This window comes from Canis lupus, chromosome 6, assembly GCF_003254725.2.
Source record: "Canis lupus dingo isolate Sandy chromosome 6, ASM325472v2, whole genome shotgun sequence".
In the NCBI taxonomy this organism is placed as follows: Eukaryota; Metazoa; Chordata; class Mammalia; order Carnivora; family Canidae; genus Canis; species Canis lupus.
The window spans coordinates 37,791,049-37,930,149 of NC_064248.1; the positions used below are offsets into that span (position 1 = coordinate 37,791,049).

Sequence of the window (139,101 nt, forward strand, 5' to 3'; positions counted from 1 at the left end):
GAACTTCTGATTCACCACCACCACCACCCCCCCAGGGCTGAGAAAACAGAAGTCCTCAGTGAAGATCTGTTACAGGTAACGAAATAATAATCTTTTTAAAGTGCTTTGAGTAAAGAGGAAAACAAACCAGACCTCCTAGGTGAGAGCTGAAGTGGGTTTCTGTATGTCTGTGTGTGATCTGAAAGAGCATGAAATTGATCAGTGTGGTGGTTCCGAGCTGGAAAGAAAAGCAGTTGGGTTGCACGGTGATAAAAAGGGGATCTGAGGGCAGCCCAGGTGGCTCAGCGGTTTAGCGCCACCTTCAGCCCAGGGCCTGACCCTGGAGACCCAGGATCGAGTCCGATGTCGGGCTCCCTGCATGGAGCCTGCTTCTCCCTCTGCCTGTGTCTCTGCCTCTCTCTCTCTATGTCTCTCATGCATAAATAAATAAAATCTTAAAAATAATAATAATAAAATAAAAGTCCCTTCATATAAAGTGACCAGATTGCAGACTTGAGAATGGTCACTTTAAAAAAGGGGGGGGGGGGCGGATCTGAAACCTTGGTGTCATGTTATGAAGTTCAGATGGGGCTAGTCCTGCTTTCAAGCGCCAGGTGTTGGGGTGGGGTGGGGGTGGGGCCTGGCTGGCCCGGCCATGTGCTGGTGCTGCGGCTGGTCACAGGTCCCAGGCAGGCTGAGGGACAGTCGGTCGCTGCTGTGATGGTGTCCTTGATGGGACAGGCCCTGCCAGCTGCGGCAGAGGGCCCCACCGGCTCCGATTTAGAGTTTTGTCTTCTCCTTCCATGTCACGCTTTTGTTCTCTCCAGTTCTGGGGTGAGTTGGGTCCACAGGGACTTAGAGTCTTCGTGACGGTGACCAGACCTTGCAGAACTGCTCCGAGGCCCTGAGGTGGCCTGTCATCAGCCTGGACTTGTCTTCTTCTCTGTGGGGATGGCTTTTTCCTGTTTCCTATGGGACCTGATCCAGGGCCACTGCACTTCATCGCTCAACAAGCTTCCCTAACTTGCGGCAGGAAGTTTGTTCCAGAGGGACGGGGACCCTTTATCTACACCTCTTCACTCAGCCTCAACCTCCTTGATCCCCGCCCACCCCAGAGCATGCTGGGAAGGACAGGAGCCCTTCTGTAGGAGGTTTCTCTTTAGCCTCCTCGCTTGTGTCCTTGCCGCTCGGGTCCATGACCCACAGCAGGTATGTGCACTTGAGCCCCAGAAGACCAAAGATCTGCTCCCAGGTGACTCTGTCTCTCCCTACAGAGACAAGGAGCTGACGTAGTTGAAAAGAATGTTGCTGGGACAACCCCGTGTCACAGACAAAATATCTTAAGAGTGCTTTTTTTGGGACCAGACTTTTTTTTTTTAAGGATTAGAAGGGTTTGGTTTTTCTTTTTAAGCTTTATTTATTTTAATATTTTTATTTATTTATTCATGAGAGACACACAGAGAGGGGCAGAGACACAGGCAGAGGGTGAAGCAGGCTCCATGCAGGGAGCCTGACCATGCCCTGGACTGAAGGTGGCGCTAAACCGCTGAGCCACTGGGGCTGCCCTTGTTCTGTTTTGTTGTTGTTGTTGTTGTTGTTTTTAAAGATTTTATTTATTATTCACTCATAGACAGAGGGGGGGTTGCAGAGACACAGGCAGAGGGAGAAGCAGGCTCCATGCCGGGATCCCAACGCGGGACTCTATCCCGGGACTCCAGGATTGCACCCTGGGCCAAAGGCAGGCGCCAAAGAGCCACCCAGGGATCCTCTGGTTTTATATATTAACTTAGAAGCTTATTAGTCTTTGTGATCCTGCTGTCTGAGAACTTCATCTACTCTAAGCGTGCTGACCAATAAAAATTCTGAACCAGCAAGTCTCTGGACTTTGATAAATGCACCAAGATAATGCCAGTACTTGGGTAGTCTTGGAAACACACTTGAAATATTACTGAGTGGAAAACAGAAAATAGGTCATGGCTCTGGTAGTAGGTGTGTATTCATTCCCATGGCAAGTCTAGTAACGTGCTGTATCGCATATGGGCATTCTGATGCCAATACTTGATTTCCTCAAAGTGACTCATGGTGTGCTGGCCTGATTGCTGACTTCCAGGAATGTTAAGCCTGAGAAAATAGATCTGGAGGCAGGGGACATCTTTATGGATAGCTGATATGCTCTTAAACTTGAAAAGGAATCTCAGAGCATCCCATAATTCAGTAATCATACTAGTAACATATTCAAATGCTGCTAACTGTAAAGAAGGGTAGAGGATGCCCTCTTTATCCCCAATCCAGCATTCTTTAGAAGCAAAACACAAAATGTTTGTGAATGTAAAATCCGAGCACATCACACAATGTCTGGCACATAGAAAGTGCTCGCTAAATATTTGCCCAATGTTGAATGGATGAATGAACATTCGCAGTGGATAGCTTTCTAAAAGGGTTAAAGAGCCAACATCCCCACATGGAAATAAGGACAGAACCAGTTTTGGAAGTAGGTTAATTTAAGTGTCAACCTGGGAATTTCAGGTGATAAACAGTAGCTTAATGTACCAGGAATTCTAGTTGCAATAACATTTGGTTAGTTAGGTAGGCTTTTATCAATGATAAACTATGGGAAGTATTAACCAGCCATAAAAGAACCTTTCACAGAAATGTACATTTCTTGACGATGAGGGAGGGCCGTGTGTGTTGGAATACACAGTAGCTACTTTAGAATAACTCCAGGAGGAGGATCAAGAGATAGAATGGATGCCAACAAAGGAAAAGGAAAGAAAATTCCTCATCAAGAGTAAATACAGTATCAAATGGAGAAGAAAAGAAAATAGAATAGGAATATTAAATTTCTAGGTCACTCTGCATCCTAGCAGTTATGGAAATGTGATGGTCAGATGCTAATTAGAAATACATTATCGGTTGCTGCGCCGCCGCCCTGCAATCCCTGGCTTCTCTTTCTCCTTTCTTCTCGCTGAGCCACTTTTCTCCTAGAGCATGACCGTCGTCTCCGTCCTGCAGCGGGAGCCACTTGTCCTGGGCGGCCGACTTGCACCCCTGGCTTTTCCGCCCGCGGTTACTTCGGAGTTCTCCCCATGGTGACCACCGCCCCGCCGCCTTTACCCCGAATCCCGACCCCGGGCACTGCCCCCCACCCTCTTCCTCCATCACTTCCTTGGGGGAGACGGTCCCTACCTGACCCCGCAGCCTCGCGCCCCAGCGCCTCTGTCCAACTGCGTTCTGGCTCCGGCGGGAGGCACCTCTCTGGCAGCGCCAAAGAAGCAGCGCAAGAAGAGGGTGCGGGTCAGCCCGGCGGGGCAGCTGCCCAGCCGCTTCCATCAGTACCAGCAGCACCGGCGAGCCTCGAGGCCGGGCGGGGCCCCGCGACGGGCGAGCTGAGCGCAGGAAGTCCCAGACCGGGCCTCCAGTTTGGCCCCGGGTCCTGCGGCCGCAGCTCAAACTGAGGAAGCGAGCCGTTCCCTGGCCAGCTGCCGCCCCTGGCGCCCAGCCAACCCTCCTTCAGAAGAGAGGTTTTAAAATCAAAGATGGCCAATTTTCCCAGCACCATTTACTGAAGAGACTGTCTTTCTTCCAGTGGATAGTCTTTCCTGCTTTGTCAAATATTAGTTGACCACAGAGTTGAGGGTCCATTTCTGGGTTCTCTATTCTGTTCCATTGATCTGTGTGTCTGTTTTTGTGCCAGTACCACACTGTCTTGATGACCACAGCTTTGTAGTACAACCTGAAATCTGGAATTGTGATGCTCCCAGATACGGTTTTCTTTTTTAAAATTCCCCTGGCTATTCGGGGTCTTTTCTGATTCCATACAAATCTTAAAATAATTTGTTCTAACTCTGAAGAAAGTCCATGGTATTTTGATAGGGATTGCATTAAACGTGTAAATTGCCCTGGGTAACATTGACATTTTCACAATATTAATTCTGCCAATCCATGAGCATGGAATGTTTTTTCATCTCTTTGTGTCTTCCTCAATTTCTTTCAGAAGTGTTCTATAGTTTTTAGGGTATAGATCCTTTACCTCTTTGGTTAGGTTTTTCCTGGGTATCTTATGCTTTTGGGTGCAATTGTAAATGGGATTGACTCCTTAATTTCTCTTTCTTCAGTCTTGTTGTTAGTGTATAGAAATGCCACTGACTTCGGGGCATTGATTTTGTATCCTGCCACGCTGCTAAATTGCTGTATGAGTTCTAGCAATCTTGGGGTGGAGGCTTTTGGGTTTTCTATGTAGAGTGTCATGTCATCGGCAAAGAAGGAGAGTTTGACTTCTTTGCCAATTCGAATGCCTTTAATGTCTTTTTGTTGTCTGATTGCTGAGGCTAGGACGTCCAGTACTATGTTGAATAGCAGTGGTGAGAGTGGACATCCCTGTCTTAGTCCTGATCTTAGGGGAAAGGCTCCCAGTGCTTCCCTATTGAGAATGATATTTTCTGTGGGCTTTTCGTAGATGGCTTTTAAGATGTTGAGGAATGTTCTCTCTATCTCTACACTCTGAAGAGTTTTGATCAGGAATGGATGCTGTATTTTGTCAAATGCATTCTCTGCATCCAATGAGAGGAACATATGGTTCTTGGTTTTTCTCTTGCTGATATGATGAATCACATTGATTGTTTTACGAGTGTTGAACCAGCCTTGTGTCCCGGAAACAAATCCTACTTGGTCATGGTGAATAATTTTCTTAATGTACTGTTAGATCCTATTGGCTAGTATCTTCTTGAGAATTTTTGCATCCAGTGTTCATCAGGGATATTGGTCTATAATTCTCCTTTTTGGTGGGGTCTTTGTCTGTTTTTGGAATTAAGGTGATGCTGGCCTCATAGAACAAATTTGGAAGAACTCCATCTCTTTCTATCTTTCCAAACAGCTTTAGTAGAATAGGTATGATTTCTTCTTCTGCATGTGGACATTCACTGCAGAAGAATGAAACTAGACCACTCTCTCGCACCATACACAAAGATAAACTCAAAATGGATGAAAGATCTAAATGTGAGACAAGATTCCATCAAAATCCTAGAGGAGAACACAGGTGACACCCTTTTTGAACTCGGCCACAGTAACTTCTTGCAAGATATATCCACGAAGGCAGAAGAAACAAAAGCAAAAATGAACTATTGGGACTTCATCAAGATAAGAAGCTTTTGCACAGCAGTCAACAAAACTAAAAGACAACCTACAGAATGGGAGAAGATATTTGCAAATGACGCATCAGATAAAGGGCTCGTTTCCAAGATCTATAAAGAACTTATTAAACTCAACACCAAAGAAACAAACAATCCAATCATGAAATGGGCAAAGGCATGAAGAGAAATCTCACAGAGGAAGACATAGACATGGCCAACACACACATGAGAAAATGCTCTGCATCACTTGCCATCAGGGAAATACAAATCAAAACCACGAGATACCACCTCACACCAGTGAGAATGGGGAAAATTAACAAGGCAGGAAACCACAAATGTTGGAGAGGATGTGGGGAAAAGGGAATCCTCTTGCACTGTTGGTGGGAATGTGAACTGGTGCAGCTACTCTGGAAAACTAGAGGTTCCTCAAAGGGTTAAAAATAGATCTGCCCTACGACCCAGCAATTGCACTGTTGGGGATTTACCCCAAAGATACAGATGCAAAGAAACACGGGGACACCTGCACCCCGATGTTTCTAGCAGCAATGTCCACAATAGCCAATCTGTGGAAGGAGCCTCGGTGTCCATCGAAAGATGAATGAATAAAGAAGATGTGGTTTATGTATACAATGGAATATTACTCAGCCATTAGAAATGACAAATACCCACCGTTTGCTTCAATGTGGATGGAACTGGAGGGTATTATGCTGAGTGAAGTCAGTCAATCGGAGAAGGACAAACATTATATGTTCTCATTCATTTGGGGAATATAAATGATAGTGAAAAGGAATAGAGGGGAAGGAGAAGAAATGGGTAGGAAATATCAGAAAGGGAGACAGAACATGAGAGACTCCTAACTCTGGGAAACAATCTAGGGGTGGTGGAAGGGGAGGAGGGGAGGGCGGGGGGTGGGGGTGACTGGGTGGCGGGCACTTACGGGGACACTTGAAGGGATGAGCACTGGGTGTTATTCTGTATGTTGGCAAATTGAACACCAATAAAAATAAATTTATTATAAAAAATAAAAATAAAATCAAAGATGGGAAAATCGGAGAAAATTGCCATTCCCCACGGCCAGCTTGTTCATGGTATATATACACTTGTGTGAACAACCAAAGATAAACAGACAGAAAAACAAATATAACTTACCACTAACCAAGATCACCTCTGCAAAAAGAAATAAAATAACTTTGGCAGGATTTTGTTTCATCTGCTTTAATTCCGAAGCAGGAAAAAAAGCCTTTTAACAATACTGAGAATATTAAAAATATGCATTTGAAGAAATCAGCATTTCTAACTGAAGTGAACAAAAAGGAAAAATATGTTGGGGCAAAGTTTAATGATCCACCTTCTCCTAGTGTTCTTCCAAAGCCTCCTATTCACTGGATGGGAAGCACTATCGAAAATTCCAACCAAAATAGGGAGTTGACAGCAGTACACTTAAAAACTCTCCTAAAAATTCAAACTTAGATCTCAGATTGCAATGTCTGTCAGTTTTCAAAATCTTTGGACTCTTGAAAAGAAAATTGGTACAGAAATGAAAATATGCCTTGTAACTTACAAGTGCAAAAGATGAGTTGAAAAAATTACAACCAACAACTTGTATTATGTTTTATATTTTGTAAATCCTGTATACCATGTATTATGTGTATATTGTTCATACTTGACAGGTACATTATAGTTTCGTTATGAAAGTATGTATTTTGCCCTTCCAAACGGTAGGTGTTTTGTATATATACAATGGAGAAATTTTAAGTGTTAAGTGTACAAGGTACTGAGATTTTTTTTTAAAGAAACAGCTATCTAATCTCAAGGTGAAGATCTAAATGGGAACAGTTTACTGATGAACTACTGAAGTTTAAATCTGTGGCACAATCATTGTAAACATGGGGTTTGTCTATGTTTCTCTAAATTGGTTTCTGCGTTCTAACCTGTAATTACTGGAAAACTATTCCCATTTTTACCAAGCTTAATTTCTGGTTTTTGGTTTATCCATTCAAATTTAAGATACCTCTAATTTTAATGCCAACAAAATTGATTGTACTCAAATTTTTAAATAATAATATTAATTTGCCCCCCCCCTTTTAAAATAAAAAGAAATAAGCAGTATCAAGCAGGAATGCTGAGGGAGTGAATTATCACAACATTCCTATGATTTTAGTATAAAGCATTTACATATTGCACTTTATTTCAAGAACAAAAATTTAAAGCCACCGCAGGTAGGTAAATAAGGGCACGTTAGCTCCTGGGAGAATGCTCTATACAGTCACATTAGAATATGATAACAATTATTACTTTGCTTTTTAGTGGCTTCCAGAAAACTATCTATTAACTACTGTCACTGAACTCTTAGTGAGTCCATCACTCTGGGGCTTGTTAAAACTAGAGGGTGATCATGTAGTTTCACTTTATTAATAAATTGCTCTGCTGATTGTTACAGGGAACTGGCATCCCTCCAGGACCTCTCTCATTATGATACATTTGGGTGCCTGTTTTTCTCATAATCGAATACCACAAAGAGGAACCCAAGAGAGTCCTCTTAGGCATCTTGGGAAGTTGTTAAGCAAGTTCTGATTGCCCTCAGAGCAAGTGAAAAGCAGCTGCCCTGTTCTCAATTAAACTTCCCTCCTGTGGGAGAGAGGGCCTCTGTTGAGTGGGAATAGTTTCTCAATGATGGTTTAAATAGATAGTACTCAGCCATTAGAAACGAAAATACCCACCATTTGCTTCAACGTGGATGGAACTGGGGGGTATTATGCTGAGTGAAGTCAGTCAATTGGAGAAGGACAAACATTATATGTTCTCATTCATTTGGGGAATATAAATAATAGTGAAAGGGAATATAAGGGAAGGGAGAAGAAATGTGTGGGAAATATCAGAAAGGGAGACAGAACATAAAGACTCCTAATTCAGGGAAACGAACTAGGGGTGGTGGAAGGGGAGGAGGGTGGGGGTGGGAGTGAATGGGTGACGGGCACTGGGGGGGGCACTCGACAGGATGAGCACTGGGTGTTATTCTGTATGTTGGTAAATTGAACACCAATAAAAAATAAATTTATTTTAAAAAATAAAAATCATAAAAATGAAGCCAGGGGCACCAGACTGGCTCAGTCAAAATGAGTGAGTGAGTGAGTGAGTGAGTGAGTGAATGAATGAATGAATGAATGAATGAATAAATGAATAGAGATTGTCAAGACCTGTTCATCTTTTAGAAACTAAACTATTTATGGGTGAAATGTTGTAATGTCTGAGATTTCCTTTAAAATACTTTCAAGGGGCACCTGGCTGGCTCAGTCAGTAGAGCATGCCACTCCTGACCTCAGGGACATGAGTTTGAGTCCCACATTGGGTGCAGACATTACTCTAAAAAAGTAATAAGGAGATCCCTGGATGGCTCAGCAGTTTAGTGCCTGCCTTTGGCCCAGGGCATGGTCCTGGAGTCCCGGGATCAAGTCCCACATCAGGTTCCCTGCATGGAGCCTGCTTCTCCCTCTGCCTGTGTTGTGTCTCTTTCTCTCTCTCTCTCTCTCTCTCTCTCTCTCTAATGAATGAATAAATTAAAAATATTTTTTAAAAATAATAAAAATACACAACAACTAAACAAATAACCCTAACAAAACAAACAGAATAAAAACAAAACACTGGAGGGGATAAATGAAACGTCACTGGCAAAATGTTGAAGTCTACACAATGGTTCATCATAGTGCTCTACTTTTCTGTATGTTTGATAATTTCTACAATGGAAAATTTCAAATAGGTGTATATAAGAGGATTCTTTATCTCCTACATATATTTAACAGTTATTTTCCTACGTATTAGGATTCTTTCGGTTATAAAGGATAGAAACTCCAATTTACACTGGCTTAAACAAAGATTCTTGTAGCTAAAGAGTCAAGGGCAGTTCTAGGTATCAGGTGATGCTTGATCCTACCGCTCAGTGGTGTCACCAGGACTATTTATCACTTGCTCTGCCTCCTGTGGTGGTTGGTATCAATTGAAGGCCCACATGTCTCCAGTTTCTGAAAGACTGCCAACAACCACAGGGTTACATGTATCATCCAGCCAGAGCTGGATTTGTCCTAGCATTTCCAACAAAAGTCCTGATGAGATCAGCTTAAGGTCATATGCCTAAACCTGAGCCATGTTCCTTCCAGCCATGGAGGTGGAAGGAATCCTCCTTTATTAAATTAGGTCACATTTCACTCCTAGAAATCAGGGTCAGGAACCGCACTGATCTGCAAATGGAATCTGTTTTTGGGAAAGAGGAAAGGAAAATGGATGCTAACAGGCAGTCAACAAATATCTGCTAAACTCCCCCAAAGTGTAAAGCTTCCTAGACAATAGAATAGAGGACATTTCAACATATCTTCTAAAACTGAAATATAGATGTAAAGCCATAGTCAGAGAACAGGGGCCTGGATAGTCTGCAGGGGTGAAAGATGACCTTAACGAAAGGACAAGCAGTGTCTGGAGTGGATGGGAATAGTGGAACTCTATGAGGTATTACTGTAACACCAAAAACAAACAAACAAACAAAACAAACATTACAAGACACCTACAAATTAGTATCTCTCAGGAATATCGATTCAAAAATCCTCAACAAAATACTACCAAATCAAATCCAACAGTGTATAATAAGAAATATACGGTGGGGATGCCTAGGTGGTGCAGTTAGAAGAGCATATGACTCTTGGTTGTGGCTCAGGTTGAGGTCTCAGGCTCATGAGATCAAGCCCTGCATTGAGTTCTGTGCTCAGGATGGAGTCTGCTTGGATCCTCTATCCCTCTTCCTCTGCTCCTCCCCCTGTCCACTGTCTCTCTCTCTCTCTTAAATATTTTTTTTAAAAAAACAAGAATTAGATAGTATAACTTATTCCAGGTATGCAAGGCTGGTTTAATATTCAAAAATATATTGAGGGACACCTGAATGCCTCAGTGGTTGAGTGTCTGCTTCTGGCTCAGGGTGTGATCCTGGGATCCAGGATCAAATCCCACCTCGGGCTCCCTGCATGGAGCTTGCTTCTCCCTCTGCCTGTCTTTGCCTCTCTCTCTCTCTCTCTCTCTCTCTCTCTCCCTCTCTCTCTCCCTCCCTCCCCCCCCACCCCTCTCTCCACGTCTCTCATGAATAAATAAATAAAAAATTTTAAAACATACAGATTTTACACCGTTCAGAATATTAACTCAAAATGAATTCTAAACCTAAATGTAAATGATAATAAAACTCCTGTTAGATAATATAGGAGATAACCTAGATGATCTTGGGTTTGGTGATTACTTTTTAGATACAACACTAAATATACAACTCATGAAAGAAATAAATGAAAAGGTGGACTTCATTAGCATTACAAACTTCTACACTGCAAAAGACAAGGTCAGACAATTAGAAGAGAAGACAGAGACATGTCACAGACAGTGTTTTCTGAGTACCAGTTTGGGATACACTGAAGGACCTAGATTTCTAAGGTCCTTTCCAGATCCTTCTATATACATCCTCCATGGCAGGAGAGGCTCGAATACTTACAAGACTGCTAGGTCTGTGTGATCCTTCAGGTTCTTCTTACCAGTAAAGCAAATGCTAGAGAGCAGACATTGCAGAGATGGATACCAGGAGGAGGAGCAACCTGAGCGGGGGTGATATTCCTGCAGTGTACGTGGAATCCACTCTTCCTATTCCAGGGCGAAGATCTCTGAGCCTTGGGTTTGAGCATTCATGCAGATAAAATGATAGCCTTGGATAATCATAGGTCCCCACATATAATTCTCTGTGTGATCCTTCAGAAGACTTGAAGCTCTTTTCTTCTACCTCTTCGGGTAAAGAGCAAGACTAGGACTCATGGCCATCACAACCAATGAAGCACTTGATACCTCAAGAAGGAAGATTATTGAACCAGTCAATGCTCTGAGTAACCAAAGCTAATGTGCAGGTGGCCATTGCATTGCAGCCTCTCCCCTTTGTAATATTCCATTCTTGTGTTTATTACAGATGATAATGTGTCAGTCTTGTGCTTGACACTGAAGAGTCAAGGCTACATGAGACACAGCCCCTGCGCTCCTCATGCTTACATGGGGGAAGACAAACAAAACAAGTAAACAATCCAAACAACTCTAAGTGGTGATGCATGTTATGATGGAAATATATACAGTGCTCAGATGGATAAGAGCAGATATGACCGGTACCTGAGCAAAAGGAAGAGAGAGCCCTTGTGCAAGTTTGGATTTTAAAATTTGGGTGTTTCGAAGAGATCATAGAACTGAATATTGCAGAAGTGCCTCTTCATTGAAAGAACAAGAGCAGTAATACAAGCTTCAAAAAGTGCTTAGCATTCTTGCTCTCCAGCTCTCCAGGGCAATGAAACACTCTTCTCATAGTTCCAAAAGCTCATCAACCCCACCATTTTAATTTGATTCCAAGCTCTCCTCCTGACCTTCCCCTCCAGCAAAGGCAGTGGAGGTTCTCAAGATCAGTGTGAGGTTCCAGATCGTGTCTGTCTAATGGTGGGGAGAACTCTAGGTCTGGCAGTCTCTACACTGTGGCCACTTAGCACAGTGCAGAGAAGAGGTTGAGGATTTGGGGGATATGCAGGTCACCAATCCAGTTCTCAGAACCAAGCTTGCAGCCACTCTAAGGCTGTTATCTGAACCATATGAAATGGAGCATCTTCTGGATTATCCTAGAATCATTTGGTTATAAAGGATGTATTTCTGAGAAATTTAATACTAATGTTTCAGGCTAAACCTAGGGTTGTGTGTTACACTTTCTCTTTAAACCATGTCTAAATACATTTTGATTCCATGTTGCTTTTTTGGTAATCTGCTCTCATTCATGTGAGGAAGCTACAGAAATTCCTTCTTCCAGTGTGCACATGTCCAACCCTAATCCTAATCCTGAGTTGTGGAACACTGCTGCTGGTTATTGGCTACACAGACACTCCGATAGAGGCTTCTCACTTCTCAACTGCAATGTCCTGCTCCTGCTTTCCTGTACAACCTTCTTCCCAACCACTTGGTCCAGAGGGCAGTCACCTTCGTGTCACCAATCAGGACAAATGTGCTTCTGTCCTAGGTCCTGTGTAATTTGAGGCAACTCACAGAAGCTATGAAAGAGGGAATTACCAAGTGATTGCTTAAAGTCTCCTGCACTCATGGGAGGAATGAAAGGCAACCTATCCTCTCTCTAGCCCATTGATCATCTTATAGACAAGGACAGTGGAGCATGAGGAACAGAGAGCAAGGAAAGGGGAATGAAACCAGAGAGGGAGGGAAAGATAGATGGTTGCTCCATGCACTTGAAAAACTGACCAACCTGGACTTGTCTCAGGTAAAAAATCAGTCCTTTCCTATTGCCTAGTCTTGTCAGTTCCTCAGCGTGCCTATCCGTGTTACATGAGCTCAGTGGGCCATCTAGGAGGCAAATATCTTCTAAGGGCAAAGTCCACGGAAAAGGTTCCAGAACTCTAGTAGAATAGCCACCTCTGCCTGGGCAGGCAGAGTATGCTGCAAAAATACACGGCACCAACATCTCAGTAGTTTAACAGAAGTTTATTTCTCATTCCCATAAAGTCCATTACAGGTGCTCTCCATGGAGGTGGGGGGCTCAGGATCCCAGATGACTTTGACTTTTTGTGGCCCCTGTTTCTATATGGGCTTCCACGACTGATGCAGGAAGAACACTACAGAGTCCTGCACCAACAAACAAAAGCCTTAGCCCAGAAGTGGGGCTTCTGCTCACAACCCATTACCCACAACTATCCTTCATCTGCAACTGGGAGGAGAAAACCATAACAACTCCTTTTACTCTTCACTAGAACACTGGCCCTGTGAGGGTGTATCTTTGGCTCTTTTGCTCACTACTATGCTCTCAGTCTAGAACAGTGTCTGGGCACACAAGCGGCCCCCATGAAATCGACTGAACGTAGCACCAAGATGTCCACCTGTATCCTGGGATGGGAACAGGGTACCCAAAGCCTAAGGATGAGGGCGATGGGCAATGGCTATGTAGAAGGGAGCTTCATAGTTGTCTGTGCTTATGAACTAATACTTGGTGTAGTTCATCTGGGGAAGAAAACAAAATCCTGCTGAGAGCACCAGCTCAGGTGACTTACACCATAATGTACTGATGTACTGAGGCCAAGGACTAAATCAACTGAGCATAATCACCACCTACAGTGCCATAAATACATCTGCTTCCTTACTGCAGTCTGCCCAGCAGATCACTGGGGAGCAGGGGAAAGGGAAACAAATGCACATGGGCTGAGCATCCACCACTGGCCAGGCTTGTGAGGTGCTTTTCTTTCAGCAACTCCTCTTGTCCTAGAATAACCCTGAGTTGAAATAGAGAACATGGAGACCGCAGTGTTTTGGCAACCAATCAAGCCACAGGAATGTTCTATAGTTAGAAACTAGATACAACACAATGTCATCCAGTGCCCTGCAGGGGTAACGTACACATCCTGTTAATCGTGCCTTCAGGGCTCACTGATGCAGCTAAGGGACAGCCGACTCACTGCCTACCATCTTGAAGAAGTCCTTGTATCTGAGCCTTAACTTCATCTTTCATAAGGTATTTGGAAGAGATCATTTAACCCCCTTCCTGACACCACCTAAAACCTCCAATAGGAACACATGCTGAGTCACTGTTGTAGACAGGAGTCCTAAGACGATCCACAGCCCATAGAGATATTCAGCCATCTATTAGTTGCCAATTAAGGCTCTTGTTAAACGCTGTGTAAAGAGACAGATGGACTCTGCCTGCCTAGTAATGGTTTACAGTGAAAGACAATATGAATGCAGATTCACTCATCTTTGCCTACCACTCAGCATCACTTCCCAAACCTTTCCTCTTGGGAACCCAATCTCCTGCCACACCCAGTAAACCGTATCATACAGGCAGCACACACTGCAGTTCCTAAGCATAACGCTATCCTTGTGTGTTTGTGTGTGTGCTTTTTAATTTGAGACGTGAGCACGTGTGGGTGCACGAATGGTGGGGAGAGGCAGGAGAGGATAAGGGAAAAGCAGATTCCTTACTGAGCAAGGAGCCAGATTCTCGGCTGGATCCCAGGAACTGAGATCATTGACCTGAGCTAAAGGTACTTAATCAAGTAAGCCCTGCAGGTGCCCCTGTCCTTTTTCTTAAAGACAAACGAAAGCCAAATGAAAAAGCAAATAAAATCATGAGCTCATCCTGAACTCCTGTTAATTTTCTTTTAGGCCAAAAAAAAGTGCTCTATGTTTTATCATACTGAGATTATAAGGTCTACTTTCTTTTACTGCAGAAATTTCTTTACACGTAATACATAATCCATGGCTAAACATTCCAACCCGTTTTCATATGATCTCATTAGAGATGTTTATCTTTTTCAAACACTACCAATGAGGTATAAGATAGTGCATTAGTATTTTATCTGGCAGATTCCCTAGTGGTGAAGTAAATTACATCTCATCACAGTAAAAATGGTGCTAAAAGGATTCAAGAGCTAAAGTTGCTAAAATGTTCAAGGAACTCAAATCATGTCCAATTTTGGGAAGAGTGTCCAATTACATGGGAGAGGATGAAAATCCAATTTGGTTCTTGGAAAATTTGACAATTCATTTTTGTGTCATAGATCTCTTGAAATAGGTAATCCTAGTACCTTGAAGGCAATGGTATGCAATTAAACATGCAGGTTATTGCTTTTTCTTTTGGAAGACCATGCTACAAATGTTTCTATCAATGTGTTTAAAGCTGGCTGGGAATTCATGGCAAAACCAACAGTATTTACCATCTGTAGTCACAAAAGATTGATTCATGTATGCTTCTGCTATTAAAAGCTGTATTGGCGATTTTGCCAGGTAGAATTGCAAAAATGTTTCTTTCAACACCTTTCTTGCTAATGAATTCCCTGAAGGTTATGTGTAAAAATGTGAATAGTACAAAACTACTTACAGGAATCCCTGGCAGAGTCAACCTTGATTCCTTTCTGTTAAATATATTTGTATCACTAAATTTTTCACTGATTAAGTATTATTCATGCTTTTGTATTTTGTTTTGTAAACCTCATGGTCACCTCTATTTGGTGAATTTCTTCAGAATGAGGACCCTGGATAAGCTTCTGTTCAGTTTAGCGGTGGAGTTTCTGGTGTCTAAGAAGGCTTGATCTCCTGCTGAAGTTTCTCCTGCACACGCTACAAGTATATGGTTGCTCACCTGTGTGGGTTCTCCGATGTTTAATAAGGTGGGAGTTCTGACTGAATTTTTTTCCACATTCATGACATGTAAAGGGCTTCTCTCCAGTGTGAGTTCTTTGGTGTGTATGTAGATTTGTATTTTGACTGAAGCTTTTCCCACACCAGGAGCATTTGTATGGTTTTATTCCTTGGTGGGTTGTTAAGTGCTTATTAAGATCAGAACTCCATCTAAACCTCTTATCACACTGTTGACATTTATATGGTTTCTCTTCAGTGTGAATTCTTTGGTGTTTAATAAGGTCAGAGCTAACTTTGAAGCTTTTCCCACATTCCTGGCATTTAAATGGCTTTTCTCCAACACGGGCTTTCTTATGAAGATCCATAAGTTTTAGCAACTCTTGTTTCCAGCTTGAAAGTTTCTTTCTTTTCTTTATGGGAAAATCTCGGTGCCACTTCCCCATCCTGTGTGTATCACCATGATTTTCCTTGCCTGTCATTTTCTGGAGAACTTTCACTCTGGTCTTTTTTGATACGATGTCTCCTGGTGCCTGTATTTCTAAGTCAGAAAGACATACAGGCTGATGGTTCTCAGTGTCAGTTTTGAGCTTTAACCCTATGGGAATAAACATAATAATCAGCCAAATGTAGGGAAGAGCAAAATAGAAAAATTCAATGATTACTGACATAGAAAATACAGATAAGCAGAATTTATTATTTTTTTAGACTTTATTCATTTGAGAGAGAGACAGAGACTGCAACAGAGAGCACAAGCAGAGAAGAGAGGGAGGAACAGGCTCCCCACTGAGCAGGGAGCCAGATGAGGGGCTCAATCCCAGGACCCTGGAATCATGACCTGAGCTGAGGCAGACATTTAACCAACTGAGCCGCTGAGGTGCCCCAATAAGCAAAATTTTAAATGCTAATTCCCTGCAAAGGTTGCTATCAAAGAACATTTGTCCTCTTCCCATGGTAATATTTACCTGTAGGCAGCTCTCCAAGACTGTCCTTGAACTCCAAGGGCCCTTGAACCCATGGCTCTTCTCCTTGTTCTAGATAGGAGATCACTTTAGGTTTGGGGAGCACAAATAATGCTGTGAAATGGAAAAAATGGAGGTCAAGGACTGGGAACTCAACAACTGTCCACCCACTCCATACTATTTCAGAAGCAGCAAAGGACAGTTTACAGTGGTCAGTGAGTAAGTAGACTCTCCCATCTGGTTTTGGGTTTATACTATACTGTATACACAATGGAGAGATGGAGAAATAAACCTAAGCCAGATTCATGGAGAAGATAAAGTGCATGGGAATCCATCCACAGTGCCCCTCTTCTGCCACCAAGATTGCCCTATATTTGAACAAGATGGAACCAAACACCAGAGTCTGCAGGGAATACAAGTTAGTCCTATTAATCCTTAGGATTAGCCCAAGTCTAGCAGAGCAAGGTACAGGTCAGTGGATTACTAATGTATCATGTGCATCAGTGATTCCCCTCATGATAACAGTTAACTTCTTACTTAGCCCCTTAAGCAGCACACACTGGACTAGGAAAGATTTCTCCTACTCCTTCAGCTCACTGCTTCTTATCCATGTGGAAAAAAACAGACCAGAATCAGAGAAACTTTTCTAAATATACATTGTCAAGTTGGAGAACTATTCATCACTCAGTCAATATGTAATGATTGGCTAAAATGTGCCAGGCACTCTCTTTGGGCTAATGATATAGCGGTGATTAATCCAAGCCCCTGATCTCACAGGAGCTCACCTTCTGGTGGGAGCAGACAACCAAACAGCAATAACGTTTTCAGCACGTGATGAATATTTTGAAAAAAATTAAAGCAGGATAACTCAGCATTTAGGATTCTGCTTCTCTGAAGCTATTTTAGATGAGGTAGTATGAAGACCTCCTTGAAAAGCTGATATGCAGCAAAAACGTAAAAGCTAGAGTTTTTGCCAATGGCCAGAAATGTGTGCCAGGCAGAGGAAAGATCAAAGTAGAAGTGAGGAAGGCAAGTTCAAGAAAAAAAAAGATCAGTGAGGCTCAGGAGGACTGAGCAAGGGCACAAGTGGCAGCAGATGAGGGCACCACGGTGTACAGGGTCAGATCTTAGAGGACCCTAAGCACTTCAATAAGGTGTGCATTTTATTCTGAATGTGATGAGAAGCCATTGTAAGGTTTGAAATGGGAAATGTCATGATTTCATCAGGTTTTTTAAAGATTCTGGAGTGTGGGAAGGCAAGCGGCAGGGGCACCAGTCATAAAGTACTGAGGTCAGTCTGGTTAGACAGGCTGCTGGCTTAAGCCAGGATGCTAACAGCACAAGGAGATGAGACATGGCTGCACTCAGGCTACACTGTGGAGGTGGAGCCAAAAGGACAGGGATGCATTAAAATGGATTATGACGGCAAGATCACAGTCAAGGATGACTGTATGTTCCTTCCTCTTAGTTCCCGGGCAAACGTTCTTTACTGAGAAGTGAGAGATATGAGGACAGATTTGGGAGAGGAGAAAAAATAAATCAAGAATCTACAAAACAAAAAAAGGAATCTACATAGCATCTGGAGGGTGCATCTCCCCAAAGGTCCCCAGGTGATCTGCATATACCCTACCCCTGTCTACAGACCATCTAGTTCAGAAACAACCAGTTATTGGAACAAAGCCTCTCAGATGAATACATTCCCAGGAAGCAGAGAACATGACAGATTACTCAACTTCTACCCAATGGGAGAGGGAGATTCTTTACCTAGAGAGATGACAGTCTCATAGTTTTCTCGCATTACATCATTGTAGAGGGCCTTCTGAGTGGGATCCAGTAACTCCCATTCTTCCTGGGAAAAATACATGGCCACTTCTTCAAATGTCAACAAGCTCTAAAGAAGACAATGGACTTCAGCTCTGTACTTGCCACTACAGAAGCAGCCCTACTTTCTGGCCCATGAACTACATGGTAGGCAAGGCTGAATGAATTAACAGCAAATAATTTTTTAAGTGAAAAGGGAGAAAAGAAGGAGGCAAAAGGATCAGCAGCAGAGTAGGAGATGCCTAGTTTCTAGAGAATATTGGCACATGTGAGCACCTGCACAACAATGTGGGTCCTGGGCAGCAAGGGAGCCCTCAATAGCTGGATCACACAGCTCACCTGGGACTCAGGCAAGATGAGCTCAGGTGCCACTGTCGATTCTTTGGTGATTATCTGCTCAGGAAAGGCTAGGATCTTGTGAACAGGCACAGCTGTGGGTGGAAAAGAGCCAGAGGAAATTTCTCTTGCTACTGATTATGAACATCTTTAGGTTATTTCTAAAGTACAGATAATCCTGATTCTTTCAGCCGAAATGGAATACTTTTAAAACTATTACATCTGGGCAGCCTGGGTGGCTCAGAGGTTTAGCACCACCTTCAGACCAGGCCCTGCGTACGACACAGCAATTGCACTGTTGGGGATTTACCCCAAAGATACAGATACAATGAAACGCCGGGACACCTGCACCCCGATGTTTCTAGCAGCAATGTCCACAATAGCCAAACTGTGGAAGGAGCCTCGGTGTCCATCGAAAGATGAATGGATAAAGAAGATGTGGTTTATGTATACAATGGAATATTCTTCAGCCATTAGAAATGACAAATACCCACCATTTGCTTCAATGTGGATGGAACTAGAGGGTATTATGCTGAGTGAAATAAGTCAATCGGAGAAGGACAAACATTGTATGTTCTCATTCATTTGGGGAATATAAATGATAGTGAAAGGGAATAGAAGGGAAGGGAGAAGAAATGTGTGGGAAATATCAGAAAGGGAGATAGAACATAAAGACTGCTAACTCTGGGAAACGAACTAGGGGTGGTGGAAGGGGAGGAGGGTGGGGGTGACTGGGTGACAGGCACTGAGGGGGGCACTTGACGGGATGAGCACTGGGTGTTACTCTCTATGTTGGCAAATTGAACACCAAAAATAATAAATTTATTATTTAAAAAAAAAGAATTGAGTATCTATTAACCCCTACATGGGGATCCCTGGGGGGCTCAGCAGTTTAGCGCTTGCCTTTGGCCCAGGGCGCGATCCTGGAGTCCCGGGATCGAGTCCCACATTGGGCTCCCAGCATGGGGACTGCTTCTCCCTCCTCCTGTGTCTCTGCCTCTCTCTCTGTGTCTCTATCTCTATCATAAATAAATAAATAAATCTTAAAAAAAATCTCTACAACAGGTTCCCCAGTTGACTTTCTTTGGTTTCATGAATGAAAGCAATAAAAGGATTTTTTTTCCTTATGCATCATGAAATATTCAGCTGGGCAAAATTAAGAAGTGTTTAAAATTGCAGAACTCTGTCCACTGTGCCAAGGAATAGAAATGGGCAAGTAGAAATTAACTTGGTGAGTTCAAGAAACAGCAGTATTAGTATGGATAAAGAGGAAAGGTACAAGTGGTAGATGCTTAGAGGCCAGATCTTGGAGCTCCTGGGTACTTTGGTGAGGAATTTAGATTTTACTTGAAAGAGTGAGAAGTCATTATAAGATTTTTAAAAGGGTGACATCAAAATCCATCAGAGTTTTTAAAAACCTTGGCTGTTGCATGAAAAGTACATTGTGGAAGGCTAAGAATGGTGCCAGCAAGCACCAGTTAGAAAGTACTGAGGTGAGCCTGGTTACACACTCCCCTGGATTAGACCAAGATAACAATTCAAGAGGATGAGACATGGTTAGATTCAGGGTATACTGTGAATGTGGAGCCACGAGGAAGATTAGGAGTGGGGAAGAAGAGCAAGATCAGAGTAAAGAATGATCACAAGTTTTCTGGCCTAAGATATTTGGTGAGTGGTGCTACTCTTTATGGAGACGGAAAAGGCAAAAGAAGAGATTTAAAGGAAGGGAAGGGAGAGATCAAGAATTTTAGGGTAAAGAATGAGCATATGCACTTGGAAAAAGCTCCCCAGGTGATCTGGATACACCTTTCCTCTGTCCACACACCAGCTAGTTGAGAACCAGTTACTAGAACACAGTTTCTCAGAGAAATACATTCCCAGGAAGCAGAGAACATGACAGATTACTCAACTTCTACCCGATTGGAGAGGGAGATTCTTTACCTAGAGAGATGACAGTCTCATAGTTTTCTCGCATTACATCATTGTAGAGGGCCTTCTGAGTGGGATCCAGTAACTCCCATTCTTCCTGGGAAAAATACATGGCCACTTCTTCAAATGTCAACAAGCTCTAAAGAAGACAATGGGCTTCAGCTCAGTACTTGCCACTACAGAAGCAGCCCTGCCATCTGGTCCACGGTAGACCCTGGGCACTCAAGGAATTAATAGCACTTTTTTTTTTTCTTTAAGAAGGCAAAAATGAAAAAAGTAAGGGATCATCAACAACCTAGGAGGTGCCCAGTTTCCCAGGGAGTACAATGGGGTTAATATGCCTGCGAGCTGGGCAGAGTGGGTCCTAGGCAGCAGAGGAAGGCAGCTCTCAATAGCTGGATTGCACAGCTCACCTGGGACTCAGGTAAGATGAGCTTGGGTGCCACTGTCCGGTCTGTGGCATTTGTCTGCACAGGAAATGCTAGGATCTGGTGAGCCGGCACAACTGTGGGTGGAAAAGAGCCAGAGGAAATCTCTCACTTATCTATAAACATCCTTAGCTCATTTCTAAAATATAGATGATCCCAATTCTTTGGGTAGAGTGGGGACATCCTTGCAAGAGTGTGTGATTCCCTGAAGTGGTCTTGTCATCATACAAAAGAGCCATGTATCTACCAGTCATTATAATAGGTTCCCAGTCATTATAATAGGTTCCCCAGTTTTTATGAGTAAATGAAAGAAAAACCTTTTATCTTCCTCTCATAATGTGAATTGTTCTAAGGCAAAAATTCAACATATTCAAAAATGAAGTACTCAGGATATCCAGTGTACGATGAGATGATGTAGTTTTGTTTTTGTTTTTTTTTAATCATTTATTATTTTTCTCCTGGTACAAAAGTGTGTTCACATTCCACTCTGCTTTGTAACGAACAGAGTTCATGGGGTTATTACCCAGGTTCTGTAGGTTGGATATTTCTGTACCCTAGGCCAACTCACAGCTTACCCACAGCTGGGCTCTACCACAACCTCGAGGACATCATAACTGCTAACATGCCTGTTTGCCCATCCACATAGCTGGGGACACAGAAAATCCTCACAATGTTCTGGCTGACCAAATTCCTCTAATAGCTCCCAAAAGAAGGGAATTATCATAATGTGCCTTACCCCTCTCACATACAGGCTCAGTTTCTTTATGAATATCCCTGCTCAGCTGTTCTTGCAGACCCTGGTATGTATTCCAGAATTCTTCATCCTGGGCCATGCCCACTGGTTGGGATTCTGCTGTTTCTCCCAAGAGCACTGCCTCCTTTCCCAGCTCTTGGACAGCAACCTAGAAATAATCCCCATTTTTGTTACCACAAAAATTACTTTTAGTTTCGGGGTTGATTGTAAAAGGAAGAAAAAGTGAATAGTCCAGATGATGGAAAGTGTGTGACACTAAAGGAAATGACAAAAGGCTTAAATTCGGCCAATTTTCTACAGAGAGCTACCCAGAATGTTGCAATATTAGGATACAAGGGGGGAAAATGTGGCTATTGCTAGGCCTCTGACACAGCAGGCCCCACCCATATGCATATAGACCAGCTTAGATCACTAACAGGGCTACAATAGGCCACCTGTTCTCATACTAGGTTGACAGGCTTTCTCTTGGCTTAGATCCCTCTTTAGTGGGCAGCCCGGGTGGCTCAGCAGTTCAGCACCTGCCTTGGGCCCAGGGTATGATCCTGGAGACCCAGGATCAAATTCCACATCGGGCTCCCTGCATGGAGCCTGCTTCTTTCTCTGCCTCTCTCTCTCTCTCTCTGTGTCTCTCATGAATTAAAAAAAAAAAAAAAAAATCCCTCTTTAGTGTTTTTCTGTCTTCTCATTTTCTCAAAAGATTAAAAAATTGACAAAGGAAGTGGTCTCCTCCACCAGATTATCCCCATACCCAGGCAAGGTTTTCACAGAACAGGGATGAAATGAAAGAAGATTTGGCCCCAGCCAACCTCTGAATGATTTTGGCCTTAAACATATGCCTGCCCTTTATTCCCCCCAGTAGGCCTGAAGCCAGTTACTGTTCTGCCACCTGGCTAGGGACATGTTCCCCATTACCCAGCAGATCCAAGGACCATCGAGAGCACTGTGGAGCCTCTCTCCTATGAGTCAGAGGACACTATCCCTCAACGTATTTCTTTTTTCAGCTACTCTGCTAGAATTTTCAAATGTTTCCCTTTCTTCTGCCTAATTTTCTCTCCCTTTGCATTCTTCTCCAATTATTTGGGTTTTCCTTCTCCTTACTATCTCCACTCAACTTTCATTTTAAGTGTTCACCCTTTTCCAAGTCCTCTTCCTCTCCAGCTCCTTACTATCTTTTATTCATTTGGAGCCCAAAACCCATGTCCTTGGACAAGCCAAACTAGACTTACTACTCTTGATGAACTCTGGCTCTAAAGAGCACAAAAGCAATTCTTCTCGAAGGCCAGGAAGTATCTGCCAAGGATCTGTGAAACCTGTGGATTACTGCTGTGGGTTTTTGGTTTCTGGTCCTGCCTTAGATGTCCTACAACAGAAGAGTGACCCAATTCACCTTATTTCTCAATTAAATACCCACACCCATATCCACTTTCATCTTATTTGAATGCATGAATCAGGAATCTTTCTTCTCACCCCATTCCTCGTTTGACAAGATTCCCTCTGCAAGTGTTCTACCAGGACCACAGCCTCCTCAATGCTCTGTAGATGGTCCTTCCTTATCCGGCTTTGGGTGTCACTGGGTAGAATGGTCACAAATTGTTCTAGCACAAGCAGTTCCAAAATCTGCTCTTTTGAGTGGATCTCTGGCCTCAGCCACTGACGGCATAATTTCTGAAGTTGTCCAACAATTTCACGGGGTCCCACTTCTTCCTGATAGCAGAAGTTCCGGAAGTGCTGGCGACAGCTTTCAGGACTGAGACTGTCCGTTTGTGCGATATAGTTCTTGCTGTGACTGGAACTCTCTATCACAGGCCCCTTGTTTTCCCACAGAGCCTTGATCTGAGGGTTCAAACAGTCAGCCACCTTCAGATCTACCATCATTATTCAGCTGCAGGAATAGTTTTACTCTTGTGTTGGACACCCCAGCAGGACCACCTTTGGCATACAATGCCCAGTCAGCTCTGGAACAAAATCAATAAAAGGATCTTCTTCCTAAAACACTAAGAGCAGAAAAAAAGTGCACATCAGTAAGAAAGTCACATGAACTTTTTTTTTTTTTTAAGATTTTATTTATTTATTCATGAGAAACACAGTGAGAGGCAGAGACACAGAGAGACAAGCAGGCTGCATGCAGGCAGCCCCACCTGAGACTTGATCTGGGTCTCCAAGATCACGACCTGGGGCAAAGGCAGGTGCCAAACCACTGAACCACCCAGGGATCCTTCACATGAGCTTGGATACCCACTAGTCACAATGGGAGAAAAATGAAGAGAAAAATCCTGCCTTGCTTTCCTTTTAAAGAATCCACCGCCAGCCCCTTTCTCTCTGCTATTCGCCACTTGAAATAAGGCACAGTTCACTATAGACAAACGCCCACTGAGGACTTGGCCTTGGTAAATATGGTAACGATTCAGGAAAGGTTAGACAGTGAGAACATTGACCCCTCCGGCTGCACAGAGCTTGGGGGTTATGCAAACACCTCCTCGTCGGGCGTCCTATCCCAGCTTCCCCAAGCCCAGGGAGGATCAGGGGAACATTCTGAGTTCCTCTTAAATTTTAACGTGTCAGCCCAGTCTTCTGTCTCTAGCAAGGGAGTCCAACTTCTCGGACCCTTCATCCTCTTGTGAAGACGGAAGCCCTCGGTGCGTGGAACGTTCCAGATTCTCCTTCCCACTGACCGATAGGGGCAGGAGAGCTGGGACCCAAAAGTGAGAGCAGAGAAGGAAAGCAATCAGGGAAAAGCAGTCCTATCTCAGCGCGCAGCCAGGGGCCACGGAGCTAGAGCTCAACACTCCTCGGGGACGCTTCCCTGCGAGCAGCACAGAGGGCGCCGGGCACGGATCGGTTCCTGCGTTTAAAGCTCTCTTGACTTGAACCAGAAAAACCACCGCTGACCTTTCCTTTGCTTACAAAACGCTTCTCCAAAGGCCAAGGCGCAAGGGAGGAGAGGAGAGTCGCTGGCGTGGGGCGCCGTCCGCCCACCTTCCCTTTCCTCCACGGTCACTTGGACCTCCAGGCAAGGCTGAGCAAAGTCCCGGCGCCCCGCTTCCCACGGGGCTCCCAGGCGGCCGGCCCGGCTGCCCCGCGGCTCAGCGGGCCCCAGCACAGGCCCGGGCCGGCCACGGCGGCCAGCGAGGCGGGACGGCGGCGCGGCCTCGGAGCCTGACGGCGGGGCTCCCGGGCCCGTCCCGCCACCAGGCTGCGCCCGCCCGGCCCAGCGGCGCCACCGCCCACGGACAATGGCGGCGGCCGGGGCCCCTCGGCAGCTCCGGGCGCCGCCGCTCCCCCTGCCGCCGGCTCACCTGCAGGCCGCCGCCTCCGCCCGGCGCGCTCCGAGCCCGGCCTCAGCACCGGCCCCCAGGCCCGCGGCGCCCCGGGGCCCATCCGACGCGGCGCTCGGGCCGGAAGCGCCCTGACGCCCTTCCGGGGAGGGGCTCCGAGCAGCCGCGCCGCCGCGGGCCGCCGCCTCGCCCGGGGGAGCGGCCTTCCGCCCGGTGCCGCCCTGGCGGCCGGGAAGAACTAGTGCCCCCGAGCGCCCGGCCCGCCGCGGCCTGGGGGCGGGGGGCGGCGCGGCCGGCTGGTGCCTGCGTGGCCCTCGGGCGGCCGGCGGCGCCTGGTGCCCCGAGCCCCGCCGGGAGCGTGGCCGCCGCCGCGCTCGGGGCCCTGGGCCTTGCCCGAGCTCTCGTCGCGGTCAGGCGGCTCCGAGGCCTTGCTTGGCCCTCCTCAGGGCCGCGCGCCCCTCGCAGCCATCCCGGGGGCCCGGTGAGGTAGGTTCCGGCCGTGAGGCATGCTCCCGGAACCCGGCACCCCGCCCGTGGGCGTCCCCGCGGCCTCTGCCAGAGCTCGTGCGCCCCGCTTCTCAGGCTCCGGGCATCTCGGGTGCCCAGGCCTCCCAGCGTCAGCCGTTGCCACGCGGCGGGCTGCTTGTCGGGTGGCCCGCGGGCGGCCAGGGCTAGAGCGCACGGGCAGTGCCTTCGCCGCAGGGGCTCCGGCCGGAGGGCGCGGCGTTTCGGCGACCCTCCGTGGTCACACGGGCCAGGAGGACGCGAGCCCGAAGCCGAGCGCCGCGCGAGCCGAAGGAAGGGAAAGGGGGTTTTTCCTTGGGAAATGGCAAAGGTCCCCCCAGGGAGTGGGGTCCGGCGCACGCGGACGGAGAGCTGGAGAAGACTGCGGTGTGAGCACACCCGCCATACGTTCTCACTAGGTGCGATCCCGCTAGTGTTGGGGGGAAGGCCTCAGGTTAGAAAAGAAGTTCTTGTAGACCTCTCACGGGGGCGCCGCGGGGCAGCGAAGAGACTGCATTTCCTAGACTAAACCTGGAGCATCACTGGAGGCTGTTTGAGGGACCATCTTTCTGGGGCAGTTGATCCGGAAGGAAGGTAAAGGTGGGAATGAAAATGGGAGGCCAGTACCCGGCCGCATATTACCTTTTTGTTTGTTTTTTAAGATTTATTTATTTATTCATGGTAGACATAGCGAGAGACAGAGAGGGAGAGAGGCAGAGGGAGAAGCAGGCCCCATGCCGGGAGCCTGATCCCGGGACTCCAGGATGGCACACTGGGCCAAAGGCAGGCGCTAAACCGCTGAGCCACCCAGGGATCCCCTTACTTTGGAATCCTTTGTGCTTCTCTGATCCTTTCGGAGCAAGAGCAAAGAATTAAACACAGGAGGTAAGAATAGGCATCTGCCTAGGTCAGTGGAGTAGGTTTCAGAGCAGGTTCATTTCCTGGGAATCTGAGTCAGGTTGAGAGTTAGTTTGTTCAAAGGCAGCGCTTCTTTCCAGGCTTCGAGAACCAGTGGACAGTAGTGCTCGTAGCATGGAGATCCTCACCATCAGACCCAAGGCTGAGCATGTAATTGGAACTTCCTAAAGTGAATAAATGAAGTCTGCAGCCGTGGCCTTGCATGCCACTGGTGGGCCTGATTCATAACATGGGGGTGGAGGATGTTGGGGGAGAAAAACTAAGAGACCCTGAGAAAGCAAGAAGAAATAAGGTATAAACTGGGGGATAGTGAATGAGGGTCGGTAATGATTTTTGTAGTTTGAAGTCTGTGCCAGAGTTGCTTCCCCTTGCTGTGGAGCCCACCAACGTGGCCCCAGCCTTTCCTTTTGAAATCTGTTCCCCTGCCCAGGCACTGCTTGAAAAATGCTCAGTGTACAGCTGGGAAGCGGTGAGAGAAAAGACTTGCACTTGATTCCGAGACACCGTGCAGCTGCCATAGCGGGCCGAATGGTTTTGCTGCGTGGCAGGCTGGAGTTAGTAATGCTGCTGTTATAGATAACCAATTCTCTCTTTTTGCTTTTTCCATTTATATAGTCATCACTGACTAATTCCCTCAGTGATAGCTGCCTTTCAGAAGGTTGCTAGATCTTAGTCTGCATTTGCCTCACAGCCTACTCAGGATCATAGTCTTTCATGACTCTCTCAGTGCTCCACAAGACAGTAGGCATTTCTAGCAATAGATATGGGGGGAAAATTAGCAGCCTGGACTCTTCTGGGTTTCCAGATGAGAACCTTGTAATAATTCTTTGTAGTGAGTAATGAATGAAAGCTAATCAGGCTCTGCAGTATAGGTGAGGAAAGATAAGATAATAACAATCATTTTCCTCATTTCTCTGACATACTTTTCTTTCTTCGTAGCACCTGAAATGGATAAAAGTTGCGGTTTTTGTTACTTCTCATGAGTTGTGTGTCTCGAATGAAAACTATGAAATTAATCTAGGACATGGAATGGCACTGGGCATCCAGGAGGACCTGCAAGGAATAACTGAGGAATATCAGAAACACCAGTAGAGAAACCTTTTAAATTTCTTCAAGCGGGAGAAAAAGTGAGTATTGTTTCAAATTAAGGAAAATCTACAGTGGAGAGAAATTGAATAAAGTCACAAATTTTAAAAATCTGCTATTTAACATCCTAATGTAAATTTAGAACGACAGATGAAAGATCAAATCTTTAAAAGTATTTTTAAATATGGTAAAATGTTTTTAAAACTTTTGGGCCAGGATTCTGAAACTTGGTAACTCCAAAATATGGAAAAGCTTCAGTGAAAAATATTCGACTCTTAAGAATATACCAGATATACACAAGGAAGATGCTCTGAGAGTGGAAAAGTGCCACCAGGAAATTTTTACATACTTACATTTTACCCTGGTAAACATAAGTTGAAGCTCAGTCTTTGAGGATGCTATATTGAATGTAATACATGTTAGATTTCTTCACATGAACAATAGTACCTACTAACTTTCTTGTTCACCTAAAGATACTCTACAGCTGTTCTGGAATGCCAGCTGTCAGGACATTGCAATGTCAGGATAGCTTAGAATCTTCATCCAAGTGGATGGACTGCCACCCAGTGAACACTGCTTACAGAGCACCATGATCACCATTTTTTTTTTTCTTTGTGGCAGTGATGTAAAATCAGGTCCTTTTGGAAGGGGAGAAACCACACTGCATCTCTGCTACACAAGATTACTCTGCCTATGCCCTTGAGGCTTTTATACTCCCTTCTCAAGCAGTATTTTGCACGTAGACTTATCTCACTTGGGTTTGTTCTTGTGGACATATCTTGCCTCTCTCCTGCTGTCTCTTTCTCTGTTGAGTTAGGGAGAGTATGCAGGTATTCCCATTATTCCTGACTGGTGCTGCTGTATGTGTCAAGAAAGAGGAGAATGGGGTTCTGAAAACAGACTGTCCATATCTTGCAGGAGTGACAGCTAGGTAGCGCTTTGATAGTGGTGGTTCTCTGAGTTCTTAAGATCTTCATCTCTAGGCTAGCACTTCCAACATGAGCCTTTATCCCTTTTGGCCCACTCCCCCTCCTTCCGTACAAATCCTGGTGCCTTTGGGGTCTTTAAGCTAGTCTTTTTGTTTTGCTTTTATTTTTTTTTCCAATCCGGCAAGGCTTTTCCCTTTTCTTCTCCTGTTGGTTGTTTGAAACCAAATTCAGTATGAATAAGAGAGGGAAATATACAACATTGAATTTGGAGGAGAAGATGAAGGTTCTCAGCAGGATTGAAGCTGGACGATCTCTTAAAAGTGTAATGGATGAATTTAGAATCAGTAAATCAACATTTTATGACATCAAAAAGAATAAGAAATTGATTTTGGACTTTGTACTGAAGCAGGACATGCCATTAGTAGGGGCTGAGAAGAGAAAGAGAACAACAGGAGCCAAATATGGTGATGTGGATGATGCAGTCTACATGTGGTACCAACAGAAACGCTCAGCTGGCATCCCTGTTAGAGGTGTGGAGCTTCAAGCTGCTGCAGAGAGATTCGCACAGTGTTTTGGGCGAACAGACTTTAAAGCTAGCACTGGTTGGCTTTTTAGATTTCGAAATAGGCATGCGATTGGGAATCAAAAAGTATGTGGGGAACAAGCCCTAAGTTCGGCTTCAGAAAATGTTGAGCCATTTCGACAAAATCTATACATGCTTATCAAAGAGGAGAAGCTGAGTGTAGCTCAGCTGTACAGTGGGGATGAAACTGACCTCTTTTGGAAGTCAATGCCAGAAAACATTCAGGCAAGCAGGAAAGAGATCTGCCTGCCTGGGAGGAAAATAAACAAAGAACGGTTGTCTGCTCTTTTATGTGCAAATGCAGATGGAACTCATAAATTAAAGTCAATCGTTATTGGAAAATCAAAGCTGCCCAAAAGTGTGAAAGAGGACACAAGTACATTACCTGTGATATATAAACCTAGTAAGGATGTTTGGTTCACCAGAGAATTGTTTTCAGAATGGTTCTTTCAAAACTTTGTTCCTGAGGTCAGGCATTTTCAACTTAATGTTTTAGGATTCCACGAAGAGGATGTCAGGGCCATGTTACTTCTGGACAGTTCTCCAGTTCACCCCTCCACCGAATCACTAAGCAGTGAGGATGGGCGGATAAAATGCATGTTCTTTCCCCATAATACTTCAACCTTGATTCAACCAATGCATCAAGGCGTGATCTTGAGCTGCAAACGACTTTATAGGTGGAAGCAACTTGAAGAGAGTCTTGTAATTTTTGAAGAAAGTGATGATGAGCAAGATAGAGGAGAAAAAGGAGTTTCCAAGATTAAAATCTACAACATAAAAAGTGCAGTTTTTAACTGGGCAAAGAGTTGGGATGAAGTAAAACAAATAACCATAGCAAATGCATGGGGAAATCTTCTTTACAAAAAGGAACCTGAATATGATCTTCAGGGCTTAGAAGATGGAGATTATAGAGAAATCCTTGAGAAATGTGGGGAGTTGGAAAACACATTGGCCGATGACAGGGTGTGGATTAATGGGGATGATGAAGAAAAGGGTAGCTCCCCAAAGCCAAAAAGTGGAATTACAAAGGAAGTTATTCAGAAAGGAGGAGGAGATGAAGAACAAACTGCTGAATTTCAATTATCTGCTGTAAGAGAGAGGTTGGACTACCTACTTGACTTCGTTGATGCCACACCTGAGTTTCAAAGGTTCCATTTCACACTGAAAGAGATGCAACAAGAAATAATAAAAAAACAGTTCCAGAATAGAATCCATTCTAGAATTGGTAGTTTTTTGAAACCCAGGCCTTGTATTGTCAAGGATTCCTTCAATATGCCTTCAACTTCTAGTAATTAGATCTTGTGTTTAAAGATTTGTATAGTTGTATGATGCAGACCTGTTGTGAATTGTCATGGTTTTTATCAACTTAATTCACTTTGCATAGCACTGCCCACTTATATATTGTTTATAAGACATAAAATTTTAAAATATTTTTTCTTTAAAGTATAAAAACATTCATTAATCCATTTTTGTTTCTATTATAGACAAAGATCTGAATAATGAAGAGTTATTGTCCCAGATTATCTTAGGTGTAATGGATGTGGGAAGAGCATTACATTTTATTTTATTCAGGCCATTAACAAGGAAGCCATATGCTGATATATAAAATAAAAAGAATAGATTTGGTTGGTTTTCAGTTTAATGGTGTGACATGCTCTGCTTTCTTAAATCTGTACCGCTTAGTGTTCTCCCCCCTTACTGTGCAAGTGACATGGTGATTATAGAAGATACATATTAAAATGATGAAAAGTACCCCCCAACTTCTGTCCACCAAGGATAGTTTAGCATTTTGGTGTATTTTATGTATTTAAAAAGTACACAGATTACACTGTAAATAAAAATTTTTATATCTTATTATCTTAACATGCTTTAGGTCTTGGCATTAATAAAGTGTTAGCATATGTTTCAAGTCTAGGGTAGAATGGATTGTGGAAGACATGGATGGGAATGTGAGATGAGCTTACTGGACAGTTTTTTTTTTTTTTAATTTTTTTTTTTTTAATTTATTTATGATAGTCACAGAGAGAGAGAGAGAGAGAGAGGCAGAGGGAGAAGCAGGCTCCATGCACCGGGAGCCCGACGCGGGACTCGATCCCGGGTCTCGATCCCAGGTCTCCAGGATCGTGCCCTGGGCCAAAGGCAGGCGCCAAACCGCTGCGCCACCCAGGGATCCCCTTACTGGACAGTTTTGAATTTGTCACTGCATCAAATGCGCCCCCCACCCCCCATGGGTAGTACATTGCCAGCGTAAATGACCGGCAGTCACACTCTTTTGGTAAGTATTCACTGATTCTGGAAGCTTCCCGTTGCTTTTTCGTGCTAGGTACTGGGCCCCATGTTAGGCATTTAGACCTAAATTAGAAAACGACAGGAACAAACCACTGTTCAATGTGTAAGTGCTAGATGAGTAGAGGGTTCGGGAGTGTTTGGGTAGCGGGTGAAGTGTAAGAAGGTCAGAAGTGACTTCTAAACTGGGCTTTAAAGTTTAGGGCGGGCAATGGAAGGGCAATCTGGGCAAAGAGCTCGGGCTCCGCATGCGGGAGTGCGTCTTCTTGAGAAGCTGCAACGTCCCGGGATGTCTGCCGTAGTGGCCACTGGCAAAGTAGAGCAGGAAAGACAAGTCCGGGCCAAATTTTCGTCCCAGGCCGTCCCAGGATTTCGGACTTCCGTCTGGGCCCTCGTAAGGTTCGGTCGGTTCTCCGTCCTAAATGGCTTACCCTTCGTGCCCACTTCTCCGTCCCCGCTGTTCGTGTCCTGGTCCGGGCTGCCATCACCCCTGCCTGGACAACTGCCTCAGTCTCCTGCTTGCCCTCCCCCCCCCCCTCCTTTCTCACCCCGTAGCCCGGGCGTCCGGACCGAATCGGGTTAGGCGCCTCCGGGGCTTCCCGTCGGCCTCAGGGCCCGCGCGCAGGCCGGCCCTTCCCGGCGGCCGCACCACCCGGGCTGCGCTCGCCCCTGCTGGGCCGAGAGAGCGGGGCCCGCCGCGGGGCCCAGGGAGGCGCACAACCGAGAGGAGGAGGAGAGTTCCGGGGAGTGCGACGGCGCCCTCCGCGCCGGCTGGGGAGGGGGAGCCGAAAGCCCGAGACCCGTGGGCAGCGCCGGCCCCGCGAGCCCGAGCGGCGGGAGCGGGGGGAGGGTGGGGCGGGCCCTCGGGGAGACGCGGCCCCCCGCCCCCGGCGCCGCCATAGAGCTCCCGCCAGGCGGGCTAGAGCGGCCAGGACGGGGAGACTGCGGGCGGGGAGCGGCCCGAGGGGAGCGCGCAGCTGCAGGGTCGGGCACCGGGCAGAGCGGCTGAGGCGGCGGGGGGGGCAGGCGCGGGCCGGGGGGAGCGCGCGGGGCAGGCGCCGGCACCGAGCTCCGGGGGCGGGCTAGAGGCGGGGCTGGGGAGGCGGCGTCTCCGGGTGTGGTCCCGGGTCTCCGAGGCCCGGCTTGTGCTCCTCCCGGGGCCGGGGCCGCGCGAGAGCCGTCCTCGCGGGGCAGGAGCGCGGACGGGCCGCCGGGACGGGGCTCACCTCATCTTTTCAGGACTAGAGCTCCACGGAGAAGCCGGGGCCCTCCCCTCCAGCAGCTTCACCCTCGGGGTAGGGACTCGCACCCGGGTTCTAGGCCGCTTTCCTGCCTTGAGGGCAAGTGGGGGTACGGAGGCCGACACCCCTCCGCATTATGGCCAAACACAGCCCTGGGTTTAAGAGAGAAACCGGTTTTCTTTCCCTACCCTTTGCCTGTGGCAATCTGACCACCTCCCTGGAGGTCTGGAACCTGGCCTGTCACCATTGATGTCTGCCCAGAACTTCTGGGACATTTCAGTGATAAACTGAGGATGTTAACTGGAAGATGTGTCCGAATGTCGCTGGTCTGAACGATTTTTAATCAACCATTTTGTCATTGTTGAATTCACCTAGACCGTTCCCACTGCCCCCTACTTGCTACGTGAAGCCGCACACAGTAAAAAATCACTTCATCAGAAATTGAGTCTCCCTTTCAACTGAAATGGAAGTCCGATTTTAATCAGAAGCGTTTGCAAGCTGGATTGAAGGCTAAAAGGACAAATGCACTTCTATTTTTTCTAATAAACACACTTTTGCTTTAATTAATCTTAACTATTTTTGAGCTGCTGACACCCAAAGAAGTTGGTCTCCCAGTACTAATAAATTTGCTAGTTTCCCGTAACACATTAAGAACTTTTTAATGACTTAGTTGTTTCAAATGTTTGTGAAACATTTACAAAAATTACAAGTCTTTTTTTTTTAATTTTTTATTTATTTATGATAGTCACAGAGAGAGAGAGAGAGAGAGGCAGAGACATAGGCAGAGCGAGAAGCAGGCTCCATGCCAGGAGCCTGATGTGGGATTCGATCCCAGGTCTCCAGGATCGTGCCCTGGTCCAAAGGCAGGCGCTAAACCGCTGCGCCACCCAGGGATTACAAGTCTTAAAGCAGTGGTGATTTTGCAAAATTCTACCAGTTGACAGTGTAATTCAAACAGTATATTCTTAAAACGGCTGGGGCTGCAAAACCTGGAATTTCAGATGATTTCAAGACCCATAAATCTTTCTTACGGTAATTAAAATTTCTGATGCGTTTTTCTGGAGAACAAAAGTTTAGTACTAATTTTTCCAGTCCCTGGCCTTACAAGGTTTGTCCTCAGTGATGTCTGGCCTGCTGCTCTTAATCTGCCTCTGCCAGCCAGGTTTTTCAGTGTTTAAATGTGGTAATTCTCCACCCAGGAGTCCTTCCACTGGTCTTCGGTATTACCATTTCTCCAGGGACAGTCCATGTCACCCAGGTGTCCTCCGTAACCGGTTGGGCTGAGGGGGCAAGGACTTTATTGCCCTGGTGTCAGTCTCCCATTGACATAAAAGCCAGTTGGAGACTTCCAGTTTCTTTTTCAAGGACCAGCGGGTAAAAGTATAAACCTAAAAAGCGTGTGTGCAACGTTAAAATAGAAATGTAAAAGGCACACACTTGGCCATCCCTTGCAGTGACTTCATGAGAGCCTGCAGTAAAGACCTCCAACCTGCTCTTTGATAGGACAAGGAAGAAATCCTCAAACCTGGGATCCCTGGGTGGCTCAGTGGTTAAGCGTCTCCCTTCGGCCCAGGGCGTGATCCTGGAGTCCTGGGATGGAGTCGCGCATTGGGCTCCCTGCATGGAGCCTGCCTCTATCTGTCTCTCTCATGAATAAATAAAATCTTTAAAAAAGATAAAAAAGGAAATCCTCAATCCTTCCTGGAACAGATTGCTCCCTAAAATTTCTGCTAGTGTGGTCTCACATTGGCATCAGTGGCAAATGCTTAGAAGAAAGGCAGTCTTACCAGTATTAACTGCCCGTATATAACACAAATAGACGAGTATTTTCTATGTGCCAGGCACTGAGGTAAATGTTTCACATGGAATATTGTGTGAAATCATCTCATTAAGACAGCCAAGGACAGCTTTGCTTGTGAATTTGCTAGAAGGAGAGCTAGACAAGGGGCTGGGGGGCTTCCTATCGGAAAGCCTCTTTAGTGCAGGGAGTGAATTCCTGAGGGCACTCATTGCTCTAGCCTGACGCTGCTGCAGTGCTCCGAGTAGAAGCAACAGCGGTTGGACCAGCATCAGATCTGCAGGAGTGACACTGTGGGGGAGGGGTGCCTTCCATTCTCAGGAGACTTACAGTTCCCTGAAGGTGCCATCTTAACCCAAGAGAGTGCTCAGTAACATCAGCTTAATGTTACCCACACATTTCATGGCTTCAGCAGCCTTACCAGCCCTGTCCTAATGATCCTAAATTCCCCTCTCAAATCTTCCTCCTCTCCCTTGCTCCTCAAACCCTGTACTACCCCTGCCCCCTTGTGCATAAAGGAAGAAAAATAAGAAACTAAGATTTTTAAAAATTGGCTTAGAAAACCAAGGACAAACTCCTACTATACTGAGGCAGGGCTGAGAGAAGACTGATAAGGAAATGGGGATGAGGGGTGTACAGGTGGTTTCTCTCACTTAAAATTGGGTGTATTTGCTAACCAGTTGCCAGGTAATGTTCCATCTTTTTCTCCCTCAGAGCAGTTAGCTATCTACCTCCAGGGCCAAATCCTAAGAGGTTTTCCTGGCATCAGAATTTCCTACTCCTAGGGATGCGTGGGTGGCTCATCGGTTCAGGTCATGACCCCGGGATGTGGGATGGAGTCCCATGACCGGCTCCCTGTGAGGAGCCTGCTTCTCCCTCTGCCTGTGTCTCTGCCTCTCTCTCTGTCTCTCTCATGAATAAATAAATCAATCTTAAAAAAAAAAATTTGCCCTCCCCATTATTTTTCCTCCACTAACAGGCAATAAATCAATCATGTCCTGTCTTTTAAGTCAGATTTTCCTTCAGCTTTGTGACAAGTGAACATTCTAAAAAAAAAAAAAAAAATCAAGACATTCTTACTGCTGTCCACCACCGCAAGGAAAGAAGCCTCCTGGAGACCCTCAGGACAACATGACCTAAGCAGCGACCTCAAAGCAGTCTCAGCCTGGAGCTGGCCGGGCCACACCCCACCTCAGCCAACCTCATCCAAACCTTCTTTGATGAACCACAGAAAAAGGCAGTCCTCTATCCAAAGCAGACGGAGACAAATCAACACTGAAGGCCAAAACAAAAGGTCCTTAATGGAAGAGTCGCACACTTTCATGTCTCCTGAAGGTATTTATTACCATCCAAACATATTTTCAACAAGGAAAGGCATGAATCCCAATTTCCCCAGGATCCGATCCGCATTTGCCAAGCCTCCCAGGGAACACTGTGTTTCACGGAACCCTCTGGAGACCCCAGGCTCTGTTTCTTTCTTGGACAGAAGTGGGGGAGTCTTAATCTCTGCAAGGGAAAATGAATTCAGAATCTGGTTTCCTCTGCCAATACTTGGGCTGAACTGCAAACTCCACCTTACTGTTTCCCTCGGGTCTCTGGTTCCTTTTTGTCTAAGGTGACGTTTACTTGCCTGGCCTGTGCACGGGCCCTTCTGTCAGAGAGGTGCTGTGGTGGCTGCCCTGGACTGCCCTGGACTCCCAGCCAGGGCTTTCAAGGGAGGTGCAACTCACCAGTCTTCTGCTGCCATGAGCTGGTTACCCAGAATACTCTGCCCTTCTTTGGTCACAAGGGCCTCAGGAGTCCAAATGCTCCTGCTGAACATTCCAAGTGAGGAAGCAGTAACAGAAAGCCACACGGATTCCCAGAGTCGTTGGGACAAACAATGGACACAGTAAGGCACCCAAATCACAACCTGGCTGAACAGACCGAGGGGAGTACATGTACCCAGGACAAGACACTTCAGAGAGAACTCTGCCCTGAGCACGTCACCTCAAACACTTGCCGCCCTCAATAGTTCAGCCAGAGTTCCGTCTTAGTTCTACACTCATCCTTTGCTGCCCCTGCCGCTCCCTCATCATAACCCCCATCTTGTTCATTTTTATAGTAATTACTTTAAAAACATCATTTGGTGGGCTGGGCAGAGAACACCAGCTCTTAACAGGACGACCCTCAGAATGTGCCGCTTTATCTGGGCCAAAGAGAAATCCCATTGTTTTCTATCCCGTGTGAGTTCTCTGGTGACTCATAAGGCGGGAACTCCGAGAAAAACTCTCTCCACATTCAGAACATTTATAAGGTCTCTCTCCCGTATGGGTTCTCAGATGACGAATCCGATTGGAGCTGTGAGAAAAACTGTCTCCACACTCATGACAGGTATAGGGTTTCTCTCCCGTGTGAATTCTCTGGTGCCTGATTAAGTTTGATCTATGAGAGAAGTTTTCCCCGCAAAGGTTACACTTATATGGTTTCTCCCCTGTGTGCGTTCTCTGATGTCTGGTGAGGTGCATGCCCTGCCGGAAGCTTTTCCCACAAGTCAAACATTCAAAGAGTTTTTTCTCTGCCTTGTGGGTTCCATGATTTGTAAGAAAGAGAGTGCTGTCACTCACTGCTTCCCCACACTCAGAGAAGGGGTAAAGCCTCTCTTTCTCATGAGTTCTTTCGTGTATGACGAGGTGTGAACTGCGAGAGAAACTTTTCCCACACTCGGCACACTTATAAGGTCGCTCTCCTGTGTGAATCCTTTGGTGTCTAAGGAGATTGGAACTATGAGCAAAGATCTCCCCACACTCAGGGCACTTGTAGGGCTTTTCGCCTGTGTGTGTCCTCTGGTGCCTGTGAAGGTTTGAGTTGCAAGAGAAGCTTTTTCCACATATGTTACATTGATAGGGTTTCTCCCCCGTGTGGGTGCGCTGATGGCGAGTCAGGTGGGTATTCTGACTGAAGCTCTTTCCACATTCCAGGCACTTATGGGCCTCCTCTCCCAAGTGTGTTCTATGTAGTGACAGAAAGTGTGGGTTCCCACCAAAGATTTCGCCACACTCCACACCCATACACAGTCTCTCTGCTGCATGTATTCTCTGGTGCCTAATTAGGTTCGAATTGTTAGAGAAATTTTTGCCACACAAGGGACACAAGTGGAGCTTCTTCGGCTGCAAATCCTTTGGTCGCCCCAGTTCTCTGCAACTTGTGGCCCCTACTAAGGACGGCTCCATCCCTTCCTCTGGGGGAGGCTCCCAGTGCCCGTCTGCCCTGTCCTGAGGCCTTCCCTGCTCAGGACTCCAGGGTACCTCCCCTCTGGCCTGGCCTGGCAGCAGTGCCTGTGGGCGGATGCTCTCAGGGGAAACGGACTGAGCACCTTCTTCCTGGTTCTCAAACTTTTCTTCTCCTGGCAGAGCAAGAGAAATCAAACCCCTATGTTATTCCTACGCCACAGAAAAGGAAATCCCACCTATCTGCTACTCCCTGTAGATCAAAAGGCCAGAAGGGCTAGTTCTAGTTTCCCATTTTCCCCATGTAGGTAGAGCACTCTGGAGAGGAAAAGGGGTGTGGCCATTGCTCAGGAACCAGTGCTCACTCAGACCAGTCCTGAATTCCTTCATACAGGCCCCCAACTCCCTCTACAACTGAGGGTCTGGCTGCTGCCCTGTGGAAATGGGTGGGATGGAGCAGAGCTGGGACTAGGGTGGGCCCCGGGGGTGAACGCCTTATATTCTGCACCCAGGGGTGCAAGTGGGCAATGGAGATACAGGAAGCAATGTATCTTCCTGGCAGCATCGATGGACTAGCCCTACAGCCAAATCCTCAGATGCCTCCCTCCCAATAGCACAAGGCTAGCTGGGCAGACTGCTCATCATCACTCCTTACCTGGAGCTGGGCTTCTGGGACTCAAGCCTTCCTTGCAAGTCTGAAGACTCGGATCCCACGGCTTTCCTCCTCGTTCCACCTGGGTGCTCAGGGCCTCTTGCCTAGGAACCTGAGACTCTGTTCACAATGAAAGAAAGAAATTTCTATGTCACCAATTTCCTCTACCAGGCAGAAGAAACACAGTTAATCTTGTTCCCTGCACTCAGTGAACATATTCACAGAAGGTGCAATAAATCTGATGGCAATTCTTTGAACGTACACCCAACTGTTCTCAATGGTTACCTCCAGAGAAAGAAACTGGAGTAGGGAAACTATGGCTTTTTCCTTTTACATTTTTGTAGTACTTGGGATCTTCTCCAACAAGAATGTATACTTTTGTAACTAAACCAAACAAACGTGATTAGAATGATCAGGTCTTGTGGAATTAGTTTAATATCATAAAGCCCTGACCCTCACAGATAAATATAAACTAGAACTAAGTTCCACTAGACAACTCCAGGAGAAAACATAATATGATGAACAATCAGAAAGAAATCTAGGGCTCTGAGAGGACATTGAGGTTAAAACCCAAGAGTATCATTCCTCTGCTATGCTAAAACTAAAACCTCACTCTAGTCCCAGCAAACATGGACTTTAAATGGCTTAGTTCTAAAAATTTGTGATCCAAATTTCTCTTCCTATACAGCACTCACTGAAAGCTATGCTCAAATTAGGGCACCAAACCATGGCCCACTGAATGGAACCAAACCTAGTGGTGACCCCATGCAGAATTAGTGCAAGTGAGCCGACAGCTGTGCCTCTCTTTACAAACACTTGATGTGTGAAAACAAAGTGCATGTGACTCTTTCCTACCATGTATCAATACAGCTATAATGGTAACATACACAGAATTGTTTTATGTTTTTAAGACTTCCTACAACTTTTTATTATAAGAATTTTCCCATATCCAAAGTTGAAGGAATTCTACAATACCTGTACATTCTTCACTTAGATCCAACTATCAGCCTTTTGCCATGTTTTGTAAGCCTCATTTTGAATCTCTGCATAATAGTCTAACTCATAGATGCATCTTAATTTATTGATCCTGTTTTACACACATGTATCATTTTCAAATTTCCAAAAGGCCTCCCCTGTTCCCGAATTTTTAAGGGCTGGGATAACTGTTAGTATGGAATGTTGATCCCAGTGCCTCCTGAAAGCTGGGGAAGGGCCTAGAAATACTAGTGAAGCATAGAAAGTACAAGTGAGGTCAGAGGAATAAGCATCTCACAGTTGCAGGGCATCAAGAACTGGATGTATATGATGCAAGGGTGGGGGAGGCTGTCAGTGGATTTGATTTGTTCTGCCCTGGGAAGTCTATGAAAGCTCAGACTCCCTGCCTTCAGTTCTGGCAGCTGGGGGTCATAAGCGTGCCAACTATGCCATCGGCCAAATGTTTAACTGATCTTCATCCAGTGTGCTTTAGAAAAAGGGAGGTCTTCAGGCGAAACTCAGAACTTATGTCCTGGAGGTGAGTGACTAACGGACAGGTCCCTGGTCAGAAGCAGCTCAGTCTTCATCCCTGGAAAAGAAGTCCTTACCCAGTGAGTCCACATTCTCATAACTCTCCTGCACCGTGTCCCTGGAGAGGGCCCTCTTACTAGGATCCTGATGCCCCCACTCCTCCTGGGAGATGTACATAGCCACGTCCTCTAAGCTCTCAGGCAACTGAAACAGCACAAGATCTCCTTTAGCCCCTGAGGCACCAAGAACAATTCAAGCAGTCATGAGTTATGGAGGCAAAACCCAGGGGGCCAAGGATACATTTCATGGGGAAGAAGGGTGCCAGGCCCACAAGTGAGGTGTGGAGGAAATAAATAAAGAAGGGGGGAAGGCTGCACATGGTGAGGGAGAAAGGATCCTCTCTGAGAGGCAAAAAGACCCCATCCCCCATTAAGAGCAACTGCGGGGAGAGGTGCTGGGGGAGACAATGGGAACTTCCACATCACCTGGGGCCCAGTCATCTCCTTGTCTTCCATGTTTCCTTCAGCAGGAAAGAGAGAAAGCCAGGGAGCAGACAATGCTGAAGTGACAGAAATCATGATGAGAATGGCATTTGTAATTCTTGGGAACCCAAGGATTATTATAACATGGTATCCATTCCCCAACACCCAGTCTCTGCTGAGGACTGAATAATGCACAAAAGAAGGCAACATAAGCATAATAAAACAATATCCAAAATGGCAGAGTGTGAGGGTGGGGGGTGGGGGGTGGGCAGACAGGACGGACATGATCACCAGTCAACTTCCCTGCTGGCCTGCAGCATTCAAGCCCCCAATCATTCAAAGCTGTAAATGTCTGTGTTCAGCATACAGAAGGGCTTACTTACAAACCCCCCACCCTCCTCCCATCCCCAAAAGAACCCAATCCACCACTTTTAGGTCCTTCACTCCACATCCTGGAACCCTAAGATCTGAAATTCCCTCACCTAGGTGACCAAACTCCACTTGCTGGTGTCACGGGACAACCCCAAAGCCCCTCCTCCCTCCCACCAGCCCAGATAACTGTTCCTCACCCCTCTCCTTTACAGCCTGGGGGTCCCTTTTGGGGCTGGGGCCTAGCAGCTCCTGCAGCCTGGGGCCAGGGCTTCGCTCAGTCTCCATTGGCTCCAACTTGAAGCTCGGTGACTCTCGTGCTGTTTCCAGAGGCAAAGGCTCCTCCAAAAGCACTTCTGTTCCCCGCCTATGGTTTGTGACCTGGGAACCAACCCACATCACTCATCATCACAACAGGGCCCAACAGCAAGGGAAATTAGTACAGAATTGAGGGCAAACCTTCGACAGAAAACCAGTCAATCCTTTTGGATCCAGCAAAAGAGAAGGACAGTTTACAGTAAAAGCTTTCCTGATCTTATATGTGGGGGAAAAAAGGCAGCGAGGGCTTCCACTCCCAGGGCAAACCTTTCCTGCACACCTCTCTGACACACCTGACTTCCTCTTGCCTTCCCCCACTCTAATGCTTCCATTCCTCCAGAATTTTGGTGATCCTGTGGGCGAGTGCACGCAGAGTCTCACTGCCAAACTGTTTTTCTAAATTCACTAGTATCCTGACCTAACTCTGCAGAGGAGACGAGGTTGCCGCACCTAACAGCCATTAAGCACTAAGAGCCAATGGTGTGATCAAAACTACATATGCTCTCCCTACAAACCTAGAAAGGTATTTTATCATTCTCACCTTACTAACGGCAAATCTGAAGCTCAAAGAGATTAACTAACTTGCCCAAAGTCACAAAGCTTTTAAGGAGCAGAATGCGGATTTGAATCCTGCAAATTAACTCTGGGGGTCACACTAAGGCAAAACCCCTGCCTCCATGTGGAAATAGGGCACTCTTCACAGCTCACTCCGTCCTTCCGGGGAAAACCTGGAAAATGCATCTTCCTGACCAAACTATGAAAACACTTCTTGTTCATAGAAAATCTACTCGAGGGGGATCCCTGGGTGGCGCAGCGGTTTGGCGCAGCGGTTTGGCGCCTGCCTTTGGCCCAGGGCGCGATCCTGGAGACCCGGGATCGAGTCCCATGTCGGGCTCCCGGTGCATAGAGCCTGCTTCTCCCTCTGCCTGTGTCTCTGCCTCTCTCTCTCTCTCACTGTGTGCCTATCATAAATAAATAAAAATTTTAAAAAAAAAGTTAAAAAAAAAAAAAAAGAAAGAAAATCTACTCGAGGGACCAAGTAAAGGTATGGAGAACAGGGCCGCCATGTCCTAGTCCTCGGGGCCAAACCGCAGAAAAAGACAGCTCTTTGTCTCACCTGTAGTCTCAGTCTCCCAAGCTCTCTCTGCATGTCCTCCACAAGGGTCACGGCTTCCTCGCCGCTCTCGGGATGCAGCTCCTGCACCCTGCTCTGGATCTCCTGGGGCAGGATGGTCAGGAACTGCTCCAGTACCAGCAGCTCCAGGATTTGCTCCTTGGTACGCATCTCAGGCCGCAGCCACTCGTGGCAAAGCTCCTGGAGCCGGCTGAGGGCTTCCCGGGGCCCAGCGGCCTCTTGGAAGCGGAACCGTCTAAAACGCAAGTGGGAGGCCTCAGGACTGGGCCCTGGATCCGATGGGGGCAGCTCCTGGCTCCAGGCGCAGTCCTCCTCTAGTTTCACTATCAGGAGCCCTTCCCGGTCTTGGGGGCCCGGGCCCGACGCCATCGCAAGGCCCCGGGTGCGCTTTGGCCCCGAAATCAGCTGCGCCCGCCAGGGAAGGCCCCCAAACCCCGCGACTGCAAGTCCAGGCCGAGGGGTCCAGCCCGGGCGCAGCCGGGTCTGGGGCCTTGGCCTCAGTCGACCACGGACGCCGCCGCGCCAGCCGCCTGTCCCGTCACCAGCAGGACCTCACCAGGCAGGACCACAACGCCGCGCTTTCAACCTCGTCGCGGTCTCAGGCGAGACTAGGCGCTCGGCTTCACGCCGGAAGTCCCAACGCGCGTCAGGCGGCCGCAGCCAACGGCGCAACCTCGGGACCAACTTCCGGGTCACGATCCGCGAACTCTCGCGTCCGTTGGGTCAGCCTCACCGCCGACCAATCACAAGGGAAAATTTCACTGCAGAGGCGGGACAAGCGACGGGCCAATTGGAGACGAGAGGCGGGGCCGGCTAAGTTTAGTGGAAAACAAACCTGAGGAGGGCGTGGCCAGTGGGCAACCGGATCAGAATTCCCAGAAAACCTAATGAAGTCAAAATTCCCGAGCCACGTGAAATTCAGCGCGTCAGTGTCGGGTGGAGCCCGGCAATCTGAACTGTTTACAAGCTCTTCCACCAGACATAAGTTTGAGAACTACTGTCCCGGTCATAAGGGACTTAAGAGCAGTTCCCCCTCGCTCTGGTTACTCGGGGGTGCAGGAGAGGGCGCCGGAGACCCGACGGCCTCAGCAGCACGCAAGCCAGGCTCCTCTCCGCTGGGGTGGGAGGGAAGCGTGCGGACCCGCCCGGGTCAACGTCGCCGCGAGGCTTGCCGGGAGATGTAGTCTGTGGCGCGCTCCGCGCTTGCGCCGGCGCCTGCACCCGCGGCCCCTTGGCAGGCGCCGGTGAGTCCTGTGTGCCGCAGGCTGTACCTGAGGCTTCTGGGGACCCAGGACGTGCCAGTCAGTGTCCACCCCTGCGAGGGCGGGATCGTGTTCAGCTCTCTCCTGGGTCCTAGGTCTCGTGACGAAAGCTGTGAACTTCACTGCGAGGGGCGAACGGAGGGAACCCGGAGATCGGCTCAGCAACTTTCCCTCCAGCGACAGTCAGGCCCGTGGGCTCAGGATATGGGGCGTCGTAGGAGTCGATCGTGACAACCTGTAACCTTTTATTCAGCGCTTGCCCAATGCAGCTAGACGCTCATGGCACACAAACCTGTAGGACGGAGACCATCCCCGTGTAACGGTTAACGCTTTGTTCAGTCTGTCTTCAAGTTCAGGCTGCCACAATAATAACGGGTGATGTGAGGACAGGCTGGCTTTGGACGACTGGGTGGAAAGAGTCCTGAGTATTTTGGGTTTTCTTGTGCCTCTCGAGGAAAAGCGGTGGCCACATGTGGCCCCAGCCTCAGAACACGCAGGCAGGTATAGGTACATTTCAGAAACCCTTGTCGAGACGTGAGACCTCAGAGTCCTCTAAGGCTATTTTCTGTTTCCGACTATTGCAGGAAACTACAGATTTTTTTTTTTTAATTTATTCATGTGAGACACACACAGAGAGAGGCAAAGACCTAGGCAGAGGGAGAAGCATGCTCTCTGCAGGGAGCCCGATGTGGGACGACTCCTGGATCTCCTGGATCTCCTGGATCTCCTGGATCTCCAAGATCACGCCCTGGGCTGAATGAAGGCAGGCGCTAAACCGCTGAGCCACCCAGGCATCCCAGGAAACTACAGATTCTAACCTAGAATCACCCCACTTTGCTGGCATTTCCCACGTTCTCTCAAATTATTTAATCCCACCAATCCCAAACTTTAGCTCTTTCTTTTGAGGGGATAAGATTATCCCCACCTTGTAACATTGGGTGAGGATTAAATGAGCTAACGTGTAGGATGCTAGGATGGTACCTGGCACTCGGCATGAACTCCATGTCATACTAGCTGTTACTAATGCACAGTAAGGCTCACCCTATCTCACAGAAAAGCAACTTGGATTTTTATTGCAGGATGTGGGACATGGGAATGTTTGCAAAACCACATTATACCTTGAGATGGGAAAGAATGAATCATCTGCTATTTAAGTTTAGGTTATTAATGGGGACTTGAAGCTAGATGGACTTTCTGTGTTATTCAAAATTACTGTTTGTATTCGTTTTTGTTTCTTTGAGGCTTATCTATATTCAAACAGAAAAAAAAATAGCCGGCATATTACTGGGAGTAGGATATAGGCCAGTAGATCTACAGAGGCTCATATGGGGCAGGAGTTCTTAACCTACCTTCCATAAAATTATAGAGCAGCCCTGTCCGGTAGAACTTACTGAGATGGTGAAATGCACCTGGTGTTGCTAAATGCCACCTAGTAGCTACTGTACAGGCCAGGGCAGTTCTGGAGGGCCACTATAGTTAGATTTGGAAAGCTTGTAACTTTTGATATTGTATGCAAAACTGGGTATATATGTGTATGCTCTAGGAAGCAGATCCATGGCTTTTATCAAGTTCTCAAAACCACTAAAAAGATTAAGAACCACTATTTTAGGTCTTTGGTGAAAAGTTCAGAGAAGGAAGTATGCCCTCTGGAGACCATTATTGATTCTACTTTCATATATTTTCTTGTCCTCAGCTTGCCGGTGGCTCCCTGATGATTATAACAGAGAACAAATTTGAATCTGAGATAAAGAACCCCTATTAGTCCTGGCCTTGGCTGTTATGGTCACTAGATTCTGTCCTGGATTAGTTTCAGTCCTTGCCTAGGTCTTATAGATCCTCTTGCACTCAGTGGGGCAGTTGTCTGTGTGTAGTCTTCAAACCAGTATTTGGTGAAATACACAGTGTTAAGACACTCTGGTCTGTGCTCTTTGGTGAGGGAGCAGAGAAAGCAGCAGCTCCTGCCAGTCTGAAATGCTGCTTTCCCTGCCTCTCACCTGAGGATACCCTGGCCTCCAGGCTTCTGTCACCCTAAGCCTTTGCTATTTGCCACTCTCCCAGCTGTGGTTTCATCCCACTTTATTGGACTACAGATTTCCTGCCATTTATGACTCAGGGTTTGGCTTTACATGTATGAAATTACTCTGATCTTACTCCGAGCTTTGAAATCCAATTATAAACAAAATATTGACTCTAAATGGCACTTCATTTAAATATGTTTTATTTGTATTAATCTGAAATATGTTACCTTTCTTGTGAAAATATAAAATAAGGCATTTTGCTCTACTTCCTATATTTTGATAAAATGTTCTAGAATTTAAATATTCCTCTAGATTAACAGTAGCCAAACTAACTTGCTAATAGTGTTTGGTAATGTTAATATTTACACATTTTCCTCTATTAGAATGATAAGCCACCATTTACCATCCCACATTTTATTGCAGAGCAGTTAATTCTGTCAGGGGTGAGGAGCAGGAAGGGACACAGAAAGAGGTTGCAAGCAATAACTCCTCTCTCAGCGAGGGAAGCAGTGGTAGGACACTGCAGGAAACTGAGCCAGACAGGATTTTACAGTCTTTGGATTGCCAGAAACACTGTTAGATAGTTGTTATGGCGAACTTCAAGATAATCCACTTGCAGGCTTTAGCTAGAAGAAACATCTAAAGACAGTATTTGCTGGTCACCACCAACCAAGTTCAGACATCAATTTTTATTTGAAAATCTCTTAACTGAAATTAATACAGGACACAGTTCTCAAATTCCCACTTTTACCTCTCTCTCTCTTCTCTTTGGACTCAATAAGAGTGTTTCTCAGCTTTGACACAGTCAGAATTTTAGGACGATTAACATCACATTTTAGTCCTGACTTAGGTAATTCTTTTAACAAAACATTCAAACGATAGTGTAAAACTAATTTAGTGCATTGATTTTACCACAGAATCAATTCACTCTTTGTCCACAGATTGGATGGAGGACAATAGCTTGGAATTGAGCACAAAAGCTTTCCCATCGTTTTGGTTTTAACACTGAAATACTGCTTGACAGAGGTTCTAGGTGAAATCATCCTAACTGAGGAAACAGTATATAGAGAGACCATCTGCTCCAGAAATCAGCCTGAATCCAGCAACAATCAGTGATGACCCAAACTTATGTTTCCTGTCTTCCTTATCTACCAAAGCCTAGCCTGAGCTTCCCAGCAGAGCACAGAGAAGAGCCAGTGTTCATTGGTAACAAGGGAAGAAGGAAAACATCAGACTTAATTGGAGTAAAAAGCTTTACTTAGGGTTTCTATCATTCCCATTTCTGGTTTAATACAACTTTTATCTCCCCCCTCACATGCACCCTGATGTTTATAGTAGTATTTTCAACAATAACCAGACTATGGAGAGAGGCCAAGTGTCTATCAACTGATGGATGGGTGAAGAAGATGTGGTATATTCAATTAACCAACATACAGAACATCATTAGTTTCAGATGTAGAGTTCAGTATTTCATCAGTTGCATATAACATCCAATGCTCACCACATCACGTGCCCTCCTTAATGTAAATTTAGAAAATAAAATAAAAAGAAGATGTGGTGTATACACACACACACGGAATATTATTCAGCCATCAAAAACAATGAATTCTTGCCATTTGCAATGACATGGTTGGAGTTAGAGTGCTAAGTGAAATAAGTCAGAGAAAGACAAATACTGTATCATCTCACTCATATGTGGGATTGAAGTAAGAAAACAGATGAACATATGGGAAGGAGGGAAAGGTAAAAAAAAAAAGGAGAAAGGGGAAACAAGACATAAGTGATTCTTAACAATAGAGAATAAACTGAGGGTTGAAGGAGGGAGATGGGTAAGCGGGGCCAGATGGGTGGTGGGTTTAGGAGGGCACTTGTTATGATGAGCACTGGGTGTTGTATGCAAGGCAAGTGATGAGTCACTGAATTCTTCTCCAGAACCCAAGATTGCACTGTAGGTTAACTACCTAAAATTCAAATAATAAAGTCAGGTGAGATGAAGCTTCTTCAAAGCAGAAAAAACCTGAGAACTCTGCATCCATTCAGTGTTACTTTAGAGGGGAACACTCTCTGCGGTTCTTTTAAGATTTTATTTATTGGGGTCCCTGGGTGGCACAGCGGTTTGGCGCCTGCCTCTGGCCCAGGGCGCGATCCTGGAGACCCGGGATCAAATCCCACATCGGGCTCCCGGTGCATGGAGCCTGCTTCTCCCTCTGCCTATGTCTCTGCCTCTCTCTCTCTCTCTCTGTGTGTGTGTGTGACTATCATAAATAAATAAAATTTTTTTAAAAGATTTTATTTATTTATCCATGAGAGACACACAGAGAGAGGCAGAGACACAGGCAGAGGGAGAGGCAGGCTCCCTGCAGGAAGCCCGACGTGGGACTCGATCCTGGGACTCCAGGCTCACACTCTGGGCCGAAGGCAGACAGTCAACCACTGAGCCACCCAGGTTGTCCCTCTGTGGTTCTGTTTAAAAAAAAAAATTAAAAACCTTCAGAAAATCAATTTGGAAATCCCAAGACTTAGCAGAACTTATAGAGCATCAATCCATTCTATAGAGAGGAACCCCGAGAATTTCACCCTGGAAGAATCTCTCAACATTAGATTCATTGAACATTAGGAAACTCATTCAGGAAAGGAGCGTCACTCATGCCTCGGCTGTGGAAAAAGCTTCCATCATTCGGACCTTTATAGACACCAACATCTTCCAATGGGAGCAAGACCCTGTGAATGCACACTTTATGGAAAGCAATTTGACAGTGTGTTCTAAGAATCTTAAAATGTTTTTCATCTTTGATCAAGCAGTTCCACATCTGAGAAACCATTCTGAAGGGGAAAAACAAGACAAAATAGCAACAACAAAATTAAAAATATTTAAAAAGTCTTTACACACACACACACACACACACACACACACACACACACACCCTCCAGTGGTTCCCCACTGTCCTGAAAATGAAGCACAGACTCCTCAGCAAGGTTTTCAACTGTAGCAACAAGCATGCAGTTGACTCTTGCTACCAAAGTCAAAGTCACTTTCTTCTGGGCTCCCATAGAACTTTGTTTAGACCTTATTTTTAGCACTAAAAGTGTGCCTTAAGGGGAGAGTTAGTTATAATCATACTATGACCTGTGTCCTCTTCTGCCCTTCCAAAATACATACATCAATGGAGTATGTGGAGTCCTACAGAGTAGTGGGTGGAGTCCTACAGAGTAGAAAACATCAATTATTCATCTCTTCATCCCTTAAAGTTCTGTATACTAATAAATGTTTGTAGAATTGAATCAACAAAGGTGTGAAATACTCTTGGAAACCCAGCACCTCGGGGATCCCTGGGTGCCTCAGTGGTTTAGCGCCTGCCTTTGGCCCAGGACATGATCCTGGAGACCCAGGATCGAGTCCCACATCGGGCTCCCTGCATGGAGCCTGCTTCTCCCTCTGTCTGTGTCTCTGCCTCTGTGTGTGTGTGTGTGTGTGTGTGTGTGTGTGTGTGTGTCTTTCATGAATAAATAAATAAGTAAATAATCTTAAAAAAAAAAAAAAAAAAGGAAACCCAGAACCTAGGCCATTGCATGGATAGGCCTAGTTATACTATGGAGCATTCTGAAAAGAGCAAAACTAGTGTCCACCTCATAAGTACTACAAAGATTAAAATACATTTAAGTGCAGTTTCCACACAAATTAAACTTTCAATAAATATCAGTGCATTTAATTTTTTAAAAAATTTATTTTAGAAAGAGAACACACACGAGCAGGAGGGATAGAGGGAGAGGGAAAGAGAGACTCTCAAGCAGACCCCATGCTGAGCCCAAAGTGGGGCTTGATCTCATGACCATAAGATCATGGCCTGACCAGAAACCAAGGGTCAGACACTTAACCAAATATGCCACCCAGGTGCCCCAATGTATTTAATTTCTAGTTTCTGTTTAATGATAAAAACATTTAAGACTATGAGTTTCCTCTTAGCGTAGCTTTGATTATTTCCCATAATTTTTATATATGATATTCTCATTGGTCACTTCAAAATAGCTTGCTACAGTTTTTATTTCCTTTTTCAGACAAGAGTTGGTAAACTGGCCAGGAAAATTTTCCTCTTAATTTCTATTTTCCTGGGCACCTAGGTGGCTCAGTCAATTAAGCATCTGCCTCCCACTCAGGTCATGATCCCAGGATGCTGGGATTGAGCCCTACATTGGGCTCCTTGATTAGCAGGAAGTCTGCTTCTTCCTCTCCCTCTGCTTGTCACCCTGGCTTGTGCGCGCGCTCTCTCTCTCTCTCTCAGATAAATAAAATCCTTAAAATATTTTTTCCTGCACTGATTAGAAAATGATGTTCATTACACTCTGCTTTGGAAAATTCATTTAGGCTTTCTTGTATACTTATATTTGATAAAGCTTGTTAAGTATCCCTAAGGCCCCAGAAAACAGGGGTTGTATTTATAGGACACAAATGTAGTCTTGGACCTCTTAAGTATTTTTGTATCTTTGGAAGCACCCTTGGTGCTTGTGTAAAGGGGAAGTGAGGTAGAGGAGTTTGGGTTGCTTCCCATTGTGCCTGAGGTTTTTTTTGTTTTTTTTTTTGTTTTTTGTTTTTTTTTTTACTTCCTCTTCCCTTGTTAGGAAGCTTTAAAAACAAACAAACAAAACTATTTTATGGACTTTATATAGCAATTGTTAATACCTCCCTAGCTATTAAAGCTATGAGAATGGGAGGTGAAAGGGCCTTGGAGAGGCCTATCCCTTTCTCCAGCTGAGATAGTCTTCCCAAAGATGCCATAGCGGTCTTCTTGGAAGAAGAAAAAACCCACGAGGACCACATTAAGATTTTTTTCAATTGTGACCTTCCAGAATTTGCAGGGATTCTTTCACAGTGTGTTGTCCAGGCTAAAATCAAGGAAATCAGGGAACAGACTGGAGACTGGGTCTTCAAAGGGCTCATGACATGGGGGGGAGGGGAGGGGAAGACCGTATACTTGGCCCTCCTGCACATGCTAGTCACCTTCACATTCCTAAAGAAACATACAAAGGGCCCTCCAGGAACCTGTGATCTTCAATTCTGAAATGAGTACTCGTTCTGAAATCCTCTTTCATTTCTAGCCTAGTGAACTTGGCAGAATAATCTCAGAAATACCCAAACTTCAGACTTAAGCTTCCAGGCCCAGCTCCCTGCTTCCTCTCCTTGATCCCCTGTAAGGATGTGGAACAAAGGTGGAAGGAGAGCTCGCCTCTTGGACTCTGCTCAGCACTTACAATCAGCTCAGTCAGCCTGGGTGGGTGAGTCTGGATGCTTGAACAACTGGCATGAGATGGGTCTATCCTCAGAATGAGATGGGTCACCGTCCATCCTGTCTTTTCCCAGTGATTAGACAGGACTTCTCAGAGGTCTGGCAAAACCCATCTCCACATTTTTTAAAGCTCCTAGAAAATTAAGACATTATAAAAATTGTGGCATAGTTTACATGTTTGCACCTAGAATTTTTAACACCCAACACAAGAACACAACGACATGTTTTACTGGAGAGAACTTCAAAATAAAAAAATTGAGACCTTTATAAAGGTAAGACCATACCAAATGGCCCTCAAAGATACCTATCCATGCCTACTTTGCTTTCTACAGTAATCTTTCTTCATCTCTCCAAAACTGGGAAGGGAGTGTAGGGGAGAAGAAAAGAACAAGTGGCCCCTCACCTTGGTCTGAGGCAGGAACACACTTATCTTCCGGGACAACATAATTCACCCTGGGCAGGACGGAGGCCCTCCTCCTCAGATGTTTCTCTCAGGGTCATCCAAATACTAGAGAACCCCCAACATAAAAGGTCTTGCACCTTCCACTTTGTTGACTAGAAGAACTTGCTCTAGAAGCTCACATAAGTAGTCTGACTATGCTATGAGTACCACAAGTAGGCTCTCCATTCGTGGGCAGTCCAGGGGTGCCTAGTTTCTTACAAAATAGAAATAAAAAAATAGACATCATAACATTTGTTAATTGTGAGGGATGGTTACATAGGTATTGATGTTCTTTGTATTAAAAATATATTTATCTCCAAGGAAAGAAGCATAATGGCATAATGATCAAGGTTATTCCAGGCAATCTCTGGATGTTGGTTTGAAGCAAGGCTTGCACTCTGGCCACAGGAAGAAATTTCCAAAAGCAAAAAGGAAGAAAGTTGTAGGTTCTGCTGTAGGGAGGGTGGTAGAGAACACAAGAGATGTGGATCTGGGGCCTTGGCCCTGTCAGGTCTTTCTGTCCACTCCACCTGCTTTGAGATGCTGAAAGTACCCCTCAGACCTTTGCATTTTTTTTCTCGAGATCTTGCTGGCAGACAGATGAGCCATTCACATGAGACTTCTACTTCCCAAAGGCTCCCCTGTCTCCTTCTCCCAGAAACTCAGGGTTTGCCAAGTTCCCTGTGGTTCTATCAGGCAGCTCCAACAGGATAGAGCTTCCCCCTGGGAAGCAAGCAGGCAGCTTGTAGGATTTATGTTATTTAATGAAGTGCTGTGTTCTCTGTTCTTATAACCATTTGCTCAACCACAAGGTCCTTTGAGCAAAGGACTTACAGAGTAGAAGTCAGACTCAGCACAAGCAGAAGCTGCCTACAAAGATGCCTCATCCTTGGAGCTGACTTCAGCAAGCAGGTGAAAGATGTAACTTCTTTTATTTTTTATTCATGAGAGACACACAGAGAGAGGCAAAGACACAGACAGAGGGAGAAGCAGGCTCCATGCAGGGAGCCCGATGTGGGACTCGATCCCGGAACTGAGGGATCATGCCCTGAGCCAAAGGCAGATGCTCAACTGCTGAGGTGTCCTGAGATGAAACTTCTTTAACTGCAGAGCTTGAGGGGGCCTCCGTGGAGCATGGCAGTCAATCTTGGAAAAGAAGGACTCAGCCCTTCACCATCAGCGAAAACTTCTTCCAATTCTATGACAAGGTTCACACAGCCAACCCATTGCTTTGCCAACAATGACTGTTGGGTGACCAGTGCTAAGCAAGCCACTGGTGCTAAAGAAGTTACTCAAAATCTAGACCAGAGGTTCTTTTTTTAAAAAAAGATTTATTTTTAAAAAAGATTTATTTATTATAGACACAAAGAGAGAGAGAGGCAGAAACACAGGAGGAGGGAGAAGCAGGCTCCATGCTGGGAGCCTGACACGGGACTCGATCCCGGGACTCCAGGATCCCACCCTGGGCCAAAGGCAGGCCCCAAACTGCTGAACCACCCAGGATCCCCTAGACCAGAGTTCTGATCCTTATAAACACTGGAATGATCTGAAAATCTTTAAAACTTAAAAAAAAAAAAAAAAAGCCTGACACTTGCTGTCTTGGCCCATTGGGGCTACTACCACAAAACACTGCAGCTTGGCTAGGTTTAAACAATAGAAATTTAATTTTTTTTTAAATTCTTTTTTTTAAAGCTTTTAAGTAATCTCTATGCCCAAAGTGGGGCTCAAACTCACAACCCTGAGATTACGAGTTGCATGCTCCACCGATTGAGCCAGCCAGGTACCCCAGAAATTTATTTCTCCTATCTCTGGAGGCTGGAAGTCCGAGATCAGGGTGCCAGTATGGTCAGGTGGGTGCCCTCTTCTGGGTTGCAACTGCCAACTGTTGTGTCCTCACATGGTGGAAGGAACTTGGGAGCTCTGTGGGGTCTCATATGAAAGAAAATTAATTCCATTAATGAGGGCTCCACCCTCATGACCCAAGCAACTCCCAAAGGTCCCATCCATCTAATACCATCACACTGGGCATTAGGATCTCAATATATGAATTTTGAGAAGACACAAACATGCAGACCATACCACCTGGGTGCCACCCCCTGGAGATTCTGATGTATTTGGTTTGGGCAGCAAGATTTTTAAAGCTCCCCAGATGATTCAAATGTGCAACCAAAGATGAGAACCACTTATGCCATTAATTTTCAGAATGGCATAAGAAACTTGGAAGGAAGTAAGAGGCCTAGTAGAGGATTTCCAAAGAGATTGTACATTTGCAATGACTGCTGAGAGAAATGAAAGGCAGGTATGTTTTTCTGGAATGAAGGTCACTATAATCATAGGTCAGGTTGAATTTCCTGTTAAAAGTCTGTTTTGGAAAAAAAAAAGTTTGTTTGGGGACACCTGGGTGGCTCAGTGGTTAAGTGTCTGCCTTTGGCCTAGGGCGTGATCCTGGGGTCCCGGGATCGGGTCCTGCATCAGGCTCCCTGCATGGAGCCTGCTTCTCCCTCTGCCTGTGTCTCTGCCTCTCTCTCTGTGTCTCTCATGAGTAAATAAAATCTTAAACAAAAAAGTCTTTATTTTTAACATTACAGAAATGTGGTAGGTTAAAAACGGCTGCAAATTCCTTATTACTTATTGGGGGGGGGGGTTCCCAGAATAGCCTTAGTGATGTGGCAACAGAATCAAGTGGAAGTGACTTTGTGGGACTACCTAAGAAGAATCCAAGCTACTACCCAAGGGCTTCCTAGAAAGCTCCCTCCAGGAACACCAGCCACCATTAAGAAGGCTAATTATCCTGAGACTGCCATGCTATGAGGAAGCTCAAGCTATGCACATGGACAGAGGTGGATGTGCAGCAATCTCTAGCTGTTCCAGCCATCCCAGCCCAGGCACACCACCAGTCATTTCGATATTCCAGTCCCAAGAGACACAAAGGGAAGAACCAAAGAGTCACCTGCAGACAGCCAGTACTGACATAACTTCTGTCAATTATAGCAATTCCAGCAATCTCTAGACATAGGAGCCACCTGAGCTGGAGCTCCAGTCATGCAGCAAACATAAGCTGTGCCTACTGTGTCCTGCTCAAAATCCTGACTACAAAATCGTGAGAATAAAAAGGCTGTTTTCATACCACTAACTTTTGAGGTATTTCTTATGCAACAACAGATAACCAGAACAACCGTAATACATGAATAGTCATTGTACAAGATTCAAAGAATACAGACATATACAAAGAAAGTGATGATCACTTTATTTCACTTTTACTCCTTTTTATAAAAAGCTAACAGTTGGCTATCCATCTTACGAGTCTTCTTCTAATGTGTTTACATATATATATTTATTGTGTGTACACGTTTTTTCAGGTTTTTTAATAACAGTGTGCCTGAATCAAGATGAATGGGCTTCTTTACTCTTAGCAGATGCACAGTATGCCACAGTACAGGTATACCACAATATTTACTATCTCCTCTACTGATAGACATGTAGGTTGTTTCCAATTCTTGTTTTTTTTTTCAATTCTTGTTTTAATAAACAATTCTGCAATGGACATCTTGTAATGCAACTTTGTGTACATCCAATAATTTCTTTAGGATAGTCCTACAAACAGAATAATTAAATCAAGGGGAATGTGCATTTTTGAAGTTTTTGTAGTGGTAAAACATAAATAATCTAAAATTTGCCATTTGGGGGTGCCTCAGTGACTTAGTTAAGTGTCTGCCTTCAGCTCAGATGATCCCAGGGTCCTGGAATTGAGCCCCATATCAGGCTCTCTGCTCCATCGAGGAGCCTGATTCTCCCTCTCCCTCTGCCTACCACTCCCCCTACTTATGCTCTCTGTCAAATAAATAAATAAAATCTTTAAGATAAACAAAATTTAGGGACACCTGGGTAACTCAGTAGTAGAGTGTCTGCCTTTGGCTCAGGTCCTGGGGTCCTGGGATCAAGTCCCGCATTGGGCTCTCTGCATGGAACCTGCTTCTGCCTCTGTGTTTCTGCCTCTCTCTGTGTATCTCTCATGAATAAATAAAATCTTTTAAAAATACATAAATATAAAATTTACCATTTTAACTATTAAGTATACAATTTAGTGGCATTAAGTGCATTCACATTGTTGTACAATGAGCACCACCACCCATTCCCAGAACTTTTTCATCATCCCAGACTGGAATTCTAACCATTAAATAACTCTTCATTGCCCTCCATTCCCAGCCTCTGTTAATCACTATTCTACCTTCTGTCTCTGAATTTGAGTATTCCAGGTACTTCATATAGGTACAATCATACAACATTTGCCCTTTTGTGTCTGTCACTTGGCATAATGTGTCCAAGACTTATCCATGCTGTAGCATGTATCAGAGCTTCCTTCCTTTTCAGGATGAATAAGTGCATAGGTCCATTACTCAGCTGGTATCACACAACTGGTTAACTGCAGGCACAGTATTCTCACTGAGGCAATCTGACTCCAGAGCCTGTGCTATTGAAGGCATATAAGGCATCCATATGATATTTATATCACACATAAAGTACCTAATATATGTTAGCTTCAATCATAAATGTCACTCATTGCACTTCCAAAGCTTTGATTTTTGGTGTTTTAATACCCCCACCACAACAACATCAACCTTGGAAAATGTTTTCTGTGGTCTTTGATGTCTGATTTTAGCTTTTGATTCACACAATTGTTTTCTCCTACCTCCTGCAGCATGAATTGTTTCCAAGTGCTGGCTTCTGCAGATTGTCCTTGGGGATAAGACTGGAGAGGGGTGTCCACTATGCTGCCACAGGCAGCCCTAGAAACTGCATGGGAATGGGCCCTCTACAGGAAGCAGAAGTGCCCCTTGGGTTGGGGTGGAGTGGGGAGGAGATGCAGGGCTAGGCACTGCCCTTGTGAAGGCTCTTGTGCAAATACTAAAGCCTTCCAGGGCAAATGGCCTTTGGGTCATTTCAGCTTATCTCAATGACATTTTTTTAAGTTGTAGCATCTGCTCTGTAACTTCAAGGAAGACGGTGTGAGATCTTATGCATTCCCTAAAATTTGGGTCTGCATTAATTTGATGCCCACAGTGTGTGTGCATGTGTGTATGTGTATTTAACTTTAGAGGTAGGTCTGTGCCGTTTCTCCAGTATTGGCAAAACTCACACATTGTTTGAAAATTACACACATGTTTCTCTATGGGCACATTCTATTTTTTTTTAAATCAATTTTACTTGTTTTTTTTTAATTTTTATGTATTTATGATACTCACACAGAGAGAGGCAGAGACATAGGCAGAGGGAGAAGCAGGCTCCATGCACCGGGAGCCCGACATGGGATTCGATCCCAGGTCTCCAGGATCGCGCCCTGAGCCAAAGGCAGGCGCTAAACCGCTGCGCCACCCAGGGATCCCTGGGCACATTCTATTTAAAAAAAAAAAAAAAATGTTCCTAATCCTCTATACTGCAGTAAAAAAATATTCCAGTTCATGAGGTTTTATTTAAGTTTTTATTATAAAAAATGAAAATAAAATAAAATAAAATAAAATAAATAAAATAAAAATAAAATAAAATAATAAAAAATAATGAGCAGGGGGAGCCTGGCTGTCTCTGTCTGTGACTCTCATGTGAGAGTCTCAGACTCTCAATCTCACGTGACTCTCAATCTCAGGGTGGTGAGTTTGAGCCCCATGTTGGTCATGGAGCCTACAGTCCATCAATCAATCAGCCAAATAATAAGCAAATCATTAAATTCTTCCTCTAACAGTTTGCCTGCTATGTTTTGTTTTGCTGTTTTAAGTGTAAACACTTAGAATATATTCATGGACAGGAGCCCAGGTGGCTCAGCAGTTTAGCACTGCCTTCAGCCCAGGACGTGATCCTGGAGACCCGAGATGGAGTCCCACGTCAGGCTTCCTGCATGGAGCCTGCTTCTCCCTCCGCCTGTGTCTCTACCTCTGTGTGTGTGTGTCTCTCATGAATAAATAAAATTTAAAAAAAGAATACATTCATGGATGATGCTCATGTGTCATAAAATGTTTAAATGTTCATTGAAAAATAAATAAATAAATAAATAAAAATAAAAAATAAAAAATAAATAAAAAAAAATAAAAAATAAATGTTCATTGAAAAACTCAAAAACGTGTAGAGGACACAGTGAAAAGCACCACCACTATCCCTAATTCTACTCTCTAGTGGTTGCATTAATTCTTGTTCCCTTTCAGATATTTGTTTTAAAAATAGCTTTCCTGCTAGTTACACGTGTGGGATTATAATGTTAGGTTGTACTGTAAACATGCTTTTTTTAAGTTACATATTGACCATCTCTGCACATTAGATGCAGCACAGTCCATAGCATAGATTGATCAAATTTACTAAACCAGTAGCCTGATGATAGGCATTTAAGTTGTTTATAGTTTCTAACTAATTGGCAAGTGTGGCAGTCCACACACAACATTCCACAAGGATGACAAGGATCTGAGTAAGAAAGTGCACATTACCCTACCAAGCAGGCGAATACAGCCTGATTATGTTTACTTGAGACTAGAAAGCTGCCTTGGTGAGAAGGACTTAAACAAATAGTATTGGGACTAGAAATACAGATAAACCGTCTAGCTGGGTGTTCCTCCCACACTCGGCCCGCAGTGCGCAGCAATCAAAGGAAATCTTCCTTGGGCGCCGGGGTGGCTCTCAGTGGTTGAACATCCGCCATCGGATCAGATCGTGATCCCGGAGTCGTGGGATCAGTCCTGCATCAGGCTGCACTGGGAGCCTGCTTCTCTCTATGTCTCTCACGAATAAATAAAATCTTAAAAAAAAAAAAAAAAAGTCTTCCTTAAAGATGAAATATGTAAGACAATTTAAAAAGTACAGGCAGCACGTGACTAACGTGAGGAGGCCCTGAGCTCCCTGCCAGGTTCCCCCAGGCGGACCTCAGGAAGTCATGAATCCCCTGAAATGATACAGAAACTACAGGTCCATGTGCTTTTTTCTTTTCTCTTTTTCTAAACAAAACCATCCCATTGAATTTCCCTAGATTTTAAAAAATGAATCGCGATAGAGAGAAGTTTAAGAATCAGTACCATAGGGTTCCTGGTGTTTGAAAACCGACAAGATGGCGGTGCCGGCCTTGGGCCGACGGAATTCCTTCCACCGCTCCCGCCGCGAGTGGAGACCACCCGCCTCTCTGTAAGCCGGGCGACAAGCGCCCTGGGGCAGGTGCCGCCAGACCTGCCCGTCCTCGCCCCCGCAGAGCAACAGGTGTAAGTACCTGCGGGGAACACGACTGAACGCTGTCTACAGGCTCTTTGGAGGGGGAAGGGCCGTGGGCACTCAACTACGGCGAACCTCGCGCCGCCGTGTGTGCCGTCGACTGCCCTTCTCCGCGTGGTGCCGGGATACCAGCGGCGCCGGCCGCCCCGCCTCTGGGGAGACTCGCCTATAGGCTGCTGGGGCTGCCCATCCTCACCGCGGCGCCGGGCCCCGGCGCCCCCTGGGAGACAAAGGCCACGCTGAACCCGCCCACTCGCCCTCTGATTGGCTCCACTAGTCCCGGGGCCCCCTGGGAGATGTAGTTTAGGGCGTCCCCCCTAACTACATCGGACACACCGGCTCCACGCCAGGGTCCGAGGCCGCGGTTGCGCGGTGTTGGGGTGTGGGTCCCCGGGCGCGTTGCGCCTCCTCGGGCTATCTCTCCTTGGGGCAGAGTCCACGGCGTCGGCCGACTCCGTGTGCTGGGTGGTCTCGCCTCCGGTGCCTGCCTGTACGGTTCCGAGCCGACACTTGCCTTATATCCTCGGGCTTCTCTTCCCACCCACTCCCTCCTGCCCAGGCCTTTTCCCCTCAGAGCGAACGCCTCAGGGGACCCGCGGAGTGGGGGTCTCTGTGCCCTCACGCGCTGAAGCGAGCGCGGTGGCTGGGGTCTTGGAGGTGACGGCCGTCCCGCCCTAGGGCGCCGCCCAGGACTAGCCCGGCGCTGCGCCAGGCTCCGGAGCCTCAGCGGACGTAGCTGACACTGCCCCCACGGTGCAGGCTCTTTTGCCTACGTTTATCTCATTGAAATTTCCAGGCCACCCATTTGACAGAAACAAGCTCAGAGAGGTGGAGTAACTGGCCCAGACCACACAGGTACATCTTGGAGTCCCCTTTTCTCCCTCATCACTTTGTGCATGTTGCAAACTCACTGGGTAGGCATGACCAAAGCACCCCGGGCCTCTCTGTAGGGGATGAGGATGGGGAGGTGACAGTGGAACAAGATTATGTAAACCGAACCTCAAAGGGTGCAAGGAAGGGGCACCTGGGTGGCTCCGTGGTTGAGCATCTGCCATTGCGTCAGGTGGTGATCCTGGGGTCCTAGGATGGAGTCCCAGATTGGGATCCGGGTAGGGAGCCTGCTTCTCCCTCTGTCTGCGTCTCTGCCCCTCTCTCTCTCTCTCTCTCTCTCTCTCTCTCATGAATAAATAAATAAAATCTAAGATAGAAAGAAAGGAGGGAGAAAGAAAAGAAAGGAAGAAAGAAAGAAAGAAAGAAAGAAAGAAAGAAAGAAAGAAAGAAAGAAAGAAAAGGAAGAAAGAAAGAAAGAAAGAAAAGAAAAGAAAAGAAAAGAAGAAAAGGTGCAAGGGAAGGGAGAAGTGTGTTCTTCACTAACCTGTAAATGTTTGGTGGTCAGGGACTGGGTGCCCAGAGCCAGCCTCTTAGTGAAGTCCCTAGAAATATTGGTAAAACGAACATTTTTTCGATGTTTTAAATTATAAAATGTTTAAATACGTGTAAAAAAAAGAATAACATGAACACCCACTTGCCCTCCATCTAGATTTAACAGTCAGAATAAATAATAAGTATAGCACTTTATAGTTTATAAAGCTTCTTGCTTGGCTTTACCATATTGCAAATGAAACTCTGGTTGGTCATTTGCTTCGACGTGGGTGGACCTGGAGGGTATTATGCTGAGTGAAATAAGTCAATCAGAGAAGGACAAACATTATATGGTCTCATTCATTTGGGGAATATAAAAAAATAGTGAAAGGGAATAAAGGGGAAAGGAGGAAAAAATAAGTGGGAAATATCAGAAAGGGAGACAGAACATGAAAGACTCCTAACTCTGGGAAACAAACTAGGGGTGGTGGAAGGGGAGGGGTGCGGGGGGGTGGGGGTGACTAGGTGGCGGGCACTGAGGTGGGCACTTGACGGGATGAGCACTGGGTGTTATTCTGTATGTTGACAAATTGAACACCAATAAAAAATAAATTTATTTTAAAAAAAGAAAAAGAAACTCTGGTTGGTGAACCAATCTGGGAACTATTCCAACTCCACTACTGAACAACCTCCACAGGTCAAGGCCATCTAGGAAGCTGCCTTCCTCTCCCTGTTTCCATCCCACTCAGGAGGTTGGAGGTTGCACCATAACTTGGTTTGCTATCAGAAAGCACAGTTACAAGTATGCTTCTCAGTGGGAAGTTTGTTGCCTGGAAATTCACTTTGAACGTGACACGTTAGCCTCTCAAAGTCTCAGATTTCTCCCTTAAAAGTCAATATACTGGAGGGTGAGGAAGAGTTTGGGTCACAATGGAATCCACTACTTCCAACTCCATATTAACAGAAGAATTCTTCTGTGATCTTGCCTACAGCTCTCTCAATAACCAATATGTACTATATATTTAAGTACCATAAACCTCCTTTATCATGATGGTTCTGGGGACAGGACTGATATCCTCTTGGAGGCTAAACAAATTATAAAATAAGTTTTAAAACTATCTTTTTTCCCTTTTATAAAAGTAATACATGTTGATTAAAAAATCTCCAAGTGATGCAAAAATGAATGTGTTAGAAAGTGAAACCCTGATGGAATAAGTTAGAAAGGTGAAACCCAGGCATGGAGTAAAGGTTGGGGTGTCTGGGCTATACATTACTTAGGATAAGACCAGAGGTTGAAATACCTCTGCTTGCAGCAGCTGGGATGGATTTAGATGTATCATGTTGTTTCCAAATAAGGGCACGCATACTGTCACAGAGGCACAAGAAAGATTTCATCCACACTCCACTACAGCTGTACAAACATTTAAAAGGCATCCCAAAAGGTCTAATTGTCTTTTTACATTTCTTCATTAAAAAAAAAAAACTACTGGAACCTCAAAAAATGGAAGCTCTTTCAGCTTCTCTTGACCCATAAATGCCTCGGTGGCGTCAAAACATTACCTTATAAGTCCATGACTCAGAGCTACTGGGTAGCTCAGTGAGTTGAACGGTTGACTCTTGGTTTCAGCTCAGGTCATACCTCAGGGTCATGATCTCAGGGTTGTGAGATCAAGTCCCATGTGGCGCTGCTAGTGGGGAGTCTGCTTGAGATTCTCTCTCTCTCTACCCCTCCTTCCCCCTAACCCCTGCTCATGTGCTCTCTCTTAAAAAAAAAAAAAAAAGAGACAAATCTATGCCTTAGAATTGCCCCCTGTTGCAAAAGGTATCACTGCAATTGCAAAATATCCTGTTATAGACTGGAAAGCCCCAGTTCCTGCTTAATTCTGTTGTGGGGGCGATGCCTGGGTGGCTCAGCGGTTGAGCGTCTGTCTTTGGCTCAGGGCATGATCCCAGAGTCCTGGGATTGAGGCCTGCATCGGGCTCCCTGCAAGGAGCTGGCTTCTCCCTCTGTCTATTACTCTGCCTCTCAATCTCTCTCTCTCTCTCTCTCTCTGTCTCTCTCTCTCTCTCTCATGAATAAATAAATAAAATCTTAAAAAAAAAATTCTGGGCAGCCTGGGTGGCTCAGCAGTTTAGCGCCGCCTTCAGCCCCGGGCATGATCCTGGAGACCTGGGATCGAGTCCCACATCAGGGCTCCCTGCATGGAGCCTGCTTTTCCCTCTGCCTGTGTCTCTGGTTCTCTCTCTCTCTATCTCTCTCTCTCTCTCCCTCTCTCATAAATAAATAAAATCTTTTTAAAAAATTCTGTTGTGGGTGTCTTAGTCTCAGCTTAAAGGACCCTAGCCAGTCAAGACAGGGTCAGGAACCCCAGGAACAGGAAATATCCAGCATGTTATTGCAAATTTCATTTCTGTCTCAGGAGAGGGAGGTTCCCTGTGGGGTGGCTGTGTTACTGCCTTCTGAAATCTTGCACAGGTCCTGGTCCCAGAGATGCTCAGTCAATACTCTTCCAGCTCAACCTGAGAATATCACACATCCAACATTTGTACCATAAATATGCATGCATTTGGGTCCATCCATTTCTTAGGGAGTATGTTGGGTTTAGGGTTATTTTCTCAGCAGGATCCAGAAAACTGGATGCTGTCAGCTAAGAAACCAAAAGGACTGAGTACTCGGTAAAATATGAAGTATGTGGACCAACTGGACAATAAGATCAATTAAACCAAGCAGAACTCATCAAAATCTTGGTCCCAACTGGTCACACACAGGCTGGTCAGGCACAGTGCTGTTTGTTCTGTCAGGCATCAGAATGTTGTATGTGACCTGTGGGAGCCGTCAGAATGGCCCGTTTTGAGCCTCATTGGTCAGCTTTAAAAGGAGCATCTGTAAATAAATAAATAAATAAATAAATAAATAAATAAGTAAAATAAATAAATAAATAAATAAAAATAAATTAAAGATAAAAGCATCTGTGGTTAGTGAGGAACAGTAAAATAATCAATTATTATCATGCATGTAGGCAATATTCCAAAATGGTTAAAAGAGGGAGTTTGAATCCTGGCTCAGTCACTGAGCAAGTCACTAAACCACTAATCCTGGATGTAAGTGAGGATGATGAATCTTGCCCTGAAGGGGTGCTGCAGAGATTTCAGGAGACAATGGATATAAAGCAAGCTGTGCCAGGCACAGAGTAAGCACCATTGTGTTACCGACAAAACATCCACAAAGCCAAAAACTTCATGAGAAATGCAGAAAGCTTAAGCCAGGACACATAAGTGATGCCAGCTAAGTGCCAGAAATATCACCATTTTTCAAGTATCATTGTAGCAATTGATATCGGAAAGGATTATCAATGAATGCTAAAATCATGAGGTGAAAGATTGTGGGAGAACAAGACATTTCCACATGCTCAGGTCACTTACTAGTCACAAAGAAAAAAATGTCCTTTTACAATGGAGACATCTTGAGGATGCCTGAAAGTACCTTCAGTCTAATAATGAGGAAATCTTAATTAATTAAGGGACATTTTGCTTGGAATGGACTTTTCAAATACATTGTCTTGACAGAATTTTAAAAGGCTGGAAAGTGTGAAAGTGTTCTAGCAGAATCAGACTATAGAGATGTGGCAACTAAAAGTAGTGTTTTTTCAAAACAAAAAAAGCCGGGGATAAAAATCAGGGTATACAGAAAGACAGAAGCTGTCAATTGTGGAAGAAGTCCACTTACCCCACGTACCACTTCCATTAGCTCTGGAGCAACTTCTGGAGACCACACTGGGACATGAGCTCCAAAGGACACCTATTCCTTTTTTCACCCTTGTTTCTCCAGCATCCTGGCATGGCGTCTAAAATATGTGTTCAGGGGCACCTGGCTGGCCAGTCAGTAGAGCATGTGACCCCTTGTTCTTGGGGTTCTGAGTTCAAGCCTCACACTGAGCATGGGGCTTACTTTAAACACAAAAAACAAACAAACAAAAAACTTGTTCAATAAAAGTGCATGGACAAGCACCCTCCCTCATGGGGATGCTCTCGGGAAGCCAGGGCAGAGTAGGGAACAAACAAATCAGGATGACAGTTCCACACACAGCATTTGAGGCCTTTGTGATGCTGAAAGCACCAGACAACTGGAATGACATCAATAGGGGTGACACCAAGGCTGGTGGCCTGGCAGTGCCCTCCGGCTTCACCTCCTTCTTGGGCAGAGAAGGGCAAAACTTGCAGGGCTGCACTTGTTGCCCCCCGCAACCCTCATCATTTGCTCTGGAGGGTCCATAAAATCCTGAGTCTGGAGGAAAACGATTGGTCAAAAAGACTGACTCTCATTACGATCCTCTGCAGCATGGGACCAGGGGCTTTGTTCCTGCTCCCCACACCCATATCCCGGGAGAAGGAGAGACAGAGGCATCTGAGTGCCTTCCCAGGATCGAGACCCTGGAATCCAGCCCCAGGCCCTCCCTCACATACTTACGCACTGCTCTACAGGCCAGTATGGGAAGGTGAGGGCTGGGGCACTATAGGAACACATGGCTGGCAAGGCCTTGAACCCTCCTAGCTGTGAAGGCCTCCAAATCTGTGAGAAAGAGAACACAAGAGTCATCACTGGAAACAAACAAACGATGACACTCATAGCTCAGTTCTCGCCAGAGTGCAGAGAGCATTTCCTGTGCTTTTCCGCTATTTCACAAGTGGCTTCTTTTTTACCCACCCTCTGGGTTCCAAGACAGAGGCTGTTTCAGACTGCTGGCTCCAGCCTTTCCTGGTCAACACCATGATCAAAACCCCCAGTGATCATCTGCTGGACTCCCTGGAGGAGCTGCTGCCCAATGACTTTGAGAAGTTCAAGTTTAAGCTGCAGAACACCAGCGTGGAGAAGGATCACTCCCGGATCCCCCGGGGCCAGGTCCAGAATGCCAAGCCAGTGAAGCTGGCCAATCTGATGATCAACCACTACGGGGAAGAGAATGCCGTGCGGCTGACCCTGCAAGTCCTGAGGGCCATCAACCAGAACCTCCTGGCAGAGGAGCTTGACAAAGCGATTGGCCCAGGTAAGCAGGTCCCATGCCCCTTCCTTTCGCAATGCAACTGCTGGCTGTTCATGGGGTGGGGTACAAGGTGCAAGAGGGAATTTGTGTTTAGACCAGTATGTTGTGACTTGAAGCTTAGGAGTCCCAGGTCTACTATGACTCCAGTGACACTGACTGACCAAGTCCTTTCTGCCACTAAGGTCTTTGGATCTGGGTTAGTATAGCTAAGGCTCCCAATGGCTTTTAAAAAAAAAAAAAAAAAAAAAGGTAAAATAAATAAATAAATAAATAAATAAATAAATAAATAAATATGAGGAGGAGAAAGGCTGAGATTCTGACTGCAGGGCAGAATCAGGAGAGGCAGCTCTCTGTGTCTCTCATGGGTAAATAAATCTTTAAAAGAGAAAAAAAAGAATCAGGAGAGGCAGGAACTAGATGCCTGATCTTAGAGGGTCCTTAACTTCATTGTGATTAACTCCTATGTACCTACCAGTATCTTCAGAAGAGAAAAAAAAATGCTTGCTAACTGCCCATATCAGCAGGGTCAACAAGTCATCCTCACAGTGAAATCTACCTAATTTCAGTTTTGAGCTCTTCTCTGACACATTTCACAAAGATATTCTAAAATTCTCAATTCTTTTCCTTCCTTTATCTTTTCTCTTTCCTTGTTTTCCTTCCTTCTCCTCCTCCTTGTTCTTCTATTCCTGTTTTGTTGTAACTTCCTTATTTCATCACACTGTGATCAGTGAATGTGGTCTATTGAATTTTTGCTTCTAAAGACTTTTTTTTTTTTTTAAGATTTTGGGGAGGACCAAATACATGATGGGCTTAAAAAACATTGGCTAGTGTTTAAGTATTTCTTCTACTTTTAAAGACTTTAAGGACACATTAGAAATATTTTCCATGTGTTTTTCAGAAGTAGAAATGTTTAAATAACATAAAAGTTCTCTACTCTTTGGAAGAGTGATGGACTAAACCATAATCTGAGTCCAGTGTAATTTGATGAGTAGAATTTTTTTTTTGATGAGTAGAATTTTTTAAGTTAATTTTCATATTTTAAAACCTGGTTATTAGCATATTTAGCGCTTTTCATTAATTCTAGAGACAGCTTGGGGAACTTGCCTTTTCCTAGGAAGTAAAGTGTTCGCAACAGCAAAGTTTTTTAAAGAGTTTTAAATATCTCTGAAGCAATTTAATAAGAGCCTCTTCTACTAAAATTTAAGGCGCTGATTATGGGTGCTTCATTTCCTTACTAGAGTAGGGTTTGCAAGTTATAGCTGAAGAAGATATTTCAGGAATTCTTTAGAATGTTAACAAATATATAAGGGGATCTCTGGTGGCTTAGCGGTTTAACACCTGCCTTTAGCTCGGGGCATGATCCTGGAGTCCTGGGATCAAGTCCCACGTTGGGTTCCCCACATGGAGCCTGCTTCTCCCTCTGCCTGTCTCTGCCTCTCTCTCTCTCCATCTCTCATGAATAAATAAATAAAATCTTTTTTAAAATACTTAATTCAAATTTTATTAATTTTTCTAATTTGTTTCCAACAAATTTGTTAAAATGTGTCATTCACCAAATTTTGAAATTCTAGAGGCCACCAGGGTGATAATTTGTGCTTAAACTCCTTTTACACAGACCTTGAAATTAAGCCTTTGTCATTTCTATTTAATGAAACTGTATCCTGAAACTTCCAAGCAAGCTGTTTAAGAAAGAAAAATCAGGGGATCCCTGGGTGGCTCGGCGGTTTGGCGCCTGCCTTTGGCCCAGGGCGTCGTCCTGGAGTCCCAGGATCGAGTCCCGGGATCGAGTCCTGGGACCGAGTCCCGTGTTGGGCTCTGAGTGGAGCCTGCTTCTCCCTCTGCCTGTGTCTCTGCCTCTCTCTCTCTCTCTCTCTCTCTCTCTCTGTGTGTGTCTCATGAATAAATAGATAAAATCTTTTTCAAAAAAAATCACCATTTACACTTACTTATCTGTATGTTAGGATTTTCTTCACATCATGAAACCAAAGAATAAAACAGAAGTAAATTAGTTTCTAAAGTTTTAACTGTCCTTCAAATCCTGTTTTCAAATTTTTGTGCCAAATATAATTCTTCTTTATTAATTAATTTTATAAGTGAATTTTGTACATCATAATCACACCCACATTTATACCAGTAAACTAGAGTTTTTATCTATTTTACTAACTAAGAATTTCGTGTAGGACTTTATACTGAAAACAAGTTCTCATGCCAAAGAACTCTGAAAAGTACTATTTGGGAAATATATAGCAAATAATTAGTATTCTCTTACTTAATGGTAATTGACTGTCATTGCCTAGAACATTCTGAACTTCTGTAATTTATTTTTTGTTTTAAGATTGTATTTATTTATTCATGAGAGACATAGAAAGAGAGAGGCAGAGCAGAGAGCCCGATGTGGGACTCGATCCCCCATCGTGCCCTGAGCCAAAGGCAGATGCTCAACCACTGAGCCATCCAGGCATCCCTGAACTTCTGTAATTTCTGAGGTGATTTTTCCCTTCTCTTCCTTCTCCCAACCCCTGGCCCTGAGCCCTGCACATTCTCATGCCTTTGCATCCTGTTGTCTTTGCAGAGTATCTGATACAAGAAAGTGGCACATACAGTTCAGCAATGTCTTGTTCCTTTGGGGAGAATAAGTCCAAGGGCCTGAAAATATCAGATGGCCTGGAAGGTGAGAGGCAGCGGCAAAGTGGTGATGGGGCTGTCAGCCTGCCAGCCAACCAGCATGAGGCTGGAAAGGGATCCCAGAAGAAGCCTCAGAGCAGACGGAGAGATCAAAAGAGCTCCGGGTGCCCGGATATGCTGGGTAAGCCAGGGGCCAGGAGCCTCAGTTCGTCCTCCAAGAGAAGCCCATTCCCTGGCAAGCTGCAGGGGGAGAAGGGGAGTCCTACTGACCATCTACGCTGGAATGCCAGCTCCTTAGGACTCCAAGAACTCTCCTCTGGGTCGTTTACTGGGTCCCTGGGAAGAGTAAAATCCAAGATACCTGGAGAACGTTTATCATCAGGACAGAGGCGACCCAGAAGTCTTGAATTCACCATTTTTTCAAGAGAGAGAGAACTCCTCAATCCAGAAACTCTTCTGTCTCAAGAGAAAATGAGAAGTGATCATACAGACTCAGCAGCTACCCCCAGTGAAGTGGCCACTCTGGATGTAGGTGCTACTGTGGCTCCAGAGAAAGGCTCCAGGAATCCAGAACATTCCATGATCCCAAAAGAAGGAGCATTCAGGAAAACACTTTCCAATGTATCATTGTCCAAAGGCAAGACAACCTGTGAGCATCCGGAATCTATAGGGCCTTCAAAGAAAAATGGAATTGAGGGTCAAGAACCCCCTGAGACCTCGAGGGAGGTGGCAGGTGGTGAGCTCCATCAGCCTTCAGGTCCAGAAGTCCCTCCTTCGTCAGGTAAGGAAGGATCCCGGAACTCAGAAGACCTGGCATCCTTAGGCATGGTGACCTGTGCAGGTGTTCCCTCACAAGCCTTTTATCTCCACTGTGTTTATGTCACCAGATCCCTGAGTGGCCCCCAAGATCCCCAACACTTTGAGAATCTGAGGTAGGCTGTGAATCCTGAAAAAGATGCATGTATGCACATCTTCATAAAATGTTGCATCAAAGTTCAGTTAGTTCTTAGACACTCTGAAATCCTTTAGAATTCCAAGGAATTCATGGACCTCAGTCTGAGCCTCTGGGAAATATTGGGTAAAAATACCCTCTTCTCACAATGAACCCGTGGGACCCTGCCATTCACCTCCCCGAGCAGGGAAGAGAGCTGTTGGCTAAAATCCTAAATCTCTTTTACTAAGGAGGCAGAAATTAGGATTATGTTGGGTTGTGGATGACAGAAACACCAAAATAACGCTAACTGAAACAAGATAGAAGTTTGTTTCTCCTTCACATAAGTAACACACTGATGGTTCAGAACAGATGTGATACTCCATGGGCCAGGAACCCAGGCTCTTACTGTTTTTCTGCTCCACAAAGTTTGCTCTCAAACTCATGGTCTTAGATGGTGGCATCCTTATTCCAAGCAGTGGGATAGAAGGACAAAGGAGAAGAGTATCACTTAGGGAAGGTTTCCAGAAGTTTCTAGAAGCCGCTCATGATGCCTTCATTTATATCCCTTTGGCCAGAATGTAGTCAGTAGCCACACCTAACTGCAAAAAAATGCTGTGGGTTTTTTTTTTTTTTTTTGGTGGGGGGGGAGAAGCCATCAATTGATAGGCTGCAATCAATTCTATCACAAGAGGAGGGAAGAATGGTTACTAGGAGGGCCTCTCACAGTCTCACAGCTATGATACAAATTCCTGGGACCTTGTGAGAGAAGGTGGGAGGGATCTAATGGATTGAGTGTGCTTCTGTTTCTTCTTGTACTTCCTGTCATTTCTGCTTTTTTAAGTTGTGTTATAGTCTTGGGGCACAGCTAGTCATAGCTGTTTGTCATCATGGTAGGTTATACCCTTCAGCCTTAAAAAGCCAAGTCTCTTTTCTTACTTCCATTTAGTTCTTCCTGAACCTGGAAGTGAGGAGAAGTCCCATTCGTTCTTTCATTCAACACACACTTCTCAAATCCTTATTATGTGCCAGGGACTCTGCTAGGGGTTAGGTTATGTACTTGGGAGCTTCCACTTGGGTCATGAGCAGCCTGGGTGGTTTTAAGTGGTAAAGCAAACACTAGTCAGAACATCTCACTGCCTTTATATCACCTGCTAGGTTCGTGTATGTGCAGGAGGAAGGGATAGGATTTGTAACAAAAGGCCTTTCTTTAGGAGAAGTATCCAGGAATTCCAAGTCTCAGGACTTCCATGAGTCTAGCCCTTAGCCCTCACTTCCACTGGGTGGTTTGCTACCTGCTGGAGTGAAGTCAGGGGAGGACAAGCTAGAAGTGGCCACAGCCTGACCAGGACCTCATGTCCCAGACACGAGATAGCTCTCTCTGCTGTGTCTTGTAGCACGCCTTCATTACATTTTGGATTTGTCACTCAAGAAATTTTTCTGCTGCCATATCCCCAGGGAAGCCACAGGATGAGGCCATGTATCCCCTTGGCCATGCCCAGGAAGGAGATCCAGCTGATGGCACCTATGTGCATGATTCCTACAGACCTGCCATTGGTTCTGAGGATCTCAAGACCTCAGGCAGATACTCACCCAGCTGCCTCTCAAGCCAGGCCTCACTGCCTATAAAGAACTCTGGAGACGTCCAGCAGAAGGAGGACCTGCAGATGGCTATCTTGAGCCCCAGGTCCCTGCCACAGTGTGAGCGACACATGAAGCAGGTCCAGCTGCTCTTCTGTGAGGACGACAGGGAGCCTATCTGCCTCATCTGCAGTCTGAGTCAGGAACACCGAGGCCACCGGGTACGCCCTATTGAGGAGGCTGCCCTGGAATACAAGGTAGGGCTTTTTTGGGTGGGGGGGAAGCTTTTTAAAGTAGCCAGTAGCTACTTTATTTTCCCAACAACGCTGGGATGTTGGTGCATTAGGCAGCATTCTTGGGCTGTAACTGGCAAAAATATAATACAAACCAGACCAGCAAAGACGAAATTTATTGGTTCATGTAGCTAAGATCCAAGGGCACTAGCTTCAGGTATGGCTGAATCCAGGTGCCCACATGTCATTAAGAATCTCTTTCTCACCGCCTCTTGGATCTGCTTCCCTTGGTATGATGGATTCATTCTTCTTTCCTGGGCACCCTCCCTGTGCACTTGGCTACAGCACCCTCAGCTTTACTCCATAAGGCAGATTTTTTTCCCTCTAGAGTTGTCACCAACTAAGGATGGCAGAAGCCAAGTTTAGGCTTTAACAAGTGCCCTTTTCCAGGTGAAAATTCAAAAGCAGCTGGAGTATGTGAAGGAGTTGAGAAAATCTGGGGAGGAGCAGAGATCTCAGGGAGATAAGAAGACTGCGAAATTTCTGGTAAGGCCAGGGGTGTTCTGTGTCCAGTCCTTGCCTGAGTTCCCCCCTACAAAAGGAGAGAGGGGACCAAAAGTGAGCAGAAGGTCTCCAAATTATGTTCTGGTTCATAGGGAAGCAGAACTGATCACATATTTAGAACCTCCTGCTCTAAAGGGGGCAGAGAGGTATCAGGAATCCAAGGATGAGCTTGTTCCTGGAGAGACCCAACTGCAGCATAGGAGGGAAATTTCCAAGGAGCCTGTGCTTTCATATTCACCACAAAATGGTTTAGAGAAATTAACACCACAACAGTGGCTGTTGCTGAGAGATGGGATTGGGGAAATGGGAGGAGAGATTTTTCCATTTTAAATACTCCACTGTATCATCTTTATAATTGTTGTCCATTTTATTTAAAAAAAAACATGGATTTTAAAAATTCAAATAGTTAGAGATTTTCTTTAAAACTATTATTTTGTGATGCCGCAGATTTCAATAAATACACTTATCGGCCTTTTTCTGTTAAACCTGGACATGTAAATCACTTCCATTTTCCCTGCAGGCAAATTCACCTATACCAAAGTGCCTTAATTTGTCTGACCCATTTCTGTTGGCTGGATCCCATCTCTCACACCACAATGGGAAACAGACAAAGATAAGAAAGGGCAGGAATGGGGGCGGGTATAGCATTGGCCCAGGTGTCTAACTTTTGGGAAACTCATGAAGTGTATGTAGTAAAAGAAAACCACTTTCCAGGGTGCCTGGCGGCAGGGATCAGTCAGTTAAAAGTCCAACTCTTAATTCCAGGTCAGATAATGGTCTCAAGGTCATGAGATTGAGCCTCTGAGTTTGGCTCCACACTGGGTGTGGGGTCTGCTTAAGATTTCTCTCTCTCCCTCTCTCTCTGCCCTTCCCCTCACCACCTTGCCCACTCACCAGCTCCCACTTTTTCTAAAAACAAAAAACAAACAAACAAACAAAAAACCCTTTCCTATAATCCCAGGTGGCTTGGAACTTGTGGGTGAAGCAGAGGTCAGAGATGCCCCCTGCCATGAAGGTGAGACAGAAGCCTGGGCCACAGGGAAAGTCAGGGAGACAAGATCTGGTCTTCCCTTAAAATGTTCACAGTGACATGAGCTCCTGAGGAAAATGATGCTGTTTTCAAAACTTCTGCTCTTCCTCCTTCTTTCAATAGTTAAATATATATATACATATATAATCATATGGAAGAGGGAGGGGAAACTTTTCTTTACAGCACAATGACACTAAGATAAGTGTGGAAGAATGGGGTGCCTGGCTGGCTCAGCCAGAAAGCATGCAACTCTTGATCTCAGGGTTGTGAGTTCAACCCCACAATGGCTGTAGAGATTACTTAAATAAAAATTGGGGGGATCCCTGGGGGGGCTCAGTGGTTTAGCACCTGCCTTTGGTCCATGGCATGATCCTGGGGTCCCAGGGTCAAGTCCCGTGTCAGGCTCCCTGCATGGAGCCTGCTTCTCCCTCTGCCTGTGTCTCTGCCTCTCTCTCTCTCTCTCTCTCTCTCTCTCTCTCTATGTCTATCATGAATAAATAAATAAAATCTTAAAAAAAAAAAAGCCTGGGTGTTTTTTAAATAATTAATTAATTAATTAATTAATTAAAATTTAAAAAAAGGACTAAAGAGATTAAAATGATGACACTAATTAAGTCCAGTCTTAGAAGATCCAAAAGGGGAACGCCTGGGTGGTACCCTCTGCCTTCGGCTCAGGTCATGATCCCGAAGTCCCGGGATCAAGTCCCACATCGGGCTCCCCGTGGGGAGTCTGCTTCTCCCTCTGCCTGTGTCTCTGCTTCTCTCTCTGTGTGTTTCTCATGAATAAATAAATGAAATCTTAAAAAAAAAAAAAAAAGAAAAGAAAAAAGGAAGATCCAAAAGGGCTTCTCCCTCCATGGAGGAATGAGAAGGTTCCCTTAGAGCCACTTCACCTTTCCTCAAAACTCTCTAGTCATGAGGAGGAAAAGGGAGATAGAACATGGGCCAGATGGCTGACCTATGTGCAGTTGTAGTAGAAGTCAAGTTCACCTACATTCACATTAATGGACTGACTGCCTCCATTCAGAGCCACACTGAGGCCCTTCTGCCTGCCAGCACTTTGGCAGCGGGGTGGAGAGAAGTCTCCTTCCTGGACACTTGGTGGTCATAACCTTATCCACTTACAGCCCCAGGCATATGCTATCCTCACACTGACCTTCAAGGAAGGGAAAATGTGATACCAGGTATCCTAGTGTCCTGTGGCTGCCATAACAGAGCCCCACAGACTGAATGGCTTAAACCACAGAAATATAGTCTTTCACAGTTCTGCAGGCCAGAAGTCTACAATCAAGGTGTCAGCAGGACTGTTCCTTCTGAGGGCCATGAAGGAGAGACGTCTTCCAGGCCTCCCTTCTCAGCTTGTAGATGTCATCTTTCCCTTGTGTTTCTTTCCTGTGTCTGTGTCCCAACATCCCCATTCCAGTGGCCCACTTCACCATGACTTCATCTAAACTAATTATATCTGTAATGATGCTATTTCCAATAAGATCATATTCTTTAGGTACTAGGTTAGGACTTTAACATAAATCTTGGAGGGGATACAAATCAACCCAGAACACTAGGTTTTAGGGCATTTTACAAGAGCCAGCCCTGGCCACCCTCAGTCTGTTCTGGAAGGTTCTGGCCCATTTTGCCTACTGCTCTGAAATCCAGGCCTCCAAGAAGCTGAGGAAGCATGCTTCTTATTCGCCTCCAGGAAGTGGGCTTCTGGGGATCCCCTGGGCATACACATCCAGCACACTGCACAGACCCCTACACTTTTTTGTTCCCCAGAAACAAATGGAAACCCAGAAGCAGAGAATCCAGCACCAAATAGAGCAACTGTACCATATTCTGGAGCAGCAAGAGAAGTTCTTTGTGGCCTCATTCGAAGATCTGAACCGGACCATTGGCCAGGTCAGGGAGACGTATAGCACCCAAGTGTCCAGAGACATTGCCCTCCTCGACGAGCTAATTGGAGAGCTGGAGGCCAAGCAATTCCAGCCGGAGTGGGAGCTCATGCAGGTGAGTGTGGCTGGGCCTGGCTTTCCCCTTCCCACTGTCCCCAGTAGGATATCATGAGCTCCCAGCACTGCCATTAGCTCTGCTCAAGTCAGTACAAGACAAGGGTCTGGTACCCAGATCCCTTTGATGAGCTCTCAGGAGTCCAGGGTGGCCCAGTTCTCAAGGGATCCCCTGGCATCTCCCAGAAGAGACAAGCAGGGTTTGGGTGCAGTTCTATTGTAAGCCCCACCAGGCTGCCACTTTGGGTGATGAGAATTAGAATGGGGGAGAGGTGCCCCAGTTTTGCTGACAACCTGGGGATATGAGCCCAGGAGGAAAGACCAGGAGTCAGCGCAGCCCCTAGGAGACTGGTAACGGGGAGCTTCCTTCTTTTCTCTCCTAGGACATCGGAGTCACCCTGCACAGGTACTGAGAGATCCCTTCGTGTTACCTTGGGTATCCTGCAGGAAGCTGTGGGGGAAGCATTCCTAGGACGGAGATGCTCCCAACCCCGGGTCTGACTCCTTCTGGGCTCCTCCCATCTCCTGCAGCTCCTAAGGCCTCTCTGGATTTGTGTAGGGAAAATGGGAGTGTGGTCAGGAGGGAGAGCATGGGCTGAACACTGGAAAGAACGAACACAGCCTATCATGCTAATGATGGTTCCTAAGAAACCTCCCTAAAGATCGCCAATTTTGCCTCAAGAATACTGTTCCTGCGGAAGTGCCTCCCTCCCTGAGGCCACAGTGCTTATGGTCTCAGGGAGGGAAGTATTTTCTAGGAGTCGTGATGCTCTAACCCCAGACAGGGGAAGGAAGGGGAGGGGAGGGAGGAGGCTGGACATTACAATCACTCCGGGAGCTTTACAAAATCCTGACCTCCAGGCCTTGGCACACAAATTAAATCCAAATCTTCAAAAGTGTGACCCTGGCATAAGTTTTTTGGTCTTTTCCTCTTTTCTGGTGGGAAAATACATATAACATGGAATTTACCACTCTAACCATTTTTATTTTTTAAGTTATTTATTTATTTATTTATTTATTTATTTATTTATTTGAGACACACAGAGAGAGAGGCAGAGACACAGGCAGAGGGAGAAGCAGGCTCCATGCAGGGAGCCTGATGTGGGACTCAATCTCGGACCCCAGGATCATGCCCTGAGTCAAAGGTAGACACTCAACCATTGAGCCACTCAGGTGTACCCACAACCATTTTTTTTTAAATTTTTTATTTATTTATGATAGGCACACAGTGAGAGAGAGAGGCAGAGACACAGGCAGAGGGAGAAGCAGGCTCCATGCACCGGGAGCCTGACGTGGGATTCGATCCCGGGTCTCCAGGATCGCGCCCTGGGCCAAAGGCAGGCGCCAAACCGCTGCGCCACCCAGGGATCCCCTACCCACAACCATTTTTAAACGTGCTGTTCAGTGGCATTAAGTACATTTGTATTATTGTGCAATCAACACCACCTTTGTCTCCAGCACTTTTTCATCTTCCCAAATGGATACGCCATACTATTAAAACATAACTCCCCATTGTTCCCTCACTCAGCCCCTGGCAACCACCGTTCTACATTCTGTCTTTACGGATTTGACTACTCTAACTGCTTCACATAAGTGGAATCATACAGTATTTGTGCTTTTGTGTCTGGCTTATCTCACTTAGCATAATGTCGTCAAGATTCATTCACATTGTACAATGTGTCAGAATTTCATTCTTATGTAAGGCTGAATAATATTCCATTGTGTATACATACCACAATTTGTTTATCCCTTCATCCATCAATGGACACTTGAGTTATTTCCACCTGTTGGCTATCGTGAATAATGCTGTTGTGAATATTGCTGTACATATATCTGTTTGAGTCTCTGCTTTCAATTTTTTTGAGTATATACCTAGAAGTGGAATTGATGTGTCATATGGTAATTCTATGCTTAGTTTTTTGAGGAACCACTATATTATTTTCTACAGTGTCTGCACCATTTTACATTCCTGCCACCCATGCACAAGGGTTTTCCCACATCCTTGCTAATACCCGTCATTTTGATTTCTTCAAAAATAATAACCATTCTAATGAGTCATATCTCATCGTATTTTTTCTTATTTCTTATCATTTTTATCTCAACAGAAAAGGACGAAAGAAGTGTAATTAATTTGACATAGATAATTCCGGGATGGACATTTCAATATCACACCATTATAAGGCCTTTAGTAAAACTCACTGTGGTTTTTATGTCAGTGGTTTTTAAAACTCTTCAGGTGATGCCAATCTGTGGCCAAAGTTGAGAACCAGTGTTTAAAACTCAGAGTCCAGGGAAGACTTTCATTGCAAAGTCCAGGTGGATTGGGTGTCCCCTGTAGAGGCTGCACTTTATTGCCATCTCATGGGAACTTGAGCTACCCCTATGCACCAGCCCTCTCTGGCCAACAGTCTTTTGTCTCTAGGGTCAAGATGGTGACTGTTCCTAAGCTGTGGAACACTCCCCTAGAGGTGGAAAAAAAGATCCAGTTGTTCTACCGGAAATCAGAGTTTGTAGAGAAGAGCATGAAGTACCTCTCAGGTAGGTGGGCTTCGGGGGGGGGAATGGGAGGCACTTCCCTCCTTCCTAGGAGGCTCACCTCCTCCCTGAGTTCCAGGTGGCCCAGAACCCTCTGACATCCCTTCTTCATCTCCCATGGCCTTTCTAATGCTGCCTTCAGCCTCTTTCTGATCCGTCTCTAGCTGGGGAACCTAACTCAAGCTCCCTTTCTTCTTTTAGAAATGCTGCGTTCAGAAATAGATATCTTCAATGGTGAGTATGGTGATGGAATAATGTGCTTGCCGGGGGTTACTGTGATATTCCCTATGCTGTTGATTTCTGGGCATTATTTAGAAAAGAGAAAAACACCTGCAACAAAGGCAAAAAAAAAAAAAAAAAAAAAAAAAAAGCTTTCATAGGCTCTGTGCTGGACTTGTTCCCTGGGTCAACTCATCAGACCACAGAGTCTTCAAGGCAGGCCCCAGGGTCTAGGAGGAATGGGGTTAATCCAAGCAGAGGAAGCAAGGTCCTGAGTTGGGGTGGGGGTTCTTGTCTTTCCTTGTTGTGGTGACCAGGGTAGATTTAACCTCTTTGAATTGAAATACTTAGGTTTTTTCCCCCATCTTCTTTCTCTCTGTAGTTCCAGAACTCATCTGTGCTCAGGCACATGCCGGTAAGTGCCCAGACTAAGACAAGTGGACTTCACCTGCTGAGTCCCTATGCTGACCTCCAGTGCATTCAAGAAGACTGTCCCTCCAAGTGTCTTGGAGGTGGGGAGAACCCTGTAGGTATGTTGCCCATGGACCCCCAACTAGGTATTCTAATTCTTTCTGCAGCTAATGTGATTCTGGATGCAGAAACCGCCCACCCCAATCTCATCTTCTCAAATAATCTGAAGAGCGTGAGACTTGGAAACAAGTGGAATCGTCTGCCTGACAATCCAGAAAGATTTGATAGTTGCATCATTGCCCTAGGCCTTCCAAGCTTCTTCTCTGGCCGCCATTACTGGGAAGTAGAGGTGGGAAACAAGACAGGGTGGATCCTGGGCATCTGCAAAGCATCCATGAGCAGGAAAGGGAGCATGACTCTGTCACCTGACAATGGCTACTGGGTGGTGATAATGATGAAGCGGAGTGAGTACCAGGTGTCCACCATTCCCCCAACACGCCTGCAATTAAGGGAACCTCCCAAACGTGTGGGCATCTTCCTGGACTATAAGGCTGGAGACATTTCCTTTTACAATGTAACAAACAAATCCCTCATCTATGCATTCACTGGCTTCTCTTCCTCTGAGCCCCTCCAGCCTATCTTCAGCCCTGGAACACATGATGGAGGGAAGAACATGGATCCTCTGACCATCTGTCCAGTGGGTGACCAGGAACCTCACTGAGTGCCCTTTATATCTCTCTTCTGGTTTCCAGCCTTGAATCTTGGATCTGTACACTCAACTGTCATTATTGAATGCCCACTGGGTTCCAGCTGCTGTGGGTATAATATAACGAATTAAGAAAAGAGTTCCTGTGCCTATGGAATGGTAGCAGAAATAAACTAGGTACACAAATACTTGTAAGCCAAAGGTGAAGAGAACACATGTACTCATGACACCTCAGAGGAGGAAGTACATAGCTGTTGCTTAATGAATCCTTGTATGAATTAGCACCCTAAGATGCCCAAGGCAGAGATCTTACCCTCATTTTCCCTCAGAACTCTGTGGCAAGGATGTGTCCCTTCATTCTGTTCTCTTCTTTCGTGAGGACTTGGAAAGCTGAGATAAAACAAGTTGACTAGTTTGTTCTCTTTTTGTACCTGGATTAATGAGCTATGGATCTTAAGAGAATTGGCTAGGCCTCATAAATAAATTAGAAAACTTGGTCATAATTGCACTTAGTCTGCATTCAATCTGTTATTTAGTCAATCATTGTGAGATCCCATTTTCCTACTGAACATGAAAAAGATGGAGCTGCTATTGTGGGAAAATATTTGACACATATTCCGAGTGTCAGATTTTTAAAAAATTCTGTCCTGATCTGTACCTGAAAATCTGTTCTATTTCACAGATACCCCATTTACAGAGATGTAAAGAGAAAGGATGTAAGAGGGAAAAAAAATAATCAAATGAAGATTAGATTCCAAACCCCTCCACCCCAACTCATCTTTCCATCTTCACACTAGAGCCTAGACTAGATCCAAGTTTTCCATGATTGTGACCAGAAAACACAGGCCCTGATTTCTTCATGGAGCTTTGTTCTGTGCACATAGTCCATACTCTGATAGAGTTCATGGGCTCTATTTGCTTAGCTGTTCCCAATTCTCTCTTGCTATACCCTTCCCATGAACAGCTTCCTGTATTCTTTCCATTACTGCCTATACACATTTTTTTCTATTATTCCTAAAATGGCTCCAGAATGTGAACTATTTGATAACACTTGCTATAGTTGGCCATACAATCCTTCATCAAGATTAAATAATGTTTCATGCCCAAAGCAATGTTTTTGTCATTTGAAAATTTGTGCTCATTCATTAGAGATGAAATGGAGTTTTGCCTGTTTTATTTCATTATCTGTTAGTGACACTGTGAATTTTCCATGTGGACTTCGAACTTTTGCTTCATTCTACAGAAATAGCACAGCTCCTTTGACTACTTGTTATGTAGAATCTAGATATTGAACTTTAGTTGTCTGTAGTACTTCTTGATAAGTATTTTAGATACTAAACATTTGTATTTTTAAGATGAAAATTTCCCCATCTGGTGTTTTCTTTATTGAGATATAATTCACAAACCATAAAATTCACCCTTTTAAAGTGTATAATTGAGTTTTAGTATATTCACAATGTGTACAAACATCACGACTAAATTCAGATCATTTTCATCACCCCAAAAACAAGCCCTGCATCCACTGGCAATCATCTGCCACTCTCCATACCCTCAGCCCCTGGCAACTACTACCCTACTTTTTGTCTCTATAAATTTGCTTATTCCAGACATTTCATGTACGTAGAATCATACAAAATGTGGCCTTCTGTGACTGGCTTCTTTCACTTGACATAAAGTTTTTGTGGTCCGTCCACATTGCAGCATGTATTAGTACTCATTGCTATTGCTGAATAATCATGTTATATGAATATACATCTTGTTTAGCCAATCATCAGTTAATAGACATAAAGATTGTTTCTTTTCAGCCATTACAAACACTGCTGCTATTCACATATAGGTGTGGTATGGACATATGTTTTCACTTTTCTTGAGTTTATGCCTAGGAATGGAACTGCTACACCATAGTAATTCTATGATAATATTTTGAGAGACTAACAAACTGTTTCCAACATGGTGATGCATATTTTCAAATGCCTTTTTTTTAAAGCTTTTGGGGTTTTTTTAGATTTTGCTTACTTGAGAGAGAGATACCGAGAGAGAACACAGGGAGGAGAGTGAAGCAAACACTCCACTGAGCAGGGAGCCTGAGATGAGGCTTGATCCCAAGACCCTGAGATCATGACCTGAGCCAAAGGCAGACGATTAACCACTGCGCCCCCCAGGTGCCCCCCGTTTTTTAATGGTATTTTTTTGGATCTTTTCAAATGTTAATGATAGTTTCGTTTTCATGACTTCATAGCCTTTGCCTTTGTCTTTTGTCAGTTGGCTGGAGCTTTCTGTAAGTTGGAAATGTATAATTCTTTATGTGGTCTTTCTTTTACAATTATTTTCCATTCTACTACTTGTTTATTATTATTGTTGGGGTTTTTTTAAAGTATGTATGTATTTATTTATTTATTAATTTATGAGAGAGAGAGAGAGAGAGAGGTAGAGACACAGGCAGAGGGAGAAGCAGGCTCCATGCAGGGAGCCCGATGTGGGACTTGATCCCAGGACCCCGATCACGCTCTGAGGGAAAGGCAGGCATGCTCAACCGCTGAGCCACCCAGGTGTCCCTATTACTGGTTTTTTGTTTTTTCGGGTTTGTTTTGTTTTTTTGTTTTTTTTTTTTTAGTTTTCTTAAAAATACAGTTATACAGGACTGTATCTTACTTCAAGGCATTTCAGTTGTTTTGCCTCCACATTAATGTTATTTTAATTCTTTTAATTGTGTTCTTTTAATTCCATCTTTTGTATATAGTATAAGGACACGAGTCTTTCTCTCCAGAAGAATGGATAATTTTTGCTAGCATCATCTATTTTACACTAAGTTGAAATGCTACCCTTTTATATGGGTTCCATACATTCAGATCAACTTTGACGCTTATTATTCTTTTCTATTGTTCTACTCACCTCTAGCTCAAACCATGCTGCTTTGATTGAGGGAGGGTTTTTGTTTGTTTGTTTGTTTGCTTTGGTTTTTGATGAATGCAAAAACAAGTGTTCTTTATTTTTAGAAAAACTTCTGTTGTACCGTGCAGTTGTGACATTAGTCTGTAATATATTTTAAACCACGGCTAAATACATAAATAAATAAATAAACCACGGCTAAACGAGTTACCTATAATTAGCCTCAGGAAAAAAAGAACACAGGATGGCCTGTTCAAATCGCAGGGTAGAAGCTGGCAAGCGGGGAGGGGGTTGCCCGGCTCTAACCGACGAGCCGCCCCTATCGAAGTGACAGCTGTGACAGGACCCAGAACCATGCATGGACCCTAACCGGCCGCCCACTCACGGCCAAACGGACCTTCGACGCACCCTCGAGGCTGTGCCAGAAACAGCCGAGGCCTCTCGAAGATCTTCCGGTGCGAGAGGCAGCCCACTTCCGGTCGAACTTCGGGGGCTGAGGGGGTGTGCTGGCCCGCCCCAAACGCGGTGCCTGGCGGTCTCCCATTGGCTGTTTAGAGTCGAACTACATTTCCCAGCAGGCGATGGAGCTACACCGCCAGTACTTGGAGAGGAGCCAACCCTTCATGGAGGATTGGAGCCAACCTTCTGCTTTCTGTCTCCCAAATAGAGCCACAGAAACAGCGGCTGCCGCCAGCCCGGCCTCCCTCGGCGCCGGGAGCTCTGCCGGCCGTCCTCGAGCATCGCCTTCTCAAGCACAGACGGCCCGCTCCGAGCGGGGAGACCAGGCTTCCGCACCGGAAACGAGGCACCGGTCGTGACGTAAAGGCTACCGAGGCGCCCGGCCTCCCAGAAGGCACCGTGTCCGGACAGTCTCCCCAACTGACAGCCGAGCACGCCAATAGTGGCCCGCGGCCTGTGAGGACACTCCGAAGGGCGAGGGGAGGGCTGGGCCTCACGCGCCTGGTTTCCCGGTCTCTCTGCGCTGGGGTCTCTGGGCCGTCCCTGCGAGCGCCCAGGAGGGCAGAGCCCCTGAGAGGTGAGGGGCTCCGCGAGGGCGGGAACCAGGCTGAGGTGGCCTCTGGGGAGCAGAGCTTGGTCCGTGTGGGAGAGCCTGGCCGGCTGGGGAGCCGGGAACGCACCCCGGGCAATGCCGCCGCTCGAGCTTTGTGGTAAAAGTGCCCCGTGGCCGGTGGGAGAGGCTCCACAGTGGGCCTGGCCAGCTGGTCCCTACCGGGACGCCCCTCGCCGCTCTCAACAGGGCTTCACGGCGGAAAGGAGTCAGCAGGCGGTGTGTGGACATCGCGTGCGGCCTTGAGTTTGCTCCTTGAGCCATCAGCGGCCCCGCGAAGGGCATCCGATGGACCCGCGGTCCAAGGTGCGCAGAACGGCTTCATTCAGTGGCCAGGCCAACTCGTAAGCAGATGCCCTCAGTGCTGGACCCCAGGTTCCCTGTCTTCTAGCCCATGGCTCTTCCTGTCAGCAGGAGTTAAACCGCTCTTCCCGGTGGAGTCTACACTTCGTACTTCTAGGAGGATGACCCTTGGGGTTTGGGCATCCTCCGGCTTTTCTTGCTCACATCTTCCTCTCAGGCCCTGCTGAGAGTGCCTCTCGTTCAGGGACCTTCCGTTTCAGTTAGGAGTTCCCCACCCCGGTTTCTCTTAACTTTTGCTTTAAACTTCACGTGGCCTCGCTATCCAGGCCCTGTATTGGAGTGCACGCGTGCCTTCCTGGCCTTGTGTGTAACCCATGGTTTCTCTCATCCGCAGCTCGGCTCTCTGACACATTTCCTTCAATAAGAGGTGACTCCTGAAGCTCTGCAAAACCAGCGTGGTGTGTGATTTCACGGCGCCATGGCTGCAAAAGTGGTTCCAATGCCCCTAAAGTCAAAGCGGTCCTTTATACTGAGAGTTCCTCCAGACTCCAAACTAGGACAAGACCTACTTCGAGATGCTACTGGTGGGCCCAAGACCATCCACGAGCTGGTTCTGGAGCACTTCCTCACCTTCTTGCCAGAGCCAAGCCTGGTCCAGCCCAACCAGAAAGTCAAGGAGACCTTGGTTATTATGAAGGATGTGAGCTCAAACTTTCAGAACAGACGTAAGAAGCACATGCTGATCCCTAGAAGAGAAGGGAATGGTTCTGGGGGTTCAAATAGGTTTTCATGTTAGTAATGAATTCAAGTTAGGATAGCAGGTTTTGAAAAAAAAGGAGTTGATACTAATAAGTAAGCATGTTGGGGAGAGGCAGTATTTTTTCTCAAGCTGGAGTTTGAGTGGATTGCGGAGTGTCGTGTAAAGCCATAGAATAAACAATGTCAGTTTTACACAAATGTTGGGAAGAGTGTGCATCATTTTAGGATATAGAAATGTGGATGAATTGTTGAACTGACTGGAGTCTATGTGGAATTTTGGAAATTTTGTGCTTGTTTGGGGGCATCTTCAGACATTGCCCTCCTCTAGCCTTCCCTTTAGTAGTGGGATTTTTTTTTTTAAGATTTTATTTATTTATTCATGAGAGACACAGAGAGAGAGAGGCAGAGACACAGGCAGAGGGAGAAGCAGGCTCCCTGTGGGGAGCCTGACGTGGGACTCGATCCTGGGTCTCCAGGATCACACCCTGGTCTGCAGGCGACACTAAACCGCTGTGCCACCAGGGCTGCCCCTAATAGTGGAATTTTTTAAAGTCCTGAAGTGAATCATTCTTTTCATAATGAGGAGAGCACATATAGGTTCATAGACCTTACGATTTATGGCTTGAATTTGTCCTGAGCTCACAGAAGCAGAAAAAGACTTGAGTTGCCTTTGGAAGGAGTGAGGACAGTGTAGCCTTAAGGTGTGGTTAGTGTTCCTGTATTAGAGTCACTGGTTTTTCCATTAACTACAATTTCCTCTTTCCCCAGTGCAACCTCATCCTATGTTGAAGCTTCTGCCTGGGAAAGGGATCCAGCAAAAACAGGACACTGTGTCTCTGTATTTGAAAACTGACCCTGAGGTGGGTTTGGTTTTCCTGTTCACTTTTTTGAGTACATCACCTTCTCTGCTCTTTCAGCTCTCCCTGCTCAGCCAACCCATGTATAAAAACACACTCTTGGGAGTAAAGAGAATGGCTTGTTTTTCACTGCCTCCTTGGACATTTCTCTTCTGCTTGTCCTTTGGGTGCTCTCTGAGCCTGGCTTTCTGGTCTGTGCTGCATCTTCATGGGATTTATTTATTTTAAAGATTTTTATTTATTTATTCATGAGAGGCAGAGACATAGGCAGAGGGAGAAGCAGGCTCCCCACAGGGAACCTGATGTGGGACTTGATTCCCAGACCCCAGGATCATGCCCTGAGCCAGCGGCAGGCGCTCAACCACTGAGCCACCCAAACGCCTTCTTCACAGATTTATAGACCCATTTTGCCTTCCCTTCTCTGATATTTGGGCTTCGGTCTTTTTTGCCAGCAGAGCTGTCAAACGAACCTCTGTTATTAAGAGGAAGGGGCCTTTTGCTCTTTCAGGAACTGGTGGTCTTTGAGGATTTGAATGTATTTCACTCTCAAGAAGAATGTGTGAGCCTAGATGCTACTCAACAGCCCACCTCAGAGAAGGAAGACAATATTGGGGAGATGACGTTACTGGGTAAGAAATCTTGTGCGTTCATATTGAATGTTGTGGAAAAGCATGTTCTTCTATTTTGTCAGACTTTTTAAAGACCTCATTAAAAAAACATTTTTTTTTTAAATAAAGACCTGATTAAAACGCTAGCTAAGTACATAATTACACTAATTTTTGTTCTATCCCATGTGGCAGAGCCTGCACCAGCTGTGGCGGCCATTTTTCTTATAGCTTTAGGGCAGCAAGGGCAGAGAGGAATTCTCTTGGTAAGCAGGACCTGCAGCTGATAGACTGGCATCAAATATTCAAACATTGAAAATGCAGGCAGATTGTTTCTGAGTCCGTTTTCTGGATCTAGTGCTAGTCCCCCAGTAGGTGTTTTTTAAATTAGTATTTTCTTTGGACACATGTAAGACTCTTTTAAGTCTTTTTTTTTTCCTTGATGTCCAGTAGCTGTGACGTCTACTAATGAATGAAAATATATCCCACTGTTGATGGGAATAATATCTAGCACTTATTAAGTGCTAATGTGCCATTATGTATGAAGCACTAGTTTAAGTGCTTTATATGCATTTGTTATTGCATGTATTTCTCACAAAATTACTGTAGAGTATAGGAATTATTACTATTTTACAGATGACGGTACTGAAGCAGAAAAATGTTAAGAAATTGCTAAAGATTGGGCAACCCTCTTGGGTCCCCTCCCTCCTGGGGAGCTTTGTACTATCACTTAATAAACTTTGTGCTATTGCTCGATAAACTTTGCCTTGCATCCTACCAAAAAAGAAAGAAAGAAAAATTGCGAAAGGTCAAGGTCAGACAGCAGTAGGTAGTAGGGCAGGGACTAGGGATTCTAACATTAGAGCTTGTGGTCTTAGGATACCTGGGTGGCTCAGTAGTTGAGCGCCTACCTTCTGCCCAGGGCATGATCCTGGAGACCTGGGATTGAGTCCCACATCAGGCTCCCTGTGTAGAGCCTGCTTCTCCCTCTGCCTATGTCTCTGCCTCTCTCTCTCTCTGTGTGTGTGTCTCTCATGAATAAATAAATAAAATCTAAAAAAAAAAAAAAAAAAAAAGAGCTTGCAGTCTTAGCCCAGAATTATACAATTATAAATTGTATAATTTTAAAATTGTTTACATTAATGTTTTAATATATAATTATAAAAACATATGCCTTCTTGCTGTATTTCTCATAATTTTTTCAGTGAATTGCCTATATGGTTGGTGAATGGGACCTCCATTATTTGTGCTTATTTCCCAGTAATGGTTAAAGGTATTCTTAAATGAGAATACTTCATATGAACTCATCTGCCATTAGCTTCTCTGTCAGCTGCTGAAAGATGATTCAGCGTTTCTCTACAAATACACTGGTGACTACAGAATCGGGAATCCTCAAAAATCATTTTGCTGAGTGCCTAATACTTCTTACTTTGCCTTCAGTGCTGTTTGTTTCTGAGGCTGAAGTGGAGCAAAAAGTGGGTTTTATGAGTTACCTGGGGTAACAAAAATCCATGACTACTGAACTCTGTAGCTGTTTTACACTGTATAGTCGGGGTAGTAGTACATAGTGAGCCCGCTTAATTTCCCACAAGTTATTCTATGTGATATATATATATATATATTTTAAGATTGTGTGTGTGTGTATACTGATTGATTGTAAACTCTGTGCCCAACATAGGGCTCCAGCTTAAGACCTCAGAACAAGCATGCTCTACCAACTGAGCCAGCCAAGTACTCCCTAATTTTTTTTTTTAATTTTAGAAATAAGCATAAACAGATCAGATTTATTACACTGAGTTTTTCTCAGACTTGGGTAAAACTAGCATTTATTTTAGGTGACTGGTTGGTAACTATGTTGCCAATTCCAGGAACACCTTGGTCATGGACCTTGAAGCTCTCAGGCCCAATCCTCACCTTCTCCTTTCTCCTTCCTCACCCATACCCTAAAGCTGATGATTTAAACCTAGAATCATTCACCAACATTTAATAAATGCTCCTTGCTTTGTCCTTAGGCAGAGTTGGATTCTGGAGTTGATATCAGTGGGTTAAAATGATACATAGTGCTCCATCTCGATTTATTTTTTTTTTCTCTTTTTCTTAAAGATTTTCCATTCATTCATGAGAGACACAGAGAGACAGAGAGAGAGAGGGAGGGAAGGAGAGAGAGAGAGAGGGAGGAGAGAGGCAGAGAAACAGGCAGAGGGAGAAGCAGGCTGCATGCAGGGAGCCCAGTGCAGACCCGATCCCAGGACTCCAGAACCATGCCCTGGGCCAAAGGCAGGCGCCCAACCACTGAGCCATCCAGGGATCCCCTCAATTTATTTTTAAAAGATAAGTCATTCACATAGAAAGATAAGCAGTGTGATACCATTATAGCTGTAAAGAGCTAGGACAAGGTCAAGGCAGGATTTGGACCTAGGAGCAGAGTTTGGAAGAAGATGGATTTGATTTTAGATGAGGTTGAATCCACAGTAGGAAATAAAATGAGATTATTCTCTGGGCACTTGAACATTAGGAATTGGGGTTTACGTGTAAAGACAGAGATTTGGGAGTCATCGGCATATAGCCAACATTTTAAATAGTAATATTAAGTAGTTTGGAACGGGAATCCTTGACACAGGATAGAATGTGTGTCTCAGTCCAAGTGAACCACATAAAACAACTTAAAATGTAGAATGCTTAAAAATTTTTCAATGAGATAGTTCCTGTGGTCAGATATGACATATGACGGCCTCTACTATAGTTAGAGAATATAAGCCTTTTCAAGATTGATACAAATTGACTACATAATATGCAACAAAGACAGACTCAGTAGATTCCAGAAAGTAGCAATAGTACAATATAACTAGAAAGTAATAATGAGAAGAGGGGAGAAAAGTTCTCTTCATCTAGAAATGTTTAAACTATTAAGTAACATTGTATCACAGGGGAAATACAAATTAAAATACAGAATTTTGGGGATTCCTGGGTGGCTCAGCGGTTTGGCGCCTGCCTTTGGCCCAGGGCGTGATTCTGGAGTCCCGGGATCGAGTCCCACGTCAGGCTCCCTGCATGGAGCCTGCTTCTCCCTCTGCCTTGTGTCTCTGCCTCTCTCTCTCTGTGTCTCTCATGAATAAATAAATAAAATGTTTAAAAAAATAAAATAAAATACAGAATTTTTTGAAGGGTACCTGGGTGGCTCAGTTGGTTAAGCATCACCTTCTGCTCAGGTCATGATCCCAGGGTTCTGGGGTCAAGCCTCATTGGGCTCCCTGCTCTGCAGGGAGCCTGCTTTTCCCTCTCCCTCTGCCACACACTCTGCTTATGCTCTCTTGCTATCTCTCTGTCAAATAAATAAAATCTTTTAAAAATATGATAATTTTTTTGATTTTGTAATTTTTTCTAGACTATACCCTGTATCAGAATTTATAGTATAATGTAAAGTGTTACTCAGAAGAAAATTTATGCCTGTAAAAACATATAATAATTTAGAAAAATGAAAGCAGTTAAGCCTCTGGCTCAAAATTAGGAAAACAATAAGATAAAGGAAAGCAGGAAGAAAGTATTAACAAATACAAAATTAGAAATCAGTAAGTTACAAATAGAGGAACTGGGGCATATGGGTGGCTCAGGTTATAACCCCAGAGTTTCAGGATCAGACTCCCGTCAGACTCCGTCCTCGATGGGAAGCCTGCTTTTCCTTCTTCCTCTGCCACTGCTCCCCTTGTTGCTTTCTCTGTCAAATAAATTTTAAAAATGGAAAAACTTAAAAAACAAAAAAGAGGAACTAATAAGTAGAAAGATTTAAACAGAAATAGATAAATTTCCAAAGAGGAAACTGGAAATGTCAAAAATCCCTAGCCCTCACCCAGGTAAAGAACCAGCCTCAATTTCATAGAAAATTCTTACAAATCTTTAAAAACTAGACCATTTAAAATGCTATGAAAACTTTCAGAGTAAAAAGAAAAAGAAAAACTTCCATTAGTGTAAAAAAGATACCACAACCTGATTAAAAACTGTCATGATCAAGTAACATTTTTTTTTTAAGATTTTATTTATTTATTCATGAGAGACACAGAGAGACGCAGAGACATAGGCAGAGAGAGAAGCAGGCTCCATGCAAGGAGCCCGATGTGGAACTCGATCCCAGGTCTCCAGGATCACGCCCTGGGCAGAAGGCAGGCGCTCAACCACTGAGCCACCCAGGGATCCCATAAAGTAAGATTTATTCCAAGAATGCAAAAATGATTTAATAATAAAAAGTCTATTAATCTCTTTTATAATAACGAGAAAAATCTTATCATTCTGACAATTATCGAAAAGATATCTTACAAAGCAAAAACCCCTTCAGAAGAACACTTAACAAAATAGTAACTAATGGATACTTCCTTAATGGAACAGATATGGCCTACATCTGTTTAATGGGAACATTGGCAGGCATTCCCACTAGAATTAGAACCACAATTGCATTCTAGGACAAGGTTAAGACAGGATTTGGACCCAGGAGCAGAGTTTGGAAGAAGATGGATTTGATTTTAGATGAGGTTGAATCCACAGTAGGAAATAAAATGAGACTGTTCTCTGGGTATTTGAACATTAGGAATTGGGGCTCACATGTAAAGACAGATTTGGGAGTCATCAGCATATAGCTGACATTTTAAATAGTAATATTAAGTAGTTTGGAAAGGGAAAAGTGTAAGGAATTAACCTTGTAGGGACAGGAATCATAAGAGAATCCTTGACACAGGAGGATAGAATGTGTGTTTGACACAGGAACTATCTGTGTTTGACACAGGAACTATCTCATTGAAGCCCGCTATCACTACTACTATTTAATACTGTGTTTTAGGTATTAGCCAGGGCAGGTAAATGAGAAAGAAATTAGATGTATAAGAATTTAAGAAACAGATAAAACCGCCTATTACATATGATACAATTCTATAACTGGAAAACCCTAGAATATCTGAGAATTATAAATGAGAGCATTCAGTAAGCGATGGAATGAATTATATGGAAATCATTAGCTTTTGTACCTGTAGTCACTTAGAAGTTATAAAATAGGAACAAAAAATATTAAACACCTATAAATAAACTTAAGAAATATGCAGAAATTATGAGGAAAACTTCAAAAACACTTCTAAAGAACACAGAAGTGGATTTTTTTTATTTTAAACATTTTATTTATTTATTCATAGAGACACAGAGAGAGAGAGAGAGGCAGAGACACAGGCAGAGGGAGAAGCAGGCTCCATGCAGGGAGCCCAACATGGGACTCGATCCGGGGTCTCCAGGATCACACCCTGGGCTGCAGGCAGCACCAAACCGCTGCGCCACCGGGGCTGCACCACAGAAGTAGATTTGAATGAATGGGAAGAAATACCGTGTTGACTACGAAAATTTAACATTAAAATGTCAGTTCTCCCCAAGTCGATTTTTGAAATAAGTGAATGTGATTCCTTTAACAATACCAGTAGGATTTTTCCCCCTGGAACTAGACAACCTCTCTAATTCAAATGGAAAAATAAATAACAAGTAACCAGGAAAACTGAAAAGAGCATCAGAGCAGAAGGGACTCATAAAGGTGTTGGGACAATTCAGCCATTTGGTGAATCATACCTTACTTTTGCACGCCAAGAAAAAGCCCCAACAGATTCACTTAGGAATACAAATGACCCATAAACACATGGTGTACAACCCTACTCATATTTAGAAATGCAAATTAAATCTCTACCAAGTTACCATCTTTTTTCATCTATCAGATTTCTAGAAATCAGAAACTTAACACATTGGTGGTGAGGTTGTTGGAACTGGTGGACCTGCAAAATGATACACTCCCTCTATGTGGGAATCTAATTACCAGCATTAAAGATGCATTTGCCTTTGATCCAACAGTTCCACTTCTGAGAATCTAACCTACAGATAACAGCACACATTGAAAATAATATGCAAATGAGGTTATTCATCATAGTATTGTTTGTTAAAACACAAGGTTGGAAACAATCCAAGTGTCTCTGCAGGGGACTAGTTGAATATGTGTCCACACAACATACCATGATAATTGCCCTGCACCAGAAATAATGATCAAAATAAAGCAAGTAGCAGACATATATATAGTATACTACTTTGATATAAGAGAGGAGAAAGGAAAATCCATCATCTAGCGAAACAATGGAAGAATAAAAAAGAATCTAGTAAAAACTGGTACCTATCTGGTAGATAAGTACAGTGAATGGGGGACAGGGACTAGAGTAAGACCTTTTCATGTTTAGACTTTTGAACCATATAAACCATATGTTAGCTCCTAAAATTTTTTATCTTAAAAATTAATATGCTGGAGCGCCTGGGTGGCTTAGTCAGTTGAGTGTCCAACTCTTACTTTGGCTCAGGTCATGATCTCAGAGTTGTGAGATCAAGCCCTGTGTTGGGCTCCACAAAGGGCATGGAACCTGCTTCCTATCATTACTCTCCCTCTGTTCATGTGCTCTCATGCGTGCTTTCTCTCTCTCTGAGATAAATGAACAAAATCTTGGAAAAAAAAAGAGAACAAAATAGGGAAATCTGCTATCACTATTAATATTTGACTGGATAAAGCAAAAGGACATAAGGTTAAGATGAATAAATATTGGCGGTGCCTGGGTGGCTAAGTTGGTTAAGCCTTTGGATCCGGTCATGATCCCAGGATTCTGGGATCGAGCCCTGAGTCTGGCTCCCTGCTGAGCAGGGAGCCTGCTTCTCCTTCTCCCTCTTCTCCTGACTTGTGCTCTCTCTTCGCTATCTCTGTCTCTGTCTCTCTCAAATGTTTTTTAGGGGATCCCTGTGTGGCTCAGCGGTTTAGCGCCTGCCTTTGGCCCAGGGCGCGATCATGGTGTCCCGGGATCGAGTCCCACGTCGGGCTCCCAGCATGGAGCCTGCTTCTCCCTCTTCCTGTGTCTCTGCCCCTCTCTCTCCCTCTCTATCATAAATAAATAAATCTTTTGTAAAAATGTTTTTTAAAAAATTAGAATAAATATCGGGAAGGGAGGGAACAAAGTATGGTTTGTACTTAGAAAATCTAAAAGAATGACCAAAAACATCTTTAATATAAAGTAGGTAGGGAATGTATAACAATAAATTCTTAAATTAAGACAAAATGATACAAGCTGTCTTTCAAAAAGGCTATAAAATAGTAAACCAGAAAAAAAAAAAAATAGTAAACCAGGGCAGCCCAGGTGGCTCAGCGTTTGGCGCTGCCTTCAGCCCAGGGCCTGATCCTGGAGACCCGGGATCGAGTCCCACGTGGGGCTCCCTGCATGGGGCCTGCATCTCCCTCTGCCTGTGTGTCTGCCTCTCTCTCTCTCTCAGTCTCTCTCATGAATAAATAAATAAATAAATAAATCTTAAAAAAAAAATAGTAAGCCACGTTTTATTGGTAAATATAAAAGATTCTTTTTTTTTTAATTTTTATTTATTTATGATAGTCACAGAGAGAGAGAGAGGCAGAGACACAGGCAGAAGGAGAAGCAGGCTCCATGCACCGGGAGCCTGATGTGGGATTCGATCCCGGGTCTCCAGGATCGCGCCCTGGGCCAAAGGCAGGCGCCAAACCGCTGTGCCACCCAGGGATCCCCAAAAGATTCTTAAGTATTAGAGAAACATAAACCTAAATGGGAAAACTAAAGTCATATGAAGATATTGAAGCCCTTCAAACTTATTTATACTGTGCAGAGTCAAACTTTTATTTATTTTTTATTTTTATTTTTTTTACTTTAGAGTCAAACTTTTAAAAAGGATGTTCTGGCTGGTTTTTACCAATATTAGACATGTCACAAACAATAACATACAGTGTGATACTAAGCTCCAAATGTATTAAGAGTTAAATGTAAATGTAAGTCAAAGGAATGGCTAGAAAATAGGAAATTTATCAGATTTCGTTTTTTGAGGTTTTTTTTTTTTTTAAGATTTTATTTATTTATTCATGAGAGACACACACACACAGAGAGAGAGGGAGAGCCAGAGACAGGCAGAGGAAGAAGCAGGCTCCGTGCAGGGAGCCCAATGCGGGACCTGACCTCGGGACCCCAGGATCACGCCCTGGGCCAAAGGCAGGCGCCAAACCTCTGAGCCACCCAGGGATCCCCTTTTTTGAAGTTTTTTAAAAGATTTTTTATTATTTGAGAGAGAGCAGAGCTAGTGGGAGAGACATGAGTTGAGAGGAGAGGGAGAGGAAGAAGCAGACTCCCCACTAAGCAGGAAGCCTGATGGGGACTCGATCTCAGGACCCCAAGATCATGACCTGAGCCCAAGGCAGACACTTAACAGACTGAGCCACCCAGGTGCCCCTAAAAATGTATCCGATTTTGAAAGACTGATACTTTTTTATGGTTTTAAGTTGTGGAGTTACAGAAGACTTCAGTTAAATATTTACTTTAGGGGTGATTGACACAGGGATTAAGATTTGCAGCATGTAGAATTTATTTAAATTTATAAAAGTCTCAGCTCAGGAACACCTGGGTGGCTCAGCAGTTGAGCATCTACCTTTGGCTCAGGGCGTGATCCCGGAGTCCCGAGATCGAGTGGTATTAAAATTGGTACAGCTTCTTTTGAAAGAAGTATGGCAGTCTTTGTCAAGAGCTGTGATAAATATTGCCATATGCTTTGACCCAGTGTTTCATTACCTAAAGGAGTAAATGAAACAGAAAATGCCTATTGGTATGAAACTGTGAAGTCCAGCAAAGATGCATATTCTAGGCTGTAGTCAGCCACATATAGAATGATTGATTTAACCCTTTATTCTCAGCAAGTTGCCCAGAGTTCAGAGGATCCCTTGTCGTTCCACCTTTTCACAGAATACTTTTTTTTAACTTTGTTATCTAGTCTTTTAAGATTTATTTATTTATTTATTTATTTATTTATTTGAGAGAGCATAGCATATAAGTATGTGAGTGGGTGGGGAGGATAGGAGGTAGGGACAGAGGGAGGGGGAGAAGCAGGCTCCCTGCTCATCAGGGAGCCTGACCTGAGGCTTGACCTCAAGACCTTGGATCATGACCTGAGCCAAAGGCATCTCTTTTTTTTTTTTTTTTTTTTTTTAATTTTTATTTATTTATGATAGTCACACAGAGAGAGAGAGAGAGAGAGAGGCAGAGACACAGGCAGAGGGAGAAGCAGGCTCCATGCACCAGGAGCCCGACGTGGGATTCGATCCCGGGTCTCCAGGATCGCGCCCTGGGCCAAAGGCAGGCGCCAAACCGCTGCGCCACCCAGGGTTCCCAGCCAAAGGCATCTCAACTGAGCCACCCAGGCACCCCTGTTATGTAGTCTTTATAATTTGTTATTTTATACAGACTTTTGAAGATACAAATACAGAAGTTACAAATCATAAGTGTACAACCTCATATTTTCACAAAATGTGTACATTTGTCTAACCACTCAAATGGACTATTCCTAGCACCCGAGAAGTCCCTCTTGTGCCCACTGCCCAATAACTCCCATTCCTCCCCTAAAGAAACCACACTTATTTCTACCATAGTTTAGTTTTGTCACTTTTGGTAATCACTTTAATGCCCATATAATCATCCACTGAGTGAATGTGATATGCCTTCATTATTTTTAGTCATTTGAATCGTTTCCAGTTTTTCCCTATATAGGATATTACAGTAGTATCTAATTATATATCGTAATATTTAATGTAGTAAAAACCTAGAAGTAACTCATCTTACTGTTCACTTACTAGCTCTTAAAGAGAATGAGTGGTACCTTTTAGTATTTATGTCCTTCATTCCATGGTCCTTAGCTCAGTGCTTTACACAGAATATGAGTATGTACTTGGTGAGTAATTAGTGCCTATGTCAGAAAGGAAACATGAAATCTTTCAGTGTAGTCCCATTCATTTCATTAAAAAAAAAAAGACTGTGTGCTCATATTCATAGATTTATCAGTCATATATTCCACCCACAATAAGAGTGGAAAAGGAGTGTTGATGGGATCCCTGGGTGGCGCAGTGGTTTGGCGCCTGCCTTTGAGAGCTTGTTTGGAGGTTCTAGCAGGGGAGCGCAGCTACTCGTATACCCTTGACCGAAGAACGGTCCTCCTCTATCGGGGATGGTCGTCCTCTTCGACCGAGCGCGCAGCTTCGGGAGGGACGCACATGGAGCGGTGAGGGAGGAAGGGGACACCCGCCTAGCCAGCCAGATCAGCCGAATCAACCCTGGCGATCAATGGGGTGACAGATGTCGCAGCCAGATCGCCCTCACATCCTGGCGCCTGCCTTTGGCCCAGGGCGCGATCCTGGAGACCCGGGATCGAATCCCACGTCGGGCTCCCGGTGCATGGAGCCTGCTTCTCCCTCTGCCTGTGTCTCTGCCTCTCTCTCTCTCTCCCTCCGTGTGACTATCATAAGAAAAAAAAAAAAAAAAAAAAGAAAAGGAGAGTTGATAATGACTATCTGCTAGTCCCCAGATTTCTGACACTGTTGTTTGATGAGAAATTTAACTTGTTTTTTCCTGAGAGGTATAACATCCCTCAAAAGTTATTAAATTTTCTTTGTTTCCACAGTCAATGATGTTAATCCTGAGAGTGAAGATCTTCAGAAGGAAACTGTAGAGAATGAAAATCATAGAGAAAAGGCTTCTGATTGTAATGAAGTAGATTGTTCTGTGGTCTCTGAGCAGTCTCCATATTGCCATAAAGAAAGACTAAATACATCTGTTCCAAAGCAAAGGAAAATTAGAAATCTTCTAGTTACCATTGAAAATGACACTCCACTAGAGGAACTCTCAAAATATGTAGATATCAATGTGATTGCACTTACCCGAAATCGGAGAACAAGAAGATGGTACACTTGCCCACTGTGTGGGAAACAGTTTAATGATAGTTCTTACCTTATTTCTCACCAGAGGATTCACACTGGAGAAAAGCCCTATGACTGTAGTCATTGTGGGAAAAGCTTCAATCATAAAACAAACCTTAATAAACATGAACGAATCCATACAGGAGAGAAACCTTATTCGTGTTCTCATTGTGGGAAGCACTTTCGTCAAAACTCTCATCGGAGTCGCCATGAAGGAATCCATATAAGAGAGAAGATGTTTAAGTGTCCAGAATGTGGGAAAACCTTCCCAGAGAACAAACAATTTGTGCTTCATATGCAGAGTCATGAGGCTGTGAGGCCATATAGTTGCAAAAAATGTGGGAGAAGATTTGGTCGGCTGTCCAACTGTACCCGGCATGAAAAAACCCACTCAGCATGTAAGACTGGAAAGCAGAAATGGGATCAAGAAAGGTCTGATGATCCTGCCTCAACCTGAAATGTTTTATAAGGAATTCTGAATTCCCAGGCTGTCTGAAAAGATTACAGATATGTGAAAACCTCATTATAGCCAAAATTGGACAAATACCCATCTTGGCTGAAACCTCAAATTTTTAGAAAATTCACAGGGGAAAACATCCTCAAGGGCTATACCTCAGCATCCACACTTTCTGGATTAAGGAGCTTTCTTTTGTGAACTTATACAACAGTGTGTAGGCCACAGATTTCCTTTCCCAAAAAAGGCTTCAAACATGAGTCTGGAGGCCACTCACCTGCAAGGTGAACAGAGTGACTCGTGTACGGAAATGTATCCATCCCCACCCCAGCCCCCCCACACATAGGAATTCACACTTGAGAAAAAAATAATGCAAAGGTCCTTATCTGGAACAGTGTTCCCCTAAAAGAACAAAACTACTGATTTGTTATGCCAACAGCTTCTATTAGCAATTCACTTAACCTTCTAAGAATACCCTGTTAAAGCTTAAGTGTTGAAAGGGATTGTTTACTTTGGAATATAGGAAAATACAGCATTTGAATGTCAAAGACTTACTCTGTCATTTTTATGTGATCTAAATTAACAGTTGATCTCAACATTTGCATTTTGTAGTGAAAAGTAACTTTCACAGGAATACTTTTCACAACATAAATGTCTACTGTTCTTACTCTATTTTGTCCAGCTATTGCTCAGACAGCTCTCTCATGCCTTTCCATTGCCAAAAGAAGTTTGGATCACTCAGGCCCAGCCACCCAGACCCAATACTGGAAAAGCTCTTCAGAATCCTGTCCGTCTGATGAGCCAAGAAGAAAACCTGGCTACAAAGGAAATCTAAGAGCCTGAAGAGAAGGAAGACCTTGGCTTAGACACATGACTGGTCAATAACCTTATCATGTGCTTAATTTCCCTCGAAGCAGTCACCAGACCCTTGGCAATGGGTGGTCACTACCTCACAAGCAAAGTGTTTTTTTAGCACTTGTCTCCAGTGGCTTGCTCTCATTGCCCCTCAAAGAGATGAGATCTCAAAGAGATGAGATTCCAGTGTCTTCATTGCCGTGGCTATTTGTTCTCTATCACCTCATACCCAGACTTTCCTGACTTGTCTGCCCAGAGGCAGGGCCAGCGGTGCCTTCACGGGACCGATCCTGTGGTGTGTTATTTTAAAGATTTTTTTTTTATCAATTTCTCCTTTTCTTTTAGGTTTCTTAAAGTTTTACATTGGTATTTTGATTGAAATAAGTTAATCCTATAAACTATTGGGAAAACTTGCTACCTTTATAAATTTTGTTTCCCATCAGAAACATGCCTTTCCATTTATTAAAAAGTATCATATTCTTGAATAAATTTTTCTAATTTTCTTCATGTAAGTTCTATACAGTTTTGTAATTGTAAATAGTTTTTTCATTGCATTTTTCTAGTTGATTACTATTCTTACATAGGAATTATTTTTAACTATATATGTGAAATTAGCCACCTCCATTGAATGTTGTTAATTTTCAGTAATTTCTCAGTTCTGGTATAATTTGTGGTTCAAAATTATACCATCTACAAATAATAGTTTTGTTTCTCCTTTTTTGTTATTTTTTAAACATGTTCTAAGCTTTGTTTTGGTTCAAAGCATACTAAAAGAAGAACATTTGATGATATAGTTCAATCCTGAGCCCTAATTCAAACACTTAAAGGATAGTTTTTGTGTGTGTGGCCTTTATTGACTTTGTATTTCAAGCCTACAGTACCCTTTAAAACCAAGGACAAAATTGGCTGCCAGCAATGTTATTCTTTTATTTCTTGAGACGACTGGCTGGTGTCTGCCTGGTTATCATGCCTAGAAACAAAGGGTAATTGGCTGCTAGGCAGTAACTGAAGAGGGTGGGGTCTGTTCTGTCCCCTATGCAAGGGTTTGACCACACAGTCCTTGAGGCCTGTCCACGTGTGATACTTCATGACACAAACCCCTCCTCACAGGAGGTGCCGTCTGTGCCCTGGGCTGCCTGACTTCCCTGCACCTACCCCTGGACCCTGGAGGATCTGGAACAGAATGAATGTTTCTCACCTCTGCCCTTGAGTTCAGAGCCAAGATGCCCAGGGACAGCACCCTCAAAGAGGTGCTCAATAAGGAGCTGACAACCAGTTAATGAAGAACAGTAAGCGTACACAGATAGTTTTCCAATAGAGCAGCAAGGGCCAGTTAGAACATCTTAAAGACCAGATATCCAATTCCAGTAGCAACTACAAATCAAAGGCATGCATCCCCTAAAGATGTATAACAAGGTCCTGAGCTATAAAGGGAAGCAACACACCCATGGAGTTTCTTAGAGTGGGAGGTGGGGGAGGAGGGGGATAGAAAATCTTTACAATCAAAAATACATACACAGCCCCACATTGACAAGTGCTAGGAAGGAAAGGATTCTAGAAGAATGTTAAAGGTGGACTTTCCAGAGAGGACTCTGGGGAAATGGCCTTTAAACTGAGACCAGATGGATGAGATTGGGGAGGAAGGACAGCAAGGGGATAGTCCAATAAGACATGAACAGATAATTTTTAGATAAATGGCTACAGGAGGTATGAAAGAATCTTCAGGCTCACTAGTAATATAAGAATCATACATTTAATGAACAAAATGTCATTTTGGGTCTATTAAATGAATGTGTGTGTGTGTAAATGTTTGGCTTGGCAAAAGGGGAAAAATAGCATCCATCTATTGTGGCAATGTTAAAATTATTACTGTGTCCCACCAATTTATCTTCTCAATACAAAAAAAAAAAAAAAGGATATCATAATACTGAAAAGCAACCAAAATGAATATTATATAGCTAATAAAAAATAAAACTTTAATCTTAGTTGGCAGGGTGAGTCTCATCCTCTTTCCATTCTTTCTTGAGCCCATTCCAATTTCACTTTCAATTCTGACACTTCACTGAACATTTATAGAATATTTCATCCAATACTAGCAGAACATACATTCTTCTCAAGTGCATGATGGACCACATCAAGGCCATGAAAGAGTATGCTCTCAGAAGAGTGAAACTAAACTAGAAATTAATAACAGATAACTGGAAAATATCAAAATATTATGGAGATTTAACAACACACTTCTAAATAACAGGTCAAAGAATAGAACTCCAGAAATTTAAAAACATTTTGAACTAAATGAAAATGGAAATACAACTTATCAAAACTTGTGGGATGCAGTGAAAGCAATGCTCAGAGGGAAATTTATAGCACTAGATGCATATATTTAAAAAGAAAGATCTAAAATCAATAATTTTAGTTTCTATCTTGATATCCACAAAAGCACAGAAAATTAAATCCAAAGTGAGAAGAAAACCCATAATAAAAAATAGAATAGAAATCAATGAAATTAAAAACAGGAAGTCAATAGAGGGAACCAACAAAATCAGAAGCAGGTTCTTTGAAAAGGTCAATACAATTGATAAACCCTTAGCCAAGCTAACCAATAAAAAAAGACAAGCAGCACAAATACTGTCAGAAATGAAAAAGGGAAGGGGTCATTACTATGAATCCTTTGGATATGAAAAGGATACTAAAAGAATATTGTGAAAATTAATAAAAGGAAACTTCACTTTTTTTCTTAAGTAGGCTCTATGCCCAGAGTGCAGCCCAACACAGGGCTTGAACTCAGGACTCTGAGATCAAGAATCCAACACTCAAATGACTGTACCACCCAGGCACTCCAGGAAACTTCACTTTAAAAGGAGTAAGGAGTCCAGGAGGAGGAGCTCTCACACCCTACCACTCCTCATCAATTACAAACCCAACAGAAAGAGATGCCTTGTGAGTAGATACTACTTGACTACCTCAGCAGGAGAAGAAAGATTTACTACTGGCCCAGCAAACCCAGACAATGACAGAGAGTCACAACTCAGCCAATGAGGAAGCACAACACAATGGAACTCCCAGTTTACTCTCTGCTTATAACAGCTCCTCCCAAACTCCCCACCTTTCTCTATAAAAGAGCAGTCTTCTGCTTTGTTTTCCCGGATTGCCTATGGTTTTGCCATTGCTTGCATGTCCCAAATTGCAATTCACTCCTATTCCCAAATAAACCCATTTTTGCTGGTAAATGATAGTTTTAAGGTTAACATTATGAACAGTCTATGCCCATAAATTTTATATTGATAAAAGGATAAAACAAGAATAAATACAATTATAAACATATATGCACCTAACAACAGAGCACCAAAATACATGAAATAAAACCTAGTGGGTTTTTTAAAGATTTATTTATTTATTTGTTTATTTAATTTATTTATTTGAGAGCGAGAGTGAGCACACAGCAGGGGGAAGGGCAGAGGGAGAAGGAGAAGCAGGCTCCCTGCTGAGCAGAGAGCCCAACATGGGGCTCAATTCCAGAACCCTGGGATCATGATCTGAGCTGAAGGCAGAGGCTTAATGGACTGAGCCACCCAGGTGCCCCAAGCGGATGGTTTCTTTCAAAATTTAAGGAACAGGGATCCCTGGGTGGCGCAGCGGTTTGGCGCCTGCCTTTGGCCCAGGGCGCGATCCTGGAGACCCGGGATCGAATCCCACGTCGGGCTCCCGGTGCATGGAGCCTGCTTCTCCCTCTGCCTGTGTCTCAGCCTCTCTCCTCTCTCTGTGTGACTATCATAAATAAATAAAAATTAAAAAAAAAAATTTAAGGAACAGGGCAGCCCTGGTGGCTCAGTGGTTTAGTGCTGCCTTTGGCCTGGGGTGTGATCCTGGAGACCTTGGATCAAGTCCCACGTTGGGCTCCCTGCATGGAGCCTGCTTCTCCCTCTGCCTGTGTCTCTGCCTCTCTCTCTCTCTCTCTCTCTCTCTGTGTTTGTGTCTCTCATGAATAAGTAAATAAAATGTTAATAAAAAACAACCAAAATTCAAGCAACAGGTATTTTCCATATTATTATGAAGATTTTTTGGATATAAAGACTAAAAATTGAAATGCTGCCATTTATTCCATTAGGCAAACATATCAATACATAAATATGATAAACATAAAATCTCACATTAAACTCAGAAACATACTCTGATTCTGAATTCTCTGTTTTGGTACAAGATGTCATTTTACCTATCTCCCTGAACTTAAGGGACACTATCCTATTTTCTTCTTTGTTCCTCAAAATCCAGGGCATCCTGTTCATGTTTTAACCAGTTGTTTCATACATTGGTCAGATTTTTATGTTCTACAATCATTTTTGAAATTAATTTTCTCATACTTTTAAATATATTTCCCTTATGTTTTGTTTTAGTTTTTTAAAGATTTTATTTATTTGTCCATGAGAGACAGAGAGAGAGGCAGAGACATAGGCAGAGGGAGAAGCAGTCCCCTCGCAGGGAGCTCAATGTGGGACTCGATCCTGGAACTCCAGGATCACACCCTGAGTCAAAGGCACGCTCAACCACTGAGCCACCCAGGCAACCCCTTTATGTTTTAGTTTTAAGATTTTATTTATTTATTTATTTATTTATTTATTTATTTATTTATTTATTTTTTATTTGAGAGAGAGAGAGAGACAGGCAGAGACACAGGCAGAGGGAGAAGCAGGCTCCGTGCAGGGAGCCTGATGTGGGACTCCATCCCAGGTCTCCAGGATCATGCCCTGGGCTGAAGACGGCGCTAAACCACCAGGGCTGCCCTATGTTTTATTTTACAAGCTGACTTACTAGTCAGCACATTTTCCTAGAACAACCTGTGGAAATATAGAAGTCCAGTAAAATAAAATTATGGAGATTACATAGCAATTTAGAAAAGCTTTATTATAAGAAATATTGTAGAAAACCAAGATATAAATTATGTAAAATATCTTAGTGTACTGACATAAATTGAAGGCAGGGTGGAAAAAAAGATGTTGATTGACATGATTGACATGGCTGAGATTCTGGAAGATATTTCTTGTTTAACTTACCCATATTCCTGTTTTAATGCTATGTGACACAGAAAGCTCAGGTAAGATAAAAAAATAATTAGCTTTAATGCATGGCAAAATTGAGGGTTCTTGGAGCCCTAAAAGAACACTTCTCTTTCCTGCCCCAACACCACTCTGGCCCTCCAGTAAGATGTGACCCTATCTCTATGTCTCTGTTGTGAGAAAGAGAAATCAGCCCTGACACCCAGGAGTTTCCTGGTATTCACAGCTAGGTGAATTCACAGCCCTAACCACAGCTAGGTTGGTGCTCTCCTGATGAACACGCAGAATATCAGTACCACACAAGGTACTCTGTGACTGTTAAGGACCAGGGCAAAAAGAGACTATAATTATGTCTGAACACAAAAATATGAACACTGTCCAAGCCACAGAGATGACCAAACTCCTTCCCCTATACTGGCTGATATGAGTCACTGGTACTTCTTCGCTAATCAAAGCTTTGGCCTTAATCTACTCTTCCCCCCTAGATAAAGTATTTTTTAAAATTTTTTGAGAGAGAGAGAGAGTGTGTGTGTGTGTAAGCAGCGCGGCAAGGTGAGGGGGAAGGTACAGAGGGAGAGAGAAATGAGAGTCTCAAGGAGACCCCCTATGGAGTGCAGAGCCTGACGCAGGGCTTGATCTCACCATCCTGAGATCAGGACCTGAGCAGAAATCAAGAATCAGATGCTTAACTGACAGAGCCACCCAGCAGCCCCTCCTAGATAAAATATTTTCAGAATACTCAATCAGAATCGTCGCCACTATGTGATAGTATGTAATCCAGAGCACAGACTCAATTCCTTATATCCTCACTAAATTCACCTCACGCAAACTTAAGTCTTTTAGTAAGTCCTGTCTAGTCCCTTCCTACTAACATGCCTCACTACTGCCCATGGTATGTATTCTCCTTGGTGAGCCTAATAAACCAGAATTATTCAACAAGATGTATGTTCATTGTGGGTTTGGGCTGGAGGTCACTGACAATTGTAACAGTCAGGTTATTTGGTATAGGATCTCTCTTTCCATCTTTATCCCAAAGCAAATAGATCAAGTTTGACCTCCCAATTCCCATAATAATAATAATTCTCATAGTAGAATTATTCTCTTAACAATGACAATAGCTAAGTTTTGCACAATAGAAAAAAAATGCATGATCTAATTAGCTCCCTCCAAGATTTTCTTAGCCCATTTCATTACCAAGTAGAAAAAAATTCATAGCAAGCACTTTTCCAAGAGCCCCTTTTATGTCCTTGTTTCTCAGGCTGTAGATGAAGGGGTTCAGCATGGGAGTCACCACACTGAACATTACAGTGGCTGCTATATCTGTCTCAGCTAAGTAGGAGGATAAAGGATTGAAATACACAGTAATGATGGTGCCATAGAAGAGAGAAACCACAGCCAGGTGGGATTCACAGGTGGAGAAGGCTTTCCATCTTCCCTTTGTGAATGGGACTCTCAGGATAGCACAGGTATTGCGGATATATGAAGCCAGGATGCAAATAAAGGGAGTGATCATGATCAACCCTGCTTCAAAAAGAATCATCACCTCAGCAGGAGGTGTGTGTCAGCAGGAGAGTTTCAGGAGGGGCTTTGCATCACAGAAGAAGTGGGGGATGGCATTGTCTCTACAGAATGAGAGTTGAGCCATCACCAGGGTATGCAGTAGGACATCCAGGTTGGCAATGATGACCCACGACCCAGCAACCAGCAGGGCACAGAGCTGGTGGGTCATCTTTGTTGAGTAGTGTAAGGGGTGGCATATGGCTACAAAGCAGTCATAGGCCATCACAGCGAGGAGGAAATTGTCCATGTCCACAAACATGAATACAAGTACATCTGTGTGAGGCAGCCAGAGAAGGAGATGGTCTGAGTGCCAAGTAAGTGGTTGGTCAGCATCTTGGGGACAGTGGTGGAGGAGAAGCAGATGTCCACAAAGGACAGGTTGCTGAGGAAGAAGTACATGGGGATGTGCAGGCAGGAGTCCACGCTGATGGCCAGGAGGATGAGCAGGTTTCCCAGGATGGTGGCCAGGTACATGCTCAGGAAGAGGACAAAGAGAAGCTGCTGCTGCTGGGGCTGCCTGGAGAGCCCGAGGAGGAGGAACTTGGAGACACTTGACTGGTTTGCCCCTCTCATGGGGCTGGAAGCCTGAGCCCAGAGGCAGACAAAGCAGGGACAATCCAAAAGCCTGGAAAACGATGGTTAAAGCGGAGCAACTAAGAAGACTGGAAGGAGATGGGCTGTGTGACATAGGTGAGGCACTAGAACCTTGCTCCCTGTGTGCTTTGGCCAGTGATGGCCTTTTCTGTGCCATCATTCATTCTTCCATCAGGAAAATGAAAGCCATGCCTCTGGAAGGACATTGAAAGATTGTGACAATGGTTTTATCCATAAATTCTTTGTATGTTTAAACTTTCTATCATGACCTTATATCTTTAAATAGTGTCATAAATTGGGGCACTTGGGTGGCTCAGTTGGTTAAGCATCTGCCTTTGCCTCAGTATAATCCTGGGGTCCTGGGATCAAGCCCTACATTGGGCTCCCTGATCCCAGGAAGCCTGCTTCTCCCTCTCCTCCCTACTTGTTCTCCCTCTCAAATAAATAAAATATTTTTTAGAATAGTGTCATAAATCACAATAGACATAAGAATATTAATAGAGAGGTTAATATTTATAACGAGCACTGGAGAACACATGTAAGTGGTTACCAAAGAGACTGACATATAGTAAGCACACACCCTAATAAAGGATATTGATGTCATGGTTATCATTAGTGGTGTTGCCTTACAGGACATTTTTGATTTCCAGTGTTTCTAATCTGGACACGTTACACATTCCTAACATATTTGCTCTGAGGATGATATCAGTGATCAGTCAGTATGATAATGTGCACTTTACAGAGCTCTGAGCCAGCCCTTCTTGGTTGTGTCCACTGAGCTCCCTCAGTCTAACTTGTAAAATGGAAATGGAAATGACACAAAATTATGGGCATGAACTTGGTCAATTAGTTTTCCCCACAGCTCAGGTCTCATTCAGGTCTCATAAACATACAGGACATATATGGTCATGACTGGGTCATTGCAAGGACGGTTGATGATCTCAGAACTGTTTCTTTGGTTCCATTTTAAAAAAAGATGTAGTGAGAAGTACCCTCCACAAAGGTTTATCTTAACAATTAGCTATTGATAGTCTCACTGATCTGACTCTTACCTGGAAAGAACGACATTCATTACAGTCACCAGAAATCAAAAGTTTGCTTCACTTTTCCAGACCTGGCCAGAGATTGTTGATTTGAGCAAAGGGGACTTGTCTTTCAGGTTTTCAGGATAAATCTGCTTGAACAAGGGCGGGAGTACACAGACTCAAGCCTTGGTACAGGAAGGAGGTTTGAGGGAATCAGAGGGCCAGCTCTTTACAAGAGTCTCCATGGCCACTAGGGCCATAGTCCCTAAGAGCCTCATTAGAGACAAACAGCAAGTAATTAATTGTCCCTTCTCCTTGGGCTCTTTTGGATCCAACACTGATGATAAAGACCTGTTATGTGAGTTACATTATTGCAGCTTTAGGGCTTGGCAATATTGCAAATGATGCAATCTTTTAGGGGAAATCATTAGCAACAATTTTTTCTACTAGAGAAAACTCACAATCCTATATTTTATCCCCACCCAAGCTGGAATGGTGTCCTTGTTAGGAAATATATATGATGCTCTATAGGAATTAAAAGAATAAACTTTGGATTCACACAGATGTACACTTAATTCTCAGATCCAATATTACCAGTTGTACAACCTCGAGAAATCTATCAACCCTCACAGAACCACAAAATAATATTCATTTTGTACAGTTGTTCAGATTAAGTTAGGTAATTTATATAAATCATCTCATTACCCCTACTCTCATCAATGCACTGGGCTTAGAGACCATGTCCACTACACGAAGGCTGAAGGGATTCACATCCTTCACTCTCTACTCAATTATCTATGTTCTAGATAAAAATCATTTGGAAATACTATCTTGTGTTCATAGGGCAATAGTCATTTTCATTTTCATTTCATAAGTTGATAAGTTTTTTATTCTATATTTTAATTTGAGGGTAAATGAAGTAGAATAGGAACTATTGTTGAGTCCATTTATAAATTAGTATAACATGGATGCCAATGAGGAACATAGAATTTCTTTTTTTTTTGAACATAGAATTTCTAAGTCCAGGGATCCCTGGGTGGCGCAGCGGTTTGGCGCCTGCCTTTGGCCCAGGGCGTGATCCTGGAGACCTGGGATCGAATCCCACATCAGGCTCCCGGTGCATGGAGCCTGCTTCTCCCTCTGCCTATGTCTCTGCCTCTCTCTCTTTCTCTCTCTGTGACTATCATAAATAAATAAAAATTTAAAAAAAAAAAAAAAGAATTTCTAAGTCCAATAGTTACCACTCCATAGTACTGAAGATAAGATTTGGCTTTAAGGTGCTCATGAATCTTTTGATCTCATGCACTGTAAAGTTTTATTTTCCTGAGTTGATAATATGAAAGGGTTACTCCTAAAAACCATACACCTGGGCCAGAAATGGCATCTGAATCACTAAAAAAAAAGTCTTCTGAGGGCGCCTGGGTGGTTGTCAGTTAAGCGTCTGTCTTCAGCTCAGGTCATGATTCTGGAGTTCCAGGATTGAGCCCTACATCAGGCATTGGACTTCCTGCTCAGCAGAGAATCTGCCTATCCCTTTCCCTCTGCTCCTCCCCCTGCTCATGTAATCTCTCTGTCTCTCTCTGTCTCTGTCTGTATCTCTCTCTCTCTCTCTAAGTAATTAAAATCTTTTTTTTTTTTTAATGTCTTCTGGGGATCGCTGGGTGGCTCAACGGTTGAGTGTCTGCCTTCTGCCCAGGGCATAATCCCGAGGTCCTGGGACCGGGTCCCTCATCGGGTTCCCCCATAGAGAGCCTGCTTCTCCTTCTGCCTTGTCTCTGCCTCTCTCTCTCTGTGTCTTTCATGAATAAATAAAATCTTTAAAAAAAGAAAAGAAATTAAAAATGTCTTCTGGAGGGATCCCTGGGTGGCGCAGCGGTTTAGCGCCTGCCTTTGGCCCAGGGCGCGATCCTGGGGACCCGGGATCGAATCCCACGTCAGGCTCCCGGTGCATGGAGCCTGCTTCTCCCTCTGCCTATGTCTCTGCCTCTCTCTCTCTCTCTGTGTGTGACTATCATAAATAAATAAAAATTTTTAAAAAATGTCTTCTGGAAACCAGAGTGTTACTCTAACTGATCTTTCACTTTGAGTTATTTATGAATAATGTATTTATTTAAAGATTTTATTCATCTATTCATGAGATACACAGAGAGGAGAGAGAGAGAGGCAGAGACACAGGCAGAGGGAGAAGCAGGCTCCATGCAGGGAGCCCGACGTGGGACTCAATCCCAGGTCTCCAGGAACAGGCCCTGGGATGAAGACGGCGCTAAACTGCTGAGCCACCCCGGCTGCCCTGAACAATGTATTCTGCATTCTGATTATGACATCTCAATAAATATTCATCTGCTCCTAGTAACTCAAGATAAGAACCTCAGGGCCATAATGAGTCCTCATACCTCCATCAGACTCATATCAGATATCAAGTTCTGCACATTCTATCCCCAAAACAGGCCAAGAACACTTCACAAAGTTCATTATCAAGGACCTGTGGATGAGGGGGAAAGTAGTTCCTGAATTACTAAAAAAAATGTTTGCAAGTGATGAAAAACCAACTCCTAACAGCTTAGGAGAAGTAGAATCTATTGCTGGATGTAATTGCAAAGTCCAAAGTTCTTGCAAGTTTCGGGCAGGGCTACATGCAGGGGCCCAAATAATGGTGTCAGGACCTGTATTTCTCATCTCTCTATTTTATTTGTTTCTGTTTGACTTCATTCTACAGACTATTTCTCTCCATGTGGCAGACAGGGAGGCCACCAGAACCTCCAAACTCACATCCTCCCGGACTAGCCATCCCTGGCCATGCTTTATCGCCTGAGCCAGCCAGGTGCCCCTAACAGTGTTTATTTATTAACTCCAGCCAAGGCTGTGCTCATTCCTTCTTGGATCCACACCCAAATCTGAACCAACCACTTTGTATGGGAGAGTGGGGTGTTCTGGTCATCCTAGATCATACACCCAATGCATTCCATGTGATAATCCAGTGATGTACATTATCATCAGGACTGAATGGAGGAGAGGAGGAGTTTCCCCAAACAGATCCAAAGAATGGAAATGGGAAGGAATGTCCTTGAACAAAAAAAATCTAGTTACTATGATCCACTAGTTGCTCCATCAGCTGAGTTGAACAAAGGATTGGAGAAGGAACACTTAAGAAAAAAGGATAAATTAGTAAGCTGTTTTTATTTTTTTTAAAGATTTTATTTATTTAATCATGAGAGACACAGAGAGAGAGAGAGGCAGACACACAGGCAGAGGGAGAAGCAGGCTCTGTGCAGGGAGCCTGATGTGGGACTCGATCCTGGACCCCAGGATCATGCCCTGGACCGAAGGCAGGCACTAAACCTCTGAGCAACCAACGGACCCCCAGTAAGCTGTTTTTAAAGTTAAGGTGAACTGGGTCACCTGGATGGCCTAGTTGGTTAAGTTTCAGACTCTTGATTTCAGTTCAGGTAATGATCTCAGTGTGGCAGGACCAAGCCCAACCTCAGGCCCTATGGTCAGCAAGTAGTCTGCTGAGATTCTCTCCCTGTCCCTTTGTCCCTCCCCCTGATTACACTCTTTCTCTTTCTCTCTCTCTCTCTCTTCCCCCTCTGTCTCCTTCTAATAAATAAAATATTTTTAAAAAATAAAAGTTAAAGTGAACTAAACAAGAAACAAAATCTGCAATCAATGACAACCCAGTATCAGTGAACACCCCTAGTACTCAGATATTGGTTTCTAAACACCATTTTCTATTAAAAAGAAATAGGATTCCATAGAGACAGGGCTGATTCCAAGTCTGGGCAAGAATAAAGTAAGGTGAGTCTAGGACATTATATGTGTGCCAGTAAATAAGAAAATACTCAAAGTTCAACGAGGACATTTCTAACCTACAAATGACCTTCAAATGGATCACACCAATCCATACATGATAATTTAAAGGCTCTCCCACTGGCCAAATTTGAAACAATTTGAGTATCAATAGAATAATAACTATAAGTGATTATAAGACATCAAATATATTAAAATCTGTGAATCAGTAATAATAGTATAAAAATTAAGGTTATTTGCCATAACTAGAGGTGAATATAAATAAAGGGAAAGAATTTAGCATGTACCCTGTTTTTTAAAAACAGTCTGAAGGTCACCTTGGGGTCATTTTTTGGGAAAAACTTTTCTTTTACAGAATAATGCCAGTTATGAAATACAGAAAAATTATAGAACTAGGAAACCTTCATTTTTAACTCCCAGTGAAATAAATTATTGAGACAATGATTATGAAACAATGTTAAAGCAGTATGTAGTAAGTTGTTGGGGAACAGGACATTCATATAGCATCAAATTATTTCACTTTATAAGTTACTAATATCATTTTTTAAAGATTTTAATTATTTATTTGTCAAGTTGAGAGAGAGAGAGCACAAGCAGGGGGAGTGGCAGGCAGAGGGAGAAGCAGGCTCCCTGCTGAGCAAGGAACCCCATGCAAGACAGTCCCAGGACCCCAGGATCATGACCTGAGCCAAAGGCAGATGCTTAACTGTCTAAGGCACCTAGGTGTCCCATACTTCTAATTTCAAGCGTAAAATAAAACATTATAAGAATTGCTTTTATAGGGGCACCTGGGTGACTCAATTGGTTAAGCATCTGCTTTCAGCTCAGGTCATGATCTAAGAGTCCTGAGTTCGAGCCCCGCATTCAGTTCCCTGCTCAGTGGGGAGCCTTCTCTGTCTCTCCCTCTGCTTGCAACTTTCCCTGCTTGTGTTCTCTCTCTCTTTCTGTCAAGTAAATAAATAAAATATTTTTAAAATTGCTTTTATAAAGTCACTACCATAAACCATCTTTCCCAGTGACACACCTTTACCAAGTTATCAAATACCATTACTAATACCCCCAATCCTATACAACACCATAGGACTTACTGAAGCTTTCCTTTTTTCCAGTTCCACCAGTGAGAAAACTGGTTCCCATTAGCCTCAATATATTAACTTATTTGTTCAGCCCTCTGTACAGGAAATAGCCCATTTCCTGACAACACTAGGCTGCTTTCTAGGTTGGCCATGGCAGGCCACCCTGGACCTATGCCAAGCTAGCTCTCCTGTCAGATCTCAAATGAGAACTATTTGCAACAATATTTATGGGCTTGATTCTCTGGACAAGTAGCTCACAACCATGAGACACTGGACATATGGAGACACTCTTAGTTGTCACAACTATGGAGAAACTGGCATCTAGAAGATAAAGCCCAAGGGTGCTGTTAAACATTCCGCTGTTTTCAGGATGGCCCCGTACAACAGGAAATGATCTGATTTATGATGTCAAAAGTGCCAAGATTGAGAATAGACTACATCTAATTAAAATGATACAGTCCTGGGCAGCCCTGGTGGCCTAGTGGTTTAGCATCGCCTTCAGCCCAGGGTGTGGTCCTGGAGACCCGGGATTGAGTCCCATGTCGGGCCCCCTGCATGGAGCCACCTCCTCCCTCTGCCTGTGTCTCTGCCTCTGTCTCTGTTGGTCATAAATAAATAAAAAATAAAATGATACAGTCCTATGCACATCATGTTTCTGAGTCTTGCTAACTTTTAAAAAATATTTTATTTATGTATGTATGTATGTATGAGAGACACACAGAGAAAGGCAGAGACACACAGGCAGAGGGAGAAGCTGGCTCCCTGTAGGGCCCCAGGATTGTGACCTGAGCCAAAGGCAGATGCTCAACCACTGAGCCACCCAGGTGCCCCTGAGTCTTGCTAACTTTTAAGAAGTTTCACCCAAGGACATCTACTGGGCATGTATTTAAGGAATGTCAGCTTTCTCATCCTTCTCTTCTGCCTAGTGCACAAGAAGAAAGGCAATCCTATGCCCACTCTGGGACTTGAACTCACAACGCTGGGATTAAGAGTCTCATGCTCTATTGTCTGAGCTAGGTGTCAGCACACAGCTGCCACTTCTAGTCAGAAAAGAGTGTAAACGCACCGTTGGCATGATCACCAGGATAGAGCTGGAGCACCGCTAACTGTTGGCTGAAGGAGAAACACACACACCGAGGATTTGATCCAGGTCTCCTGGTCAGCAAGTGGCTCAGGGACTCTGTGGTCAGGGTCCTGGAGCAGGGTCTCAATCACAGAACACACCCAACAGGAAAACGCCTCCCTAGCTGAGACCTTGTGTCTTCCCATAAGTTGTAGGTCCCAAAGGTGCCCCAGCATACCCCAAACCACTGGCCTATGAGTCATTCAGTCATTTAAATGTTTATTGAACACCTACTATAAGCACCTATTGCTATAAGCAATTAACAAAATGGATTGTTTAAGATAGAAGAAGAAAAGGAGTCAGATTCTGGATCAGGGGAAGTTGCTCCTTTTCATTTTTATTTTCTTCCTCACCAAGCTTGATGCCTGCAACTTAACAGGCCACACTGACATTTAACCCGAGCATGAAATGCATTATGCGTCTTATCAGGGGCGATTTGCCCTCTCTCCTCTGTTTTGATACCAGCGCTGCTCACTTTTGTTATTTTTTTATTTTATTTATTTAATCATGAAAGACACAGAGAGAGAGAGAGAGAGAGGCAGAGGCACGGCAGAGGGAGAAGCAGGCTCCATGCACGGAGCCCAACATGGGACTCGATCCTGGGTCTCCAGGATCACGCCCTGGGCCGAAGACGACACTAAACCACTGAGCCACCGGGGCTGCCCCACTTTTGTTATTAAAAGGAAAAAAGGGGGCACCTGGATGGCTCAGTTGGTTAAGCGCCTGCCTTCTGCTCAGGTGATGATCTCAGGGTATGGGATGGAGCCTCATGTAGAGCTCTCTGCTCAGCGGGGAGTCTGCTTCTCCCTCTCCCTCTGTCCCTACCCCTGCTCATTCTCTCTCTCTCTCTCTCTCTCAAATAAATAAAATATTTTTTAACTAAAAAGAAAAAACAAAAAAGCACTGGAGGTGGCTGCTCTGAGATTTGATTCTGGACCCCATGCACCTGAGCAAGAACACAAGCCTCACATGGCATTTCTGAGGACACAGGACCTTTGGGTCACCCAGAGTGCCGAGTTACAAGCTTGTCAAAAACAGCATTTGCTGGACACCAAAATCCTGGACTGACACCAAGACTCGAATAACGAGGCCCTGAGGGAATTTTAAAAAGTCCCAGAAGCAACTATGTTGAAACAACAGAACTCCAGGCAGAAAATCACCCACAATCTTTTTTTTTTAATTCATGAAAGACACAAAGAGAGAGGCAGAGACACAGGAGGAGGGAGAAGCAGGCTCCATGTAGGAGCCCAATGTGGGATTCTATTCTGGGACCTCAGGATCATGCCCTGGGCCGAAGGCAGGCACTTAACCGCTGAGCCACCCAGGGATCTCACCACCCACGATCTTAACCCAGATCAAGTCAACGTTATCATTGGCCGGTGTCACCTTTGATTCTCTCCAAATGCCCATTCAGTTCTGACATTCATGTATCATAGGTGCAACGTCTGTTTTTCACATTTTCTGTTTACCTTTTGAACTTCATACTTCGAATTTTGCTGGTTTCTATTTTCTTCCCTTGCCTGAGTGGCCCTGAGTGTTCACAGCCTTTTAGACCCATTTCCTTTTTGGGCACTCCTTCTAAAACAACTGTGGCTTGAGAGTTACCATTTTTACAAAAATTGGAACACACACACACCTGCACAGTGGAGCTTTACAGCAGAGACTCTTAGTACGTTCATTAGCCAGTTTTCCTTGTAGCTATCAGTACTTCTAAGACAGATTTTTATCAAAGTGTGGATGTTAGAGCACATTCCTCTTTCCCTACTGATTGGGTAGAAGAGAAACTCCCCGCTGTTTCTTTACAGATCTTAGAAGAGCCTTTGAGTTCCACCTGGTTTATTTCCTTCCTTTCCGGTGGGTGGGTTTTTCCCACCCTGTAATCTAAAACTTCCTGACACACCTAAAGGGTATGTCCTTCCTATTACCCCAGGTGGGACTCGAACCCACAATCCCTGGCTTAGGAGGCCAGTGCCTTATCCATTAGGCCACTGGGGCAGCTGCCAAGCTGCTTGCTCAGTGGCTAGAAAGTGTTGCCAAGATTGGTTTGGGTACTTAACTCAAAACCAGCCTGAGTCTCTGCAGCGCGCATTCAAGCTTTCAGAACAGTCGTGAACCAAACAGCAGCCCCTCCCCGCGCAGCTCCGCGCAGACCGCGCAGTCTCCCGCCTCCGCCTGCGCCCCTGCGGCTCCTCCCGTGCCGGCTCCGCGGAGTCTGGCTCTTTTGTTTCCTCCAGAAGGGATCCCCTGCTCGGAAACGGGCTCGCTTCTCCTTGGGATGGATGGATTCGGAGAGCAGTGAGGGACTCCGGCTGGATCAGTCGGTGGAGCATCCGGCCAGGCCCCCCAGCTGCGCCGCTGATAAGCGCCCGGGCCTCCCCGGACCCCGCTTGACCAAGGACCCCACGGAGCGCAGGGCTGGGGGTGGGGGGCGGTGCGGGGAGACCACCCCGGCAGGCCTCCGGACGCCCCCCCGCAGGCCAAAGTCGGAGCCCCTCGGCCCAGGCCGGAGCCGCGGGGGGCGGGAGGATCCTATCCTGGACCGTGCCTCTCGGGGCTCGAGTGCGAGGAGGCTGAGCTCCAGACCTCACCGCGCGCGGCGGGGCGGCCCGAAGCTGGAGCCTCGGGGGTCCGGGACACGCTCCCTGCAATTTCCTTCAAACACCTCCGCCTGTATTCACGGAGGTTTGTAATTTATCCAAGGGTTAAAAAAATCAATCAGCAGAATCCCAAGCCTCCTAAGATTCTCTCCCCATCCCCATAAGAACTCCCGGGACCTCAGAGCCTGCCTCCAAATTTATCCTTTGTCATTCGTGCCACACGATTATCGAACGTACGGTCCATATTCGAATTTCCTCCCAAACCACGCTTTATGGCTTAAAAAAAAAAAAAAAATCCAAAGCCGAATCAGAGAGCACACTTTGCATTAGTTGCCGCGTCTTCTTGTGTCCTTCGCGCCGCCTGTCCTGGCGATCGGCCCACAGGCCCACAGGGGGAAGCGGCAGGCAGGGAGGGCCGGCCTGGGAGGGAGGGGACACGCGTCTCCGGCACCGAGACAAGCTAGGACGCTGTAGACGTGGGGTCCTTGGGGGGGGGGGGGGGGGCTGGACTGCTCGGAGTCTCCGCCTCTTTTTAAAAATTATTTGCATTTTAGCAGAAGGCGTGAGAGCAGGAGGCCCGAGGCAACACGCCTTCCAGAAGCAGCTGGGGGCCCGTGGGGGTAGGACGGGTGTATTTCTGTGCACGCTCGCCTTTCGGGGACACAGATTCAAGGGGAACCCAGGAGCGGATCCCGAGCTTTGCCTTCGTCTCGCACGTTTCGGAGATGGGCAAATGCCCCCGATGCGACCGTGGCTTGGGGATCCACGCGCCCCTCTGCTTTTCCGCCTCCCTTTAAATGTAGCCAGGATTTTTTTTTCCCCTCTCCCGAAAGCTCTTCGCCGCTTTTAAGTGTGCTTGTTTGTTTTGAATATCCAACATTTTCCGTTTTTTTTAGCTAAACGGTTGGTTCCCCCAAATCCCGCCCATTTGTGTTACTGGAAACCACGAGTCCTCCAGGAATGTTTTCTTTTTTTTCTTTCTTTGTAGTAATTTCCTTAAAGCTGTTACCAATTTTTTTCAAAACAAAACAAAACAAAAAGGCTTACGGGGGGGGGGGGAAGCCTTTAGAGCAGAGAGGGTTGCCCCCAGGAAATCTAACTCTACAGGCAGCCTCGCGGCCCGCGTGGGTTCTGGAAGAAAGGACTTCGGCCCGAGCTACGGCCCGGGCCCGGGTGCCTGGAGAGCCGGGACACTGCACCCTTTGCGGAAAGCAGCTCTCAAGGATAGAAACTCTTTAGGGGTCAAAGTCAAGCCCTACCTGGACCTCCCATCTCCTGGACCTCACAGTCTGACGTTCGGACAGGGGCACAGGACCCTAGTCCTGAGCGCACTCGGACCCCAGGCCTGGAGCGCCCAGGTCAGGGGGACGGGAATAAGGAAAGAGGAGGTGGGGGGAGAAGGGAGGAGGGCCCCGCGCTCCGTCCAAGTACAGTCACCGCCAGCACTTCCGTGTGTAAATTCCTGGGTGCTTAGCAGGGGGCCTTTGAGCGCCTCTGGGGAATGGCTGGCCTTGAACCCACAAAGGGGTGACTGCGGGGGAGCGCTGCTTCTCTGGGACTCCCCTTCCCCAACCTCCAGCCCTGCACTGCCCCGGGGAGCGCCCTGCCCCGGAATGCCTGCACCGCGGTAGCCCTGGGCCTCCAGCTTTAAATTTCTACTTTTATTACTTTTTTTTACTTTTTTTTTTTTTTTCCTGCTTAAAGTTTTTAAAGCAGCCGGAACCAGCTGGACGCTTTTAAAGTTTCTCTTCTCATCCTCTCGTGCCTTGTCCTGTCTGGTCGCGCAAAGGCTGAGGTCCGCGGGCGGTTTCAATTTCTAACATGAAGTCTACGTACAAAAGGAGGGCTCGTCCGGGATTTGAACCCGGGACCTCTCGCACCCTAAGCGAGAATCATACCCCTAGACCAACGAGCCACAGGGCTAGCTGCCTCCAGCTCTCCTATGACTTCGTGGCGCCCCGGGGACTGGGATGAATGGGATCAAAGAAGTGACGCGGGAAGGGGGATTGGGACTTTAGACCCGCAGGGGAAGGCAGAGCTCAGGCGCGGAAGGAGCCCACAGGGTGGGGAGCAGCCCCTGACGCCCCCTATTCTGGAGGCCCCAGCGCTCACTCAAGAACCAGCCCCCAGCCCCAGCCCGGCAGACTGTCGGTGCGTCCCCGCGGCAACGCGGGGTCACTTCGCAGACGCTCTTCGCAGCAGCGAGCCCGCTGGTGACCCTCGGGCAAAAGCCAGCGAGGGCCGCCCGGTCGCGTGTCCCCACCCCCGGCAGCGTCGCCTGTCTTTCAATTCTAGGTCATCGGGAAGCCTTGCGTGGAAGGCTGCCCCCCTGTGGTGCATCCACACTGCCCCCTAATTGCCTCCTGCCGAGTTAAGCGCTGCAAAGCAAGAAAACAAGCCGCCCAACGTGGGGCTCGAACCCACGACCCTGAGATTAAGAGTCTCATGCTCTACCGACTGAGCTAGCCGGGCGCCCTTGGGCAGTGGGTGTAGATGATGTACTGATCTGAAAGTGACGGGAACTAGGCTAAGTGATGGATTGGACCTGAAGTACCGGGGGCGGCTCAGTAGGGTCCCACCGGAGTCCCCCGCTGCAGCAAGGGGACTGCCCTCACCTCCCCACGGCCTCTAGCTGGGGAACCGGCCTGGGCCCGGTGGCCCCGCACCAAACCTAGTGTCAGGTGCAGTGAGGAGCACCCAGGGCAGCTAGGTGCAGGGGGGACAGAGCCAGCCGTGCAGGGGAGAAGGCTAGGGCAAGATGCACCAGTTACTTTACCTCTTGACCCTGTGAGGGACATCCAGATTATTTCCAGTTTTGGGCTGTTACAAGTATGTAACAGCTGTAAACATCAGAGTATAGGTTTTTTTCTGGGAAAGATACCCGAAGGTGCAACCCAAAGATTACCCAAAGGGTCACATGGTAGTTACGTGTTCAGTTTTTAAAGAAACCATCATAGTGTTTTCCAGAGTGGTTGGACGGTCTTAAGCACCCACCAACAATGCGTGAGTAACCTCGTTTGTCTGATAAAACGTTCCATAGGAGAGAGCATCAGCATCCTTGTTGCATCTCCAACCTCAAAGAAAATGTCAAGGTTTCACAATCAAGGATGAAGTTTGCTGTAGGAATTTGTAGATAATTTTGGCAAGTTATGGGTATTATCTCCTTTGGCTAGTTTATTAAGCATTTTAAAAATCATGAATCGCCCCTTCCGTCCCCGCCCCCCATCTCTGCAGATGCTCTCAAGAGCATTAACAAAGCTGAAAAGAGAGCCAAACACCCCTCTCATGGTTCTTATTAGGCCATGCTCCAAAGTCATCAGCCGATTTCTCACTGTGATGATGAAGCATGGTTACATTGGTGAATTTGAAATCATTGATGATCACAGAGCTGGGAAAATTGTTGTGAACCTCACAAGCAGGTTAAACAAGTGTGGAATGATCAGCCCCAGATTTGATGCACAACTGAAAGATCCAGAAAAATGGCAGAATAACCTGCTCCCATCCCGCCAGTTTGGTTTCATTATACTGACAACCTCAGCTGGCATCACGGACCATGAAGAAGCAAGACGAAAACACAGGGAAAATCCTGGGATTTTTTTTCTAGGGATGTAATTCATATGTGTAAATAAAATGCCTCAATGGACAAAAAAAAAAAAAATCACGAATGGAAGTGGGGTTATATTGAATACATTTCCTTGGATTTGCTGCAGACATTAATAGATTTTCTAATGTCAGATCAACTTTGCACTCGCTAGGATAAACTCAACTGGGCCGCGGTACATTACCCTTCCTGTATGTCCTAAGATTTGGTTTGCTAATATTTTAAGATTTTACATCTATTTTCATGAGTGAGATTATAGATTATGTGGTTTTTAAATTATTTTTCATTTTGTCCTTGTTTTTTTTTTCTCTTTTTTAAGAGATTTTACTTATTTACTTATGAGAGACTCAGAGAGACAGGTAGAGACACAGGCAGAGGGAGAAGCAGGCTCCATGTAGGGAGCCTGATGCACAACTTGAACCCGGGACTCCAGGATCACACCTTGGGCAGGTGCTAAACCGCTGAGCCACCCAGGGATCCCCTGGTTTTTTATCTCCTAAAGTAGGCTCCATGCCCAGCAGGGTGCTCAAACTCACAACCCTGAGATCAAGTGTCAGATGCTCAACCTACTGAGCTACCCAGGGGTCTGCTGGCCTCCTAAAATGTGTTGTGGGGTGCCCTGTTCTTCTGTGAAAGATTTTATGTAAAATACAAATAAAAATTTTGTTTCTTGAATGCTTGGTAGCATGCTCCACTGCAGCCATAGAAGTCAAGAATCTTCCTTGGAGGGTAGTTTTTGATTAGTGATTCATTTTCTTTATTAGTTTTAAGATCATTTACATTTTTACTCCATTTTGATATCATTAAGGCATTTTTTAATTTTAAAAATTACATATATTTCTCTAAATTTTCAGTTATTTAGCATATGTTTCTATCATGTAAGTTATGCAGTGACTGTGAAGTCATTCTTATCCCTAATATGTGTTGTGTATTTCTTCCTTTCTTTATCAGTTTTTGCAGAGTTTTATCAATAACCCTAGCTTTTTTCAAGATCGGCCTTCATGATCTCATGAATCTCTATAGTATGCTTGTTTTCTACTTTATTAATTTCATGTCTTATTATTTTTTCCTTGTTCTAACTTCTTTGAGTTTATTTTTGCTGTTATTTTCCTAACTACTTGACATTACTTTTCAAACTTTTTTTTCTTTTCAAACTTTTTAGTATATGCATCTAAGGCTATCAGTTTCCCTCTAACTACAGCTTTAGCTATACCTTGGTATACAGTATTTTCATCATCATTTAAAAATATTTCGCTGAGTGAAGTAAGTCAGTTGGAGAAGGACAAACATTATATGTTCTCATTCATTTGGGGAATATAAATAATAGTGAAGGGAATATAAGGGAAGGGAGAAGAAATGTGTGGGAAATATCAGAAAGGGAGACAGAACGTAAAGACTGCTAACTCTGGGAAACGAACTAGGGGTGGTAGAAGGGGAGGAGGGTGGGGGTGGGAGTGAATGGGTGACGGGCACTGGGGGTTATTCTGTATGTTGGTAAATTGAACACCAATAAAAAATAAATTAAAAAAATAAAAATAAAAAATAAAAATATTTCTAAATCCCTTTGTAATTTCTTTCTTAACTCCCAGAATTTTTACAAGTGTGTTGTTTAATTTACAATCATATTGGGAAGTTTTAGGGTTTTGTTTGGTTTTGTATTATTTATTTTGACCTCTTTTTAGTTTACTTTCTTTCCATCTTTTTTAACTGTTACATACATCTATTGAATTTTGTTTCAATTTTTTGTCTTTTTATTTTTAGAAGAATTTAGATATTTTGCATTTTTAGAGCATCCATAGCTTCTGTTCTCAAAGATGTTTTAATTAGTCTTCATTTATTTATGCATAGTAAGGCCTGTTATAGTCTGCGTCTAATAATCTTAGCATCTGAAATCTTAGCAATCTTATTTCCATTGCTTTTTGTTCTTTGATTATTGCTCATGGTGCCTTATTTCCTTGTTGTTTTTGTTTGTTATGCGAGTTGCCCATTTTCCTTGTAAATTTCTTTGTGTAGGGAATTCTGTGACCTAGAATAAAAGTATATTTTTCCACAGACAATTGTTTCCTTCTGCCAGGGGCTCAAGGACTTACTATACCATTCATTTAATTTACCATTTAAATTAAATCTGCTACTTGAGGGGTTTTTCCCAAAAAATGGTCCTCAACTACACAGGATTGGGTTATTCATGATCCTCAGTTCATGGCACACTTTCAATCTCACCATCCTAAACAAAAAGGAAGACCAGGCCACTAACAGTTGTGCAACACCATGGTCCTCTCCACCACCACATTCTTTTGATTCCTTCTCTCCTGTATAACCATCCTTCAGATCCTGTAGGAGGCAGATGCTTTTGGCACACCTTGGCACTCTTCTTTCCACACATGCTGAAGACATCTGCTGGCAAGTACTGGCGACTCCACAGGGGACTTTCCCTGGGCCCAGGTGCCTGACAAGGGCGGAAAGGCTGGAGGAGTTAGTGCTTCTCACCTGAGTCCCACTTTCCTCTCAGCCCCAGGTACTGAGGGAGTATTGCGGTTTTTTTGTTTTGTTTTAAGATTTATTTATTTATTCAGTCAGAGAGAGCGAGAGAGGCAGAGACACAGGCAGAGGGAGAAGCAGGCTCCATGCAGGGAGCTGGACATGGGACTCAATCCTGGGTCTCCAGGATCACACCCCGGGCTGCAGGCGGCGTGTTTTATAGGAATTCGGTGCCTGGAGGCATCGCAGCCTCAAGGTTCTGCAGAACAGACGTCCACCCTTGTAGAGCTCCCAAAGCTTAGTCCCATGTATGAGATATTCTCTAACACAGTTTTAAAGCGTTAACATCTGTTTGACATTTGGGCTGATGGGACAAGGAGTGGGGATAGAACTACATGAGATCATAACCTCAGGCCAGCATGTCCACTATTCTTCATGATGCTTAGATTTTCAAATTTCCCGGTGTTGGCGGGACCCGGTCCGCTTCTCGCGCGGTGAAGGTGACCCCAGTCCAACACAGCCGGAGCCGCAGGAAAGGGCAGAAGGACCCCCCCCCCAGGGGGTAGGCGCTGGGGGTCTGGGCCCCGGCAGGGCTGGGGGAGCCCCAGAATGCCACGCCCAGGTGAGGAGTGCCGGGCTTCGTATCCGCCCCACACCCACCCCTCGCCAGGCTGCAAACGCCCAAAGTCTCTGGCCACTCCTCGAGCTCCCAGACTCCTGAGCCGGGACCCGGCTGGCGGCCCAGACTTGCCGCCCCAAAGGCGTCAGCCTGGGGAAGAATGCGCTCCTAGGATGCACAGAAGGAAAGCCTCTTCCTCCCACCTCCGTGCCTCGAACTCCGACTGAGAGAGTATCCGGAGACAGGGCTCTGGCGCCTGGGCCCCAGTTAGAGTTTAAACGCAGTGGTGGGCGGCCCTCAGCCAGCCTGAGGCCTTTTCGGAGTTACCTTACGCCGGGTCGCGCTTCGCTGTCTGGCGCAGAGGTCTCAGGCCAAATCTCTGAACCATCCGCATCCGGGAGACAAAAAGGAGGGCTCGTCCGGGATTTGAACCCGGGACCTCTCGCACCCTAAGCGAGAATCATACCCCTAGACCAACGAGCCCTGCTGGACATGGGCTCCAGGCTCCTCTTTGTGACCGTGGTGGCATCCGGGGTGGGCCCCGCAGAGCTGCGCGGGGAGGGGACTCGGGTTTCAGGCTAGTGGAGAACCCGCGGGCGTGGAGGGAGGCGGTACCCAGGCCTCGGCGCTGCCGCTGCGCGCTGGCCCCGGGCCGCGAAGGGCGGCCAGCCCGGGAGGCGGTCCGTGCGCACTGCAGGCGCTGCTCCCGGCCGCGGCGGGGATCTCCGGGTCGGGGCGCAGGTGGACGGCTCCGAGAGGGGCGGTGCCCGGAGGGCGCTTGAGCCGAGGTCGCTGGGAAGCCGCTGTGGAAAACGCTGCAACCCCACGGTGGGCACCCAGTGGGTGCTGCCTGAACGCGTGCGGAATGCAGGGAAGAAGCAGCTCCATCCGCCTCTGCCCCCCGCCCCGCCGCGCCCCGCCCCTCCCGGCTGCGCTCCCCTCTCCCGTGCCCGTGCTCTCCCCTCCTCTCTCCTCCCCTCCCCTCCCCTCTCCTCCCCTCTCCTCCCCTCCCCTCCCCTCCCCTCCCCTCCCCTCTCCCGCCGCCGGCAAGATCAAACCAAGAAACCCAGTTTCCGACGTGGGCCTACAGCCCAGGAGGCTGCGGCTGAGTCGCTTCGTTATGCTAAGCCAGCGGTCCCGCGCCAGGTGCCTCGGACGGGAGGGGCTGGCCTCCGGAGGGAGGTGGATCAGGCCACCAGGACCCCGCACCCGGACGGCTCAGGGATGCACCCCTCTGCTCAGCAGGGACAGGAAGCGGGTCTTCGGTCGTCGGGTCGTGGAGAGGACAGGACTGCGCCCTCGGGGCAGAGGGACTGCGTCCAGGGCTCGGGGGTCGGGTTCTGGGCACTGTGCTGTCTCTGTATCCTTCCCCGTGTCCAGGCGTGTCCCAACCCGCGGGGATCCCGCAGATCTGGGCAAGCGGGTTCGCTTTGTGCTGCCTGACCACCATCCCTTCGGATCCAGGGCGCGAATTTCCTTGCGCTCGTCTGGGAAGGCGCCGGGGAACTGGAGGTCTGCCCGCAGAATCCCGGGTCTCTCCTCCCTCCCCCGTCCCCTCCTCCTCCCTCCCCCTCCCCCTCCCCCTCCCCACACGCAAAAAAGGCAACTTAAGTAATAACTGTAGGGCTAACCCAGGACTTACTTTACTCGGGGATCCCCTCAAGCTAAGAGGACCTGTACCCCTAGGGCAACCAACGACGCACGAGCCCTTGAGCACTCTCCTCCTACTTCCCGGAATGGTCTCGTACCCAGGACCCCAGGCTCAGGCGATACATACTGTGTGCGCCTCCGGGCGCCCTATGTCCCCCCCACCCCGGGAAGAGCCATCTGGAGCCTGAGTCTGGAAGGGAAAAGATAGGGAGGGCTCGTCCGGGATTTGAACCCGGGACCTCTCGCACCCAAAGCGAGAATCATACCCCTAGACCAACGAGCCGCCACGCCTCCCGCAGCTGATGCAAGCGGAAATGCCGCGATAGCCTCGATAGTTCAGTTGTTAATGTGCGCACCTGGGAAGCCGGGTCGCGGGGTCGCGGGGTCGCAGCTGCTGCTAGCTCAGCCACCGGCCTCCGCGGGCTCCGCGTGGGCCCCGAGCCGGCCCTGGAGACAGCGCCCCGCAGCTCTCCAAACCGCTTCCCGATCGCGCGTCCCGATCGCAGCAGCGCGCAGGGGGTGCTGGTCTCCCGCCCTCGCTGGGTCCAGGGAAGCAAAGGGAACCGCCGCAGCGGCCAGGGCGAACTGCGGGGACCCGGCCCGGTCACCTACGGGGAGCGATGCTCTGCCCCGCCCCCCCCCGCCCCCCCCCCCCGCCCCCCCCCCCCCCCGCCTCCATGCCATTCCTCCTGGGCTGAAGCCCTTTACATTGGCCCGGGCCGGGCAGACAGGACAAAGACGAAATTCCCCCAAGTACTGAACGTTGGGAATTGGGATCCTCTACTTGAGTGATACCGGAGTCAAACTCTCTCCCATGCGACCCCTGAGGACTGGAGCGTGGACAGCGTCGCTGAGCGAGGAGAGGTTGGCAGCCGAAGGAGTTTCCAGGGGATACTCCTCCCTTAGAACGCCAGCGGATCAAATCCCCAGGAGCCTAGGTTTTCAGACTTCCTGGTGTTTAAATTAGGGACAGCCTGCTATGTTCCCTCCCAGAGGAGGGATTCTTCTCAGGGACTTTGCAAACAAGGAGCGTAGAAGCCCATGCGTCGTCACCCTTAAAGAGCACTGGTCCTTGCTGTCGCTACCTGTCCTGGGTATGGGTGCTTGAACCGCTACTCTCCATGCTCTCCGCATCGGGAGTCCAAAGTACCCATGGGAGGCCAATCCTGGTACAAGGGGCAGATGCTTTGAGGGCAGGACCCAAGCATGGCTTCCTGGGTGAGCATGAATCTGCTTTTATTACCTCTCACACTGTGCCCCCAGCAGGGCACTCTTTAGGCAGGAGTGTATGGCTGGGAGCAGAAAAACAACCCATGGGGGCGGGAATCCTCAATGCTTTCATGGACCACAACTGGCATAAAAAGATCTAATGAATGTGAGGCTCAAGGCCATGAGGCTGAGAATAAGAGTATGGTACCACCTGAGCCAACCTGGTACCATATGGGTGTTTTCACTGAATCTCTGCATTAAAGCTGAGAATCAAATGTGGCCAATGCCAGGATCTGGATCAGACTGTGGACATTTCCAGCCTCATTCATCACCCTCGACCCTGACCCCAAAGGTCAGCTGCAGGCTGAGACCTCTGACGGTTTGAGGTGCCAGGTTGGTGTCCAGTCCTTCTCTGTGCCTTGATGAAACCCAAGGCTCACCTGTTGATGCCCACAAGTCCCAGCACCGCCCTGAGGCTGCAGGAGGAGGGTGTGTCAGTCAGTTTGAGGTCACTCCAGGAGTATGGAAAGCTGAGCCCCTTTCTGGAGGAGGGGGGGTGTGCGCAAAACAGGCCTGACCCCTTGATTACACCCCTCAAATTCCCTCAAAATAATTTGTTGAACTCCAACAAATTAATAATAATTTTGATTATTCCCTCAAAATAATTTGTTGAACTCCAACACTGAGCTCCAACACTGAGCCCTTGGGATTCAGCTCCTTCCCAGGAGTGGTGCAAAGCCAGGGTCTGCCAACTTGGGACAAGAGACTGCTCAGGTTCCTGCCAGAGGGGTCAGGAGGAGTGTGAAGTGGGGAGGCAGGAGAGACAGGGGAGGAGAGAATTGAGAGGGGGCCCCTGAACACGTGGGCTTCCACCAGCCCAGAGCTGCCTGGTTCAGGAAGGTGGGCTGGGGAGGCCAAGCAAGCTGGAAGCTCGACAGGACTGAATGCTTCAGTCTCAAGGTTCTGTTCTAAATGCTTTACAAAAAATATAAGTAATTTAATAACCCAAACAAACTTTTGAGTCATGAGCTGCGATTATCCCCACTTTACAGAGGGATAAACTGATGTCCTTGAGAGGCTGGGTCTTGTGGGTCCAGATCTGTGGAGTCCAGCTGGAAAATAGTGAAGCCTAGTCCTGTAACCCTGGGTTCCCAGGTGCAAGTTCTGATGCTTCCCCCTCCAACAGCCCTATCTGGGCCTACCCTGTGGCACGACAACCTTATCACCTACTCATAGACGGGTGAGATGTCCATCTCATTTAGTGTGACAGTTGGAGGCCCCACGGACTGTCCTGACTGACCCAAAGGAGACTCATGCCTATGAGTGAGTCAGGGAGACACACTCTGTAGGAGAAAAACCTAGACCTATATGGGCCTGCTGCTCTAGGCTTGGCTCTACCTTCCTATGCTTAAGCTGCCACCATCCCTAAAATATAGAACTCCCAAGAAGTGCCTCAGAATGTCTCCCTTGAAGGTAGGAGCTACACCCAAGAGCCATGTTTTCTTCTCCTTACAGAGTGAGCAACCAGGACGTTTGTTTTCTCTGAAGCTCAAAATATCAGCCTCGCCCAACGTGGGGCTCGAACCCACGACCCTGAGATTAAGAGTCTCATGCTCTACCGACTGAGCTAGCCGGGCGCTAGGGGAGCAACCTGGGAGCTCCGGCTTTGTCGTGAGGCCTCAGGTGGCCTGGCTGCAGAGGCTCTGGGGTGTGACCCGAGGACAGGCCTGGGGCTGGGTTCCAATTCTCCCACTGTAGACGCCGCGCCCGGGGCCTCCGCAGCGGAGGAACCGAGCCGCCCCCCTCCGACCTCGGGCCTGGCGTGCTGGCGGCGGCGGCCGCGGTCTGGGCTCGCCGAGTCCACACGTGGCGGTGGGACGAGGGGCCGCGCCGTCCGCGGGCGAGGCGGAGGTTCCCACTTCTGCCCCCACCTGGTCCTGTCCGCAGGTCCTGGGGTCCTTCCCACCAGGGTCCCTCTGCCCCCTCCGCGCGACGCGCAGTGAGGGGCACTTCTCCGGCAGCGACCCCCTCTCCTGTGGGCGCTATAAAGGGGAGACCCTTCCCGGCTTGTCCCCAGCTGGACCCGACAGAATCGGGACACTTGGGGACGCCCACAAGCACCGCACCTTAAACCAAAGAGCCGGATGCTCGCCCTCCTCGCCGCAGAGAGGGGGCCCGGGGGGAAGCCCCCCACCCATACCACGAAGGGGAGGCGAGATTGCTCGTTGCTCAGGGTCCGCGGGCCAGTCCCGGAGATGCACACGCACGGAGGCTTCCGTGGGGGCGCGGCGGGGACCGGGCGGGGCGGCGGGGGGCGCGGGGGCGGAGCCACGACTCTGCACCTGCTCCGGGCCCTCAACCAAGCAGCCGCACCCCAACGGCCGGAGCACCCACCCCGCTGAAGCGCGGCCCCTCGCAGCCGGGGCGCGCGGGGCCCGTGGCGCTGCCCACGCGCTCCAGGCTAGTGCGAGGGGGCGGTCCTGACCGCGAAGCCTGCGCCCCAGGGGCGCGCCCCGGTGGCCTAATGGAGAAGGCACTGGCCTCCTAAGCCAGGGATTGTGGGTTCGAGTCCCACCCGGGGTACGGTGGTTCTGTTTTGGCACCCTGGTGCCAGGTGGCTTCTCTTGTCGGACTGTTGTCAGCCACCCCTGAGAGCTGCACCTCCTAAGGTCCCCGAGGTTGGGGCGTGGGTGTTTCTTTATGCCAGTGAAGGTGAGAAAAGAAGGGCCTGGGTGGGCGTTGGGGAGGGAGCCCACCAGAGCCAGCTGGGGGTGAGGGGCGTCGCACAGAGCGAAAAGCACGCCCTGCCCTCAGCAGGTCTGGGTGCTGATGGGTGGAGTTGAGGGCAGAACTTTTTCTAGGCCACCACCCATTAGCCCTTTGGTTTAATTCTTGTGGCTTCCCGGTAAAGGGATGTGGGGTGGTCCTAATCCCTGGAATTTGTGTGGGAGGGGTGGCTTTTGTAGCACTTTGGAGGTTTGGTTGGGGGCCAGGAACAGAGTTAATGGATATGGGAGAAAGGCCCATGGACCATACCCGGCAGATCTTCCTCCCAAACTATGTCCAAATGCAAGAAAAACAGAAACATCTAGAAGAGGATGGCTACACATACCTTCAAATTCTGAGCCCTCTGGGGTCTCAATAAAAATCCCAAGAGCAGAATCCTAGACTCCCTTCCCTAAAACCCCACAACTCCTTAGAGGAGGGAGATCCACCACTGGTGACTCTCTTCATTGAGAAACATGACAACCGGACCCCGGGGGAAATTCTTCCACCAACAGCCTTGCCTTTTGAACCAGGACCAGGCTCTAGTGTCCCCTAGCAGAGCTGTGTCCCTAAGCCTCACTGATGGGGTGGCTTGGGGCATCGAGCATGCAGAAGTCCCACAGATGCAGGTGCCCACTGCAGGGCTGGACCTTGGTGGCCGCAAAAAGCAAGTGGAAACATGATTTGATCTTTGATATTTCACTTTTTAAAAAAGATCTTATTTATTTACTCATGATAGACATGGGGGGGGGCAGAGACACAGGCAGAGGGAGAAGCAGGCTCCATGTGGGGAGCCCCCACGCGGGACTCAATCCCGGGTCTCCAGGATCACACTCTGGGCAGAAGGCAGACGCTAAACCGCTGAGCCACCCGGGCTGCCCTGATCTCTGGTATTTCAGAAGAAGCATGGAGTGCATCATCCTGACAGAAATCAGAACGCTGGAACTCACAATTATTGTCCAATTAATGACTTAATTTTTTGGGGGGGAGGGCGCTTTGTATTTCCCTCCCTCAGGCCTGGGGACCACTTCGGTCACAAACCAGCCATGGAGCCCATCCATGGAGTGGACTGGGTCCACCGCCCAAAAGATGCAAGGCACAATCCTTTTTGGTGCCCCCCCCCCCCCCCCCCCGCAGCCCACGCCAGGCCCCATGCATCTGTGTCCAAACCAGCCCCTCCCCCCCATAGCAGCAGATTTGCTCACTCTTGTCTGGGATGATGAGGTGGGGGAGGTGCAGGATAGGAGGTCCTCCCAGACCTTTCTGGCTGCACTGAGTCGCTCGGTGCCTGGAGGGGTAGATTCCAGGCCAGGCCAGGCCTGCCTTAAGTCCTGACTTCGCCCCGAACTTTTTGGCGCCTCCAGAAATCTCTGATTAGGTGTGGGGTTGCTGAAGCTTTCCCAGCCAGCTCGGTGAAACCCTTAGTCTCAAGTGCGTAGAACTGAGCCCCACCTGGGACGTTGGATTTTCCGATGGCTGCTGAATTAGTCAATCCCCCCAGTTGCGGATGCTGACACCTTAGATTTGGTGCTTCTGTGAGCTACTGGGTCCAACACCTGTGGGGACGAGGGAGGATCCTCTGTTCTCCGGTCCACACGGCAAAGCCCTTGACCGCCGCGGGAGGCCAGAGACGCCCACGCCCTGAACAGAGTCCCACGCCGGAGCGCGCGCAGGTCGCGGGTTCCCGGGGCGCACCAGCCCAGCCCGGGAGGCGCGAGGGCGGGGGCGGGGCAGGGGTTGCACCCTCCGCACACAGCAGGCGCCGCGCGGCTCCAGTGAGGTCCCCGGGGCCACAGCCCGTGTAGGCCCGGAAGGGAACTGGGGGTGGGCCCTCGACTCTGCTCTCGGCTGATTTACTCGGCGATTCCCTAGAAACATGAAGGGAACCACACCCGGACATATCATAATCAAATTGCTTAAAATGAGTGATAAAGAGAAAAATCCTAAGAGCGGCCAAATGGGATACATTACATAAGGAGGAACAATGGTAAGAATAAAAGTAGATTTCTCCTCAAAAGTAAGGTAAGCTAGGAGACAGAGGAGCAGTATTTTTAAAGTTCTGACACCTGGGGAAGTCCGGGTGGCTCAGTGGTTTTGGCATCTGCCTTCAGCCCCAGGCGTGATCCTGGAGTTCTGGGGTCGGGTCCCACGGACCGGCTCCCTGCGTGGAGCCTGCTTCTCTCTCTGCCTGTGTCTCTGCCTCTCTCTCTCTATGTCTATCATAAATAAATAAATCTTTAAAAAGAAAAACCACACACCCATCAATCTAGAATGTGTGCATTTATTTTTTTTTGGATGTGTGCATTTAAAAACCAATGTACATTTTATGACTAAAAAAAAGAAAGAGCGTATGATCATCTTGGTACTTGCCGTAAAAGCATTTGACAAACGGAATGTACTCTCTCGATTATAAAACCAAAACAAACAACAAAAACAAACAAACAAACAAAAAAACCCAACCCACCTCAGCAAGCTGGTGTTGAGAGGTAGGAGGGGAGACAACAAAGAACCATAAGAAAACTTTTGGAGGTGATGAATATGTTCATTGCCTTGACTGTGGTAATGCTGGAGGTGCACACAAATGTCAAAACTTACAAAACTGGGATCCCTGGGTGGCGCAGCGGTTTGGCGCCTGCCTTTGGCCCAGGGCACAATCCTGGAGACCCGGGATCGAATCCCACATCGGGCTCCGGGTGCATGGAGCCTGCTTCTCCCTCTGCCTGTGTCTCTGCCTCTCTCTCTGTGACTATCATAAATAAATAAAAATTAAAAAAAAACTTACAAAGCTGTGGACTTTAATGTGCGTAGGCTATTGCATATCACTTATATTTAATAAAGCTATTTTTTTCAATGATCACAAATTCTTTAACACTCTTTCCACCAAGGGGTGAGGTCTGTATCCCTTCCCCTGGAGACTCAGTAATTTCTTCACCCAATAAACCTATAGCAGAAGTGAAATTGTAGAAGCGCCAAGGGTGGGTCATAAAGAGAGACACAGGTTCCATTTTGTCCAGTAGAACAGACACTTGGGAGTTCCAAAGTTGACAGGTAAGAAATTCAATTAGCCTGGAGCTTCCATGCTATGAGGAAGCCCAAGCCACATGTAAAAATCAAATCATGTGTAGATGCTCCATTCCACCGTCCCAGCTGAGCTGCTCATATGACAACCATGTGAGTAAAGGAGTCTACTGATGCTGTTAGACTTCAAGTCTTCGCAGACAAGTTCCAATTGAACAGATACAGGTTATACCTGCTATTCCCTGTTGAATTCCTGACCTACAGAATTCCTAAGCATAAAAACATATTGCTTTATTTTATTTTACTTATTTATTTGACAGAGAGAGAAAGAGACAGAGAGAGAGAGAGACAGAGAACAAGTAGGGGTAGCCGCAGAGGGAGAAGCAGGCTCCCCACTGAGCAGGGAGCCCAACAAGGTGCTTGATCCCAGGACCCTGAGATTACAACTCTAAGACCACCAACCAAGCAAAGGCAGAGTCTGAAGCTCCCGGACTGAGCCACCCAAGTGTCCCAAAATATGTGGTTCTACACCACTAAGTTTGGCAGTGTTACACAGCAACAGTACTATCAAGTGGTAACTCTTAAAACAAAAGGCAGCAAACATATTTAATAGAAGAATTTTGGAGGCTTCTCTCTGAATTCTGGAACAAAACAAGAATGCCTTTTATCACATTTCTATTTTATTGGAGGTTCTAGTTAGTGCAATAAGACAAGAAAAGTAATTAAAAAGTATAGATAAGGATGGGAAGCAATTTTTTAAAGGATTTTATTTATTTATTCATGAGACACACAGAGAGAGAGAGAGAGACAGAGGGAAAAGCAAGCTCCATGCGACACAGGATTCAATCCCAGGTCTCCAGGATCATACCCTGGGCAGAAGCCAGTGTGAAACCACTGAGCCACCTAGGCTGCCCAGGAGGGGAAGTAATACTGCCATTATCCATAGATGACATGCCTGAATATATAGAAAATTCTATAGATTAGAAATAATATGTAAGTTTTCACAGTGTCACTGAATTCAAGATTAGTACATAAACATTGATTGTATTTTTGTATATCTGCAAAAAAGGGAAAATCATATCCAAACATATAATTTACAATAGTATCAACAATATCACATACCTAGCAAAAATTCTAATGAATAATGTACAAAATCTACCTTAGAAAAGCATAAAACACTAGGTCACCTGTGTGGCTCAGCGGTTGAACATCTGCCTTTGATTCTGGGGTTCCAGGATTGAGTCCTGCATCAATCAGGCTCCTCCATGGAGCCTGCTTCTCCCTCTGTCTGTGTCTCTGCCTCTCTGTGTGTCTCTCATAAATAAATAAAATTTTTTTTTCTTTTTTTAAATAAAGCGTAAAACACTATTCTGAGAAGTTAAAGAATCCTTTTTTTCCTTTTAATTTTTTATTTATGATAGTTACACAGAGAGAGAGAGAGGCAGAGACACAAGCAGGCTCCATACACTAGGAGCCAGACATGGGATTCGTTCCTGGGTCTCCAGGATTGCATCCTGGGCCAAAGGCAAGCGCCAAACCACTGCGCCACCCAGAGATCCCAAGAATCCTCTAATAAACAAGGGATACATCATGTTTATGAGTTGAAAGACCCAATATTGTAATGATGTCAAGTCACCCAGAACTGATCTACAGAATCGATGCTAAAACAGTTGAAATCCCAATCACTATTTTTGTGTAAACTGACAAGCTGATTCTCACACTTACATGAAAGTGCAAAGGGTCAATAATAACCAAAACAAATTTGAGAGACTAACACTCCTGGATATCAAGACTTACCCCTAAAGCTAAACTGGTTTGGGCACAAGGATAAACAGACGTGGAACAAAGTGGTGAAGTATCAGAACAACATATACTCAGACTCTTTTTTTTTTTCCCCAGACTCTTGATTTGTGAAAAAGTTGCATTACAAATCAGCAGCAGAAATGATGATCTTTTAAATAAATCAAAGTTAGAACCATCCCTGTTTAACAGATGGTGAAAGTAAGGCCTGCCTGGCTAGGCATCTTGTCCTCAGCCCAGAGCCCACACCCCGGGCTGGGAGGATGCCACGCCCCCGGCGCCCCCTCCCCTCCGTGCTGTGGTCCCCAAACCCGAAGGGACGTTTTTTCTAATCATGAGCTCGGTCAGCGTTTGGACCCAGGGCCTCTAACCCCGCAAAGAGTCATGCCCCAGGCCCAGCGGGCCGTTATTGCAGGCCACAGATACAAGCCACATCTGTCGCTTAACATTTTCCACTAGCACATTAAAAAATAATAACAATGAGTAAAAAGAAACAGGTAAAATTAATTGTCATAATATCTTTGATACAAGCAAAATATCCAAATTATAACTTCAGCACGTAGTAAGACATCTTACTTTTCTTGTAAAAACCTTCAAACCCAATGTACATTTACACTTGCAGCAGCACACCTCACTCGGGCCAGAGGACCCCCAGAATACGTAAGGGCCCGGAGCCCGCACCCCACGAGCGGTCCGGCGCGTAAAATAGCGGAGAGGAGGGGCGCACACCGCGGGCTCGTCCGGGATTTGAACCCGGGACCTCTCGCACCCGAAGCGAGAATCATACCCCTAGACCAACGAGCCTGGCACGCGAGGGCGGTTACCGACGCTTGCCTCACAACTGTTTGCACGCGCGTGACCGGGCTCGTTCCCGGGTGGGCTGAGCGGGTCCTGGGAGCCAGGCGAGGGGCTGAGCGCTGGGGTGGCCCTGGGGAGGCCCCGCGGCCCTAGGTGGGCGGGGGCACAGCCGCCCAGGCCCAGGATGCCGGATCAGCGGAGCCCGACTGGGGATGACTCCTGCCCCCAGGGGAGTGGGAAGCAAACTGTAGGGGAGGGGAAGACGAGGACGGAGGCGCCAGAGCACCCCTGCACCCACAGCGGAAGGAGCGCCCGCTCTGCGGGGGGACCCAAGGCCTCAGGCGGTGCCTGCCGTGGGGCCTGGGGAAGGTGGCTGGCGAGCGGGGCAGAGCAAGGGGATGGCACCAGCCGCCGTGGCCCTCCAATCCCCGGGAGGAGGCACGGTGGGGGAGATGGTGGCTCGGTTTCAGGCGCCCAGCTCAAGGCTGCCAGTCTGGGTGCGGGGAAGGAAGGGCCCTGAGCGGGGTCTGCTTCTCCCTGTGGATCCCCAAGCCCCCAAGGGCGGGCGACGACCCCCTTGGGAGCCTCCCGCAGTTCTGGGCAAATTGTTTCCGTGGGAAAGGCAAGTCAAGGCAGGGTAAACAGTTTAGGATTGGCTAGTTAGGATAATTCAGTGGGATATGGGACATAGGGGCTGTCCCTAGTTGTCTGGTATCTGACCCTGGGTGACTTAGGACCCGGGAAATACTGGCCAGTGTGTCAGACAAGGAGGAGGATGGGTGAGTGTGGACTCACAATTGGCTGGTTTGCATATGAAAGGTCTATTAGCAGGCAAATCGTTTTTAGGATCTCTGGGAATTAGCCAGCCGCGGAGGGGCAGTCTCTCCCCAGCTAGCACGGCGCCCAAGATGTCAAACCGTCCTAGAATACGGAGAATACAAACCGTGGTTAATACAGCTGTGAATTACATCAAGCGTTTTTACAAACATTTATGACTTTTCTTTTTCATTCCATCAATATGAGTGACTACTTTGATAGATTTTCTTGCACATAAAACCAACCTTGCTTTCCTGGAATAAATCCAGCTCAGCCCTTATGTTACTGATCCGATCTTTTTAAAGATTTTATTTTTATTTATTTATTACAGAGAGAGTACAAGTAGAGGGGGAGAGGGAGAAGCAGGCTCCCTGCTGAGCCAGGAGCCTGATGCGTGGCTCCATCCCGGGACCCCGGGATCATGACCTGAGCCAAAGGAAGGCCCTTAACTGAGCCACCCAGGCGCCTCACTGCTCCAATCTTTTTAAAAGAAGTTAGAACAATCATGCTGTGGGAGTGATGGCCCGTTCTCCCTGCGAAATGCCCAGTCTGGCTAATTTGAGACAGAAGAGGGTACCCTGGCCCCCAGCTCAACTCTGGCTCTGCAGCTCTCAGAGGCCAAGGACCCAAGTGACCACCAGCTCCATTCCCCCTGTACTCCTGTGACACAGGGTCATTGGTGAGTTATAGGTAGAGACTACACTGGATGGAGCTGTCACATAAAGGAAACTTTATTTGAGGCAAATAAGGAAATCGTGGGGAATAGTTTCCAAAGCCATGAGAGTCTTGCTGGTGACAGTTTTAATCTCATTAACCCCATGGGGGACAGTTTTACAAACTCTGACCAGAGGCTCTCCGCCAGGGCCTCGGGCTGGTGCAGTACCTGTAGCCAATGGTCCCAGCCTCCCGTCCACCCTCCTCTGTCTCCGCAGCTCCACCCCTACCTCTCTGGGGAAATGTACTCAGAGCCACTCTAAAGCCCCTGAGATCTAGGTCTGAATCCTGCTGCAAAGTCAGACCTTGGCTGGTTACAGCCCATCAGGTATTTTAGATGGGCCACCTGGATGGCTGTGAGACAAAGGTGCTAAAGGGACTCCGTGAAAACTGCTTTTTTCACTCCTTTTCCTGTTTACGTTCTTGCTGTAGGATCTGCACCCCCCGCCTCATAGGACATAACATATGTCCTCCTTGCAAAGGTCAAGGAATTAATGATTTCCTTGGATCCTTCCAGCACAACAGATAGCATCTAAGAACTGGTAGGTGGGAGTCATCATGAATGTTTTCCGAGACCACTGATTCATCAGGACCCCTGGCTTCAGGGTATAAGTGACTTAGGAGAATACCTAACTCCCCTGTGCTCCTGGACGCCTGAGAAAACATGTGCCTGGAACCACCGTTGTCAATAAAACTCTAGGCCCCAAGCAAAGACGAGACTCACTCTTCTCTCCTTTCTGAATCTACCAAGGAGGTTATGACGAAGCCCCGTGGGCTTCTAGAGCCCTCATCTTCCTTTCAAAAGCAGTGGATCCAGAGTTCAGTGCTCTCCCCCCACCCCCCGCCACCCCCCGAGGTAGCTGGGGCCGGTGGAGTAGATTGGAGGTGTTCTCTCCATGTTGACCCAGCTTCAGGCGAACGGAGCCTTCTCCCTTCTCTGAACCTCCCAGCTGCCCAGCCACCCTGGACACCTGCCACCCTAGGACTGGGTCTCCTGGGATGGGGGAGGAAGTTTTGAAACTTGTGCTAAAGGAAGGGCTCCAGGTTTCTTCTCCAGATCTAGGGCTGGGCAAACAGACCCCCATAGGTGCAAAACCTCCTGTTCCCTGCACCTGTGGACTCTGTTCTCTGACCCTGAGGCTGGCGTGTCCCGCACCTCCATAGCTCCACCCCTGCCCCTCTCTCCATCCTTCCCCACCGCCTGGGAAAAACCAGAGCCCCACCCTTGGTCCTAGCTGGGAAAGACTGCGTTGGGGGCTGGCAGGCTGTCCTCGGTCTGTGACTGAAACTCAAGGTAATTTTCACAGGATTGAATTCCTTGCACTTGGGAGGGGGCTGGGGAGAGGGGAGCCTTCAGCCCCTGCATCTCCAGTGAACTCAGAAGCCCAGGATCAGGAGAATGTCACCCCTTTATATTTAATTTACATCTGCACCCACTCTGGGAAGGTCCAAGGAGTCAGATCCAAGACCCGTCCACCCCAGGGGTCCAGGCAACTGGGCAGTCCTCGTCTCTTCAAAATAGTTAGGAAACATGCTCACCCGTGGGTTGGGGTAGGAGGGCATCTGAGTGTGGCATGTGAGAAGCCTGAATTGCAGGAATGACTCCCCAGAGCTATGCTATTCCTGCTGTGCCTCCAGGGAGGAAAAACACACCAAAACCTCATAATGCAAATGCAACTCAGGTCCACAATCTGTGTGGAAAGGACTAGGCTTAGACCTTTCCTGAGCAACTCTAGTGTCTCACCTTCTCCCTGCATGAGGCTGTGAGTCTTCCAGAAGTTGCGGGTCCAGCCCAGGGGTGTGGTCTTTGGGTGCAACTGAAACCATTAATCCTATTCACCGAGGCTTGTAAAAGCTTCACGCCCAGCGTGGGGTTCGAACCCACGACCCTGAGATTAAGAGTCTCATGCTCTACCGACTGAGCTAGCCGGGCACACCAGCCCTACCCCCCAGGGAAGGGAAGGGGAAGCGGTGGGGGGCAAGAGACCCCCCCCCCCCACCACGACCAGTACTGTCTCCAACATGATTCCTTTGCCTGAAACTGAGAACCGGGCAGCCCCGGTGGCGCAGCGGTTTGGCGTCGCCTGCAGCCCAGGGTGTGATCCTCTTAGACCTGGGATCGAGTCCCACTTCGGGCTCCCTGAGTGGAGCCTGCTTCTCCCTCTGCCTGTGTCTCTGCCTCTCTCTCTGTGTCTATGGATAAATAAATAAAATCTTAAAAAAAAAAAAAAAAAAAAAGAAAGAAACTGAGAACCTCAGGATTGGAAGCAGCAAGGCGGGGTGGGGGGGACGACCGCCTGGTCCGAAATTCATGGGGAGAAAGGGAGGCACACTGACCCAGAGGGTCAGAAAGAAGGAGGCCCAGGGGCCCCGCAGCACTGGGCAGCAGCTTCCTGGGTGGCCCCGAGGCCCGGAGACTCCACCGTCCCTGGGCCGGGATCCAGCAGAGGCCGGCGGTGCTTAAGCGCCCTCTTCCCTCCCAGCTCCGGGGTGGGAACCCAGGCGGCCCCCTCCCTGGCGCCCCTCTCCTCCCGTGGCACACAGCAGGCGAGCGCCCTCTTGCAGCCTGGGAAGACAGGGGCACGGGGGTCAAGGTCCTGGCGAGGCCAACGCGGTGCCTTCTGCGTGGCCCCAGAGCTCTCGCCCACACCCGAGGAGTCTCACTTTCAAACCCCCAGTCTCCTCCCCCGGTCCCCCCCCCCCACACCTTGGGGCGGCAGCAGGGCGTGAAGCGGGAGACCCAGAGGACCCCCTAGCGCCCCAGGGGACTGCAGAAGGTCAGGTCAGGGCCACCCTCTTCCTTTCTGGTTGGTTTCCAGAAGGACCACCTGCCCACGAGGGCGGCGCCTGGAGGCCCCCACGGATGGCACCGCCGGCGAGGGGTGCCGGCCAGTGCCCAGCGCCGGGACAGACACTGCGACTTCAGGGGACCCAGAGCCACACGGTGGCTTTGGGGACAGAGCCCAGAGGAGGACGGGCTTGGCCAAGGACAGGAGGCCCGGAACTGCCCCGGATCCCCGTCCCTCTCCCCTCTGTTAGCAGAAGAGATACGCCTGGGCTGGTGGGGGGTGCTGGTGAGTGGGGAGGGCAGGCTGCCCTAGTCTCGACTTTGAGGCCCCTGGGGAGCTCCCACGTGGTCCTGAGGGTGCCCCCAGCTCCGTGGCCCAAGTTCCTGAGCCTGGTGACAGGCGCTCTGGGGGAAGCTGACCCCTGGGACTCTGGGACCGGCAGTGTGGAACTTCACCCTTGGTGGTGGTGGGGGGGGGGGTAAGTGAGCAGAGTCCTCCCGCCTTGGGATGGGCATCTGGGACACTGCTGCCCCTGAGTGAGGGGGAGGCAAGTGGACAGAATCAAGAGCACAGGTATAGTCAGTTTGGCTTGTTGGTCTAGGGATATGATTCTCACTTTGGGAGTGAGAGGTCCCAGGTTCAAATCCCAGATGAGCCCTCTCTCTAATACTTTTTCTTCTCCGGGTAGCTTGTTACCTGCAAAGGGGACCAAGGTCCACCCAAGGCCAGGTAGGAACTAGGACCCAGAGACTCATGGTTATCCCTGACAGTGAGTAAAAGACCTTCCAGTCTGCAGAGCTGGCCTGGACCTTCACTTTGTCCTCTGCTTAGACTGTCCCAGCGTCTCTGACTCCCCATCCCTACCGTCATCCCTGCCCTCTGGCATGGGGCATGGGGCATGGGGCAAGGGATGGAGCAAAGACTGATGGTATGTCTGCTTTCCCAGTGTTCTGGGGTGGAGGGAAGCTGCAGGGCACAGGGTGCCCAGCCCTAGGAGCATCTCCAGGGGTCTTAAAACAAGTTCCAGAGTTGGCATCCCCAACTCCAGATATGAGGGCATACTCCTCCCTGGCCAAGCCTGTCTCACCCACGAGGGGATATCAAGTCCATATGCCAGATGGGTGAGGGAAATAAGTTAGAGCCACCAAAGACCACCAACCAAAGGGACTTTTTTTTTGGCCTAAGCATTTTTTTAAAAAGACCTTATTTAGGGCAGCCCCGGTGGCACAGTGGTTTAGCGCCGCCTGCAGCCCGGGGTGTGATCCTGGAGACCCAGGATCGAGTCCCACATCGGGCTTCCTGCATGGAGCCTGCTTCTCCCTCTGCCTGCTTCTCTCTCTCTCTCTCTCTCTCTCATGTGTCTCATGAATAAATAAATAAATCTTTAAGAAAAAAAAAGACTTTATTTATGGGCAGCTCGGGTGGCGGTTTAGCGTCACCTTTGGCCCAGGGTGTGATCCTGGAGACCTGGGATCAAGTCCCGTGTTGGGCTCCTGGCATGGAGCCTGCTTCTCCCTCTGCCTGTGTCTCTGCCTCTCTCTCTCTCTGTGTCTCTCATGAATAAATAAATAAATAAAATATATAAAGACTTTATTTATTCATGAGAGAGAGAGAAAGAGAGAGAGAGAATGACAGGCAGAGGGAGAAGCAGGCTCCTCGCAGGGAGCCTGACGCGGGACTCAATTCCGGGACCCCAGGATCACGCCCTGAACCAAAGGCAGACACTCATCCAGGCATCCTGGATGTTTTTCTTGTTTTAGATGTGAGAGGTCCTGAATTCAATCCTAAGAGGCCTCTTTTGCTGAAGTAGGCAGTGTGGGGCCTAGCCGTGGTGTCTTTTCAGATCACGAGGGAGGGATACCTCCAGCAGGCCTGGGATCTTGACACCTCAGATTGGGGAAGGCTAAAAGGTTGGCCTGGGTCAAGGTGTTACTCAGACATTGACAGGATCCTCAGGTGAGACTGGGCTCAGGGTGCAGCCACTTCCAAAACAATCACCTCCAAACCTCTGCCCAAGGAACCACCAGCATGAGCTCACTGTGATGCCAGCTACTTCTGTTCCTAAAGCACTCAACCTCTATACTCAAGGTGATGCTTTTGGCTTTGTTCTGTGGTTTCCAATCTGTGTCTGGAGGCACCTTTAGAGTATTTTAAAATTCCCAGGGATATTTTAAAGTTTCGAGAGAAACAGCAATACTCAGTATCCATCAGACACCATATTCTGTGAACTACTAGCTCAAGGCAGTTGGATTTCAATGTCTGACGATTGCTATGTTTTTGCAAACCTGGGTTTTTCCGCAGTATCCGTGCAAGCAGTGCAAAAAAATCAATGTGAAATAGGAACCGACAATAGCACTATGCAAACTGATTCTAAGGCTGGAGAGGCAGTACAGGCCCTACCTGGGCACATATCCCAGTAAAATATAATTGTTATTTAGAAAGAATGTTGGGGTGCCTGGCTGGCTCAATCAATAGAGCATCTGACTCTTGATCCTGGAGTTGTGAGTTTGAGCCCCACATTGGATGCAGAGATTACTTAAGCAAAAATTTTTTAAATTAAAAAGAATATAAAATTACCTTTTTTCCCTGAAAAAAAATTTAATATACAGGGTTGAATGGTGTTCTCCTAATTCATGGCCACTCAGAACCTCAGAAGGGTGTTTTTTTTTTAAATTTTTAAATTTATTTATTCATGAGAGACACAGAGAGGGGCAGAGACATGGGCAGAGGGAGAAGCAGGCTCCCTGCTGGGGAGGGGGAGCCTGATGCTGGACTCAATCCCAAGACCCTGGGATCATGACCTGAGCCAAAGGCAGATGCTCAACCACAGAGCCACCGGCCGTGGAGCCAAAGGCCCCAGAAGGTAGGGTCTTTGCACGCAGAATTAGTGAAAGTGAGGTCATCCTCAAACAAGGTGGGCCCCACCCTAATAGTTGGTGTCTTTATAAAAAGATTATGTGATTATGTGAAACACAGAGGCTGATGGAAGGAAGAAACCTATATGGGACTGGAGTGATGGGTCCTTAAGCTAAAGATGGCCCTGGCCACCGGAAGCTGGAAGAGGCAAGGAAGGGTTCTTCCCTAGAGCCTTTAGACAGAGTAGAAAAGGTGGCCAGCTGGCACCTTGACTTTAGACTTTGGTTTCCAGAAGTGTGAGAAAATATATTTATGTTGGTTTTAAGTCACTCAGATTGGGGTCACTTGCTATGGCAGCCATGTAGAACTACAGAGGTACTGAGTCAGCAAGACTTTTTTTCCAAAAAGTGACTGCATTGTATGGACCTACCTAGTAAACCAAGCTTTCTTTTATGCTAAGAACATAAGGAAAGATTCCTGAGACTAAAGGTGCCCCCAAGGGAGAAGAAGAAGGGGCCTTCTGACAGGAGGGGACCGGGTCCTCCAGCTGGGGACCTGGAGTTCCAGGGGCCCAGGGGAGGGGCGAATCAGCCTGCGGTGTCTCTTCTAGAGGAGCCTCGGTTCCCACCAACACAGAGAGAAAACCCAGTCCTGTCGAACACTGAGCCGGGACTCTAACAGTATAAACCATTGCAAAAGAACAGAAAATCATCTGATGGGAAACCTATACCCTTCTTCTCCCTCTCCTCCAAAATGGAAAACAAAACTCCTTGCCTCCATTTCCCTTTCACCCAGGAGAGTGGAGCCAAGTTGAGACGCCATCCAAATGCAAGGCCACTGACCTCCAGGCTGGGGTGGGGGTTGGGGGGAATTCTGAGCAGTCCCTCCTCAGGCACAGGGTGGGGATGGGGGGCTCTGCTTGGGAGCCTCCTCCTGGGAGCCCCATCCAGGACCTGGAGAGTGGAGCACCCTCCCATCACCCCCAACACACGCACACTTCAAGCTCTGGGACTGAACCTGTTCCCCAGTCAGACGTGGGGGCGCAGTGACTAATCTACAAGATGATAGTCTTCTCCCGCCAAACTGGGGGACCCAAATATTTACATTGCTTCACTCAACCACTCAGAAGGTGCGATGCAGAAGTCCCCCTGGAAGCATCTGCCACTGGACTAGATTGTGAAAAGCCTCTGGAAATGATAATACTTCCCTTGCATTCCGATATCTTAAGGCCTCTTTATCCATCAAAACCACACG

The 139,101-nt window shown here is 46.2% G+C and overlaps 6 protein-coding genes, 1 long non-coding RNA gene, 10 other non-coding genes and 2 pseudogenes across 33 annotated transcripts in view; 6 read left to right on the plus strand and 13 right to left on the minus strand.

The window, feature by feature from the left end:
- The first annotated feature begins 618 nt into the window (after positions 1–618).
- Positions 619–8,028, plus strand: LOC112640479 (proline-rich nuclear receptor coactivator 1-like; annotated as a pseudogene).
- Positions 8,029–12,628: 4,600 nt separating this feature from the next.
- On the minus strand, positions 12,629–24,948 carry ZNF75A (zinc finger protein 75a). 9 transcript variants are annotated; one of them, XM_049111437.1, is made up of 9 exons: positions 24,817–24,945; positions 22,988–23,514; positions 21,503–21,668; positions 20,680–20,843; positions 20,351–20,477; positions 18,413–18,504; positions 18,017–18,143; positions 16,256–16,366; positions 12,629–15,888 (listed from the first exon to the last, which is right to left on the minus strand). In XM_049111437.1, exons 2-9 carry the CDS (start codon positions 23,393–23,395, stop codon positions 15,209–15,211), a joined length of 1,875 nt encoding a protein of 624 aa, XP_048967394.1. In that variant the 5' UTR covers positions 23,396–23,514; positions 24,817–24,945; the 3' UTR covers positions 12,629–15,208. The 9 variants fall into 9 exon arrangements, 8 of the variants coding, with proteins under 8 accessions (XP_048967394.1, XP_025272532.1, XP_048967395.1 ...); XM_025416747.3 differs by having other exon boundaries at positions 20,752–20,843; positions 24,817–24,944; XM_049111438.1 differs by lacking the exon at positions 24,817–24,945 and adding an exon at positions 24,410–24,654.
- A 40-nt stretch (positions 24,949–24,988) lies between these two features.
- Positions 24,989–30,457, plus strand: TIGD7 (tigger transposable element derived 7). 6 transcript variants are annotated; one of them, XM_025416761.3, is made up of 3 exons: positions 24,989–25,281; positions 27,157–27,344; positions 28,418–30,457. In XM_025416761.3, exon 3 carries the CDS (start codon positions 28,465–28,467, stop codon positions 30,109–30,111), a length of 1,647 nt encoding a protein of 548 aa, XP_025272546.1. In that variant the 5' UTR covers positions 24,989–25,281; positions 27,157–27,344; positions 28,418–28,464; the 3' UTR covers positions 30,112–30,457. The 6 variants fall into 6 exon arrangements, with proteins under 6 accessions (XP_025272546.1, XP_025272547.1, XP_025272548.1 ...); XM_025416762.3 differs by having other exon boundaries at positions 28,639–30,457; XM_025416763.3 differs by having other exon boundaries at positions 28,642–30,457.
- A 5,001-nt stretch (positions 30,458–35,458) lies between these two features.
- On the minus strand, positions 35,459–42,915 carry ZNF263 (zinc finger protein 263). Of its 2 annotated transcripts, XM_025416740.3 has the most exons (6): positions 41,794–42,915; positions 40,559–40,739; positions 39,993–40,066; positions 39,585–39,711; positions 38,005–38,121; positions 35,459–37,525 (listed from the first exon to the last, which is right to left on the minus strand). In XM_025416740.3, the coding sequence occupies exons 1-6, from the start codon at positions 42,178–42,180 to the stop codon at positions 36,357–36,359; spliced, it is 2,055 nt and encodes a 684-aa protein (XP_025272525.1). In that variant the 5' UTR covers positions 42,181–42,915; the 3' UTR covers positions 35,459–36,356. The 2 variants fall into 2 exon arrangements, with proteins under 2 accessions (XP_025272525.1, XP_025272526.1); XM_025416741.3 differs by lacking the exons at positions 39,993–40,066; positions 40,559–40,739 and having other exon boundaries at positions 41,794–42,914.
- A 2,850-nt stretch (positions 42,916–45,765) lies between these two features.
- Positions 45,766–58,175, minus strand: LOC112640484 (uncharacterized). The gene is made up of 3 exons (XR_003124047.2): positions 57,868–58,175; positions 50,339–50,506; positions 45,766–47,914 (listed from the first exon to the last, which is right to left on the minus strand). It is a non-coding gene; the product is annotated as an uncharacterized LOC112640484 (long non-coding RNA).
- A 178-nt stretch (positions 58,176–58,353) lies between these two features.
- MEFV (MEFV innate immuity regulator, pyrin) lies at positions 58,354–77,807 on the plus strand. 2 transcript variants are annotated; one of them, XM_025416736.3, is made up of 10 exons: positions 58,354–58,912; positions 67,034–67,867; positions 69,476–69,855; positions 70,282–70,377; positions 73,199–73,429; positions 73,812–73,834; positions 75,851–75,966; positions 76,165–76,197; positions 76,565–76,597; positions 76,761–77,807. In XM_025416736.3, the coding sequence occupies exons 2-10, from the start codon at positions 67,072–67,074 to the stop codon at positions 77,312–77,314; spliced, it is 2,262 nt and encodes a 753-aa protein (XP_025272521.1). In that variant the 5' UTR covers positions 58,354–58,912; positions 67,034–67,071; the 3' UTR covers positions 77,315–77,807. The 2 variants fall into 2 exon arrangements, with proteins under 2 accessions (XP_025272521.1, XP_025272520.1); XM_025416735.3 differs by lacking the exon at positions 58,354–58,912 and adding an exon at positions 64,109–64,464.
- Positions 77,808–80,797: 2,990 nt separating this feature from the next.
- Positions 80,798–96,404, plus strand: ZNF200 (zinc finger protein 200). 2 transcript variants are annotated; one of them, XM_025416771.3, is made up of 6 exons: positions 80,798–81,224; positions 81,447–81,563; positions 81,955–82,285; positions 83,088–83,179; positions 83,685–83,805; positions 94,294–96,404. In XM_025416771.3, the coding sequence occupies exons 3-6, from the start codon at positions 82,039–82,041 to the stop codon at positions 95,043–95,045; spliced, it is 1,212 nt and encodes a 403-aa protein (XP_025272556.1). In that variant the 5' UTR covers positions 80,798–81,224; positions 81,447–81,563; positions 81,955–82,038; the 3' UTR covers positions 95,046–96,404. The 2 variants fall into 2 exon arrangements, with proteins under 2 accessions (XP_025272556.1, XP_025272555.1); XM_025416770.3 differs by lacking the exon at positions 81,447–81,563 and having other exon boundaries at positions 80,799–81,224.
- Positions 96,405–102,128: 5,724 nt separating this feature from the next.
- On the minus strand, positions 102,129–103,235 carry LOC112640475 (olfactory receptor 1F1). The gene is given in 2 exon segments (XM_025416774.2): positions 102,129–102,772; positions 102,775–103,235. Coding segments are annotated over 2 exon segments (954 nt in total). The 5' UTR covers positions 103,085–103,235.
- Positions 103,236–108,391: 5,156 nt separating this feature from the next.
- Positions 108,392–116,337, plus strand: LOC112640477 (40S ribosomal protein S15a-like; annotated as a pseudogene).
- TRNAR-CCU (transfer RNA arginine (anticodon CCU)) lies at positions 112,059–112,131 on the minus strand. Its single transcript has one exon. It is a non-coding gene; the product is annotated as a tRNA-Arg (tRNA).
- TRNAP-AGG (transfer RNA proline (anticodon AGG)) lies at positions 114,577–114,648 on the minus strand. The gene has a single exon. It is a non-coding gene; the product is annotated as a tRNA-Pro (tRNA).
- Positions 115,133–115,205, minus strand: TRNAK-CUU (transfer RNA lysine (anticodon CUU)). Its single transcript has one exon. It is a non-coding gene; the product is annotated as a tRNA-Lys (tRNA).
- A 3,505-nt stretch (positions 116,338–119,842) lies between the features above and the next one.
- TRNAP-AGG (transfer RNA proline (anticodon AGG)) lies at positions 119,843–119,914 on the minus strand. The gene has a single exon. It is a non-coding gene; the product is annotated as a tRNA-Pro (tRNA).
- A 1,378-nt stretch (positions 119,915–121,292) lies between these two features.
- On the minus strand, positions 121,293–121,364 carry TRNAP-UGG (transfer RNA proline (anticodon UGG)). Its single transcript has one exon. It is a non-coding gene; the product is annotated as a tRNA-Pro (tRNA).
- A 2,490-nt stretch (positions 121,365–123,854) lies between these two features.
- On the minus strand, positions 123,855–123,927 carry TRNAK-CUU (transfer RNA lysine (anticodon CUU)). Its single transcript has one exon. It is a non-coding gene; the product is annotated as a tRNA-Lys (tRNA).
- Positions 123,928–124,800: 873 nt separating this feature from the next.
- TRNAR-CCU (transfer RNA arginine (anticodon CCU)) lies at positions 124,801–124,873 on the plus strand. Its single transcript has one exon. It is a non-coding gene; the product is annotated as a tRNA-Arg (tRNA).
- A 5,733-nt stretch (positions 124,874–130,606) lies between these two features.
- On the minus strand, positions 130,607–130,678 carry TRNAP-CGG (transfer RNA proline (anticodon CGG)). The gene has a single exon. It is a non-coding gene; the product is annotated as a tRNA-Pro (tRNA).
- Positions 130,679–134,062: 3,384 nt separating this feature from the next.
- Positions 134,063–134,135, minus strand: TRNAK-CUU (transfer RNA lysine (anticodon CUU)). The gene has a single exon. It is a non-coding gene; the product is annotated as a tRNA-Lys (tRNA).
- A 4,964-nt stretch (positions 134,136–139,099) lies between these two features.
- The window catches only part of TRNAK-CUU (transfer RNA lysine (anticodon CUU)), a 73-nt gene continuing 71 nt past the window's right edge, over positions 139,100–139,101 (minus strand). The window contains exon 1 of the tRNA in view: positions 139,100–139,101. This exon is cut by the window's right edge and continues 71 nt beyond it. This is a non-coding gene — a tRNA (tRNA-Lys).

Coding starts and splice junctions, on each gene's coding strand:
- ZNF200 (XM_025416771.3), top strand. CDS start 82,039: ATGGCTGCAAAAGTGGTTCCAATGCCCCTAAAGTCAAAGCGGTCCTTT. Junction 83,180..83,684: donor ATTTGAAAACTGACCCTGAG/GTGGGTTTGGTT, acceptor TTGCTCTTTCAG/GAACTGGTGGTCTTTGAGGA. Junction 83,806..94,293: donor TGGGGAGATGACGTTACTGG/GTAAGAAATCTT, acceptor TTGTTTCCACAG/TCAATGATGTTAATCCTGAG.
- MEFV (XM_025416735.3), top strand. CDS start 64,188: ATGATCAAAACCCCCAGTGATCATCTGCTGGACTCCCTGGAGGAGCTG. Junction 64,465..67,033: donor TGACAAAGCGATTGGCCCAG/GTAAGCAGGTCC, acceptor TTGTCTTTGCAG/AGTATCTGATACAAGAAAGT. Junction 73,835..75,850: donor ATCGGAGTCACCCTGCACAG/GTACTGAGAGAT, acceptor TTTTGTCTCTAG/GGTCAAGATGGTGACTGTTC.
- ZNF263 (XM_025416740.3), bottom strand. CDS start 42,180: ATGGCGTCGGGCCCGGGCCCCCAAGACCGGGAAGGGCTCCTGATAGTG. Junction 40,067..40,558: donor CCAGGCTGTAAAGGAGAGGG/GTGAGGAACAGT, acceptor CTGTCACTTCAG/CATTGTCTGCTCCCTGGCTT. Junction 38,122..39,584: donor TGAGAATGTGGACTCACTGG/GTAAGGACTTCT, acceptor CATTGTGAACAG/AGTCTCAGGTTCCTAGGCAA.
- ZNF75A (XM_049111437.1), bottom strand. CDS start 23,395: ATGATGGTAGATCTGAAGGTGGCTGACTGTTTGAACCCTCAGATCAAG. Junction 21,669..22,987: donor CTTGTCAAACGAGGAATGGG/GTGAGAAGAAAG, acceptor GATTATTTCTAG/GTTGCTGTCCAAGAGCTGGG. Junction 15,889..16,255: donor TCTTGGAGAGCTGCCTACAG/GTAAATATTACC, acceptor TTATTCCCATAG/GGTTAAAGCTCAAAACTGAC.
- TIGD7 (XM_025416758.3), top strand. CDS start 28,465: ATGAATAAGAGAGGGAAATATACAACATTGAATTTGGAGGAGAAGATG.